Raw genomic sequence first — 101,197 nt, forward strand, 5'->3', positions numbered from 1 at the left:
CTCATTCCATTATCTTTACAGAGAAGATCAATGACAAATAGTATCTGGATACATCTATCATCCATGAACAATAAATTAGCCCTCGCCCCAAGCAGGTCTCCTTGATTCTAGCAAAACTTTAAAAACTTCCTACTTTCCCTTCCCCCACCTTCCAAAAACTTGTTTTGCTCTTGGCCCTTTCTGCGAGCCGCAGCTCCCCGTGGGACCCAGCGGGCCGGGTTCTATTCTTGCCATCTCCGTGGCTCCTTTCTTCTTGCCCTTGGTTCTGTGCCCTTCCTCCAGCTTTGAATGTGTCCTTCTCCAGTCTGAAATCAGCTGCCAGCTCTGCGATGAGGCACTTCATCTCTTAGGCTCCTCCCCTTCTCCTTCTCATCAAGCCCTTTCATGATTACACGGCCAGAATGTCCTTTTTGAGGGCCTCCCGGACCAGCTCAACATTCTTCTTTTCAGGTCCACCTATAGGATCGTGCCTGCCTTTTCCTGCTGTGTTTTGAACGTTCCCTGACCAAGTTAGAAATGCTACTGTCCTTCTCTCTGAGGCTGGCTTGCTTTGAAGTGGGGAGAGTGTATGAGCGTCCTTAAGCTGCCTTAACAAATTACTACAAAGTGGGGGTGGTTGAAAACAACAGACGTTCATTCTCTCGCAGTTCTGGAGGTGAGCAGCCTGATATCAAGGCATCAGAGGGCCCCACTCCCTCTGCAGGTTCTAGGAAAGGAGGCTTCCTTGCCTCTGCCAGCTCCTGACGTCTGCCAGCAACCCTTGGCGCCCCTTGTCTTGTAGGCTGATTACCCCAATCTCTGCCTCCATCGTCCCACGGCCATCCCCCTGTGTGCCTCTCTGTGCCTGTGCCCACATTTCCTTCTTCTTATAAGGATACGAGTCTTTGGACTTAGGGCCCACCCTACTCCAGTATGACCTCATCTTGACTTGATTACATCTGCAAAGACCCTATTTCCAAATAAGGTCACATTGACAGGTTCCTGGTAAACATGAATTTCGGGGGGACATTATTTGACCCAGTATACTCCGTCACCCTCATCTTCGATTTCTTTCTCTCCCATACCCCCTTTCACATTAGCCTGCTTCTTCCTCCTTGACATCCTGCCAGTCTGTCCTGTCTCTGCCATCCTGACAGCCAGGGCTTTCAGTTCAGCACAGACTCTGGGGCCAGACCGGGTCCTGGCTTCCCTGCTTAGATGTGGGGACTCAAGAATGTCCCTTCGCTCCACTGGGCCTCAGTTGCCTGGCCTGCAAAGTGGGGATAACTGTGGTACCTCCTTATGGATTGTTGCAGTGATGAAGTGAGTCACTCTTTGTCAAGAGAAGAACAATATCTGGCCGGGACAAGGCCCTAGACGTGTCAAGTAGCATTTCAAGCCTTCACGGTTTCAAGCACGGATTACTGCAACGGCTTCCTAACCGGCCGCTTCCCAGCTCCGTCTCCAGCATCCCAGTCTGTCCTCAGATCTTACCATATCACTCCGTGTCGTCTAAACGTGTCCCACTGCGTTCAAGTTAAGGTCCAAAAATTTGCAGCAGAGAACACAGGACCTCTGGCAAGGTAGCTCTTACCTACTTGCGCAGCCTTATCTCATTTCTTGCTCTCCTGTGCGTGCAGGTACACACACATACACACGTGTACACACACACAAACATGCAAACCGTTCTCCAGTCTCCCCGTGACCCAACCGTAGCTCTCCCCGCCCCTCGGCCTTTGCACAGCGCTCCTCTCCCGGAACCCCTGCTCCTCCTCTCCCAGGACAACGGCTCTCTCTTCCTCAAGACAGAGTCAGCTGGGTCCACCACCTCCAGGACACTGGCCCCCCACCCCCACAACCTTCCAGCCTGGGTCAGGGCTCCGTCTTCTGGGGCCCTGCCCTGTCTCCGTCCCTCACAGCTGTGAGCTACTCCAGGACCAGGACTGTGTCCTCTCTCTGCATCTTCAGAACATTCCTTGGAGCCCAGCAGGTGTGGACACGAATGAAGCATGGCTGAATAAATGACACTTTATTGTCTACACCCTGCAGAGATTCCTGTGATCCGTATTTCTCTATTTCCCATTCAACTTAACACCTACCTGTCTTCACCAGGTCCCTGGGACCCTCTGTCTCCTGCCAGCCCCAGAGCCACCTCCCTTCCAAGTCCCTGCTGCCCTGCGGCCTTCTCCTGCCTTCTGGGCCTCTCCAAACAGCCTGCTTTCTCCTCACCCTGCTAATCTCCACTGAACTTGTTTCCTTTCTTCCCTCGCTGGGGTCACCACAGGGCTGTCCCTCTCTCCAGGCTGCTGTTGCTCCTGTAATTGCATTCATGCACATGCCTTTTGGGGATGCGTTTGTGGGAAACCCTTTCCGTGGTGCAGTTGTGTGGAGTTGGGTGCCAGAGGGTGAGCGGCCAGAAAGCCCCTGGGGGCTGGGAGGCAACAGAGAGCAATAAACACTCGCCCTGAGAGAACGGCTTGTGCTCAGCCCCCATCACCCCAGGGTAACACCCCAGGGTTCCCCTCCGTGCTGGCAGGGCACCCGAGACCCTTGGGGCTTTTTGCTGGCAGAGAAAGGGGTGTGGGAGGAGGCAGCCATTCTCCTGTGGTGTTGCCCGTGGGACAGAGCCTCCTGAGGCTGCTCCACGGCCCACTGCAGACAGAGAGAAGAAAGGCCTCTCGTGCCCTGGGCGTCAGAGGTCGAGGAGCAAAGGTGACAGAGGGTCCCCTCCTGGCAGAGAGGGGCGCTGGGTGACAGCATTGCCCACAGCCCCAGGCCCTGCGGGAACGGCTTCAGCAGAGCCCCGCCTGGCCCCTTTTCCTTGTGGGCTGGGGGAGGCAGGAGCAGAGCCACCTGTCTGCCCTCACAGGGCCCAGCGCCGCAGGAAGGTGCAGCCTCAAGCTCCGGACCTGATTTCCAATTGCCAGCTGGTCGTCCCACAGGGATCTCAAACTCAGCATCTTCCTTCCACCTGCCAGCTCCAAAGCTTCAGTGTTCTCTTCTGGATAAAAGGCACCCCCATCCACCCAGCACCCAGTTACCTGAGCCAGAAACCAGGGAGTCTCCTTTGATGCCGTTCTCACCCACCCACATCGAGCTAGTCACCAAGAGTGGTCATCTCTACCTTCGGAACACGGTTCCCACCCTCAGCTGCCTCCCAGGCCCTCTGCCGCACAGCCTCTGGCACTGGACTGCTGTGACAGTCCCTTAATGCGCCCCTGCATTCCCTCTTTCCCAGATCACAGGGTGGCCACCGCGTCTGGAAGCAGAGGCGAGTACAGAATAAAGGTCTGTTGCTCTCACATGACAAGACAGGATACAGCAATGATATCGATCTTTCCAGATTTCCTGGCCTCGCTGCAGTCTCTCCCTAGCAGCCTGAGTGAATTCGCTCACACTCAAATCTGATCTCATCTCTGTCCTGTTACAGTTCTCCCAAGGCTCTCCCTGAACTCAGAAAGAAAAGTCCAGAGGTGCACCTTTGAGGCCTCCGGGGCAAGACGGCTCTCTGCGCATGAAGAAAGGTGGGGGACTTCCCAGCCAGACCTGCTCGAGATCCCTCCTGCTGGGGTTTACTTTCTTCTTTTGACTCTTCGGCAACACCCCTCCTTTAGAAGTCCCCAGATTCCCAAGCAGCTGGAAGTGCCTCCCACCTGGGACATCCCTGGATCTCGCCCAGTTTCCCTGAGAAAATTCCTCTCCAACCTTCCTCCCACCTGCTCAGCAGCGCCGGCCCCTCTGGGAAGGTAGTGACAGTGGCCACTGCCTCCTGTTGCCCTGACCGACTGGAAACAAGGGTCTGGAGGTAGGCCCAGCAATCGGGTCTGGTCTGCAAGCCCAGGGCTGCTGCAGACGCCACGGGGAGGCCCATGTCGGGACCTGGGCCCAACGGAGGGACAGCGAGTCCCCCAGCCTGCGCCCCCTGGTCGGCACCCAATTCTCCCTTCACGCTTCTGCCCCCAGTCTCCCCTCCGCTTTGTTTTCAAGGCCCATTCACTGCTTTAATGAAACAGTAACCATTTTCTAGCTGCCCCGTGCTCCTCCTCTCTGCATTATTCATGAGCTCGACTCTGCTTCTGACAGGCACAGGCTGATCTCATGCTCCATTCAGAGACTAAAAAGTAAGGCCCTGATGACATGCTGCCCCCTCCCTGTCCCTGCCACCATCCCTTTTCTTCTCTGCCCATCTCTTAAGTCAAGAGGGTCAAGAAGAGGTTCTGTGATGGCCACACATGCCCTGTGGGGTCACTGGGACCCTTTAGGCATCTGCTGCGTCTCATCCAGACCCGCTGCCCGCTCCGTGGCCCTGGCCCTGCAGAGGGTTGGGGAGGGCTGAGAGATGAGCTTGAGAAGCCCTTTCTGCAGAGTGGACTCAGGTGTCCCCTCCCGCCCACAACCCTGGGGGCTGCCTTCCAAATGAAGAAGGTCCCTTGGGGACCACTGGGCCTGAGGAGACCAGAAGAACAGGTCCTCTTGGTCCTGTTCCTGCCCCTACCCCCAGGGCTAGGGAGAGGCTGCCCCGGGATGGGCTGCTCACTCTGCTGGGCTGGGTTTGCCTCACTCCCCGTACCTGTTCTTGTCCAGTCTTCCCTAATCCATCCCTGGACCCGCCTCCCCAGCCCCAGCGCAGCACTGGGGCACCAGGCAGGTGTGGCAGGCCCTCCTGGAGCAAGGAGGCAGGAGAAGTGCCACCTCCTCCGAGGGTCCCAGCTGTCTGCTCCACGTGGCTTCCCTGGAGGACACAGGCACAGACAGCAGGGTCCAGAGGGGCCCAGTCATGGTAGGTGGGGCAGAGGGTCAATATCATCAAGTAACTGTGCTCCAAACACTTGAGTAATTATCACATTTACCCTTAAGCAACTCTCTGAGGCAGGGCACATATATCCCTCTTCATAGATAAAGAAACAGGCTCAGAGAAGTTAATGTAACCGAAGTTACCCAGCCAGCAGATACCAGGGCCCAGATTCTGGGGCTCCAAAGCACCCCTTTGAGCCAACTCCTGGCAAGGGGGTCTTTTCATAGGCATGCCCCAGGCTGCCCCCGGTCCTCCCTTGCCACCTTTCCAAGATCTGGTCTAGGAAGGCGTGGGGATGCCACGCCCAGCTGGCTGGGGACTGGCAGCTCGCCTGCCCCAGAAGGACCCAACTGCAAATCAGAAGCACTGGTATCCAGGCAACCAGCCTCCCTGGCTTCAGATAAGCAGGAACAGCTGGGAGCTGCCTAGGCCGGGAAGCTGTCAGTGGGGAGGGAGACTGGGGGAGCCAGCCAGCCAGTCGGTGGTATTTTGAGCCTGTTATTCTCGTCTTCCCAGACCTCGGCTTGAGTTAGGGCTTTTCCCCCAAGCTTGTCCTTGCCACTGCCGCAGGGGAGGGGTCTCCTGGGGCTCTCCCCCCGCCCTGAGCCCCGCACAGTTTGGGGGAAGTAGCTGGAAAACAGCTGATGACCCTCCCTCTTTCTGTGAGCAAGGAGGGGAAGTTGGTCACAGGCTGCAAGGTGCTGGGGCCCTGGGGTCATTTAATAAACAGAAGTAGTTGAGGTTCACCTTTCGGGGCCTCCAGGCCTCACTGAGAGGTTTTCCTCTTCTCCTACATTGGGCCAGCCATGCCGACAGGTTCAGCTGAAAGCCCCCAGCCCCGCCCCATGATGGCAGCTGAGGAGGGGAGATGCAGGCACGGTGGGGAGTGGGCTGTCAGACCAGCTAGACCTGCTCAGACCCAGCTCAGCAGATTACAAGCTTGGCCATGCCTGTTTGAGCCTCAGTTTCTTCATCTGTCCAATGGGGATGTTAATACATACCCCACAGGCTGGAGGTGGGAAATAAGTGAGAGAAAGCCTGAAAACTGCCCGACACAGTGTCTGGTGCTGTTGGTGCTGGCAGGACCCTTCTCGCTCCTCCTGTCTGGGCCTGCCCCTGCCCAGCCTGGACACCTCTCCCTCATGGGTTCTGTCCTTTCCTGGGCTATTTCTGTCTCCTGCTCTAAAGGTCAGTGCCTTTCCTGGGATAAGGCAGCTGCCTCTTCTCCGCCCCTAAGTGGTATTAGTCCCATGCCCAGGGGACAGTGGTTGCCCCAGATGGCCGCCCCCCCCCACCCACCGCCTTTGCCCAGGACTGGCCGGGACATGCTCACCCCTACTTCTACAGATGCTTCTCCAAGGCTGCTGCTAGGCCCAGAGCGTAGCCATTTGTTGACTGACTCACTGACCGTAGGCAGTGGCCAGAATGTTCCTGACACTCCTCAGCACCAGGACTACGAAGGCTCACTGCTGACCACTGAGACCTCTCTCCCTGAGTGCCACCTCCAGGCGATGCCCAGGACCTCCACGGGGGCTCATGGGCTTTTCCTACTGGAAGCCTTAAAGGAAAGGACCAGAAGAGACAGCACGCCCACCTTAGACAGGAAGCCATCACCATAAGCTTCAGGATTCCACTCCCCTCTTCTCTCCCTCCTCCCCACCTCCAGCTGCTACCCCTCCCCTCTACCTGCCCTGACATCTGGGGTCTGCGATTAGGAGGCTGGCAAGAGGTGTGTAGTCTGGAAGCTCCCCTCCTCAGGCAGCCAGCAGGCTGGCCTAGCACTAAAGGTGTCCCCACTCCCCAGCATCAGCGCAGACCAGCAACCCTGCATTTTAGGGGCGGGGGGGAGGAGAGACGAGCCAGTGAGTGATACACCCCTGAAACAAGAGTCAGCCCTGAAACTGACCCTTCCTGCCCACCTCACCCTAGGTGCGACCTCACCTGAGGTCAGTAAAGGGAAGGCAAGAGGATGGGGCTACCCAAGGCCTGGGCTGGGGCAGGAGTGCTGACAAGCACAGTGGAGGTCTCATCAGTGGCCCCAAACCCAGGAAATGCAGCCTCTGCCCCGCTGGAGTGGGGGTGGGGAAGGCAGCAGCTCCCAGCCAATTTCTCCCCTTCTTCCTGGCACCCCTAATCTCCTCTCCCTCCCCTCACTTATCCTCTCCAGCAGCAGAGTTTCCTGGAGAGGAATGGGGACACAAAAGCAGGATAAACAGAACTGAAGGGGGCTTGGGAGGAGCATTCCAGAGCTAAAAATAACAGGGTCAGCTGGCTGGAAGAGCAAGCCAGCATCCAGCCCCTCCTCACCCCACCCCACCCCCAAGGTGACCCCCATCCCAGCCCCCCTCCCCACCCCCAGCTCTCAACTGGGCCTCTAATCCGGGAAGTCTGGAATGCGAATCCACACCCAGGGCCCCCTTCCCAAACCCTGTGCCCAGGGGTGGGGCCACAGCCAAGGGAGGTAGGGAGCCCACCCCCCCCCAGGCCCTCCCGCTCCATGGCACCCTCTGGGCAGTTCCAGTGGGCCCACAGCTCAACCGCTGACCCTCCCTCCTGCCTTCTCTATTATTATTTTTTTGGACAAAATAGAATTTTGCAGTCTTATCAGCAAAGGCAGGGCTCCTTCACACCAAGAAGGATCTTGTTCTCCCGACAGGCACACCTCCCTCACTGGGGAGCAGTTCTACTCCTACAGATGATAAGGGAGTGGGAGCAAGGAGGAAAAAGACAATTCCAGGAGAAAACTCAGTATCAAGCACCTACTATGTGTCAGGACTGTGCTAGGCCTGTCCTGTCCATCCTCTCACTCCATTCCATCCTCACAGGAAGTAGGTATTCTTATATCCCTATTTTCCAGAGCTGCAAAGTAAGAACTAAAGTCATCAGAGGTCCCCCAGATAGGAGTGGTGGCCCCATCACCCGGGGCTGCCTCCCCTAGGGGCTGGGTTCTCCGGTCCCAGAGTTGCACTAGAGGCCAGCTCTCCCCTGGCCAGCACCTGGGTTGGGGTGGGGTTGGGGGGTCACTGCAGCAGCTGAGACCAGCTCTGGAGCAAAGCAATCTTGCCTGCCAGAGTTCAATGCCTTCTGGAAGCAGCCACAGCCGGGGCCAAGCGGCCTGTGTCTTGGCCTCTGTGGGCCCCTGTCCCCGAAGACTCCCAGGTGGCAATTTCTCTCCATCTAGGGGCACTGCTGCTCTTCTGCTGAGGATGCGGGGAGGAGGGGCAGGAGCTGGGGCTGCCCGGATGGCTTGGTCAGGAGAGCCCTTCCTCACACCCAGGACGCCCTCGAGGTGTCCCTACAAGAGGCCAGCCTGCAAGTGGAGGTGTGTCGGGGAGCTCAGCCGGCTCCAGCAGCCCCACAGACTGGAGGACGCCCCTTCCTGAAAAGCCGAGAGCTCTTGGACAGGCCTGCGCAGCATCCGCCTCGCTGCCCCGCCCACGCCGGGGTTTGCTCTTCCCCTGGCCATGGGTGGGAGGAAACGGGCTGTTAAACCCAGAGCAAGCAGGGCAGGCTTAGCTGTGACTGAGCCGCTGTCTTCAGCCGGCCAGCAGAGGGGTTTTTGTGCAGGCCATGGGAGGCCGCTGCTGTCCTCCTGAGAGGCAGGGAAGCCGAGGATAGGGTCTTCACAACCACAGGAGTTCAGTCTCTATGTCCACTGGCTCCCAGGTCGGGGATGCCCCAGCCTCCTGCCAGCCTCTGCTTGAATACATCTAGTGATGGGAGGCTCATCTCTGTGAGAAAGCTCTGATGATTAGCAAGCTCTTCCTTGTGTTGAGCTGGGCCCTCCATACCTGTGCCTGTCATCACCTGGTTCTGCCCTCGTGGGCCCTTTCTGCAGGAAGGCCTTTCAAAGGCAGAGCCCTGTCTTGTGGACGACTGGGTCCAGGTGCACTTTCCAATACGAGAATTGGAGGACAGCCACGGAAGGAACCAGATGATTGAAAACCATGCTGCCCTGGTGGACAGTAATGCCTCCCAAGCTCTGCTCCTGGGACATCACGTCCCAAAGACCCCTGCAGGAGGGGCGCCATTCACACAGGGCTCTTCATTTAATGAGCAGGAGAGGAACCCTTTACGGGCCAGCCCTGCAGGCTCTGGAGGAAAGGTCCTCACTTGGCCAATAAATACCAGGTCTGTCTTGGACAGCGGCTGGACATCGCATTGTTTACCAGGTTTATTGGATTCCTCAGGCCAGAAACCTGGGCGGCCCAGAGACTTACCCCACTGCCTCCCCACCCCAACCCGTGCTCAGGTCTCTCAGCCCCACCCCCAGCCAGGCCTCATTTCCACCCACAGTTTTCCATCCTTATGGCCACCACCCTAACCTGCCTAAGTGCCCCTTACCTCTCACCTCCTAACTGTGCCCTCTACTTCCGGATCCTGCTTTCCACCCCACCCCCAATTCACTCTCCACCCAAAAGCGAGGTCATGGGTCAGATCCTGTCATTCACCCGTGGAGATCTTACGATGGTTGTCAAAGCACTTCGAATCAAAAACAAACTTCTCACCACGGGCTACAAGGCCCTTCAACACAGGGTTCTGCCCCACCTCCCTGATCACTGACCTCCCAGGAGCATGCCAAGCTTTTCTCTGCCTCAGGGCCTTTGCACTTGCTGGTCCTTCTCCCTGGAGCATCATTCCATTAGCTCTTTACATGCCTGGCTCCTTCTCAACCTTCAGGCTTCAGCTAGAATGTCACTTTCTCAGAAAGGCCTCCCCTGACTGCCCTATCGAAATTAGATTCCTTTTTTTACTGTCTGTTATAGGCCTTTGTTTTCATTTCATGTATATCACTTATCGTGTATTTACTCACTCATTCTATTCATTTATGTTACTGTCGTCTACTACACTAACAGGTAAGCTCCATGACAATGGGGACCCAGTTTGTCTTGCCCGCTGCTGTACCTGTTGCGTCCCACACTGGGCCTGGCACCACAGGGAATATTTGTCGGATGATAAATAACACTCTTGCCCTTGTCCCATCTACACGGGTATATGGAATCCAGCCCTCCTCGGGGCTGGAGAGAGAGATGGACATGAGAACCACCCCCAGGCCTCCTGAACCCCATCAGAGGAGGGATGCATTTAAGAAAAACTGACCAGTTCTCAAGGTTTATCTGCTCGCTCATTCACCTATTAATTCCTTTAGCAAAAACCCAGTGCTTCTCGATAGCCAGAAACTCTCCCAGGGACTGAAACTTTAGTAGTGAACAATACGGCCGAATTCCCCACTTCAAGGACCTTACACGCGCACAACTAACATTGGATCATAAACAAGGAAACAACAAAACAGCTACAGCTGGTGGAAAGGGTGCGGCCAAAACTAAAGCTGGGTCTTGGGAGCAGAGTTCGAGCGAGGTGGTCTTTAGAGAAGGAGGTGGGGGGTGGTCTGTGGATCGTGAGCACAGGGCAGGCCTCCACCTGCACCAGCTCCCCTCACCCCCACCCCCATCTTATCACCAGGTATCAAGATGTTCTGGAAGGAAGGTGGAAGGAGCCAGTGAAGGGTACCCTTGGCCGACTAGTTCCCCAGAGAAATGACACAGGCAGCTGAGTCCCTGTGAAGCTCTGGGTCCACTGAGCCCTTGAGAAGCCCCTGGCAGTCAGCCCCATAGAGGAGAGCTGCAGATTCCTGCATGAGGTCAGCACTTCCGCATTCTCCGCATTAAATACCCATCCGGTGGATCCACTGACTTCAAAGGAGGGGGCGCCTGCAAACCCACACCCTCACGGGTACACGTGTTTTATGGTGCAGTTAACAGGGCTCCACCCTGACACGGTTTGTCAAAGGAACTCTGCAGTGAGTAAAAGCAAAATAGAACTGCGGTAAATTTGTGATACCCGATTTAGATGCTAAGATGACCGAAAAAACAAAACAATCACGCTTCCAGGTGGCAAAGTTCAGTAAGAGGCATGTCTGCGAGTGGCTTTGTCTGGCAAGGGCCTCCTCGGTGGGGTTCTTCTAGGGGATGGTATGTATTTGGGTAGAGCACAGCTCTCTCTCTTATTTGTTTCACACGCTTTCTTATCTCTCCCCTTTTCACTTATTCATTCATCAAACTTGGGCATCCCCACCATGATCCAAGTCCTTGGGAGGCTCTGGGCTGGGGAGAAGCTGGACAAGAATGGTACAGGGGAGTCCTCTTCTCAGACGGTCAAATCGCTATTTTCTGCCTTGGGGAGCACAGCGCCACCTACCTGCTGCCCTGGGAGGCGTCTTAGACGCCTCCAGTGCGCCAGCTTCTTCCACCAAAGCACCAGATGCAGTCACTTCTACCTCTTAAATAGCCTTGATCTCCTCCCCACCTCCTACCGGTGCCCTGGGTCAGCCCATTGTCCCTCTCCTGGCCTGCTGCCTGACCCTCCCCCTAACCCCTCGGTCCCACCACCTCATCCACCCTCCACAGGCCCTCTGTAGGCACAGCCATCTTTAACAAACCAATCTCGTCTCGCCAATACCCACCAAAGGCCCACAGGCCTCCGACAACCTGTCCCATCCGAGGCCAGGCCTGTCTGGCCTCCTGGCAGCCCCCCCCCCCCACGCTGGACTGGATGTAGCGTGTGGTTCCAGAGGTTCCAGCGCGCCTCCCTGGACCCTGTGCCCCCGCAGAGCACAGCACGGTGCCTAGAACACGGTGGCCCTGGCTGGTGACACGCTGGGCCAAGGCGACCCGTCAGATTTTTCCTCCTCAGCAAGCTGGGTAACCATGTGGTGGCAGACGAGGCCCCACGGAAGGAGCCAGCAAGCGCCGCCGGGCGCAGGCAGCAGCTGGTGTCGCCATGGCAACCGCGGGCAGCGCCACACGGGGCCTGGCCTTTTCACTCTGCCTTTTTGGCAGGCTTGCCCAGCCACCCCGAAGCCGGTTCACCCAGGCGAGCCAGGGCCTCGCCCCTGCCCCCCACCGCCCTTCTGTCCTCTTTGGCCAGCTCTTCCTCCCCCACCCCTTCCTCCCCCTCCTCTTCCTCCCAGCTGCCCTCCCTCCTGCAGCCTTTGCCAAAGCGCCGGGAGGGAGAGCTGGGCCAGGGAAGGACTCAGATTTTCAATTCTAAGCAGATTTCCCCTCCACAGGCAGCGAGCCCTTTCATACATTTTTTCCCTATTATCATAAACGCAGGAACTTGCATTAGGATGAATGAGCAGAAACCCTGTCTTTGTCAGAGCCTTGGCAGAACGCCAGGCATAGAATGACTAAAACATTCGGAACTAAATGGAGCCGGAGAGGGGGTGGAGATCCCTCCTTGGTGAGAAATGGAATGGGGGGGCCTGGTCTCTGATTATAATAATAGTGTTCGCCATGTGCCCAGACTCCGTGCCAAACCCTTCGCACAGATTCTTGTTTAATCCTCACAAAATTCCTATGTCCTATTTACCCCTCCATATTTAGAGATGAGACAGAATCGGGGTATCAAGGAACAGGCCCAAGATTACACAGCAAATGAGTGAAGGAGCGGAATGTGAACCCATAAACTCTGAAGCCTGGACCACAAGTTCAAGGTCACCTTCCTGAGGGCTGGTTGATGGTTCTGCAACCAGTTCCCATCAGCCAGACCCTCCAGACCCTCCGCCGACACGGCCCCTCGCCTCACCCCAGCCTCCTCTCAATAGCTCTCCTTTATTTCCATTTTTCAGTGTAATTTTGCAAATCAGACTGATTTATCCACTTGCTGCCCCCAGATGAGCTATAGATGGGAGACCCCCAGATAGAGCCCTTCAAGGTCCAGCCGAGGTTGTTGGTGCTGCCTGGAGGGCAGAGACTTTGCTCTACAGACTTTCATGTCACGTGTTTGTCTCCAGTGTACACACTCTGACGCACAGCCAGTGCTCAGCAGATGCCTACTGCGTGATGTGCCGAATGTGCCACATCTCCCCCGCCAGATGCACGGTCCACCCTTTTCCACCCTTTCTGTGCCCCGGAGCCTGACCTCTAAGGACTGTGTCACAGAGCTCTCTTGCTCTCTGGCTTCTGGTTGGATGCAGCCAAGCGGATGATGCAGCAAGAGGTAGAGGTGGGAGGAGAAAGTGATGCGGGTCTTTATCCTCCACTCCCTTCCCTGCTGGACCATGGGTTGGCAGTGGCTGCTTCCCTCTACCGAAGGCCACAGCCCCCGTCCTACCGTCCTCTCCTACAGCTCAGCTCGGCCACACTCTCTCAGGCCCACCCCTCCCCTGTCGTGAGCCCTGGGCTGCTTCGCCATCCCTGGTTAGTTCTCCTCACCTTGTTACATCTTTAGAAACAGTGCTCACGGGGCTCCCCCGTCGCCCTGTCTGAGCGTGCAGTCTTCTGCTCCCTTCCACGACACAGTCAGACGCAAGTTCCTGCCCTCTTGTAGGTGGCAGGGAGACAGAAGTGAACTAAGCAGACAAAATCCCTGCCCTCGTGGGGCTGGCGCGGAGGGAGACGGACAATGAGCAACCCGACAGAAAATGCACCGTGTCTGGAAGTGAGAGGTGCTGAGAATGAATGAACGCATGGATGAAAGAATCGATGAGGGCAGTCATTCAGACGTCATGGCTAGACTTTAGAGATGATCTAGTCGAAACCCCTCACTGTGCAAATGAAGGAAAGGAGGCCCAGAGAGGATGCCTAAGGTCACACAGTGAACTATGGGTAAAAGCTGGGTGGACTCCAGCCGTCCTTGACTCTGCCATGGCCATGGCCAGTGGGGTGCAGCTCAGCCCATGAAAGGAGGGGAGGAGGAGATGCAAAAACCTTTGAATTTCCTTCTGGTTCTTTCCGTTCTTTAAGTTCAATCTTCCAGAAGCAACAATGGGGGCAGCGATGAGTTGACTCAAAGGCTCAGGCAGCTGGGCAGAAAGACCTGTGTCTCCCGACGGTAGCAATAGGAGTACCTCTGTTCCACCTTGGGGGCACCTTGCTGCCCACCTAAGCAGAGGGTGCTGTGGGCCCCGGAGCCCCCAGGATGCCAGGGCAGGGGTGCGTGAGTGGAAAGGCCCGGCTGCTGCAGAGCAGTGGGAGCCGCGGGAAGGGCTCGCGCCATGGGCTGGGCTGTCTGGGAAGGTATTGTTCTATTGTTGCTGACCAAGCCCCAGCCCACGTGCAGGGCTTGGCTGGGAACCTGCAACTGCCCTGGCTGACTGGGTCATCCGTTTCCCAGGCTTCCCACTTCTTCCCATTCCACCCGGCTCACCACCCTGGCACGCCCCCAAGGCCCTACTGGGTGGAGGGAAACAGCAGTCATGATGTACTGAGTCTGCAGTCTGCCGAGCCCAATTCATGCGTTATGTCAGTATGTGACCATCTTTGCTACTGTCCTATGAGATGAGTTATCCCCATTCCACACGTGGAGAAATGAGCTCCTCACAGTCGTATGACTTGCCCAGGGCCAGAGAGCAGGAGGATTCAAACCCAGACTTGTCTAACAGGAAAGCCTGGGTGCTCACCCCCACACGCCTCTCAGACTCCTGCCAGGGGGCTTCCTGGGACCCGCCAGCCCACCCTCCCAGTTGGCCCAGAACAAGGGCTGCAGGCCACACCCCTCTGCCTTTCCACCGTCTCCTCTGCCTCCTTGGCCCGCAGAGTCTCGGGTCCATGTCCAGCACAGCTTCTCTGCCATGTGGCCCTGCACCAGGCTCTTGGCCCTGAGGCCAAGCTGGCGTTGCCATGGTAATGCCCTACCCCTGGACTGCCTCATGGGCCCCACAAGCCACTGGAATGTCTCAGAAATCCCACCCTTCAGGCCAGCGTCCAACCCGCTTCTCCCAGACAGCCACTCTCATTACGAGCAACAGGAAAATCTTTTCAGATTGTGTCCTGATTTTCAGTTTGGAAAACAGATGGCCACCATTGTGAGGCCCCCGTACGCCCTTATTTCCTTTTCCCCTTCCAGTCTACCGTCTCTTTCTCTCCCTGCTCGAGATCGTGTGGTGGTGACAAGCACAGACAGAGCCTGAGCTCAAGTTTCAGTTCTTGCACTCCCAGCCGTCTGACCTTGGACTTGTCCTTGGAGCTTGACTTCCTTGTCCTTCACAGGAATGATAAGAATTGTACCTGCATCGCTGATTTGGTGCGGATTAAAGACATTTACTAATCAGAATCCATGCCACCTTCTTAGCAAGGCTTTCCCCACCCTCTCTACTTAAAATTACAAACCCATCCCCACCCCAGCACCCCCATTCTCCTTGCCTTCTTTATTTTTCCCCATAGCACAAATCACCATTTTACAAACTATTTCACTCATTTCTTTGGGTTGTTGACTGCTTTTCCTCCTCTAGAATACAAGCCCCACGAGGACTGGGATGTTTTTAGATCTGTTTCCGTGGCTGCGTCCCCTGTGTGTAGAACAGTGCCTGGTGCACAGAGGGCACTCAGAAAATATTTGTTGAATAAATGGATGGATAGGGACGGGCCAGTGACATGGGTATTTTTCACAGGCTGTGATTCTGAGGCACCCGGAGTTCTACCAAGTGGCTGAGGCACCTGGCATGGGGCCTGGCCCGTGGTTAGCACTTGAGGTTGATGATGCTATTGTCTTGTTCCTTTCACTTTTCTCCGCCCACACCCCTACCTTGGGCCTCCCAGTGACGCCCTTGGGAAGCCCCGCTGAGAGCCCGCAGAGGGAAGCCTTGGCTGAGGGAGCATCTTGACCTGGGAGCCAGCCACTCCGGCTTCTGACCCAGCCCACGGGGACAACCCCTAGCTGCCAGGCCATCCCTCCCCTCCGCTCGCCCACACGGGAGGTTGAGTCAGGACAGAAGACTGGGGAACAGTGGCCTCAGGTCACCCTCTCGCTCCCTGGTCAGCCGGCTCTGCCCAGGGCTGTGGCAGGAAGGAGCCCCAGGCACAGGGCAGCTCAGGGCAGGAGGCCTGGCGGGTGAGAGGCCGCCCTTCCTTACCGGGGTCCCTCTGCAGGCAGCCAGCACGCCGCGTGCTCCCCAGGGCTGCCTCCTCCATGGGGCCACTTTCGCTTTCTGTTTTCTCCACCAAAGCAGGAACAGCCGGGCCAGGGGCTGCAGCACCAGCTCACAGAGATGGAGCGAGGTTGGGTGGTCAGAAAGACTGGTCCCTGGGGGCTTCTGGGCGTTGGGAGAAAGGGGACTGGGCAGCTTTCTGTGCCCCACAGCCCCATGAGTAAACCCTTATTCCTCTGGCAGGGTGACTTTCCAAAGCACCATCATGATGGTTATCTTGCCAGCCTCACTCTGGGGCAGCACCGGAGTGAAAAACAAAAGCAAAAAATGTCCTCCAGGCTCAGAGGCCACCTAAGCCACAGGGCCAGGAGACAAACACTTTATAGTATTTCTATTTTGCTAGATGTTCCCAGAGGTCACCTTTGGACTAGGGAAGCCCGGCTCAATCCCTCTCTACCTGGGAGGAAACTGAGGCACGGGGTCTAGCAGGACTGGAGTGGAAACATGGCTGGCACCTCCGAGATTCTCCTAGAGAAAGGATTCTGCACCTCTGGACTCCCCGGCAGAGGCAAGGGTGCCTTAGGAGCTGGTCTAGAAAGGAAGAGACATCTGGGAGGGGACCCAGAGCCGTCAGTGACCCTGGGAGAGAGGTTGGGTTCCTTCTCATTTTCTAGACAGTAAATCACTGGCCTAAAGACGCAGAACTAGCGACCGAGGGATCGGGAATTCTCGGCCAGGTCTGGATTCCTCCAAAGCCTTCCGCCTGGTTTCAGGGGCGGTGGCCACTTCTGTAGCTGCTGTCCAAGGGCCTGCACACAAACACTGCCACGCACGCGTGTCCCTCTCCTTGCCCCTGTCTCCCCGAGGAGAGGTGTTTTTGAAGCCGTGTGTTCCCCCCCAGGCCTGCCCCTGGTTCGTGCACCCACACATTAACTGAGCACCTCTAGGTCTCAGATGCTATCCTAGGTACTGGGGACACAGCAGGGTCACACACAACAGAGGACATCTTTGCTGTCAAGAAGGAGGGAAGGGGGTGGACAGACAAAAAAGAATTAAACAGATATAAAAGATAAACCCAGATAGCGGTAAATGCCAAGAAGGAATGAAAGCACAGCAACTGCATGGAGAATGGCTGGCAGCAGAATGGTCTCAGGGACGCCCTCTCGGAGGAGGTGACATTTACACTGATATTAGGGCAGCCATGCAAAGATGGGGGTGGGGACAAGCCCAAAGTAGGGCCGTGTGCCCGGGACAGCCCCAGCTCACGCATGTTGTCCTGGTGTCATTCTTGTATAGTTCCTCCTTTCACGGTCAAGAGCGGCCCATTTGGAAGATATGACACACAATAAGGCACTGAATTTATTCTAAGTGCTGCGGGAAGCCATTAGAGGAAATGGTGATTGATGTCTTGAAAGGATCTCGCTGGCTGCTTCCTGAAGAATAACTGAGAGGGACAGGAGGGCAGCAGAGCCCAGCCAGGGGGCTGCGGCCACCCAGGCGTGCTGTGATGTCCCCTTTCCCTAGATTCCAGTGGAGGAGTTAAAGAGTGGAGGAGAGGGTTTATGAAGGACCTCAAGGATCACCCCACCCGCCCACCTGGACTCAGCCAGCCCGGGCATTTCTGAGACGACCCTCAGAGCTCACGTTCCCACTGTCTGTTTTCAGAGCCCAGACACAGTGGGATGGGCCAGCCCCCTGCCTCTGTCCCACCTGCATCCAGCCCCTCCCAGGCCTGGCCCGCTAGCCCAGCACGGCCGAGCCCACCCTCCTCCCTGCAGGAAGCTGGCTGGCAGTGGCTGCTGCGTGACCTTGGGCCACAAAGTCCAGCGTTTGCAAAGTCAAAGTGAGTCACTTCCTCCCCAGGGCCTCCCCCTGAGCGGGCAGCTTTGGCAGCTCCCCGCCCCCTCGCCGGCGGCCGGGCTGGCGCTGGCAGGGACGCCCTCCGCATGCTAAGTGCTCGTGCCTGAGCTGGCCGCCCCGGAGGCTCATTTGTCACCCACTGCTGACTCAGCACTTCTGGGGAAGGCTTTTCCCTCCGCCTCAGAGTAGGAGGCCGGGAAATGAGGCAGCCGTGGCTTCCCCTTGCCTTCCCTCCAGGATGTTTGTGTGGGTGTCTGCGGGCGAGGGGATCTATCTGTGTCTCTGTGTCTGAGTGTGTGTTCGTGCCTGAGTGAGTGCTGTCGTGTGAGTGTCTGTGCATATGAGTCTGAGTGTCACTGGGTCTGTGTATGTCTTTCGTGTGTGGCTGAGTTTGTGTGTTTGTGTCTTTTATGTGTCTACCTGTCCTGTGGGTCTGTATATGTCTGTCAGTGTCAGCCTGTGTCGTGTGTGTTGTATATCTGTGTGTGTCTGGGTGTTGTCTATCTGTGTGTGTGTTTGTCTAGGTATTGGATATATGTGTGAATGTTATCTATGTGTGTGTGTTGTACATCTGTGTGTGTTGTCTTTCCCTGTGTGTGTGTTGTGTATCCATGTGTTGTGTATCTCTGTGTGCGTGTTGCGTATCTGTGTGTTGTCTGTGTTTGTGTTGTATATCTCTGTGCATGCTGTGTGTGTGTTGTATGTGTCTGTGTTCTATCTGTGTGTGTGTGCCTACGTGTTGTATATCTATGTGTGTTGTCTATCTGTGTATGTGTTGTGTGTGTATGTGTGTGCTTCCCCATCACACTGCAGGCCTTTCCCCTCCTCTCTCCCACAGTCGCAGCCCCTCCCCTCCCCCTCACCTTCCCTCCCCTGGTAGCCCCAGCTCCCACCCACGCCGTCTGTCCTCTAAACCCAGGGCCTCGGGGATGAGAGCACGGGCTCTGGAATCAGACAGATCTAGCTCACCACCTTGGCTCTGCACTACAGCTGAGTGACCTTGATTGAGGACACCTGCCTCTTCTGAGCCTCAGTTTCCTCACTTATAAAGTGGGAGTGACCGTGTCTCCCTGACAGAGAGAACCTCGTGAGGCAGGCTGCCTGTTGCACGCTGCGAAGGCGGCCTGTTATTTCTCCTTAAAGCGGTCGGCGCAGTGTCAGGCATGCAGCCAGGGGCTAAGGAACAGCACTCAAGGCAAAAGCACTGCAAGGCCTTCTCCTTGGCGGCAGGGGAGGGGGTGTGGGAGCCAGTGACCTGGATTGGGAGCCGGGCAGGAGCTGTTTGCATGACAGCTACTGCAAGGGAACACAAGTGGTGACCTGATTCAGTGCCGCCTTGGGCAGCCAAGGAAACAAGGAAGGAAGTCGTAGGCAAGGGGCTCAGAGCGGCTCTGCCAGCCCTGCCCTTTGCCAGACCCCGCGCTGCTGACACTCCCAGTGACAGCACACCTCCTCCCTCCCCCACCCCAGAGCAGCCCTCCTGCTTTATCCTGGGAGACACTCACACATATTAGTTTGGATTTTCTAAACAACCCTGTGAAGGAGATTCTTAGCATCCCCATTTTGTAACTGGGAAAACTGAGGCTCTGGGAGGTTAAGTTCCAAGGTCACAGGGCTGACACAGGCAGAGAGAACCCTGTATTCCAACTCTTAGTCCAGTACTCCCTGGATGTCTACACCACCCATCCTCTTCCTGCACACGCACACATGCACCAGCACATACCCCAGGGGGCCCTCCCTCCCTGTCACAGGCAGAGCTCCCATACACACCAGCAAGACACCCTCCCTAGCACCAGCTCCTGTAGCAAATTCTTCCCAGGGCCAGCCAAGCCCTGCTCCCCTTTGCTGAAGGGAAGACTTCCTTCCGAAGGGTTAGTATTTATCATCTTAGGGCCCGCGGTGTGGATACCCACTCCATCCTTTTGCTATGTCTAGCAGGAGACAGGCAGACCAGCTTGGGGTGGGGACACAGGGCACTTCCCCCACTGGCAGGGAGCCTGGGGCCGGCAGTGCCACACTGCAGCATTGCTGCCTAGGCCTGGTCCGGGGTTCACAGGGTAGGGGGTGGAACCAGCCAGAGTGGGTTTGGAGGGCAGGAGACCCCTCTGCTGCTAACTAGCTATGTGGACTTGGGCAAGTCACTACCCGTCTCTGGGCCTGAGTGTCCACATCCATGAAACAGAGGTTGCTTCCAGGTTCCTTCCAGCTCACACACAGTCCCAGATGCTACAAGACGTCCATCATGGCCAGGTCTAGGGTATCAGATGCTACCAAAGACCTAGACACCGGGGGGTGGGGTGGGGGGGGGACTCCACCACTGCTGCACCTGCCCCAGCCCTGCCTCCCAGCTCTCCCTGGGAAAACAGCAGACAACGGGGCAGTGTGGGCAGAAGGAACCAGCAGGAGGGGTCTGGGTGTCTGGAGATGGGACCCAGAAAAAGCCCAAAGTACAAGGCGGAACTAGAGAGCTTCTTTCACTCCTGATTGGCCCTTCCAGCTCCAGGGAATCCAGGACCAAGCTGGAGACAGGACGCTGGCTTCTCTGCTCAGCCGGGGCCTGGATCTGTAGGTGAGGCCAGAAGTCATTTCCCGTTTTGGGGCCTGTGACTCTTGGGGAGAGAAGGGATGATAAGCATCTCTGGCCTTCCTGATTCACAGGGTTATCCGAGCATGAGGTGGGGCCCACTGCAAAGCAGACATGCCCATTTCTGTCCAGACGCAATACGGGCGGGCAGTGGGCGGCTGCAGCCTGTCCTTACATGGGGCTGAAGGGGCCCAGCCACCCAGTGACTCACTCACTTACCCAGCCAGCTGAAACGTGGGCCCCACCCTTCCCTTCTCCTGCTACCCACAGAGCCCCTCCACATAGCGCTCTTGTCACACTGAGACTAAGGTAGAGAAAGACATTTCCAAAGGTTGGCGGATGGCAACCGGGAAATAAACAGAAGGCCATGTGATCATTTAATTAACCAACTCCGGAACCCGCCTAGCTCTGGGCTTCCTGCTGTGTGATTTTATTAACCCCTTATTGTTTAAGTTGCTTCAGTTAAGTATTTGATTCTTGTGGTATTCCCAAAGTCCAAAGCAGCCACCGGATATGAAGCTGGTGGGCCTCCTGGGATGTTGTCTTTCTCTCAGACAGTCTGCCAGTAAGAGGGTCCTTGTACCTGTCCTGGAGATCCCCGAGGGTCCAGGGGGATCAGAGGAAGTCGGATCGGAACAGATGTGTTAACCTGATGATGATGGTGACGTTTAGGACTATAGGTCTGGTGTATGGCACATTAGTAGGGACAACGTAGAGGGAGGAACTCATCAGGAAAATTGGGGCCAAATTCCAGCTGTCAGGAGTTGAAGACCCAGCAGTGAAGAATCAACTCCCCCAGGGCAGTGTTCTTTCCAATTATGGGTGAGACCCATTAGTGGGTCATGAAATCAATTTAGTGGATGTGCCCAGAATTTTTTTTAAAAAAGAAATGGAATGAAAATATAAGCATAGGTTATATACGGTAAAAAAGAACATAGAGTTTTGTAAAGCTTTTGTTTCAGTGTATGTATGTAAACGCTCGTCTGAGTAATGGGTTGAGATGGGTCGTGGTTTTAAAAGTTTGAAAGACACTGCTCTAGAAAACAAAGGAGTGGAGCCCAAAGTGTATATGTGGGGCAGGGGTCTCGTTGTACTAACATGATTCCAGTATCTCCAGGAGTGTCTGTGGGGAAACAGTTGATGTCCACTTTCCTGAGTGCGGAATGAGGCATCCCCTTGACACGGAAATGTCTCCAATCCCTTTGCGACTTTCTTTAGCAGGAGGGGAGGGATGGTGGCTTCTGTCCAGATCCCCATCTCTGCAATGTTTTCATGTTTCCCAAAAACCTCCACGGGGCAAATCCGTCAAAATTTTGGAGAGAAGATCATTTGCTGAGCCTTCCAAGGGGCAAGCGCCACCGTGTCCCCATTCCCCATGCTAAGAACACAGGGAGAGGCAGAAGCCAGCTGAGAAGTCAGGAAAAGCAGCTTTGGCCCCTGGGGAAGGCCTTCCTCAGAGGCCTTCCCCTCCCATTTCCACTATTTGGCAGAATCTTGAATGCAGTGGGGCGGGACAGAGAAAAAACTAGAAAGCTCAGCTTCTACCACCAGGGCCGGAAGCCCCACTGTGGCCCCAGCCGGTGGTTAGCCCCTGTTTGTCATTTTGCAAATCTGGTCTACCCACCTCCGGTGAAAACTCCCAGCCTCACCCCAGGGGGCAATGACTAATTACAAAACACATTTTCTCTCTTTTTCATTCGCTCTCCCTGCCCACAGCTCCCCGCCTACCCTAACGTCCTGCACCAGCCGCCAGCTCCCTTGCTAGACCGGGTTGAATGAACTCTTGGCCCGGCCTCTCCTCCCCAGACTGCACCCTCTGGGGTTCTTTCCTGCCCCCCCCCCACCTCAGCTTTACTTTCACTTTCTAGTTGCTCTCACTTCTGTCAGCTTCTTACCCTGAAGCTCAGAGCCCTTGCCCTTCCTCAAGGTGCGGGCATTGCTGAAGCCCTGGGCCGCACCCAATTAGTCAGGTCTTGATCCAGTGACAGTCAACATATTTATGCAACACATTCTGTTCCAGGTTTCAAGCATGCAGTGATAGCAAGGGAAGCAAGGTTCTGACACATTGCAGCTTCTAGAAGCCTGGGTGATACACAGAGAGGCAGTCAAGCGATTAAAAACGGTGGACAAAGTCTTCACAGCTTGATGCATGGTGCTGGAGAGGCACATGGAGAGGGGCAGCTAAGCCAGCCCCGGGCAGCCGGGGAGAGCTCCTTGCAGGGAGAAGAGACTCCACGGAGGCCTGAGGGATGACTGGGAGTTGGCCATTAGCTAGGATAAGAAAGGAAATAGTCTTTTTAGGCCAAGGGAACAGCCTGTGAGTGGTGCCATCTTTGGCGAGGCTGATGGGAGCCCACAGAGTAGGGGGTGGTGCAAGGAGCAGGGGTCCCCAAAGGCAGGAAGAGGCCAGATCCAAAAGGACCTTGAAAGCCTGCTAAGCCATTTGGATTCTGTCCTGAGGGTGATGGGGTGCCATTGATGGGTCTTAACTCAGAGTGACAAGCACAGAAAATGGAGCTGGAGGGCAAGGCCGGACGTGGGAGATCAGGCAGGAGGTGCTAGTGGCAATGAGAAGAAGTGGATGGACATGTGCCATATTTAAGATGCAGGGTCGATGAGATGTGGAGGTTAGGGAAAGGAAGCAGGCTGGAAGGATGACCCACAGTTTCTGCACGAATGGTGGTCCTCTCTGTTCTTCTCTGTGCAGGAGGAAGAGGTTGGAGGTGCAGAGTGGGGAGCAGGGATGACAAGGGGGAATTCTAGGTGCCTGCAGGACACCAGGCCATTGGTTACGGTGCTCTGGGCCCCTGAACCGGGGCTTGGGGCAGAGTTCTAGACTAGTCACCACCTGCACGCAGAGGTAACAGAAGGCAGGGTGAGGTGCAGAGTGAGAAGATGTGAGCATGTGACGGCCTGCAGTAGAGAAGCCACTGGCAGAGGATGACACCAGCAAAGGACCAGAGAAGGGGCAGCAGGAGAGGGGGGAGGACCACTCAGAGGGTGGGTTGGAGGAAACCGATGCTTCAAGGAGGAGGATGTGGTCAACGGTGTGACTGTGGCGTGCTGCTGAGAGGGCAGGTAAGATGAGGCCAGAGAAGCTTCTAGAAGACTGAGGATGTTTGAGAGTGATAGTGAGAGCAGTTTCGGTGGTGGTGGCTGAGGGAGAGCGACAAAAAGCAGTCTGGTTTTGAGCCTGGGGAGTAGCGGGCGAGAGAGGAGCGGCCTGAGGCCAGGCCAGCTCACAGGGTCTCGTGGGCCCCAAACCTCCTCTTCACCTCTCAGTAAAGTGTTATTTACATTTCTTAAGAGATTATTTCTTATTTTGCGCCCAAACCTGTGACCCTGTAGATTCCACTCACTGTTCTGGGGCTATTTCTGGAGACCACACGGAACATGACTGTCCCTCCCCCTCCCACTCAAGAGCCAGACCAGGAGGCGCTTACAAGAGCACTCGTGCCTCCCTCCTGCCTCGCTCAGTCTCCTCTTCCCACATTAAACCCTCCCATTTCTTTCCATCCTTCTTCCTCCATTCTCAGGCCCATTTCTGCCGCCGTGACTCTCCTCTGACCGCGGCCCAGTTTGTCGGCCCTTAGGGACGTGCCCAGATCTGAACACTGCCCACCTGGTGTGTTCAGCCAGCATGCAACTTGAGACTATCACCTCCCTCTTTCTAGATGCCATTTTCTGCTCAGGCTGCCTCTCCCATGGCTACCCTACCCACAATCATAGAACTAACTCTAAGACTGGAAGAGAACCTGAGATTCTTTAAGACCTAGAGTAGAGTTCAAGGTGCTCATTTTACAGATAAACAAACTGAGGACAGCCAAGGCCACGGAGCTAATGACTGGCAGATGAACGATTCGATGCAACGGGCATGGCCAGCAATGGTCCAGGGTAAGCACGTAGTTGTGGTTGCGATGACAGCGGCGGTGGTGACAGAGTGTGGGAAAGCAACAATCCAAGAGCTGTCAGTGGGATCGTGTATCACTAGGAATGTTTTGGAAAGTATCCAAAAGAATTCTATCCTACAAAAACATAGGGCTGTTTACAGATAAATGTTTAAGGATGCTGCATCAGAGATAGCTAATTATCCCGTAATATATTTTCTCCCCTTCTTCTTTTGGCAACAGAACCCCCAACTTTTAGTGGGGCACCTTCTGCTCAGTATCAAGATTACCTTTTCCAGCCTCTCTCGTAGGTAGGTGTGGCCACGTGACCAAGTTCTGGCCAGTGGGTGTGAGCAAAAGTGATGTGCAACTCCTGGGTCACGCACTTCGAGGTAAGGAGCATTCTGTGTTCCCTCTCCCCGTTCCAATGGCTGGAATGTGGACCCAGAGGATATGGGGTTGAGTCATCTTCAACCATGTAGACAAGGGCAACAAGATAAAAGGAATCTGCATTCCTGACAAAGCAGAGCTTCCCTGTCAACCTCAAACAGCTTACACACCTACCGCAACCTGAGCGATAACCTCCATCTGATTGAAGCGCCTGTTATTGTGGGTCTTTGTTGAAGCAACTGAACTGTGTCCTAACTAATACAGATGTTCATTTCAACATTATTCATAGGTTGTTTCTTTTAATGGAAACACCTAAATGTCCATCAAAGAGAGAGTGAGCCACACTAACTCTGTACAACTAAGGACGTGAAGTCATTAAAAAAAGAACGAAATAGATGTATGTACACTGACCTGGAACGACGTCCTGAGACAACATTAACATGAAAAAGGCAAGCGGCAGGAGAGTGTAGAAGATACTGGGGTTTGCTGGGTTTCCAGGAACAAGTCACTTCCTCCCTCTCCTGGAGAAGCTGCCAGTGACGCATTTGCCCTTACCTTGGACGGTGTGGTCTGTGGATGGAGGTCCAGAACTGTGGTAGCCTTTTTCCAGGAGAGAAGACTCCAGAGCTGCCGAGGGGGGGAGGGGAGCAAACACTGAAGGGAGTCTATCAAGAAAGGCAATAGACATCAAAAGACAGAAAAGAGGGGCCAGCCTGGTGGCACAGTGGTTAAGTTCGCACTTTCCGCTTCAGTGGCCCGAGGTTCACCCATTCAGATCCCAGATGCGGACCTTTGCACCACTTGGCAAGCCATGCTGCGGCAGGCGTCCCACATATACAGTAGAGGAAGATGGGCACGGATGTTAGTGCAGGGCCAGTCTTCCTCAGCAAAAAGAGGAGGATTTGTGGCAGATGTTAGCTCAGGGCTAATCTTCCTCTAAAAAAACCAAAAAGACAGAAAAGAGAGAGAGCCAGGTCTGAGGGGACACTGAGTAGCTGGAACAAGTCTTAACTGAAGTCAGCATTGTATCTAGACTCGTGCTGTTACTGAGCTTCAAACTCCATGTTGTTTGTTGGTTTAAGTCCGTTTTAGCTAGGTTTTCTTTCGCTTTAAAAAGAAGATTCCTTAAAAGGGTCTTTATCATAGCTTTATTTATAAGCAAAATATTACAAAATCTAAGTTTCCTTAAAAAAAGATTAGTTAAGGAAGCGATGATGGTACTTCTAACCATGAAATACAATGTAGCCAAAATTTTTTTAAAAACACACTAGATGTAGTGATATGAAAAGATCTGGCCAAGACATATCGTTAAGTGAAAATAAGAAACGCAGAGGATTAGGGAAAGTATGCTTCTGTTTGTGTGAGGACAAAATACTGTATAAACTTACATGTTTCTAAAGATGCTTGAAATATCTCTTGAAAGATACTCAAGAAATTGATAACAGTGGGGCCCTGACTAGCAAGGAAACTGAGGCGAGAAGGAGGCTTATTTTTCACTGCATCCCTTTTTTCCTTTTCGAGTTTTAAGCTATGTGTATGTGATATCAGTTCAAAACATGTTGGCTGAAAAAATTTGAAAAGAAGATGACTCCTAAATGATAGAGTATGTGCCCGGGAATATTTCTAACTGTCACATGCACACAGAAGGTCTGGAATGACTGTTAATAGCAGTTACCCCAAGGGAAAGGAACTGGGGGGGGGAGGGGTGTGTGTGCACAGCGGGGGATGGTTTACCAACTGGAAACTCACTCCACTAACATTTATTGCAAGGCGCTGTTCTCACCTTTACAAGTACCCGTGCATTTCATCCTTCCCCAAGGAGCTGAGGAAGATCAGCTCCATCACCTCGATTTAACAGACAAGGAAATGGAGGCTGAGAGGGGCCCCGTCACCAGCTCGGAAATCAGCAGCTAGTGAGCGGTGGGGCTGGGATTTGAGCTGAGGCAGTTTAAGGCCTTACCCATGGCATTATCCAGCCCTTCTGGCTTCCTAGGTGGGGCTGCTGGGTCCCAGGCACTGCACTGGCATGGCAAAGCCCCTTCCTGCCCTTCTTGTCACTGAGCCCCTTCCCACGACCACTGCAAGGGCGGCAGCCCCAGCCTGTGTCTCTGTCTTTCTCCTTGCACGTTGCTGACAGAGACCACTCCTCTCTGCCTCCCCACTTTCTCTCATCTGGAAAACAGGAAACTGGAGGCTCCTGGGGGCCCCACAGACTGCATTTTGTTCAAGCTCTGTTCACAGGCCCCATTTACATTGGGAAATGCGTAAAGGGTCAATAATACCAAGTGCCGATGAGGTTACGAGCAAGAGTGTGCTCTGGTGGGACTGCAGCGCTTGGGGGTGGTGGGGCAATTGGATAAAATCCCTCCCATTTAGGAAGGCACATACTCTTAGAGCTACCCATCCCACTTTTAGGACAGTGTCCTGCAGAAATGCTTGAGCAAGTGTGCTGACTGCAGCATGCACATGGCTGGGATAGGCTGTGGAATACTACGCAGCTGTCAAAAGGACTAAAGGAGAACAGAGGTTGTTCGTGGCGTACTGTTTAAAAAACAAGTTGCAAAATAATATGTAGACTATAACCCTTTTTTTAAAAAAAAAAACAATGTGTATAGAAAACATGTATAGAAAATGATCTGAAAGTTGTGTGTCACTTAACATGGGGATATGTTCTGAGAAATGTGTCAGGCGATTTCGTCATTGTGCAAACGTCAGAGTGTACTTATGATGAGGATTTTTAGGCTGGTTACTTTTAAAACTGCAGCTGAGAAGCAGGCTCCGAGGAGCAGAGTTTGCTTGCCCTTTGTTGGGAGGCATTTACATTTGCGGGGGAAACCCCCATCTGTGGGGATGCCTCCCTCTCTGTGCCAGGAGGAAGGGAGATGACCTTGTCTCTAGAAACTCTTAATCAATGCCAAAGGCAAGAACTTAAGTTGGTTACTGTCTGGCAACCTCATGTAACTGATTTAGGGTGGTGGCTTCTGGCCTTTACTTAATCCGATTTGATTCTTATGTAAAAGTTGTGGGACCACCCCATGGCCAGACCCCACCTGCACTGATACCATTTTAACTTTTTTACATGTTCTTCCCTTTGTCTTGTAAAGAGATGGCTCACATACCTATGCCTTAAAATTAGCCTTACTCTCCACCCATGTTGGCAGCAGAAGCCGCGGCGGCAGCAGCTCCTCCTGCCCGCGGGCCCTGTCCCCACGCAGCAGCCTGACTGCCCGCGGGCCCTGTCCCCACACAGCAGCCTGACTGCCCATGGGCCCTGTCCCCACGCAGCAGCCTGACTGCCCATGGGCCCTGTCCCCACGCAGCAGCCTGACTGCCCATGGGTCCTGTCCCCACACAGCAGCCTGACTGCCCATGGGTCCTGTCCCCACGCAGCAGCCTGACTGCCCATGGGTCCTGTCCCCACGCTATTCCACACTATTCTCTGAATAAAAGAGCACTACCGCCAGACCTTGAGAGTCCAAGAAATCTTTCCATCGACTCCTCGGCTCACCGACCCCGCATCATTTCCACAAACCTAGGTGGTACAGCCTACCACACACCTAGGCTGCATGGTGCTAATCTTATAGGACCCCCACCCTGCGTGCAGTCCGTTCTTGGCCAGAACGTTGTTACGTGGTACAGGACTGTACAGCAAAATGATGATAGTGGGAAGTAGAATTAAGGAGGAAATGGGAGGAGAGGAAGACATTCCATTGTTTTTATCTGTATGCTTCAATATTGCCCAAATTTTTATGATAAGAATATCTTAGTTTTGTAATTAAAGTTTAGAAAATGTCGGTAATTAACAAGTGAACTTTTCACGGCCCGAGCGTCAGCTTGCCAGCTGGCCCTTCTCTCTCATCTCCCCATGCCTCCCGCACCCAGTCTAGGCTACTCCTTCTACCACTTGCTATCTTTGGACCTCAGACTCCTGAGCTGGCTGCAAGACTGCAGACCCCCTCCGAACCACACTCCCTCCGCCCTCCCTAACCGCGGCTCCCCAGCATCTCCACCCGGCTGCTGTCCGCTCCTGCGGGAGGTAGGCAGGAGTCCCCGTGGCTCATGCCTGCCACAGAAGGAGAAGCGGCTGTGGTGCTATGGATGCCCAGGACTGCAGGACACGTCAGCCTCTAGAGAGGGGGCCCGGCCCTTCCCCGGAGAACGTATGTCTTCCTCTCCTTCCTGGACACACCCCTTGCAGTCAAAGCATTTGCTAAGAATTGGGTGGCACTCCAGGGATGGTCTCGTCCAACGGTCTCATGCTGCAGGTGAGAACGCCGCATCCAGGGCAAGCCTTCGCCGCCTGCGTCTCTCCAGGTGCAGTCCCTTAGCAATGTCAGAGTCTGCACGCCCACTCACGATAACTGCTCAACAGAGGAACTCCATCAGGCCAGCTGCCATCTGTGTCAGTGCTGCTCAGCCATGAGGGCACATTGGGATCACCTGGGGAGATTTGCAAACTACTGAAACCTGGGTCCCACCCCAGTGGCTCTGATTTATCGTAACTGGGGAGCAGCCTGAGTGCTGGGAGTTTGGTACTCCCTATGTGTTTCCAGCGTGCAGCCATGGCTGAGAACCGCTAGCTGATACGATGTGGGTGTGTGCGTGCACATGCGCTCACGTATGCTTGCTACATACATATATAACCCATGCATGGAAACCTATACACACACGCATGGACATGCAAAGCTGGCTTTCCCGATACCCAGAGTCACAACTGCTGCTGAGGTCACCCACAAAGCAGGATGCCCAAAAAAAAAGGGAGAGAAAAAACATTTTAGAATGTGATATTTAAAAATTGAGAAGGGGAAAATCAGAAGCTTTACCTGTTTTTTGATGTGGTTTTTCTTGTATGACATGTAGGGGGAAAAATCCCCACAAGCCTTTGCAGTCTGGGCCCTGCAAGAAGGCTGTTGGCCCAAAATCGTGCAGCCGGTTTCCTGGTTGAAACGGCCAGTCCCTCTGAGGGACGGATGGGGCAAGGCTTCACTGGGCTGCCCAGGTACAAGTCTTTAGCAGCCAGAGCCCTGGCACTGGGCTGGGGTCAGAGGGGCCCAGAGAGAGCCATGTTCCCAGGCCTCCAGGAGCTCCAGGCCCTGTCCCACTCCCTTAGGAATGATGTGACCAAAGGAACTGCACTCCGATACCAGCGGTGGCCCCAGGTATTTGGGGCTCCAGCCTCAGGGCAAGGTGTGCACATGTATGAGATATACACGTGGGCCTGCCTGAAGTAGAGGAGAGTGGGCCAACTTCAAGGTCATTTTCAAATCTAAGTTTGATGAGTCAAGTGTACAGAGTAAATCCAAAGGAAGTCCTATGAGGTTTGGTTGGTTTTCATGTGAGCAATCAGGGAAGGCTTCCTGGGGGAGGTGAAATTTGAACTGTTCTTTGAAAGATGAGCAGGATTTGAGAGAGAAAGAGAAAGAAGATAGAGCTGCCCCATTCCTTTTCTCCTCCATCTTCTCCTCCTTGACCTCAGAGAATTTGGCTCCGCCTCAGGCACCCTCTGTAGACTTCGGGGGACAAAAGACCTGAGAGTAGCCTGGGAAGGAGGCAGAAGGTCCCCACCTCTCACCGCCCTCCCTCTCAGTGGATATCAGCCCCACAACTGAGCGTCCACCTCTGGATCTGCTGGGCTCAGAAGACTGAGGAGCAACAGTCTTCTGCAGAAACCCCAAGGCCCACCCCGCTATGGTCAGAGCTCCAGGTCAAAGCTGGGCCTTCCCTGTAAGCCCTTGGAGCCAAGATCTCAACCTGGAATTGCCTCAGAAAGACCTGGAGAGCTCAGAAATATCCAAAGGCCAGGAGCCCACCCCCACACCTGCAGACTCTGACCATCCCGATGGGGCTGGTGCCTTGTGAAGGGTTTTCCAGGGCTGCTGATGGCCTCCAGGACTGAGAACCGTGGCCAGTGCCCAAAGGTAGGGAAGAGAGGAAGGAAGGCACCATGGAAGGGAGGGGGCCGGGAGGGACAGCTGCCCAGGAGAAAAGCCCAGAGGCTCTGGGACAGGTGGAGGACGAGGCCCAGCCAAGAACGGGCTCCATAAGAAACACACGTTCAGTGAGCGGCACTGAATCCTCCCTCTGTTCCTCAGTCTCAAGCGGTGGGACCACGGACAACTGTTCACCACCAACCAACCGAGGCAGAAACACACAAAGGCCCCCAAGGAGGGCCTCCTGTTTTCTATAGTCAGTGCCTCTGTGAGAGCAAAGACGTTATCTCATTTGTTCACTGTCTCCCCAGCGCCTGGTACATAGCAGGTGCTCAATAAATATGTTAATGAAATGACTGAATGAACTTTAAATGCCAGCCCTTCCCTCTGCCAGGACTGTCATTGTGGGTTTCTTATACAGAACAGGGGTTCAATAGTGGTGCTGAGGAGAGCTTTGGGAAGATGGAGAAAGAAGGATGTTTGGTTGGGTTCCCTCTCCATCCTTCCACCAGCTTGGCTTCCTCAGGATTTTGGAAGCTGGATGCAAGGGAAGGGGGTGCAGTTGACTGCCTACAACTGTCCTTCCAAATCAGAAGATTGGAGGAGGGAGGGGAGTGGAGAGAGGAGCAAGCAGAGAAGAATGTGCTGGGAGCACGCAGTGGCTGCTGGCAGCCACTTAGGGCTTGATCAGTCCAGAGAAAAAGAGGCGAGGCTGGGGAAGGTCCCCATGTGGTCCCCGAGCTCCCAGGCATCTTACTCCAGAGCCTTGGTGGAGAGGCCCCAAGGCCCCACTGCTCTGCGTGCCACACCCATGCAGGACCCACCCCAGGCACATCCACTCGGCCCTGGCAACACTTACCCCTCAGGTGGCAGGAGCACAGGGTCAGCCTGGTCTAAGCTGCAGGGGGTCTGACATTCCCACACGTCCTGACTTTCATGTGACCAGGGAACCAGGCAAAGAAAGGGTTACTGAGGATTTTATCCAGGACTAACACGGCCTGTCAAATGTTTTCCAGAACAAGAAGAAACTATATGTGCTGTTTTGCAGAAACTGATGTCCCCGTTTTGCAGATGTTGCTATCTTGCAGAGAAATTAACACACTCGCTTGCAGCAAGACCCCTGCAAAATGTTCCAGCGCCAAGCGTCCTAAAGTTACCTTAAGCTCATTAGCATCTTAAATTCTCCTCCTCTGGGAGGGTCCCAGCCCTCATTTTCAGATCAGGGGGTGTACACAGTGGCATGTTTACCTGCTACCCACACGCCCTGAGCGAGCACAGTTGTTACACAGCTGTTACCAATAGACCTGTTATCCTCTGCTCTGTTGTGGATGAAGTCTCTGTGGGCACTGAGCCGGGAGAGACATTGCGTTGGGGAAACATCCCAGGTGTTCTCCATTGCCTGTGCAGGCAATAAAGCTTTTCTCCACCCACTTCTGCCTTGGCTGTGCTTAGAGAGGTGAACCCATTGAGTTCGGTTACATTCACACCTCAGCCTCCAACCATCCCTAACACACACACACTCACCAGCAAACATCCCAGCCAAACTCCCATCCTGCCTAGAGGGTCCTGGCTACCTCAGGTGATGAGGACAACTCAACGTTAGGGGTGGCTCTGCCAGCCGCACACCTCAAGGTCCATGGGGTTGCTGGTGTGGAGGAGGCGCTGGCATGGACAGCCTCTCGGCCCCAGAGCCTTTTCTGGTCAGGGCAGCATGCTGCTGAGGAGACCTGGCTGCATGCCAGGCTGTGTGCCACCCTGACCTGTGTCCAGGGCCACCGCTGCATGGTCACAGACTGTTGGAGTTGGAAAGGCCCCTCATTTCACAGGCAGAGATGCTGTGGCCCCGCAGTCGGTGAGTACAGCACCGGGGCTCAGACCTGGCTGCCCGCCTTCTGGAGAAGGGCTCCTGTAGCAGCCCTGCTCAGGGCTTTTCACCTGGAGCCCTGGGGAGGGAGGGCCAGGTACAGGCCTGGCACGTGTGTTGCTGGAACAGTTTTCTGGAGCAACATGTGAATCCATCAACAGGCCTCCTGTGCCCCCGCCCAGCCTGATAACTCTCACAACCCTCTCTCCTCTCCCCAAGGTCTCTGCATCAAAACCAGTGGGCTGCTTGACTAAAATGCAGATTCCTGAGCCCCATTCCGACTTTGCCAAATCAGAATGTCTGGGGGTAGAGCCCAGAAGTCTGCTTTTTCATCTAGTGCCCTTCAGCCCCACGCCCTCCACAACTACCCTCCAGGAGTTCCCCAAATGTGGCTGCTGTGCAGGTCCACACCCATCCTCCAGAGAGTCTGCTCCAGGATGGCGGAGGTGGGGCCTGGGAATCTGCATTTCCCCCCAAGCATCCTCACCGACTCTTGGGAGACACTGCTTCACCATTCGGGGTGAGGTTCCTAATGAAGGACCCTTGGAGGGGTCCACACCTGAGCCTGGGTGACAGTAGCTAAAGACTGTAGAGGACAATCTTCCTGGGATGGGGTCCGCAGCTTTTACCTATTCCTAGACAGGTCCCTGACCCCAAATAGGATAGGAACAAGGAGTATTGGTCCTAGAGTGATATATGGAGAGGAGGGAGCCCAGAGGGGGTGCCCCTTTGGGTCAGATGTGGCTGGAGGCCTGGATTTGAACCTCCCCCTTACCCAGTCCTGACACCCCCGTCCTGCCTGAAGACTGAGCCGAGGCCTGGACTCCCACAGTCGCTGCGTCCAATCCAGCCACCCGACCCTGTCTCCCGCTACCCTCTCCTCCTCCTCCTCCTCCCCTCCCCTCCCCCATCGATTTCCTTAGGATGCAGCCATGCAAGGGATGGAGATTTCAAAGGCAAACCCATGATTGTGTTGTCATCACTCAGCTTTGGCCTTGGGTGCCCCGGCCCTCCTTCCAGGGAGGGGAACTGTGTGTAAGTCTGTGTGGGGGTGGGCGTGGGGGGGACACGTGGCTCTGATACTGGAGACCCAGACCCAGTCGGGTTAATCTTTTCCTGCTCAGAGCCAGCCCTGCCTCCCAGCACACACTCACCTCTCCAGCTGCCACACTCCCTATAGGAGTGACTTCAGAGTGGGGTGAGGGGTGTGTGGAGAGGCAGTGGGGGGAAAGGAAAGCACCTCTCTGCAGGCATTTCTCTTCCCACAATTGGTGTCTCTACCCCAATAAGAGATGACCGCATTCTATCGCCTGTGGGTGCCTGCTGTGGAAAGCTGGGTGGGTTAGTGGCTCAGTTATGCGTGTGTGTGTGTGTGTGTGCGTGCCCACACGTGTGCATACAAATGCAAATGCGAGCATGGCTTGGGTGTGCTCACAGGCACCGAAGGTACAGCCTCCAGAACGCAGGGCCTGTGGGCACAGGCCTGGTGGCAGCTTCATCAGGTGGCAGTATATTTAAGCTCTATTTAAGCCGTATTTGTGTGTCCTAAGCAGGGTGCATGGTGTACCAGGCCCTCTGGCCAGGAGTTCATTTTAAAGTCATCTTTTTTTTTCTTTTGCTCAGGAAGATTCGTCCTGAGCTAACATCCATGCCAGTCTTCCTCTATTTTTAGTATGTGGGCCACCAGCACAGCAGGGCCGCTAACAGAGCGGAGTAGGTCCGCGCCCAGGAACCAAACCCAGGTCGCTGAAGCAGAGTGCACTGAACTTAACCACTAGGCCACTGGGGCTGGCCCCAAAGCCGTCTTTATTTATTTTTTTTGTTTGTTTGTTTGTTTTGGAGGAAGATTAGCCCTCAGCTAACTACTGCCAGTCCTCCTCTTTTTGCTGAGGAAGCCTGGCTCTGAGCTAACATCCGTGCCCATCTTCCTCTAGTTTATACGTGGGACGCCTACCACAGCATGGCTGCCAAGCAGTGCCATGTCCGCACCCGGGATCCGAACCAGCGAACCCCGGGCCACCGAGAAGCGGAACGTGAGAACTTAACCGCTGCGCCACCGGGCCGGCCCCCCAAAGCCGTCTTTAATGAGCACATCAGCCTCGCCATTCCTGGCACTTGAGCCCACTCCCCCCCACACCGGAAACAAGGGCCTTGACCCCCCAGGAAGAGCAGGCTGGAGTACTGCCCTTGCCATTTCATCCCACCTGGGACCCCAGGCCTGTCTGAGCACTGGGAGGTGTTTTCTTGTCACCTGCAGCCCCTCTCACCTGTGAGGATCTGGTAGCTGTGTGTCTGGTCTGTCCGTGAGCTCAAGGCTGGGGCAGAGAAGAGGGGAGGGTGCAGGCCAGAGGTGGTGCTGGCCAGAGGTTGCCCAGGACTGCCCCTGGAGCCATCCAGCTGGCCACTGGCCAAGCTGGAGTTAACCCCTCCCTGCCCAGGGCCGGATTCTGCCCACCATGGACACCCCCGCCCCATCTCTCCTCCCCCAGGCGTGGGGACTAATGAAAGCTTTACTTCGCAGGATCTCTTCTTGCTGACTCTTCTAACCGTCTGCTTACCAGCGAGATACCCTCTAATCACAGACCACAGATACGCCCCAGAGGACAAGCTGGGCCCTGGCTGAGACACACTTCCAAGTGGCCATGGTCATTGCTTCATTGCTGGAAGCCCCCATCCCATCCCACCTCACCCACTCCTCCCACAGGGGGCTGTCCCTGTCGGATCACCATGGTGTCCCAGTTCCCTGCACAGGGCCTGCCAGGGAACCATCGCCGTTGGAGAATAGCCCTTTGGACACCCCTCCGGCTCCACCCCTCCCCACCTTTTGCCCAAGATTCAGACTCAGCAGGTTTGGGTAGGGCCTGAGTCCCTAAAAGCGTCCAAGTGGGTCTGCAGCCCGGCTGGCCCCACCCACCTGCATGCTGAGGTGTGGGGTTCCAAGGCTATCCCCCGAGGTGTCTGCATTCCAGAAGCAAGGATGGATGGCCAGGAGTGGAATTTCAGATAGTAAGTGCAGTGGTTATGAACCTGCGCTCAAGAAGTTCAAATTCCTGATCTTGACCTTGGGCAAGTCCTTAACCTGCTTGAGCCTCAGTGTCATCTGTGGAATGGGGAAGTAATAGCATCCACCTTGCAGAGTTGCCGTGATAATTAAGTGAGTATCTGGCACCTAATGTATGTAAGTGTGAACAGTTATTATAATCTGTGCTATTTCTAGGACAGAAATCTGTTTAGAGGTGGAAATGTCTTTTAGTCCCTCTGAAATCATCTCAAAGGTGCTTTCCTCGTCTCATGAAAGGCCAGCTCAGCTGCCTGGCCGCAACGTGGACTTTCAGAGACCAGGTGGACCCTATGTCTGATCTGGATTAGACCATCAGGGCCTTTGAAATGTCAATGAGGGTTGTGTTTTGACACTGCCAGTTCAAAGGGAAGCATTAGGAAGCAGTGTTTCCCCTGGGAAGCGGGCAGGAAAGCCCTGAGGTTGGGGGCAGGGTCAGCAGGGCAGGTGGCCGCTGGTCATCAAACCTCTACTAGGAGAGTTGGAGAAACCTGTGACATCACCAAGTCCAAGCCCCCCATTGTACAGATGGAGAAAGTGAGGGCGTCACCCTCTGGTGAGGATGCACATCCACTGAGAATCGGTGCCCTAGGAGGTTCCGTGCAGCTGCGGGGCATGTGTAGGGGCAGTGAAGGTGGGATGGTGAAGCCCTTTATGCCGTAGAAGGCACCATGGTGGGGCCCAGGGCTAGTCAGACAGAGCTGGGGGGCAGGGCCCATGCCTGGGGTCAAGCCCTGACCCATAACCTCTGCCTGGCCCTTCCTTAACGGGGCAGGCCAACCTAGGCTGACCCCGAGGGAATATGATGAAGAGTGGCTGTGACGGCCCAGAGGGCCCCTGGAGGCCAGTTCTGCAGCATCCGCCCCTGTTCTGTGCCCTCTTTTGGAACGTATTTGTGCTGCCCCAATTTCTAAGAATTCAGAAACTCCTTCAGGGACCAAACTCATCCCGAGAATAAAAACTCAATTCAGTTCTCCACTAAAACCATTTCTTCTTTTGAAACGCTTTATACAGATGTTGGATTCCAGGAGATTCAGGTTTGAATCCCCATTCCACTACTTACTGTTAAAAACAACATTGAACAAACCTTGACTCTTAGAGCCTCAGTTTCCCCATCTGTAAAGTAGGGAGAGTCATCTCTGCTTTGCAGTCTTGCTGAGAAGATTAAATTAATTCAGCCACTCATTCAACACATTTTTCCTGAGCACCTACTATGTGCCAGACATCGATGACACAGCAATGAATACACGAGAGAGAGACAGCAGCATGTGCTCATGGGGCCTTCAGAGTGATATCAACCAATAGTGACCACAATATCTATGCGACCAACTGCGTTGAGTGTTACAGAGGAAAGTACTTGTGAGGAAGTCGTGTGGGCTCCGTTTTGAAGGATAACTAGGTGTGATCTATTTCATTGAATCTAAAACACGATTGTTGACACTATTATTTTAGATAACACTCAGAAAGAAAAACTCTGCCCATTAACTGCGACACAGAGCCTTCTCACCCTTAGAAATGTTATTTTGTGCTTCCTGAAAGAACTCTTTTAGACTTTATTCAGCCCCAGAGGAGTTTCCTATCTCCCACTCAGTTTAAAACAAAGAAGGGTCTGTAATGGCAGAGATCAGGATGCGGTAAAATCTAAGGGAAAGCCACCTTGCCCTGCAGCAAGCGTGCCTCGTGGAAAACCCTGAGTCGGCAGCAGATAGGGTCCCAGGCTCCGGTTCAGTGGAAAGGGGACACAGGACAAGAGGACGAGTGGACCCGGCAGAGGAAGGGACAGGAGGGGTGGGAGGGGTCCTGGCGGAGAGCTGGCTGCTGGACTCAGCTTTGAGTTGAGTGAAAAAGTGGCTAGAAGGAAAAGAGCCAGATGCCACATCAGGGGACTGTTGACACCACAGTCTATAAAATGCATCCTGTTGTCAGAGATTTAAAAGATGCATCTTCCCCAGAAGCACAGAGTACCCCACTTCCCAGATCTTGGTTTCTAAATACCATTCTCCACTAAAAGGAACCAGGGCACTTTGGGAAACAGCCAATTCCAGGGCTGGCTCGGAGAAAGTGCAAGACCCTGGAACATCTTGTTGTGCCAGAAAGTGATGTGCTGAAAAAAAAATAATAATGGGGATGTGTCAGTAGGAATGGGAGCCAGCTTAAAGGGATTTCTACTGGACAAACCTGGCAAAAATTGAGCACTGAAATAAATAATGAGATAGATTATAACCCAAAGAATAAAATAAGAATCCACGAGTCCATCCTGATATAAATAAATAACTGAATAAAGAAATGAATGGGGAAGAAAGGAATGCTCTTTTTTTTTTTTTTCTGCTTTTTCTTTCCCAAATCCCCCCAGTACATAGTTGCATATTTTCAGTTGTGGGTCCTTCTAGTTGTGGCATGTGGGACACCACCTCAGCATGGCCTGATGAGCGGTGTCATGTCTGCGCCCAGGATCCGAACCAGCGAAACCCTGGGACACCGAAGCAGAGCGCATGAACTTAACCACTCAGCCACGGGGCTGGCCCATGAATGCTCTTTCTTAACAAAGAATGCTAAGGAACAAATGTAGGAAAAAGGATGGAATTAAAAAATCCTTTGTCAATCACCCTAATATTAATTGTTTTAGGCAAAAATCATAAATGGATGCTACAGCTAGTGGGTGATAAGGAGCAAGATATTTAAATAGTACAGACAGCAGAAAATTTATCTTCTTGTGCAATAAAGGACATTAGTAGGACAACGGGGGATGTTGGAATAATGTGTGTAGATCAGACAATAGAGCTGTAGCCATACTAATTTTCTGATTTTGATAAGTGTACTGTGGTTATTATAAGAGAGTGTCCGTTTTAAGAAATACACACGGAAGTATTTAGGGATAAAGGGACATGTCGGTCACCTACTTTCAAACAGTCCAGGAAAAAAAAAAGTGTGCACACACATATGTACATAAAGAAACAGAAAAAGGATTGATAAAATGGCGGCATGGTGATAACTGTTTAACAGCATTTTCTAGGGGAAAAAAAGCCCTGATTACCAATTTCTGTGGTGTAAACACTGTGCCTGCATGGCCACGTTCAAGCTAGAGCATAAAGTCCCTGAATAGGGAGTTGAGAAGAGAGACACACAAATGGCTCTAGTATCCAGCACACCAGCACAAAAGAAACATGGTAAAACGCTAACATTTGGGATTATTTGGAATATGGGAATTATTTGCACCTTTTTTCTTTTTGCAACTTTTATGTAGTCTGATTATTTCAGAGTAAAAAGTTGGGTTTTTGAAAGTGTACATTTCACAAGGGATAAAATACAGAAAATGGCCTGGGGAAAGATAGCAAATGAGTATTGCAGGTAGAGGCACCCGCATGTGTAAAAACCCTGAGGCTTTTGCACAATTCATTTGAAAATAAAAATAAAAACCACAGAATGCCTGAGCGTTGGGGGACAGCGGCCAAAGGCAAAGTGAACTAAGAGGTGGCCAGGACTTGGGGGGGCGGGGGGCGGCGCTGTAGGTCATATTGAGGGTTTGGCCCTGGTGATAACAGCAGGGAGGAGCCATCAAAATGCTTTAAGCAGTGGGTGGGGGGAATATGGCTTTATTTGCGTTTATCACTCTGGCCCTGGGCTGACCCTCAATAAACGTTGGCCATTAATACTGCCTCGTCTGCTCCACTCTCTGCTGTCACTTCCCCTAGGGGCCTTTTTGCTCAATTGGAGTTGACAGCAGGCGGCCCCATACCTACAGGCTGCCAAGTTGACTTCCAGAGCATCCAGGCCCAGCCCCGCCTTCTCCCCTCGCCCCACACGGATCACTCTCTGTGCACACAGACCGGGCCCCTTCTCCATCAGTTTCCTTCTGTCTGTCTTGGTTTCTAGTCTGGGAGTCCTGGAGAGGTTTGAGTTCAAGGTGGAATGAATGGGCTGTTTGATGGGATCTCCCAGGGCAACCTCCAGGCTTGGTACAGTTTGAGTGGCTCTGGGCTTCCTTTTTTCCAGATGAATCACTGCTCTGTGTGTCTGCGGCTGTGCCCTCCCCCTGACATGCCCTAGGGCCCTGCAGAAACAGGAGCGGACTGGATCTGTGCACGGAGCAGCTCTCTCTGTGACCGGCATTAACTGTAGCACACCCTGTGCCAAGAATCCTGCCAGGCTGTACCGTGCCTTCCTCATCGGACCCTTACAGCAGCGCAGTGAGCGCACACACCATTACATCCATTTTGCAGGAGAGCCAGCTGAGGCTAAAAGGTTTACTGGAGAGTTCAAATTCACACAACTGACCCAAAGATTCAACCCAGGCCCGCTGACCCCTGAAGCCTGCACTTGTGCCCATAGCACCTCCCTGCCTCTTCTGGGGGCTCCTGGGCATCCGCATTATGGGCATCCGGGTCACGTGGCAGGGGAGCTGGGTGTCACTGAGGGCCCCACTGCGCCAGGAAGGGGTTAATTCCGATGCCCTTGGCTAGCTGGGTTTGGTGAGGCCAGTTGCTGTGGCAACAGCGTGGCTGTGGGGAGAGGCAGGCCAGCACAGCAGGATCTTCTGAATCACTGGATGCACAGCTCATATGTTTATTCTGTGGTGAACTCCTTTCAGTGTCCTCTGGGACTGCACGTGGCCACCAGGAGCAGCTGTGCAGGGTGAGGGTGAAGGCAGGGGCCCCTGAGTAGGCAAAGTCAGGAGGCCCTGGCTCTGGGGCTGCCCCTCACCCAGGATGCTTCATCAGCACTGGTCTGAGAGCCGTTCCCACCAGGAAGACCCAGGGCTTCTGCTTCTAGGTCCCAGCTCCCAGCTCCCCGGACTAGGTGGAAACCAGGAAAAAACACAGATTTGGGGCCAGAAGGAGTTAACTGATCATTGATTTATTCCTTCTTTTACCAGACATTTATTGCTTGCCCACGATACTAGCTCCTGTGACCTGGGCTTGTACCTGGAAGCCAGAAGGGCTCTGCACTCATGGAGCTGCCCTTCCAGTGGGCCGGAGGGCCCCTCCACATGCTTTCTGTGTCACCTTGGGCAAGTCCCTTTCCCTTTCTGAGTTCATCTGAAAAATGGGGCCCATATTGCCCACATTGCAGGGATGCTGTGTGGAAGAGATGATATATTTGAAGCATTTACCTGGGTACCCAGCACACAGTAGGGCTAAATCTGCAGTTATGACACAAACGCCTGTAGGCCGCTCACCTTCCTCTCCAGCCTCAGAAGGAGTCAGGTGATGATCAAATTTGCAAATGAGGAGCCCCAGGCTCTGGACTCTGGGGGCACCGGGAGGCAAAATCTCAATACTGACCCCGTTAGAGACCTGCTCTTCTATCTCCGTATGTGTGACCTTGGCTCGGCTTCGTTCGGTCTGCCCGTTTGTAATGCAGGGGGCGATCCTCCAACACTTACAGGAGGGGATGTCCCTGAGCTGATGGGAGCACCACAGCGGGCACAGGACCATTCCTTTCCACCCTCTGAGCCACCCAAGGTCAGAAGAGCCCGAGGCCATTTCCCTTAGGCATGATAAGACCCCAGACCTGGCCTCCCACTCCAGCCTGACCAGTTTTTTGCCTACAGTACGGACCTCAGCAGCTCTCAGTTGATTCGATTCAAGTTTGGTTTTCTAAGCCGAGCTCCCCTAGCCAAGGAGAAAGCCCCCCTACAAACGCCCATCCAGGACGCTGCCCTCCCTGCGCCCTATTTATCATATATCTCATCCCCCGGCAGCCCGGTGCTGGTGTGCCCTGGAGGTATGAAGCAAGAGCTTGAGGATGCGACCCTCCCCTCTGCCCACCAGGCCTGTTCTCATGAAAGGACCTCTGAGGTCCTCGAGCCCGGCCCTGGAACCACCCTCTGCAGCCTCAGCTCAGGGCAGGCCTGGTGTGGACAGGGAAGTTCAGCTAGGCTGATTACAGATAAGAGCAGCATGCAGACCAAACCCACACTTAGGGAACCAGCGAAGAAGGAGAAAAACCTTTAAGAGTGTCATATTTGGTGTTTAAAAAAATAGAAAGCTTCAAAGTAGTCATCATAGGAAAATGCAAAATGTTGAAGGGCTTCCTCACATTTATTTTGTGGCTTAGTATGGATTTTATTTTGTCCTGTCGATGGGGGTGGAGCTGGCCTAATCTTTTTGGAGCTTAATCAAGGCCTGAGAAATGGAAGTGGGGCTCACAGTCTGTGGGGTCCCCTCAAGTCTGTCCCTGGAGGACAGAGAGGGAAGATGTTTTCCTCCTGCTTCTGTCTGACACCAAAGAAGGTGACATTAAGCTTGGTTGGAGGTGCTGCTAATGAGTTATCCAGGATTTTCTTCTCCTCTCTCCAATCTTGAATTTCCTTCTCCTCGGCTGGGGGTCAGGGTACACATTTATACCAGGACAGAGCTTACAGAGCAGATCGTAGCTGTCATTTGTTGGTGAAATTCCTTCTAGAAGGTCAGTGGCCTGGGAGGAAGCTGGGGTGGGGCCCGCAAGGTTGGCAGAGGAACCACAGAGATGAAGAAGCTCCCAGCCAGGCCGGCCCCTGAGCTGGGAAACCTTTAACGAAGGATCCAGCCAAATCACAGAAGAAAAGGACAGGCAGATAGACATGTCGAGCAAACACATCCCCTGTCAGGAAGTCAGAAAACACTTGGACAGCAGAAGGAAAGGATGCAGATGGGAGAGAGGAGAAGAGAGCCCAGGGAGAAAGATGAGGATTTCTTTTCTTTCTTTCTTTTTTAATGGACTTTAATTTTTAGAGCATTTTTAGGTCCACAGTAAAACTGAGTAGAAAGTACACAGAGTTCCTACATACCCTCTGCCCTGACTCACACACAGCCTCCCCCACCAGCAACATCCCCACCAGAACGGTACATCTGTACAATCAATGAACTTATGTTGACACATCATTATCACCCAAAGTCCACAGTTTACAATAAGGTTCACTCTTAGTGTTGATGCATTCTACGGATTTGGACAAATGTATCATGACATATATCCACCATTACAGATCCCTACAGAATAGATTCACTGCGCTGAACATTCTCTGTTCTCCACCTCTTTATCCTTTCCCCGACCCAACCCTTGGCAGCCACTCATCTTTTTACTGTCTCCCTGGTTTTGCCTGTTCCAGAATGCCATATAGTTAGAATCATACCGTATGTAGCCTTTTCAGATTGGCTTTTGCACTTAGTAACATGCATTTAAGATTCCTCCATATCTTTTCATGGCTTGATAGCTCATTTCTTTTGAGGGTTGAATAATATTCCATTATCTGGATATACCACAGTTTATCTATTCACCTACTTGGTTGCTTCCACGTTTTGACAGTTAGGAATAAAGCTGCTATGGACATCTGTGTGCAGGTTTTTGTGTGGACGTAAGTTTCAACTCCTTTGGGTAAATGCTAAATGCAATTGCTGGATCATATGGGAAGAGTATGTTTAGTTTTGTAAGAAACCACCAAACTGTCTTCCAAAGCGGCTGCCCCATTTTGCATTCCCACCAGCAATGAATAAGAGTTCCTGTTGCTCCACATGCTCGCCAGCATTTAGTGTTGTCAGTGTTCTGCAGTTTGGTCTTTGTAATAAGTGTGTATTAGTATTTCACTGTTGTGTTAATTTGCAATTCCCTGATGACATGTGACATGGAGCATCTCTTCATATGCTTATTTGCCATCTGTATATCCTCTCTGGTGAGGTGTCTGTTCAGGTCTTTGACCCATTTTTTCATCGGATTGTTCATTTTCTTAACGTTGAGTTTTAAGAGTTCTTTGTGTACTTCGGATAATGGTCCTTTGTCACATCTGTATTTTGCAACTATTTTCTCCCAGTCTGTGGCTTGCCTTCTCATGCTCTTGAACCTCAGCTTTTGAGTTGATGATTCCAGCCCTTGATGGAGCCAGATGTGACACAAGGTCTAGCCGTTTCCACCCAATTCAGGACTAGGACCAGTAATGGGCAGTCTTTGCTCCAGGTGCCCCAGGGGGCTGGGAGAGACCTTGTCAGATCTGCACCTTGGTCTGACGGCCTCATCCTGCCTGATCCAGTGTGCTCCCTCCTCTTGTGTTAGTGGCTGCTCCCACTAACCCCTGTGCTCACCTAACTCGTCTCAGTATCCGCGTTAGACCCATCTGACCGAGTGCTGGGAAGGAAGGAGTTTGGAGAGAGAGGCCAGGGAGGGACTGGGGGAACCAGTTTAAAGTGGGGCCATCAGGGAAGGCCCCATTGCTAATGTCACCATGTTGGGCTGGAACTTGGAGCTGGGACAGCACCCAGCAGCAACGGGGTCCAGGAGAGGGAATAGGGGGCAAGAGCAAACGCGGGCCAAGAGCAAATGTTTGCAAGAACGCCTCCCTCGCTGAGGCAGGGGGTGCCTGAGGAGTCGGAGGAGACGAGGCCACAAGTTTCAAAGGCTGGGGTGGAGGCACACTCTGCAGGCCATAGCCAGAAGCTTGGATTCATTCCAGATGCAGTCAGAAGCCACGGGAGGGTTTTCAGCCTAGAAGGGACATGATCTGATTTGCATTTTTAAAAGCTTGCACTGGCTGCTAGGTGGAGAATGGATTATAAAGGAGCAAGAGGGGAAGCCGGGAGACCAGTTCGGCATTTTACTGCTGTGGTTAATATAAATATCCCAGCCTAACAACTTCTCCCCTGCAGACAGTCGCGGTGGCCAGTTGCATAGAATCCCAAGCACATTCACTACAAACACACACACACACCTGCTGGTCCCCCCTCAGAAACACCCACAGACTGTCCTGGACATGTGTGCACATGCATGCATCCATGTTCCCCATATGCACAGAGGCGTACAAGTCTCATGCCCATATGCTCCCACACAGGGCACCAGCAAAGAGATTTTCATGCACACGCAAGTGCACACACTCCCATTTATGCACTTCCTTCCTCCTATGTGAGATCCTTTCATGCACAGACACGCATATAGCTACACACATTTCTACACAGCTATGCAGACACACCATTTCCCATTTTCCAAAGAAGCAGTTCTGAGCAGGGGAGGTGGCTGGGGAAAAGGTGTTAGAGGGTTTATGAGAGGAGGCGATCATTGCAAAGCTACTTAGTCATTGGAGAGAGAAAGTGCCCGAATGCCGGCTTCACCCTAAATTGCATCTGATGGTTGGGTCAGCCAGTTACTAGCAAGACTGCATTAAAGCCTTCATTTGTCAGGTTGGGGCCTCCCCCACCCCAACTCTGCAGTTCCTCCTCACTCAGCCACTGCCGCCCACCTGCCCACCAACCCCTAGCATGAATCAGCTCTGCCACACTCCTAATGATTGACGGGGCATGTGGTGGGGAGCAGGGGTAGGGGGAGTGCCGGCGTCTGCTCCCAAAGGTCTGGCAAGCCCTCCCCTCCTGGGAGGGGGAGGACGGGGAGGAGGTTTCCTTTCAGGACCTCATGTGCCATGGCAGGCAGGGGACAGGCTGGGGATGAGGTGGGTGGGGTGGGGGCTGCTTTGGGGAAATCTGGACTCCGCAGAACTCCCCCAGCCTCTAACCGGCTCCTCTCCAGCACTTCCTCCCTTCCAGCTCTGAGCCCCAGCCAACACGATGACCTGCCAGCAACCAGCAGCTCTTCAAACACACACCTTCAGATCTTTGCATATGCTGCCCCCGCTGCCCCCTGGAACAGCTTCCTTATTCTTCCAGACTCGGCTTCGGAGCCACCTCCTAAGGAAAGTCTTCCCTGATTGTCCCACCACTTCCCTCCAATCAGAGGTCCCTCCTGTGCTCAGCTCCATTTTAGCACTTACCGCACTGCCCAGCACCCACTGGCTTATACTGGTCTGTCTCCCCTTCAGGGCAGAGGACATGTCTGCTTTATGCACCACCGCCGGGCACACAGTTGGTGCTCGATAACTATTTCTTGAGTAAATGAATAAATGAAGGCTGGTCCTCTGTGCCAGTGAAACTAGAAGGGAGAATTTTGGAGGAAAGGATATTTTTCTCCCTCTACCTTTTTTGTTACCTGAGAATCCCTAAGGCTCCAGCTCACATCCTAGGATACCTGTGGTCATGGTTCTCTTCTACCTTCAGCCAGCTCTGGTGTGTGTTGCTGGAAGAATGTGCAGCCCCTGAGTTGAGGCAGGAGATAATGGGGGAGATTCGGAAAGTGGGGTGACAAGAGATGGAAAAACCCAAGTTAATATATATAATTCCCTAGAACTTACTATGGGGAGAAGGTGATAAACATGGGAGTGTGTGCGCACGTGTGTGTGTATGTGTTGTATCCGCTGGCAGGGAGGATCAGGCCCGGCATTTGGGGATTGGAAAGAGCAAGAGAAGGTCCCCAGAGGAAAGACGTTCACAGCCTGGATAGGGCTGAAGCAACTTGCTGCTGAAAGCAAAGGGCTGGCCAGAGCATCCGAGCTGCTGAGACGTCTGTGCTGTGCCACCAGCGGTGGCTCCGCGAGTCAGGACCTGGGCAATGCTGGTGGGAACGGACGCCCCTCAAACAGGAGCCTGACCTTTCTGTTCCCAGCAGAACCCGACATCCCTTCCCAAGGAGCAACAAAATATGAAAACTGATAGCTATCATTTAGTGAGCGTCTACTACAGAGGAGGCAAGCACATCCCAGGGCCACTCTCCCCTACCCACCCTCACCATGGCAGACATCACTAATCAGTCACGAGCACACCGATCACCTCCATGCCAGGATGAGTCGTCAGAATTCTTCTCAAAGCAGGGCTCCAAGGAGCCATCACTGATCAACTGGCACATAAGGTGGATTCTTTCTGCCATCACTGGTCTCCTGAGTGCCAAGTGCTTAATAAATCTATCTCATTCAGTTCTCACAACAAATCCATGAGACAAAGATTAACTTTTATTTCCCAGATGAAGAACGCAGAAGGGTCAGCGTGGTTAAGGAACTTGAGCAAGTCCACATGGGTAGTAAGAGCTGGGCTGAGAATTGAGACCCTGTAGGTCCATCTCCTAAGTCCCTGCTGGCTGCCTCCACTGGGCACCTGTAGCACCATGGTGAGGGTACGTGTTGGGCCCTGCTGCCTCTCCATTTCCAAACTCCCTAGATCATCTGAGGTCTCAGCAGGAAACAGGTGTTACCCTCAAACAGGGCAATGGAGGAGCCTTTCAAAAAGGGACTACTCACCAAGGGTGGGCAGTGCTAAGGGAAACCAAAAGGAATGGGGAAGACCCTGATGGGAGAGGGAAGGGATGAGTGGAAGCTGAAAAGCGCCATAGCCGAAAACGAAGGCAGCCAGGGAAACAAATAGCCCAGCCTCTCTCTCCCAGTCCAGTCTCCTCCGGGGCTGCCTCCCATTGGACAAACCCAGCTGGAAGCCAGAAGGCACGGCAGTTCAGCTGATGCAGCCCACACAGGTCAGCCCTCTGCACTTCAGAGGTGGGGGGAAGGACAGAAGGATGGAGCTCTGGAGGAGCAAGCTGAGAAGACCATCCAGAATGCTCCTTTCCTGTCTGGGGGAAGGGGGCAGCAATTTCCTTTCCTGAGGAGTATTTAAGGGCCAATGGTGTAAGTTTCAGTCTGAATCCAAAGGCCTAAGGACCAGGAAAGCCGATCATGTAAGTCCAGTCCAAGTGAAGGAGAAGACTGACGTCCCTACTCAAGCAGTCAGGCAGAGAGAAAGAAAATTCTTCCTTCCTCCACCTTTTTGTTCTAGTCGTGCCCTCAACTGATTGGATGAGGCCCACCCACATTGGGGAGGGCAATCTGCTTTACTCAGTCTGTAGATTCAAATGCTAATCTCATCTAGAAACACCCAGAATAATGTTTGACCAAATATCTGGGCATCTCGTGGCCCAGTCGAGTCAACACATAAAATTAATCATCATCTAACCCCAGATGGCTGAGGGCTGATGACAGCAGACTGCCCTATGGCGTGACCCTGGCAATGATGCTGACTGCCTAGCATCCCTTGGATCCTCCTGCCCACTTTCTGAGCTGGGTCTCCAGCTTTCCTGCTGCTGCTGCGAGCATCCCCAAACCCTGCCAACAGATCTGTTCTCTGCTTAAGAGTGTCAGAGTCCGTTTCTGTTGCTTGCAAGAAGAACCCTGACCGGCACAACCACCCAGGCCGGATTGATGACACATATAGTGGTGGGTGGCCCCTGACGGGAGCAGACGACTGTGTCAGGGCAGGTTGCCTCTACGCTACACGTCAGGGAGGTCCTCGGAGCCTCCTGGTTCCCCTTCTGAATGTCATGGCCCTGCCATTCACGAGATGAGGCAAGCTTCTGCTGAGGTCATTTGTGTCTTCTGTTTAGCTGCCTCTGGAACGCCCCAGGGAAGTGAGTCCTACTGTGTGTGTTTCCCACTCCCAGATATGGTTTTCTTGTGGAGGCTGAAGAAGGACAGACTGCCCCAGCCCCAAGGAAAGACCCTGCCACAACCCGTGTGTGGCTGTTCTGGAAGTCCACAATCATGCGACAGACACCCCTCCCTGGAGGAAGCCTCTGAGAGGAGGGCCCCCCTGCCCACTAGGCTGACACCCCCACCCCCTCAGCAGCCTCCCTCCGCCAGAAGCCTGCAGCCGAGGTGTGTTTACCGTGACTGAGCTGCTCCAAGAAGCAGCCAGCTGTGTTACTAACTCCATGCCGACCCCGAGCCCAGGATTCGATGTCTCTCTGGATGTTCAATATTTGCTCAGGGAATTAGAAGAAAAGCAAAGCGGAAACCACTGAGGTGACAGGCTGGTGCCTGAGGTAACTGGGCCACACTAGCCCCGGGGTTTCCAGAGAGGGCAGGAGGGGCAGAGGGCCTGGAGGCCAGGACAGCCTGAGGCCCTGGGGCAGCCTGAGGCCCCGGGGTCGGGGGTGGGGGGGCTCTGGCCCCTCCCTCTCCACACACGCCCTTCCAGGGCTCCAGCCCAGTCAGATGGTTCTGCAGAACTGATGCTCTGCAACCAGGGGCCAGGGCTCCTGGGGTCACCAGGCTGCAGTGAGAGCAACCGCGCGTGTTCCCTGCCCTCAGGAAGCCTAGGGCTTGTGGGGGACACAGCTGGGAAACTCAGGGAGGCACAGGCATGTCACAGGGCACCTTGAACCTGCTCCTCTCGCAGAGACCCCTGACTCTCTCTTCGTCCAGAATCCCGTGGGTCCCAAGGACAGTCCTATGCTGGGCTCCCAAAGTCTCCCCTCGCCTCCTCCGTCTGCTCTCGCAACAGGGCTGGAGACGGATGCTGGGAGGTGATTTGAGGAGTCTGGGACGCCTCCTTCCTGCCCTTTCACTGCCCCAGAGACACTGGCTGTCTCTGCCCTGGGGTATCACCATCCCAGCCAGCAGCCCCCAAGTTGCCGGGGAGTGGTCCCTTCCCAGACCAACAGGGTATGCACCCCTCCCAGGATGGGGGGAACCCCCGCCCCCTCATTGAGTCTTGCACCAAGCACACCTTGGCGGTCTTTGCTGATGATGCACAGAACAAGGCCCCTGCCCATAGAGGAGAAAAGGAACAAGGGGCCGTTGCCTCGTGCTCCAGGAACCTCAGGAGGCCCGAGCCCTGTCTGTGTCTGGGCCAGGCATGACCAGCCTGCCCCTTGTCTGAGGCAGCTGAGCAAAGTGGGACCCCCTATGGCAGGGCATGCACCTCTGCCCAGGCCACTCCCCCTGCCCCACTGGTCTCCCCAGCCTTCCCAAGCTGCCCATTCAGAACTCAGCTCCTGCTCTGCCAGCCTTCACCGGCTCCAGGCTGCCCAGGACAAGGTGGGGGGTCTGAGCACCTGTGAGTGTCCCTCTCCCCTGGTCTCCATGGGTCAGAAGGGAGGGATGGCCAGCTGGGGCTGGGGGGACGAAGTGCAGGAGAGTCAGCCTTTCATCTCGGCTTTGTAAAGCCAGCCCCCACCCCAAGCCTGAAGCGGGCTGGCATTGGCATGCACCATAAATCTCCAGGATGCTGCAGCTGTGACTGGATTATTTATAGCTCCAGTCTTACATTTCTAACACGAAAATATCACACAAAGGGAAAGGTAATGAAATCCCACCTCTCCTGCACATCCCTTACTCCAAACTGCAGGGCTTTCCAGAAACCCTTGTGGCTGAAGGAGCAGTGAGAGGCTGCAGCGGCTGCCGCCCCTACCCAGCCCGTCTCCCCCTCCTCCTGTCAGTCACACGCACATCCTCCTCACCCCGCATTCTCTCAGACACATTCTCTCACGTTTTCTTTCTCGCTCACACATACATTTCCTCCCAGATGCACAGACAATCCTGCTCTCTCTCCCTCTCAGCTCCCCATGCCTGAGCCCTTCCTACCCCCCAGTCATGCTCCAACATACCTGCCCTCTCCCTTCCACCGCTGCTGACTCCCTGCCTGACTCACCCCCTTCGCTCCTGTTTGCTTTTTTGCTTTGTCAATGAAGACTCTGGCACATTAATTACCAGGTCTGTCCTCTGCGAGGCACGTCAGCGCCTTGTCAATAGTGGGTGGAAGTGTCAGCTTACTTTCATCTTGCTCTGCCTTTAAAACTCCCGTGGGCATTGCCGCCCCAGGGGCACCCATTCTGCAGCACGTGGCAGTGAGGACACTGGTTCCCGGGCTCGGCATACACGGACACACAGAAATCACAGGCCACAGAACACGCCTCTCACCCCACAGGAGGGGACATCGAAGGATGCACTCTGCAAATGGGATGCCAGGCCCCGGCAGGGGATTGTAACGGTGCAGAGGATGAGAAGGCCCTGCCTCTGCATCCTGTGTTACTGTCTCAGTGGCGTTAGGTAGGATCAGCCCGTGTTACACCATTGCCCAGGCACAAGTCAGAAACCCGGAGCCTCCTGCAAGCTCCCACAGAGAGCCACGGCCCAGCCCCCTCCCTGCTGGCCCTCCGCCCGCCTGCCCGGGGCCCACAGAAGAATAATCAGAAAGTGGCACTTCCTTCTGCAGTCCAGCCTGACGTGGACCATGACTCACTTCCATCCAGACAGTCTTGGTGATTGCGGACTGTGTGTGTGTGTGTGTGTGTGTGTGCGTGCATGCACATGCACGCACTTCTTGTGCTGGGAGGAGGGGAAGTTACACTATGACAGTTCACCCTGAGCTGGGGGCCAGGGGAGGGGGCCTGGGGACAGAAACCCTGCAACCCACTATCACAGTAACATTTCTTGGATATCTCTCTCCTTTTTTATCTTAAAAATGCACCTGGCTTTTGGTGTTATTCACTATAACATATCTGTCATCATCACAGTATAAAAATGTCTTAAATTACTTATAATTAAATATTTAATTTTATCTGAAATCTCTGCTTAACATTGACCTGCCTGGAAGTTGAGTCTCAAAAACCCTCTGGCTCATCCCAGAGATTCTGAGGGCACAAACACCCCAGTGAAAGATCTAGGGGACCGGTCTATGGGGTTTGAATCTATGGGGTGAGGATAAGAACACGGACTCTTGGGTTTACATCTTGGCTCTGCCAATTATTAACTGTGTGACCTCAGCTAAATTACATAACCTCTCTGTGCTTCAGAACCTTGACCTGTAGAATAGGTATGATAACAGCACCTGTCACATAGGGCTTTTATGAGGATTAAATGCATTCCTGTATATACAGTGCTTAGAACAGTGACTGACACAATATAGATGTTTGCAATTATTTTTCCGTGGAAGACCAGCACAAAGCCACCGAATCCACCACAGGAACTGAAACTAGAGCTCATCCCTGCCTCCCCCCTAGGATGTGCTTCTGCCCCTGGCCTGTGCCCCATCTCCAGCTGCAAGCCTCTGATCCTGCATTCTATCTGCAAAGCAGTCAGTCAACAAACGTTCTCCTCTCTTCCAGGCACTATTCCTGAAATGGGCATTCAGTGCCATGAAGGACCTTCTAGAGAGGGAGGCAGAAACATGGAAACGGCATATGGACCATATCCAGAACGGAAGACACCAAGATGAGTAAATGTCATTTCTTCTTCCAAAGAGTCACGGCCCAGCTGCAGGGAGCCAGAGGCAGACAGGTTCAAGAGGTGGGTGCGGGGCAGTGTGATTATGATGATATTGTCCAGTGGCCCGGATCCCTCTTGTCTGATATATATACCAGGTCTCTTCTCTGATGTCATCTCACCTGCAGGGGCTTCTAGAACCATCTGTATGAGATAATAACACTCTTCTCTCCTGTCAGTCACTCTCCCTCTACCTCCTTATCCATCTTCTTAGCACTTACCACCACCTGACGCATTCTAACGTCTGTACCAGGGCTGGTCTTCCCTAGCATTGTGACGTCCGTACCGGGCTGGTCCGCCCCAGCAGAGCGTCCGCTGCCTGAGGGCAGGACTTTTCTTTCCCTCCTCTGAGGCCCCTGTCCTTGCAGCCCTGGTGGGCAGGTAGCGAGTGGTCCATAAGTGTCTGTTAAATAAAGGAACTGGGGACAAATCGCTCTTCAGTGTCTTGACTGTGGTGAAATAGGTGACGAAGCCCCACTCTCACTTGCCACACGGGGAAACTCTAACTTGAAAAGAGAGAATCCATGAAAATCAGACATGCTTTTGACTCATCCAAAGACAGATGCAAGTGAGTTCCGTGGAGACCAAATCCGTGCACGGCTTTGCCTCCCCGGCTGCGGCAGCAGCGAGGGGCAGTGGTCACAAACAGCCCAGGTGCCCGCCCCACGGGCTCTGCCCTGCTGGTGGTCCATCTGGTCCTGGAGATGGTGAACTCGGGCTTCACAGTGTTGGAGTGGGTGACTGCCTGTGGGCATGCAGCTGGCCTGGGATGCTGGGATTTTGCAGGAGGACCCACCTGTGAGTCCCAAGGGGGCTGCAGAATCAATCAGGTAGTTTGTGCAAGGTCAGGACCTAGGGAATGACTGGCAATAGCCATGTAGGAGTCTACGTCCTGAACCACAGTGCCAAGTGAGAGGTCTCAAAAATGGCAGGCCTGGGCCTCAGCTGGCTGTTTCAGGACCAGGTGAGAGCAGGTTAAGAGAGATCAAGGTGCCTGGTGGGTGTGGTCAGAGCAGGCAGGGCGGGGGGCAGGGGCAGGGAGCGGGGGAGGGCCTCCCGTCTGTGTATTGACTCTCTGCAGCGCCACTAAAATGCCCTGCCTTGACCTCTGTGCTCCCAGCTATCGAGGCACTGGAAGGCTCACTCAGAGATAGAAATTTGGTCTGGGCCAAGTTTTCTTCCAGCTGAGCCCAGGGAAGAGCTGGAGGCCTGACCAGTAGGGCAGAGGCCAAAATTACATTATCAGAGAGATTTACCATCAGACCCAGAATGGCTTCATTCCTGAGTCATGCTTTCCTGCGACCTTAGAGCACCTCCCAGCACCCATGGATTCTGTGCAGGAGTAGTTTCTTAAACCAGTGGATAAGTAAAACCTAGGATTTTCCCGTCCCTGCTCAGTGAACTCCTATTCACTCCTCAAAACCCAAGCCAATTTGTCCAAGCTAAAGCAGTTGCCCCTCCATTACCAAGTTGCATGTTTCTAGAACTGTTTGGCACTAGATTGTGAGCATATCAAGAACAAGGTCTTGGGCTTATTTATGACCACATCCCGAAGGCTGAATAAATGATAACTGACCAGATGACCCAACAAAGAAAGCAAGGACAATCCAGGTTTCCTGACTCTGAGAGTCTGATTACATCTCCCATTCCTCCCCAAACCCAGGCATCTGCTCAGCTGAGGGGACAGGACGTTCCTGTTAGGCAGGCACAGTTCCAGGTTTTGATGACCTGCCTCAACCAGATTGTTATCTGTGCGTCCCCTGCGGGGGGTGGGGGGTGGTTACGTAAGCTGGGGAGACTGTGTCAGGCTGTAGCCACACCTCCTCCTCCAACCACGGACCCCTGGCTCCATTTAAGGGAAGCTTCCTCTTGTCGTCCCCCACCCCCGCAATCTCCCTGGGCTGATTAGAAACAAGAACCCCCTGACAGGTGGGCCTGTCGGCTTTGCAGACAGGTCAGAGAGAGACCCTCCTCTTCGGGGGCCCCTGGGGTGGAATCAGCTGGGAAGGGACTGTCACCGCCCCTGCCTGGCAGTAGGCCCTGAGGGCCCTGCACCCTGGAAGGGCAACTGGTGCATTCCACCCCGGAGGCAGTGTGAGGGCCTGCCGTTCCCTCACCCCAGCAGCCCAGCCCACGCCAGTTTCTTGATACTGCCCAGGGCACAGGGGACAGCACAGAGACAGCAAAGCCCTGACCATCTGTAGCCCCACTCCTGAAGCTCAGAGGGCTCAGGGCTCTGGGACAAAATTCACTTTACGAACAGCCTCTCTGCCTCCCGCTTGTCACACCCCGCCCCCTTCCCCCCCAGCTACCTTCCCTAACCCTCAAACTGACTTTTTCCTTTAGGAAAATAATAGCATCCAGGTATCATCATCAACAACTACAGATGACTTCACAGTTTACAATGACCTATTATCTCACTCGATCCCCTTTATAATGCTCCAAAGGAGACGCTCTTCTTTCCACTTGACAGAAAAGAAATTCAAGGCTCAGAGTGACTTCTCTGAGATCATTTGTACAGAAATTTGAACCCCCTCTGTCCAGTCGCAAAGCCTGAAGGAACTCTCTCCAGACACCCCACCTCTGTATTCGATGGCCTTTCCATGGGGGGGCGGGGGACTTGCTGAGGAAGGAGACACACAACCTGATCCCCCAGAGAAACGGGCACAAAGCTAAGACCCCAAAATGGCCAAGAGAGTGACAGACACAGATCTCAACTCCACTCTCAGGCCACGGCCTCAGTCCCTCCTTCCCCAAGCCTTTAACCAGAATGGCTGTCGATGGACGTCAGCTTCAGAACCGGAACACACAGCCCCGGCCCCCGCAGGGAGACCCAGTGCCGAAGACTGCAGGCCGAGGGATGAGGGGCTGGAAGAGGGGGAGGGCTCTGATCACGCCAGATGAGGCGCACAGGTTCCAATCCACCTCTCCCTAGTTGCGGGTCATGACCCCGTGCCTCAGTTCCCCTTCTGTAAAAAGCAGGGACAGGAGCGGCTCTCTCATGGGTGCTGTGAGGATGAAGTGAGCTCACGCACAGAGGGCTCACTGCAGGCCGGCCGCTGCGTCCTCAGAGCTGGGTGGTGAGGCTGCGATGCTGCAGGAGCGGAGCAGCGGGCGGGGAGACGGTCCACCCTGCGTGGCTGCAATGAGACCTCCAGCCCACACCCACGAGAGCTCTCCGCTCCAGGGCTCGTCTCCAGGATGGAAGTGCTCCCCGTGCCCTGCAGCCTGTCCTCAGGCCTGGAAGTCAAGCAGGGGAAATGCCCCGCACTTGTGAGTGCTCTGAATCTGCTAATTCCTCTCCCTCTCTCGCCTGGACCTGGATCGTGAAATTACCTTCAGGAAGCATCCGACCTCCGGCATTGGTTTATTATCAAGAGGAGTAAATAGCTTGGTATGCATCATACCCAGCACTCAGTAAAGGCCCGTCCTCTTGGAGAGGTGAAAGGAGACAAGCCGGGCAGGCTGGGCTGGGGAGCTGGGTGAGAGCGCGGGCAGGGGCGGTGGCTAGGGGATGCCGAGGGGCCTTCTGACCTCACAGGGAGCACTCAGGGAAGAGCGGAGAGCTGTCCTCCTGCCTCACACAGGGAAACGGGAGGAGGCAGTCAAGGCCGGGAGCACTCCATTCCACCGGCCACTTGTTTGCTGGTGACCCTGTGGACGCTCCACACCAGCTTCTTTCTCGGGGACACTCCCTGGTTGTGCTGAGGAGGCCTGCTCTTCCCGTCTGTCCATAGCCTCCTCGTCTCCCACCACTGCACCCTCCTACCCTCTCCTTCTCAGACACACAGGGTTTATTTTTAACCAGAGTTCACGAGCAGGATCTGGAAAAGCCAGTCTGCAGAAGAAGTTCCAGCACTTGCTCGCTCCCTTCCCCACAGCAGGAGGGGGGTGGCTCCGGGGCAGGTGAGGAGTGAAGGGTGGCAGGCCTGGGGACTAATGCAGCCTGTCCTTAGCCAGCTGGAGGACTGGAAGGGGGCCCGGGCTGGCCCTGGCAGCTCTGCTGGGGAGGAGAGCATGCACCCGTGGCAGGGGCGGAAGTGGAAGCTTCTGGGCTTTCCTGACGTCACCCCCCCAGCAGAGGCTGATTGGCTCAGGGCTTCCCTCTCCTGGGGGAGCCTCTGGGCAGAGTGTCCCAATCTGTGTCTTGCAGGCCAGGGCTCTGTCCTGCTCTGGCAGGAGGGGCTGGTTTACCCAACAGGCAGATTAAGCATGTGCTTAGGACACTGGCAGTTAAAGGGCCTTGACGAAGTGTTTTGGTTTGGGTTTTTAAAGGGCTAATTCCTAGATTTAAAAAATAGCAAGGATGCAGTCATCCTGGGAAAAACCAGAAGTTTGCTGGATTCCTCACACTGATTTTATTTTGAATTTGTATGGGGGGGGAGGTGTACTTTAACCTCTCAGTTCTCAGGGCTGCTGAAGGTCTTAATCCAGCTCAGGGAAAGTCAAGGATCAGAAAGGTGCTGTCAAGGATCAGAAAGATCAACAGGGTGCTGGGGAAGAGGGAGCAGGTGGCCTCGGCCCACAGCTCCATCCCCTGGAGGGGAGCCTCCAGAGAGAAGCTGGCATTACACTATTACACAGGCAAGGGGGTGGAGGCCCGCCACCGTGCGGTGTGAGGCCTGCGTCCAAGGGGAGAGGACCTGGGGACACTAAAGTGTGAGACAGCGAGGGGAGCGAGGTCCCCAGAGCCAGGCCCACCGGCCTGAAATTCCCACCCTGCACCACAGCTGGGATTTGTCCCCCCTTTGTTCGCTCTGGAAATGGCGAGGCTCTTGGCCAAAAGTTGCCAAAGATGGCGGCCACTTTGGAGGGGGAGCTGGCAGCCCATTTCCTGGAAGGCGGTTCCAAGGATGGCACTCAATCCTGAGTCCCCTGCAGGGCAGCACGAGGACTCGATGCCTCTTCTCCCATGGTCTCCGACACAGGAGCGGGTAACCCAACCCAGCCGTCTTCCTGGGCCAACCAAGCACCCAACAGCGAACACTCAAACATTTGTTAAGCACTTCCCATCCATTACCTCATTTAACCCTCACACTGCCCTGTCAGGTGGTCACTCTATCCCCATTCTACACATGGGGAAACAGACTCAGAGATGTCCAGTACCTGCTGAAGAGCACACAGCTCGCTCGAAGCAGGGTGAGGACACAAACCCAGTTGTCTGACTGTCCAGCAGGCTTTACTCAATACCACAGGTCTCAGCTCTGCTCCAGGCTTCTGGAGGGATCAAACCACAGCTGCCTCCCTCACCCCTCTCTGGCCCGGCCACGTATGTCTCAACTTCTGTGGCGCCAGGTACAGCGGTGGGCCCTCCCATATTCATTATGCGCAAGAAGACAGACAAGCACCGCGGTTCTAGAACCAGGACAGGCTACACAATTAGCCGGCCCAAGGCAAATGAAATTGTAGGGCTCCTTGTTCTAAATTAAGAATTTCAAGATGCTGACACCAAAGCATGACACTATCCCTTTTGATCGTGAGGCCTGGTGTGACTGGAGGCATCCACGCCCATGAAGCCAGTCCTGCCCAGAGCCCACCCTCTCCCCAAAACAAACTCCTCCCTCACCTGGGAAGTCACAGCCAAGTCAGGTGGGGCAGATTTCAAGGGCCCCAAGAGCACAGGCCTCCAGAAGCAAATCCTCCACTGGCCAGGGCCCCCCCCCCCACGCCCACCGCCACCTGTCCTCAGGTGCTCACGACCCTCGACTCGTATCTTCCACCTCACAGCTGTATGTAACTAGGGGTCTACCAATCAACAGCCCACAGAGTGCTGTCTTAGCTGGGGTGAGGCAAGTGGCCCTAGGACACCTGCTGGTGCAGGTTATGGAGCAAAGAGGAGAGGGGCTCTGCTCACTTTCCTTCTCTAATTAATCCTGGCACCTCCTCCTTGCTCTGCTCCTTCATCCTTGCTGGAGACACCCTCTTTCCTCATCTGATCAACATTTAGTGACCATCTAGGCACTCTGCTGAGGCTCTAGGAATAATACGAATAATTTCATCCTCCAACAGTGCCTGGTCCCTGCTCCGTCAATGTTTGTAGAAGTGCTGGAAGCAGCTTCCGTCTAATGAGGGTCACCTGGGCGCCAGCATTGCCCTGGGCTCGCCTCCTCACACACATGATCTCATTGAATCCTCCCCGCAGCCTGGCAGGTGGGGATCGCTGCCCCTTTGGGCCCGGGATGAGGCTGAGGTTCTGAGAGTAAGGTGCACAAGGTCCCAGAGCCACTGAGTAGGGCAAAGAGCCCGGGGTCTGTCCCAAGGGCGTCTTCAACTCTAGCACAAGCTGCTCCTAAACCTGCCTGAGGGATCCCTGACTGACTCAGGAGAGGGCCCACAAGTAGAAAAATGCTACACAAAAGGCCCTCCATCGCCCCCGTGCTGCCTTCCTCCCTCTGCTCCCAGTGTAAGAGGCACCCACTTCTGTCCCAGGTGAGTCTCTCTGCCTGTGCTTTCTATGGACCCAGCCCTGCTCCGAGTGTCTTATGGGCATTTACACACTTGATCCACCCAATAGCCCTATGAAATAGATACAATTCTCATGCCCATTTTCCTGGGCGGGGCGGGGGGCAGAAACTAACGCACAGAGAGGTGAAGCAAATAAGTGGAGGAGCTGGGACTCAACCCTAGCAGTCTGGCCCCAGCATCCATGCTTCTGCCCACTACACTCCTCTAGAGGGAAGCTGCCTGAGTTCAAGTCCTGGCACACCAGCAGCACCACGTGTTAGCTGTGGGACCTTCGGCAAGCTACTTAACCTCTCTGTGCCTGGGGCCTTCATCTGTAAAATGTGGATAACACCGCCACCTACTTCGCAGGGTGGTTGTGTGGACTAGATGGGTTAGCATCCGTAAAGTGCTGGGGACGCTGCCTGGCACATGGTAAGCGCTACATAAATGGCAGCTATTATTAACATGACTTTTCAGTACCCTACGCCGCCTCCCCTGAATGCCTCCTCCTGCTTCCAGGCTGTCACACTCAGTAATTACCACCCCCTTTCTGGTATATTCAACCTCTCTTCCTCGACTAGCTCTTTCCCTATAGACATGCTTATGTCTCTGTCAACTTGCACCAGAGAAACTCCTCCCACCTGCCCCCTGGCTGCCAGGTTCTCTCCTCCCCTTCAGAGCCATGACCCTGGGACAACTGGGCCTTCTGCTGTCCCCACGCTTCACCTGCTGTCCCCTCACCACACTGCGTCCTAGCTCTGTCCCCTCCATTCTGCACAGACTTCTCTGGCCAGGGTCTCCAGGGACCTCCCTGCTGCCAAATTCAACGGACACCTTTCGGGCCTTGTCGGCCTCCACCTCAGCCCAGCCCCCGACCGTCTGGATGACCCCATCTTGGACACAACTTCCTGTGATTGTTCGGCCATCTCTCCCGCTATTCTCCTCCAGGCTCCTCCTCCCCCAGCCCTGGAAGATGAGTGCTCCGGTATTCCATTGTCTTCTCATTCTGCTCACTTTCCCTGGAGGACAGCAGCCAAACCCACACCTCTGACTACCACCCACAAAGACGGCTACACCTCTCAGCTCCTTCCCAGGCCTGTCTGCAGGGCGCAGACCAGCCTGTCTACCCGCTCGCCTGGCATTCCCTCCCCACCCTCGCCGCCCCTGGCTGGTCCCTGGCACCCCTGCGTCCAAAACTGACTGGACCTCTTCCCCTAAAACTGCATCCTGTGCTGCATCCCCTGGGCACCCAGCTGAGGGCTAGCCCCGCCTCCTTCCTTCCTCTGCCTCTCCCTCCTGCATCGGGACACCGGGACACCGGAGTCTGCCATCTCTCCCCCTCACAGCTCTCAGACCCTCCCCACACCGCAGCCCCTCCTTAATTCGGCTTCATCACCTCTTGCCTGGATCACTGAGTCGCCTCCTTTTCCCAACCCTGCTTCTGCTTCCCTGACAGTCTGATCCTCATGCTGCTGCCAGAAAGAGCTTTTCAAATGTCATATCAGATGGTCCCTCTGCTCACAACACCCTTCAGTGGCCCTTCGTGATTGATTCCAAGCCTCTCAGTGTAGCTCAGGAGGTCTTGCTTGCTGGTTCTGCCTTGCCTCTCCCCACACAGCAGCCAAACCAAGCTAACCCTTCTCCCTTCTCCAGAACCTTGAGCTCCTGCCTCCTAACCCCATTTCCTCCCTCTCTCCTTCCTCTGCAGGCCCACCTCCTGAAAGGGGTCTTCCCTAGTGCCCCAGATAGGACAAGGAATCTGTGCTCCTCTGGCCCCAAGGTCATAGCACTTACCCACACCCTCCCCTCCCCGCACTGAGAGTTGTGGAGGTGGGGGACACCTGAGCCAAGCAAGAATAAGGGGAACAACAGCCAACATTCACTGAGAGCCAACAGCCAAACCGGGATGATGCTGACAGTGACGTGCACTATCTGTTTTAACTCTTCTAACAACCTCCTGAAAGGTGTTCCCATTTCACAGGGAGGACAAAGAGGCCCTGAGAGGTCAAGCAACTTGCCCAAAATTAACAGCAGGGCCAGGATTTGAACCCAGACATCAACCAGTCAAGGTCGGCTGGGTGAGTACCAGTTTTCACTGAAGCATGACCTTTTTGTTTTTTTCTTTTTGCTGAGGAAGATTTGCTCTGAGCTAACATCTGTGCCAGTCTTCCTCTATTTTGTATGTGGGTCGCTGCCACAGTGTGGCTTGATGGGTGGTGCAGGTTGGTGCCCAGGATCTGAGGCAGCAAACTCCAGGCCGCCAAAGTGGAGCACGCCAGACTTAACCATTACACCACGGGCCAGCCCCTGAAGCACAGACCTTTGACAAGCCTTGAGGGGAAGCAGGGGGTGACAGGAGGACAGAAGGAGGGGCAACATTGCAGACAGAAGCAATAGCCCTGGCCCTAGGCTTCTCCAGCAACCAGCCTGCGGGAACGAGGCCTCCAGGGGGAGAGGGAGCCCTGGGAAGATGCCACTGGCAGGTGGGACAGGAGATGCAGAGATAAGGAGGCTGCAGGCTCTGACTCAGCGGGTTCCCAGGGAGAAGGGCTTGACCCCAACCGTGCAGGATTTCAGAAACAGAGGTGCAGGCTGTCCGAGGCCCTCCCGGTCCTGGGGTGCTGAAACAGTGGCAAGGCTGGCAGACACCTGCTGATCCCTTCTGCCTCCGTTGGGGAGGGGCAGGCTGAGGACAGGTAGGAGTCAGTTACAAGGAAGGGGGGTGTCCCTGGGGCTCATGAGATGCTATAGGTACCATCTCCCTGTACTAGGGCTGGCCCTGCCTCCCCCAACTCCAGTCGGATTACCCCACTCACGGAGGTGGCATGGAGGCCCTTCTGGGGCGGGATGAGCCTGGAGCCTGAGAAGCCACTTCCTGGCAGATGGCCTGGCCAGGTAGTTTAACCCCGGCTCAGGTGGAGGACCCCACAGCAGCTCCTGTTCTGGGCCCCTCAGCTCTCCCTCTTTCTGTCCTACCCTGGGAAGCTCCCAGCTGCCCTCTTCCCCCCTCCCCCCAAACTACCTAAGTCCAGAGGGCTCCCTCTCCAGACCACTGGGCCCCCTTGCCCCCACCAGCGGGGGCCTGTTGGTAACTCTCGAATCCGGATTCGGTGGCCTGGTCCCAGCCAGCCAGAGCATCGCGGGCCTACAGCTCCAGGCAGAGGAGCAGGGAAGGGGGAGCTCGTAGGAGGCGGTCACGTGAGCGTCTGGGCCGAGACCCAGGGGCGCAGAGTTAATTCCTACGTGTTCACGTGGCCCGGCATTCCAGAGCTGCCTCTCCCGGGGTGTTGGCCGCCAGCGTCGCCCGGGCGCCCCCAGCGACCCAAACCTGTTCTCAGAGGCAGCCCGACCTCCTGGAGCTGCGACTCCTGAGCCACTGCCCGTGGCGGCTCCCAGTTTCAAATGCTCACTCCTCCTTGCAACAAAAACCCAGGCCTCCCGGGAAAGGTTTGCGCTCGAGGAGAGTGCGGTATGGGGGAGGGGGTGGGGGGGAGGGGTGAAGGACCTTCAGATGCCAGAAAAGGAGGCCTGTCGGGGCCAGTTACTGACTGCTCTGTGCCTTGGTTGCCTTGTCTGTAAAATGGAGTAATAATAATACGTACTATGACTATTTTCCTGTCAAAGGAGAATAATAGCAGCAACCGGCCTCAAAGGTTTGCCATAATAAAGGAGAAATAGTATATGACAATGCCTAACCCATTGTCAGGTCGGAAGGTTACAGTGAATAATGTTTCTCCTTTGCTCTTTTAGCCACTCTTTCCTGTCTGTCACCCAGGGAAGCGATTCTGCCAGCTTCACCAAGCTGTCATGGGTGGTGGGCGAGGGAGGGGACTGCGGCTCCAGGGGAGGAAGGCGCTGGATACTGCACAGGAAATTTGGCCTCTGTGGCCATGGTCCCACCTTCCCCGCCATTCCTTCCAGAGAATCTTGCAAGCCACACAGGGGCTTGCTTAGGGAGCCCAATGCACCACAGCGATGCAGGTGCACCGGGCGTGGGCCAAGGACACACACACACATACTCCTTGCCCGTGAGTCTATGAAAAATAATAGCTAATCTCTGGCTGTGAGGGTAAAGGACGCCTAAGACCCAGACTGGGGCTCGGACCTAAGTCCAATTCCTTGCCCTTGCCCTTCCTTCTTGTCTTTGGCTTCTCCCAAGATCTACCCCCAGGAGATATATATTAGAAATCTAAGCTTCTCTGTGCATCTAATACGGTTGAAAGAATACAAAAAATAACTACCAACAGTGCCTCCCTCGGCGGAGGGGCAGGAAGACGTGGAACATGGAGACTGACCACCTTTGCCCTGAGTATCTTTTCACGCTGTCAGATTTTTCTTTTTTACCATGTACGTGTAATACCTTTTTAAAAATTAAAATGCCCTACCACTGGGATGGAGAAATGGTGGAGGGCTTTGCTTGCTGTGCTAAGGAATTTGGACTTTATCCTGCAGGCAACAGGGAGCCAAGGGAGGTTTCTACGCCAGGATGTGACCTGCTCAGGTACGTGAAAGAACTTACTCTGCTACAGAGTCATGGCCTGGAGTGGGCGGAGACCACAGACCAGTTGGAAGGTTGGGACACTTCTTTTGAGGGAAGCCTGAGCCAGGGATCTCCCGCGTGTGGGCCCGCAATGTGGTACCCACAGAGAGGTGAGCTTTCCTGGGTCAAACCCCAAGACATGCATACAGACTCTTGTACCTGGTGGATGCCCATCTGTGACCCTAAAAGAGACAGGGCGACCAAGCCAGGCCCAAGAGCTAATTGCCACTTCTTTTCCCCTAAAACAAGCAAGACTGCCAGGGGACACACTGGCTTGTAGGGCTGATGCTCCCCACTGGAGCGATATACCTTAGAAATGAGAGCCCCCGTCTGCTTCGTGCCCACCTCTGTGTTCAGTCAAAGCTGAGACAGGGGTGGGCTCATTCTTTAATAAAGTTTGGGGGTAGGAGGTAGCTGAGGGAGACTTCAGAAGAATAGTCTTGTTCCAGAATTCCCGATTGGACATATTGCTTGAACAGCACCCACTGTTTGTCCCTAGATCCCCATGCTTAGGAAATGCCCTCTCTGAGGGGCTTCCTGTCCGCCCCTCCTGTGGACAGCCTTGCTCACTGGCATTGGCCAGGCTCACAGTGAGACTCCAGGAGATGGGGAGAGGGCTGAGGGACGAGGCTTGAGCCCTGCGGGTCAGAAGTCGGAGGCCCTCTGCATGGAGCAACATCTGAGTCCTGGGAAGGGGCCAGGCTGCCCTGGGCTTGAATTGCATACCAAGGATGGCCTTGGGTATTTAACCTCTCTGAGCTCAGCTGGCACATCTGTAAAATGGGCCCTCACACCCTCTGCTAGCCTGGCCTGAAGCTTGGATGGCATAATGTGCATCCGCCTGGCACCTCACACAGCACCTGGCATAACACTTGTGTCCTTCAGTCCCCTCCGTAGCAGTGGGAGAGAGGAAGCTAGGCAGAGATGGGTGACAGGGAGCGAAGACAGATGCCTCAGACTTAAGGGAAGATGGGAGGAGTCCAGGCAGATCTTCCTCTCCCCGACCATTTAGCTGTGCTCAGACGGTTACTTCTCTGACCGTCCTTAAACCTTCACAAGTTTCCAGTCAGCAAAGGGGGAGGTGGTGTGAGGGTCCACGGCTCAAAGGTTAAGAAAAGACTCCACTAGCTTTCTGAACATCCCCTTCCCCAAAAGGTACAGCTGCAAAAGAGACCAAGGGACAAATGCTGTACCCACTTCTCCAAGAGTTAGTGAAAACCCTGAGTCCCACCCCACCAGGTACTCACTCTCCTTTTCCCCACTGTAGCATCACTCTTTCTCATAGAAAGCTCTAATTAAACCAAGCGTCCTTAAAAAAAATTTTTTTTTAATGTCCATTAGAGCTATTCCCTAATAGAGATCTAGCCCGGGCTCTGCCACTGTGTGACCTTAGGCAAGTTACTTCACCTCTCTGTGCCTTGGGGTCCTCGTCTTTATGAGGTGGATGGACCAGACCTAGGTTCCAACCTCAAGTTGGATGGATGGGCTTTAGATGTGCATGAACCCCTTTAAAAATTGGGTAGCACTGGTTGCATCCCAGAAGGGAACTGGGTGGCAGAGGGGCCAGTTGTAGAAAGGAGACCTTACAGGTATACTGTATTCTCCCTTTGCATCTTCTCAATTTAGACCCAAAGGAATGTATTACCTGTTCAAAAATAAATACATAAAATTTATATTAAAAAGAAAAGAAAAGGCATGCAAATCCATGTTGGGGCGGGGGCACCTGTACTTTCTGGGGAAGGATCCATCATTTTTATCAGATTTTTCTAAGGTGTCTCGGACCTCAGAAAGGTTTAGAAAGCATTTCACTACATGACCTTAAGTTCCAATTTCCTTGATTTGATAAAGTATAAAACAAAAGTGAATTTCAGTGCTCATTACAGTAACAGCCGGGGCTGGATGCACATGAAAACACACCCTCGAACCTTACATTTAATAACATGGGCTGAGCGGGTTCCTGTGTGAATGCAGGGCTCGACAGGGTGCATCTCCTGTGGTGTCGCCCTCAGAGATCAAGGTCAAAAATTGATCCCCATCAGCCCATTCTCTCAAAGGTATTGAATTAAGTCCTCCTTGCCCTACCCCCCGTGCCCACTTGGAAAACATCCAGCTTACAGGAGCTGTACAAATAATGCATATAAATAAACACAATGTGAATTTTAAAATGTTGGTCACTTTGGCTCTGAGGGGGAAGGGAGTGAGAAGGATGGGAAATGGAGGAGATGGGGAGGTCCAGGGTGAACTAGAGATGAAAGCTCATCCAGAGACCTCTGTCTGAATCTCTGAAACCTACAAGAATGCTCACCCGCAGGAGAGGAAAACACTTCCTAGGCGTGCAACGTGGAAAGCTTCAGGGAAGGGGGAATCTAGCTGAGGGATCAAAGCAGGACTGGTTAAGGCGAACAGACCGGCAGCGGAATGGGTCAGAGCAAAGAGGAAGGTCACATGGTTCCAAAAAGAGAGACGGGAGGGCCGCCATTTAACACATGGCCCCTGGCTATGGTAAACTTTAATTAACTGCACCATTATAATTCACTTCCAGCCTGAGCTGCACCCCAACCTGCTCTCTCGCTCCCACTCCCTCCCTCCTCTCCCCCAGGTCTCACGAAGGCAGGCTTCCTCAGTGAAACCTAACTGGCCGCCTTTGCTGGATGCCTCATTATTACAGCTCCTGCTTCTCCTGCTAATAATGCACCCAGCAACAAGAGGGGGGAGCAAACTACACTGTTCAGCGCTTAATGACAGGCCCCTTTCCTACCCATGTGCACTAAATCAAGGGTCTTGTAATCCTAAAAGTGCCTGAACTGTAATACCATGGCAATGAAGAGAGGGTGGCAGGCGGGCAAGAGCGGATGTGCAGAGGCAGGTAAGAAGGCTGACTCCCACGTGCAGCCACCTTTCTCAGAGGGTCCACTCCCGGACAGGTAAGCCACGCATCAAAGTTCACACACGCAGTTCAGTGCTGTAGCTGCATCCAGTGCTCCTTCATTCAATGATGATTAAATTACACCCATGACACTCTATCGCTGTATTCTCAGGCTGCTGAGCTTTACCCATTTGAAGAGTGTGCGCATTGGGAGTGGGGGTTGGGAGCACCTTGGAGGATCTTCGAGGCAAAACATGCTTGGTTTTTATTAATGAGCTTATGAGAAAAGCCACCCAGACCTTTAAGTGAAATGTGTGATTGGTAGCCAGGCGAGAATGGGTTTTAGAATTAACTCTTCCTACAGTCTGCTATGCATTATCACCCCCAAGTTAATTACCCCGAGCATGAAAATAGGTTTCATGACTCATAAGCACCAATACAACACTTGGCAGCAGATGAAAATGCAAGGACACATTTGCAGGAAGCTGACACGCATATCTATTTATATGTGGGGAGACTCTTAAAGAGGTGACACAGGCACCTCCTGCACCAGGATTAAGAGGCCGCAGCAGATCCATCAATTGCCATTTATCCACACCCCCAAACACACATACACACGCACGCACACACACAGTCATGGTTTCCACTATTCCAATGATGGTGGCGGCAAAGCAGGAACAGAAGCTAAAAGGGTGTTATTAACAGCAAGTCCCAACACCAACCCAACCTCTACACCGGTGTTCTGGGCTAACTTGTGATTTGTTTTTTCCCAAACGTGCCCACGCTCATACCCACCTCCTCACCCTCCTGATCCTTCTTTGATGGGAGCCAGGTCGGGGGGTGCCAGGTCTCTTTGCTCATTCGCTTATTCCTCCAGCCTATTCCTCCAGCCTCGGTGTGGACCGTCCTGGCCCAGCCTGCCCCCAACCAGGAATGGGGTGTGGCCAGGAATGAACTTCAGATAGGACCTGGGGGTTTGTTTTGCTTCCTCCCTCCTGTTTCTACTCTCCTTCCATTTCCCTCCCAGAAAGTACAAGGTTCCAGCCAGGTCTGCCTGCCACCGCCTAGCTCCAGGAGGGCTCTATTCTGGTCTCAGCCAAGGGGGCTTAGAGCTCTAAAGGACATTCCAATGCCCTGTCCCCTTCCCCACCCTTCTGTACCTCACAAATGCCGCCAAAAAGTTGATCAGATGAATAACTGCATTTCTTAACCAGATGGCATGAGTTCTATCTGGGGTCACAAGTGACCTCAAGAACTGAGTTTGGGTGTTCTTCTCTCTCCCCCATTCCCTGCAAACATCTTCTGACCGGCTAAGTGTCCTGCCTTTAAAAATGCTTACGAAAAAGGGAGGAAAGAAAGAAAACGTATAATGAATGAGGTGTAACTGCTTTTGTAATTCATCAGCTGCAAGCTCCTGGGAACTCTCCTGGCCGAGAACATGCATTTGTTTCTCCGTTGCCCACACCCCTCCTGCCTCCACCGACGGCTCCCAGCTCTGTGGCATTTTTGCTTTAAATGTACAATAACAGTGATTTCTGCCACATCTAAGAGGCAAACACCCTAGCTTTTTTTCCCCCCCTCTACTTGCACAAGTCACAGCTGCATTGGGTATCAGTGTATACTCATGGCCACAAGGCGAGACACCAGAAAGCTTTCCTGACAATGCCATTTGCAGCTGGGTTATGCATGGGGGGGGGGGGGTGGATAAAGATGCTGAAGAGTAAACAGAAAGCGCTTAGTCAGCAACTGTCCCCGCCCCAAGAGGTGAATGTAAATAGCTGGTACTGAGGGGGAGGGGCGGTCTGTCAGCACGGGCCTTCTACGGATGCCATCTGAGGGCTTTCAAAGGCAACCAGCATTTGCGTTCTAGGTTAGAAGTGGGGGGAGGGAGGGGGGTGTCCCATGTTGGAGTTGTCAGGCCTTATTAGCCCTAGAAAAACAAACTTGCCGACTCAGGGCAGAATTAATATCAATTGAATTTATTACAAGTTACTAAGCTCCAAGGCACATTACAGTGTTCTGTTAACTACAGAAATGTATAAAGGACAAACAGAGCAGATTCTCCATGTCTAGCATTTCGCTCTACTGTTCAAAAGCATCCGTGCATCGATAAAGCAAAAACAAAACAACACGTGAAGATCCAACACATTCAGGTCAGTAGAAACAAACCGAAACATCTTCCCTCACAAACTTGCAACAGAAAACACCCCACCCCCCCAACACCTCCCCTTACCATTTTGCAAACAAAACAGAAAAACAAAACAAAACAGAACAGAACAAAATAAAGTGAAGACTTCAACACTTGGGGCTGTTTAGAAAGAAGCTGTCACCATTTCATAGCATCATTTTTTTTTTTTAGGCAGCAACACTGGCCTTGGCCAAAAACAAAAAAGTCATTTTCTTTTGTGTGTGTCCTTTTCCTTTCAGAGAGTGCATAACATTTACAAAAATACACACCAGCAGCAGTCGTTGCTAAGGGCTATTAATTCTGTACCTAGGCAAACACTCTGCCACCAAAGAGATGCTAACGAATATGATGCAAATGACCCAACCAATATTATACTGCTTAACACAAACCAGCTTATCCTTCAAATGAAGAAGTTACATACCTTTGTTTCAAAATATAGAAACATACGACGAAAATAATGTCTATACATAAGACTAACTTTTTGCAGTTTGTAATATTCACAATTCTACATCTTGGGGGCAGGGAAGGGAAGGCCGATGTGGGTGGGGGAGGGGCCCTCTGGATGGAGAAGAGCTGGTCTGGGGCAAAGGAGGCGACTGTCTCCTGGTTTCAAGGGTCTCTCTCCTTTTTCACTTTAACATCCCCAGCTAAGATCGTCGCGATTTCGCCCTGCATGAAGGCCCAAGGTACATTTGACCCCACGAGGGGGCATTTCTCTCCGCTGGGGCAATACACCTCGCCGGTGGCCCCCTGGGCCTTGATGCTCTCTCTAGAGCAAGGGAAGCAGAATTTGTGGCTGGGGACGGATGGGCACTGAACGAAATGCGTGTCCTCCAAACGTTCGTGGCAAATGGTACAGCAGAGGGGCCCGCTGTTAGCCATGGGGGAATCCGGAATGTTTTGGGGGTGCACTTGGTCCATACCCGGGTGGGTGCTAGGCGGCGGGGGCGCCACCTGTAAATTCAGGTCCCCGTTCCGTGATGCCAAACGGCGCTGCCCGGGCACGGAGGCCGGCGACACTGGGCTGCTGCTGTTGCGCCGCGCGGACGCAGTGGTGGAGTGCACGGAACTGCCGTCCTTGGGAGAGTGCGCTGTGCCCAGAGTGTCTGCCACCGACATGAGGGCGGCCATGGGGGACGGACCATTCTGAGGGGCTGACTCGGGCGGGGTGGTCCGGTTGGAATGGGGTCCCAGGGGTGGAGGCGGCGGCGGGGGCGGGCCGCCGGCCGCATGCCCCGGCGCCGCAAAGCCCCCTGCTGACATGGTGAGCTTCAGTGCCTCGCTCTGGTTCGCCATCCACTGCTGCCTCTGCTGCTCCTCGCCCAGCTTCAGCGCGCCCTCGGCCGAGTCTGGGGGCTCGGGAGACGCCTTCCTCTTGCGCAGGCTGGCGGCGGCGCCCCGGCCCGAGGGGGCGGCGGGCGGCAGGGCCCCGGTCCCCGGGGGTGCGCTGGGGGCGCGGCTTAGACTCACCAGCGCCGTGGGCAGCATAGGGCAGCTGGCGTCCAGGTAGGGCTGGGGCAGCATATCGGCGCCGGGCACGCCCTCCTTGAAGAAGCGCACGGCCTCGGGCAGCAGGTCTCCAAGTAGGCGCCAGTCCCCGGAGCCGTGCTTCTTCTCGTACTCCAGATACTTGAAGCCCGAGGAGAGACCCCGGCCGAAGTCCTTCATACAGTCCTGGTACATCTGCTTGGCCACCCCAGATGCACTAGAGTACACGTTCCCCGAGCCCGTGGGGTACTCAATGAACAGCTTCAATTCGTAGTCCATGCCGGGCTTGGAGACTGCGTCGAAGGCGAAGACGCGGCCCAGCAACGAGTGGTCCTTCTTGAAACGCACCTCGTAGGGCGTGCAGCCAGCTAGCGTGAGCAGCGTGTCGCGGACCATCTTGGGCTTGTTGGCCCACTCCTCGGCGCGGTTGCGCAGGCTCTCGCTCAGCTCGGCCAGGGCCTCGGCGTTCCGCTGTTTCTCCTTCAGCTCGCGCTCCTGGTCGGTGCTCGACACTGAGCCGGGCCTTTTGCCACTAGCACCCACGCCCACCTCGGCCACCGACGACGAGGTCGAAGACGACGCCGAGGACGACGCGGCCGATACGCCCGGAGCGCCCCCGAGACAAGCGGGACCTCCGGGGGCCCCTGGGGGTGCCGGCGTCGGGGGCCCACGGCTGCCCAGGCCGTGGGGCGGCGGTGGGGGCAGCACGGCGGCGCTGGCCGGGCCGTTAAGCAGCGTCTGCGGCAGCAGGTTGGGGGGCACGGTGAGCTGGGGGCCTCCGCCACCCCCCGGGTTGGGCAGGCCTGTCACGAGCCCACCGTGCGTCCCGCGCCGAGACGCCACCGACGCCGCAGCTGAAGACGAGTTGGGGCTCTGGCGGTTCAGCTCCGGGGGGCCCTCCTCCGGTGTCGGCTTGGGGAAGCCGTTGGGCCCCCCCAAGCCGTTGGGCAGCCGCGCGGCGTGGCTGCTGCTTCCCAGGCTCACCGGCGGTGGCGGGTACTCGAAGCGGCTGCGCTGCTCCACGGCGGCGGCGGCGGCAGCGGCGGCTGCGCTCAGGCCATAGCGCTCCAGACCGGACGGGGCCGCCAGCACCGCGGGCTTGCTGGAACCATCGACGTGGTTGAGCTGTTGTTGCTGCTGCTGCTGTTGCTGCTGCTGCTGTTGCTGCTGCTGTGCGGCCGCCGCTGCCGCCGCTGCTGCCGCCGCCGCCTCCTTAGCCGACAGGGCCACCGTCTTGACCCCGACGGGTGGCGGCGGCCCGGGGGAGCGGCCGTCCTGGAAGCAGCCGTGTGCCCGCTTAAGCTGGCGCGCGGTCTCGATCACGAACTCGATGCGATCGGCACCCTCGTAGTTGACGCAACCGCGGCATACGGGTTCCGAGAAGTCCCAGATCATGGCCCAGGGCATGCGGGGCAGGTCGCACAGGTAGCAAGACTGTCTCCGGGACGAGGACACCTGCGCCGCCGACATGATGCCGGCCCTGGGGAAGGTAGGCCCCCGCCCGGGCTGTCTCCGCGGCGCCTTCTCCTCCGGGAGGACTGGCCGGCTGGGGAGGGAGTTCGGCTGCGGGGGAGGGAGGGGGGGCGAGAAAGTTCTGCCCCAGGGGCTGGAGGGAGCGCGAGTCTCCACCGCCGGCGCAGCGCCTCTCCGCGGGGGCTCCACCGCCCGGGCGGCAGTCGAGTTTAGCCCGCTCGTCGCCCCCACCTCCTACTGCGGTTGTCTCGTCGAGAGGGGAGCTCAGGCGCCTTCTTCCTGGTGCCGCGGACCCGAGCTGGAAGCTCTGGGCCCGGGGGGAGGGGGCGAGGGTGCCCGGTGCTGGCCGCCGTTGGCTCTTGGCCCCCTCCCCGGAGCGGCTGGTGCGTGGAAGCTCGAGGGGGGTTGTCTCTTCCTCTCCCCCGGGGGCCCCCCTACGAGGGGCGTCCTCTCCCCGCCAGGCTCCCTGGGCCGAGGGCTAGAGGGTTCAGTGCCACCCGGTGCCCGGGTCCAATCTTGCTCAAGCCGTTGCTTCCGTGGAGGGCCGGGGGAGGGAGGGGGTGGTAGCCGAGAGAGGAGCTTCTCTCCTCCGCAGCGTCGGCCGTTCCGCTGGCGGCGGCTGGGTTTGCACGGCCGGAGGGAGCCGCCGCGGCCACCGCTTCCAGGACGCACGAGAGCAGAGGAGAGGAACGCACGCACGCAGGCTCCCGCCGCCCCCCGGCCTGGCCGGCGCCCGGGCCGCCGCGGCTGGCGGCGCTCACGTTGGCTGCAGGGCGCTCGCGCGGCGCCTCGGCCCGGGTCGCATCCCTTCCCGCTCGCACTCGCCCGGAATGTGGGGTTGTGATTGTTACTCTACGTTCCGGAGGCGCGTCTCGGCGCTCCCGCTCGCGCTGCGGCTCGCGCTGTCCCCGGCTTGGCCGCGCGGGATGCCGCCCGGGCGGAGCGCTGACGTCACCGCCATGCTCTGCACCAGTTCTCCCCCCTCCCCTTTACACTTCCTCTGTCTGTGGAGCCCACTTGTTGCTCGGGAAAGGCGCATGCGCGGCAGGACGCCCAGATTCCTCCCAGTCGGCCCCTCCTCCGCGCCTCCGCCCTCCCCTCCCCCCTCGCCGTGTGTGTACGACAGCTGAGGCCCGGCGAGCTAACGCTGGAAGTCCAGGGCTGGGGCTGGAAATTAAACAGACGATGACCTTTCCTCTCCCCGCCCGGCTTTCCCAAGTAAAAACGCATTTAAAAACCACAAGCGTCGTTTCCGATCCCGCTCCCCACCCCACCCGGGCAGTGAATTTAAATGTCCTGTTTCAAGAATTTCGCTGTGGATTTCTTATAGTGTATTACCCGTTTCATCTGCAATCAAACCTTTTCCCCCCGCGGTGTGGATGTTACATTCATTGCTACCACTGACGCCGAAGCACCTGCAAAATTAGCTGTTTTCCAATCTTTCGGAAACTGCCTTTTCGATTTGTTTTTGTGCCCTGGTCTAGGAACCTGAGCTTCCACGACGCAGCTAAATCCATTCAGGGTGAGCCACCCCCCGCCCCCCAGCTGCACTTTAAAAATTTTGGCTGAATGTCTAAAGAAGCTACGAGCACCCGGAGGCCTTTAAGGAAAACAGTCTTCTCGCTGCACACAGCTGCACTTGGGGGCGGGGAGGGGGTAGTGCTGGAGAGGCCAAACAGGTGAGTGATTTTTCCGGGTTTGATAAAACAAGGTGGGGGCGGCATTTAGTAAGATTGATGTCTCCTTGCCAAGCACAGCCGCAGTTTTCAAAGTTCTTTCTCACGTGCTGGGATTTCATTCCATAGTGCCCCGGAGCAAAGCCATGATTTCTTTAACCTTACGAGATCACTGCTCATCATTATTGCTTATTGCAGAAGAGAGATGTCGGTCATAGCTCTAGTTGGGGCATTTCAAGGGATTCTTTTAAGTATTGGCTCTTGCTTTTTTTCCCATGAAAATTGAGATAATCCTGGGCAAGGCGAGAGGAGGGGCAATATGCCTAAAGGGATTCAGGTTCTGGAGTCTGGCAAACCTGGTTGGAATGTCCTTTTCATCACTTACTGGCTTTGTGACCTTGAGCTAGTTCCTTATCCTCGCATCACCTCTATTTTCCATCTGTAAAATGGGATCATAGCTCCCAACTTATTACCACTGTTTGAGATTTCATTTTGTTTCTTCTCATAGTAGGAGGTGACTCGCTGTGGGCCAGACACCTCAAAGTGGATTCCTTGCATCATTATTAAACTCGCCATATTATCTACAAAGTAGATTCTGTTATTAACTCTGTTTTACAGACTAGAAAAGAGTAAAGAAGTTAAAACTTGCCCAAGGTCACGTGGCCATTAGAGATGGAGCTGTGAGCTGAATTCAGTAAATCTGATCTGAGAGGTGGCTTTGACAAGCTTAGGTTCTCAGAAGTGGTTTGGGGTGTTCCCAGTTTCCATCAGCCCCCCATTCTTTGTGACATACAATCTCATGTAAAGTGCTATGCAAATGCACCTTCATAACCAACTCCCATCCTCCCCTTCCAAACAGATTGTGCCACTGAGTTCTTGTGTACACAGAAGTTGTGGATCTGCCACGGCCACAGACTGGAACATCAATACACCATACAGTATGGAGAGCACAGTGTCGGGCTCACAGGAAGCCCTCAGTAAGTACTGGTTATTATTAGCATTGACTTTGGCGTTGGTACTATTGCTAGTTACCATGTGAAAGTACTTTGTAAATGGCATAAAATATAACGATCATTATTCTTATCACTACTTGTACTACTAATTGTAATAAAGTTCAGTTGAAGCAACCAGAAGTAGTTATTTTTATTTTGACACTTGACCTTCAGAGCTTGTTCCCCCATCCAGCACTCCGCACCCCCACACTCATTCTGGGGCCCTAGGTGCAAAGGAAGGGGAGTTTTTAAGGATAGGGAGAAAGGGGCAAGGAAGAGCCCTAGGGAGCCCCTCTTTCATCTCAAAGCAGCCAGATTTCTGTTTTTGCAAAACAGTGAGCTCCCTGTGTCCTCCCCAACAATAATAAACCTTTCCTGGCGGGCTGGCTCCCGGCAGTGATTCCTCTGTAGAGAGCTGCTCCCGGAGCATTGCCTCACCCTTCCAGACTTCAGCCCTCCCCACACCACAGCTACCCTGGAGTGAGTCAAAACATAGGGTTGGGAAGTGGAGCGACATCCCCACCAACCCAGGGCTCGGGGCTCGTTAGCTTGGGCTTGGCTGGTGAACCCGTTTCTTTATATGACTATTTATTCAGCCCGTCCCTTTATTAAACCAAAAATACTGAGGAATAGCAACTTAGCCCCAGCCCTCTAGCCAGGCTGCTAGAGAAAGCAAGTTGGATTCGTTGTCAGAGTGTTATGTTTGGTATGCGCACACATATGTCCCCATCTCCTTGTCTGTCTCTGTCTTCGCTGTTACTAAAGGAGATATATATATACACATACATGCCGGGTGTCTTCAGACACACTGAGTTAGAAATAAACATGCATTTAAACAAACTTCCATTACAGTCTCATAATCCTTTAAAAAGCATAGCTCTCTTGATACCCTTCCCCCCACAAAGAATCGCCATCATTTATGGTGATAAATTTTGTCTTAACGGCTTCTCTGACATGGCCCTGTTTGGGGATGTGTCAGGGATTGTGAGAGGCAAGAACACCAATGTTTTGGAGATGGATTTTCCCCTGAAGGAGAATCCCATGTTACAATACTGTGTCCACAGTGGAAAGGAACGGGGGCAGGAGGGCGGGGGGCGGGGAGGAGGCTCACCCTAAAACCAGGTGGTGAGAGGCAAGGAGCGGGCGGTGGGGTCTGGGAGAGTAGCAGAGCCAGGCTCAACCAGGAGTAAGGGGAGACGCCTGCGGTCTGCCCAAAGTTCCTTCCGACGGTGGCTGTCTTCCCCCCAGCTTGCCATCTGAGCTGCCATCCTCAGACAACCCCGCTCTAAACTGGAGCAAAAGGTCAGCTCTCCAATTGGCTTTTCCTGGAGGCCACAGCCCAACATGAGCGGTGAGCAGCTCGCAGCGGGCCCATGCACTTCGAAGCTCCCTGCAGTCTCCCTTCTGTCTTCCCCCGCCCTCACTCCCGGCTGGTTTATGGCAGAGATGGGTAGGGCGGGGGACTCTTCGGCCTGGCATCCCTGCAGCCAGCTGGCTCAGCCTTCAAGGAGGCCCCGGCTGAACCTCGCGTCACCCCGCTGAAGCGCGCGGCCAAGCGCTCCGGCAAGAGAAAGGCCTTTTTTGGTAACACTCAGCCCCGCGGTAAGCAAGACCCGGTTTTTCGGCCCGCTAGAGCCGCCTCAGAGAAGATGAAAACAAACGTCTGGGTTGGGTCTTCCTCTGGCCTCTCCAAGGGCCCCCATCCCCGCGCCAGGAACCCCCCGGGGCTGTGGGGGTAGGGGAATCGAGTCAGCGCGGTGATTTACGCATTACTCTTGGGCCGGTTCCGAGGCGGAAGTGCTTGCCTTTTCCTAAAGGATTAATTCTGGTACTTTTTTAAAAAAAGTATTAATTTAGGCCAGGGCGTAGGGTTACGCAAGAGCCACTCGAGCGTGAAATCCCAGGAACAACGTGATTCGCTAAGAACCCCCGGGGAGGGGAGCCTGCGCCGCCCGCTAGGACCTGCCCAGCCTGGGGCGCGCGGGCAGCCGGGCGCTCCGTGCAAAATTGGGTGGGAGGAAAAGGAGGATCTAGTGGTTGGTGCTGGCACAGCGGCCGCAGCAGAGATCAGATCTCTGACTGCTTTCTTCCTGAAGGGGAGGGGAGCAGGGAAGGGAAGAAAGGCGGGGGGAGTCGCGTCTGGTTCCTGCCTCCTCCCCGCTTCCTCTCCTTGCCAGCGTGCCAGGGCACCGGGGAGCCTAGCGCTGTCCTCAGCAAAAGCTGGAGTGTTTTTTTAGGTCCCAAAAGAAAGGAACCCTGGAATGAGCCTCCCGGGGACCAGGCCTAGAGAAAAAAAGCGCCAGACAAGGGTGCTATTCACTGACCCGGTCGGGTTCAAACAAACACCCACACCCCAATAAGGGGGGCAGCGGGGAAGGAGGGCTTGGAGGGCGAGAGAGGGTGGAGAGCCTGGCGGGGGGGCCATCAAGGCCACAGGTGCGCATACGCCCGGACCCTCCCAGCCTACCCCGCGTGCGCCTGGGTCTCAGCAGGGAGCGAGAGCGCCAGCGGGTTCCCACCGGCCCGCACCAGAACTGGGGATTTCCACAGCGGGGCTTCGGAGACCCGTCGCCGCCGGCGCTTTCCTGCCGGGGCCGCCGGAAGGCGGGGCCTCAGAGCGGGAAGCCCTCCCTGCGGCCTCGCGGTCCCCCCGGTCAAGTCTGGTACAAACTGGCAGCCATCACTACTGTCCCCGGTTGGGGTGGATGGGCCAGGATCTCCAAATATTTTGACTTGCCTGAGCTGGACGGTTCAAGCCAAAACGCAGGCGAGAGGGGGGAGGGGAGGGCGCCTCGTATTGAATACCTATTTACATTATGTTGTTCAACTTGGACTTGGCTGGCCCTCAGTAGCTGTGTGACCTTGAGCAAATCACTTGAACTTGGTTTGTTAGTCTGTAAAATGGGAATAACTGTACTGCCTCCCTTGCCTGCCTCATTGGTCTGTGTGGAAGATACCATATTATAACGCACTAAATAAAATGTAAGACTATGAAAAATAGAATGACCAACATTTGTCTAGGGCTCCGAAGTGCATTCCCAGACATTATCTCACCAAGCCCCACACGATCCCTGTGAGGTAGGTGTTACTTTCATCACCCTCCCGTACAGGTGAGGAAAGCCAGTCCAGAGCTGGTCCAGAATCACTGGAAACCAGGTTCTCTGGCTCTAAACCCAGCATTCCTTCTTCAACGCCATGGGTTGCTAGCCTTTTCCTGGGGGGTGGGGTGGGGTGGGGTGGGGTGGTCCCAGATGCCTCTAATAAACTGCAAGAAAGTAAAATGCCTCTCCCCACAGGATTTTGCATATTAAGAATGCCACTACTGTCCCAATAGATGCAAGATGAGGCATAAATTAGTACCAGTTATTTTGGAGGTAAAATCAATCACCATTCAGCCTGGAGCAAAGCTATGTAGCCATGGTCCCCTGAGACCTTTCTCTCTCATCCTAGGTTTTCCATTCCCTGGTCCTAGGCAGAGGTGGTGGGGGGAAACCTGAAGCTCTAGCACACACTGAAGATTTTAGGAACTTACTGAGTCACGCTTACTAAGGATAGCTGCATTTCAATATCCATACCCAAGGAGGACCCCAGGTTGAAAGACAAGGGAAAGGAGGAAAGTGGAGAGGGTACCCAACATCTACCATCCTCTCCCTGGGGGGGGGGGGCCACTTGATGACTACAGCAGGCTGCTGCCCTCAAAGGCCTTCCAGCCTAGGGGAGGCCTAAACCCCTGACAACCAGACCTGGCCTAGCATCACTGGAGCTAGCAAGTGAGTGAACAAGGTGGCCCCCCAACCCTGACCCATTTGGAGGGCCGCCATGCTTTAACCTGAACTTCCTTCTCTGGCCAGACCCAGAGGATCTAAGCCTGATATGTCCCTAGTGGGTGTGAAACTATTCTCATCTCTTACATTTTGTTTCAAAGCTGGAACTTGGCTGCCAGATGGCCTGGTGGGTTTCCATTCCCCGGCTCCTTAACTTGTGCCCTTCCATTTGCTATTCATTCAGTTATTCCACTATTTATTTAGAGAGCACTTTCTGTCTTAGTCCTGGGGATCTAATGATAAACCAAGCCAGATGGGCTCCAGCCCAGAATCTAGAAGCTTCCATTTCCTCCTAGGTGTCCTACTTTCCTGATTCAATCGCCCTAAAGTCATTAGAGACGGTGCTTGTATAACACTCCCACCAGCCACCTGACTGACTTAGAGCATTCTATTTATTCTCTCTGGGCCTCAGTTTCCTCACCTGTCAAGTGTTGATATTAAAACCTGTTCTACTTCAGGGGCTCACTGTGAAATTCTGTATGTTAATGTCCAGGGCTGTAGAAAGGCAAGCCATTGTCACAAATCTCTTTTCCCAGCGCTAAGCTCTTCTAGGTGAAATAGCTGGAAAGTGAGGCCTGTCCACACTCCTCATCCCACCCTTAGGGGGTTTCTCCTTGGGTGGCCAGCCTAGCATCTCTGATCTGGGCTGATGGACAAACAGGCAGTAACTGCCCACGGATCTAGGAGCTAGAGCGAGACAATAGCAAGGTGAGGCTATCTTCTCATCTGTCCTATCCGGCCCAGGATTTCCCACCCCCAGTTCCTGGTGATGCAAAAGTTTGCAGCAGTTGGATTTATTAGGGCTTTTAGTTTTGTGTTTTGGTCAATTTGCAAAGAAAAGAGGCAATGACCTCTTCTTTAAAAAACAAAATTAGGCAGGAAGTGTGCTGGGCCTGAGTGGCAGGGACTTAGGGTGTAATTACAGGGTTTTGTTCTGCATTTTCATGTAATTAAATCCAAAGGAAAGCGAGCTAGGCCGAGGCTTCTTGGATGCAGGGTAGACAAGAGGAGTGTGTGTGCGTGTGTTGGGGTGGGGAGGAGAGGCAGGAGGTGAGAAACGGGTTTGCTTTTCAGGCTGAGAAAAAGCGGGTTTCTCGCCTTTATTAGTATCTTTACATTCCTTTTCCAAAAGGTAGCCGATTATTCATCTTTTACTCGATGCCACTGCACTCTCCTTGGTGACATTTCCCAGCCCCCCGCAGCCTTCTCGGCATGGAGCTCTCTCCAGCCGTGCTCTCCCCTCCCCGCTTTTTCATATTGCCGCTTTCTGCCTGGTTGCCCACACAATAAACCCACTGCAAAGGCCACATCCAGCTCTCTTGCCTACAGTTTGGATACCAGCGGCCTCCGACGCCGCGAAATAGTCCCTCCTTTTGTTTTGAACCTCTTCTGGCTCTCTCTCTTCAGCTTTAGGATACTTCCTACCACCACTGCCCCACCCACCCTTCGACGCGGCTGCCTCGGTTTCCCGGACCAGCAGTGTGTGCACACGACCCCGTGGTCTGCAACTACCAGAGCGTTCCAAACGAGTCCGAAGCCTCGGCTCCTCTCCCCGCACCTCCCCCTCCTGGAGCCCTCGGTGGCCCGCTGACGTTTCCTGGACGTTGTGAACTCGCAGTAAGAATGGATCCACTGTCTGCGCACATTCTTAAGGGCAGGAAACCTGACCCACCCCAAAACCACGCGCTCCCAAGGAAGGGCACTTGCATTTTCCGGGAGGGCAGGCCTCTGCCAGGTTAGCGGGGCTGGCCTCGGGCGCCCCCTCCTCTCCCCCTCCTCCCCCATCCCCTCCACACCCACAGATTACCCCCCACCCCTTACATCCCCTTCACCTACTCAAGAACAGATTGTTTATCAGAACGGGCAGCCAAGAAACCTACTCCTGTTTCTGGCCTCTGCCAGAGATTAATCACACTTGGGAAAGCAGAAAACTTGACTGTGTTGGGGCGGGGCGGAGGGGGGGGAGTTAAAAGGGAAGACCAATAATTTTGACATTTGACACAAGCTGATCAAGTTGGTGCTACCTTTCCCCTCCTTTCTTTTCGTAAGTCAGCGTGGAGGACTGAGCTATATTTCACTGCCACTCCCTCTCCCCCCAGCCCCCCATTGCCCCCTCCTTCACTAAGTCTTCATGTTTGACGCTTTCATAGTACTGACTGCCTTTTAATTCTGATTAACATTCTCAGCTGGTCTGTGTGTGTGTGTTAGGGGCTGGAAAGACACATTCACAAACCTGCCTCCCTGACAAATCCCCCCTTTCATCCTTCTTTTTGAAATGACATCAAGATGGACTTGGGGGGGGGTGGCTGTGGAGAGGAGGCATGGAAAAAAGAGAGGGAGGGGGAAGCAATTTATGTGCTTTTCTAAGGCAGCTAGTAAAATTCCTAAGGGAGAACAAATGCCAAAATTGACTGTCTTGGTGTATTTTAGACCCGATCGTCAGGGTGAATCATGTCAGGGCTTTGCACCGGACCTGCAGCCTGGCAGCCAGGGACGCGGCACACAGAAGATCCCTCCGGCTGGGAGGTGCCCTCCTAAAAGAGGCCAGAGATAGGTGTATCCTCTCGCCAGATTCCTCTCCATCAGGATTTTTTCCTCTAATTCATTGCAAGATGGATTTTTTAAAAAACTGGGGCTGATAAAGAAAAACCAAGGATAGAAAACGCCCCATAAAACATGGTCCCCAAAGGGAAGGTGCAAAACCCATTTGATCCAAGATATAGATATCTCCACCCTGGCTTTTTTTCCCCTTTGCTTTACAACTCTGCAGACATCAGGTTAGCAAAAGGTAATAAATAGTCCTTGCACAGCAGGGTCTGGACTAGTGAAAACAGTTTACTGAAATTAATGGGCCTCACTTGAACCAAAACCTCCACTTTGGAATTAATGCCAGACATAGTTTTCCTGAACTCTATCCAACCGCCTAAGCGGCAGACAATTTTCGTTTTATTTGTGCTGGAAAATAAAGCCCAAGCCCTTGATCTCAGTGTAGATTATAATTTTTTTTAAAAAAAATTCAGCACAGTGAACACTATGCCAATTTCCACTTTCTGCTAGCAGAAGCCCTTGTGCTCTGGGCTGTGTGTGTCAGTCAGAAGTTACCGGGCAAACTTTCCATTGAAAACCATCTCTGAACTCCCTCCCCATCCGTGGCCTCAGAGTTTTCACCATGACACCCGAGAGATTCAAGGAAAGCTCCAGAAACAGGCTCGATTCGCACTAACAACCCTCTTCCCCAGGGCTCTTGGAAAGGCTGGATCTGAACAACGCTGTCTGCGTGACCTCCGTTCCCCACCCCAAATAAAGCCCCAAAGCACCAAAGAAACCACCCCCCACTCGCCCCCGGGACTCAGGGTGTTTACAGTTCTGAAGCTGCTTTTATTTTTATTAATGTATTTTTAAGGCCGAAAGGCGCGCGCGGCTGCGCGCGCGCGCACGCACACACACACACCCCGGTTCACACCCGGTGGTTATGGCAGGTAGAGCGGAGACCAGGCTGTCAGTGTCTGATCCCGACCTTCCCCCCCACCCCCCATTATTAATAAAAACCCGGTCGTGGGCAGCCGGCGTTCTGGTTTTCATTGTACAGTCTGCACTGGTGACACAGGACATGTGGAAAATTTTGAGAGCACTGCGGTGAATGGCATGCAGGGGGAGCGTGAGCAGGGTGAGGAGGAGGGGCGGGGAGGGGAGCGAGTTACTTTTTAGCTTCCGCTAAGTACTTGGCAGCTCGCCAGGCCCAGAGGATTCTGGGAAGCGAAAGCCTCCCCAGTATAAACTGCCAGCTTTAAGCAGCCCTGACAGTTCTGCTCCTTCCAAACTTGGCAGCCGTTCAAAGTGCTCTTTCATTTGAAATGCTGGAAGCCTGCCATGTGCAATGCAGATTTGCTGTGCCTGTGCGCAGAAGGAACTGATAAATGCCGTGGCAGTTGCCATGGGGACAGGAGGCTATCAGAATGGCCTTGTGATCCGCAGCCTCTCAGCGCGGCAGGCTCTCGCTCTCCCTCCCGCCCCTCCTGCCTCTCGTCAGTGAGATGGTGAAATAAATGTTCTGGAAAAAGGTTAACCCTCCCTGCTCTGGTTCCGCAGCACAGAGGAGGTTAACCTCCTAGCACTTCGCGGGCCCTAGCGCCAGCCAGGGCCACAGGCCTGAGCATCGTCCTTGGGCGGGTCACCATACCCCACCCCCGCAACAATCACAGTCCCCCCCCCCCCACCCCAGCCCTGCTTCCTGCTCCCTGGGGGCTTCCACAAAGCTATGTTTTAATAGAGCTTTTCAGCAAGCCCAAGTGTAAGCCTTTGAGTCATCAAAACCCGGATGTAAACACAGCAGCCCTACATTCTGCACAGTTTGCATGAATTTTATCTTTTTAATAATATTTAGCTGGCAACTTAAAACTGCAAGGATGCCAGATATTTTAGCCAGCCACTTACGTCATGCAGCCTCCATCTTAGGGAGAGTGGTTGCCTGCCCTTTCTTGTTCTCTCTCTCCCTACCCTGAGCCTGCAGGAAATCTGGGTCTTTCTAAAGGCGTCTTCTTGCAGCAGAGGCAACCGAGTCCCTCAGAACCGTGGGCTTTCGAGTGAGCATGACATCACCCTGAGTAACAACCACAGAGGGGATGTTCCTGTGGGAGACAAGACACTGGGTGATCCGAGGTGAAACAGGTCTGTCATTTACCCAGAGTGAAGGTGCACCAGTCTGGATGGCCGGCCCCCCGTTTTGCACAAGCTGCCATTTGAAACACAGTCTGATTCAATGTACAGAAACAAAACAGCACATTCAGATTTGGTACGTGTTCAGGTCTATAATGCCAACTCTCCGGGTGGCCTGGTTAATGGGGAAGAAATGAAATACTCCATTCCAGCCAAGGCCTATGGAGGCCAAAGAGGTTTAGCGATTTATTTACATTGAGCAGCATTCCTTCTCAACCCAACTTGCTATTTCCTGGAGGTTTCCTGAACCTAAACCTTCGTTAACATCCCAGGAAGAGAACATATTTTTCCTGTGGCTTTCAATATTTTTTGCTAAATATATTTCGGCGCACTGTTTATCTAGGGTTTCAGCTTTCAGACCTTTATGTACTTTTGACACCTTGAGGCTGTTCCACTGAAAAATGGGGTATGTTTATTAAAGAGGACTTTCTGTGCTGGGCCCTAAGGTAGTGGGAATGTCTGTTTGGGTCTGTCTGTATAAGGAGGGCTTCAAGGGGAGGCCCAAGTCCAAGGCATGTTTGATTTGTGGAGCCCTTTTGACAATGCAGGCCCAACATAGCTCAGACGAACCCTTTAATACAGCAGAATGTTGAACCAAATGAGTATTTCTTCCTAAGTGCACGGCTGACATGGAGGCCCGGACAGGAGAGAGACTGAAAATGCCCCAGCTTCCTGGGACTTCGCTGTGATTGCTTTTAATGCGCCTCTCCCTGGGTGTCTGCTTATGATTGTCACGGCAATTCTGGCCAGGGCGACACGCTCTGTCTCGCTGGAATTTCCTGACTTCAAGTAGCCCCTTCCAAATAAATAAATTAATCAATAAAAGCCATCTGCTTCACCTGGCCGGCAGGCACAGCACTGGAAGGGGTGGCGCTGAACGCGATTTTTTAGGAGCGGTTGGCCCTTGAGACATTTCGAGGTGAGTTTTGGCTTGGAATTAAACAGGAGTTGGAGGCAGAAATTAGGTGATTTAGAAAGCCTCTCTTTCTTCCCCCACCCTCTACCCCGGCCCCCATCTTCCCCAGACAGTCCAGGCAGCTGGGTTTTTGGCTCTTGCAGCTGCTAAGCTTTGGCAAGCTAAAAGCATATTTCGTGGTGGTGATTCCTTTCCCAGGTTGACCGACATGTTTCTGTACTGAGCACAAGGGATGTTTCCTGACTATGTGCATGAATCAGAGGCTGTATTTTTTATCCGGGGCTCCTGGTGACAGTTTTAAGCTGGAAGAACAAGGCAGATCACGATGAGCCCCTATCATCAGGGTCCAGAGATAAAGAATCTATCTGAAGATATAGATATATATCTATATATATCATATAGCTGGGATGGATGTTTTACATTTTAACCATGCCAAGAGCGGCCATTCCCCCAGAAGGCAATGCCCACGTTCACATCTCAGACACTACCCTTTCTTTCTCTCTCTCTTGATGTCATTGTGCTGTTTGTTTATTTGTTAGCTTCAGAAGTTCTTCCTGGCGCCGGCCCTGTGGCCGAGTGGTTAAGTTCGCACGCTCCACTTCATGGCCCAGGCTTTCGCCGGTTTTGATCCTGGGCGCAGACATGGCACCGCTCATCAGGCCACGCTGTGGCGGCGTCCCACATAGCACAACTAGAAGGACCTGCAACTAGAATACACAACTATGTACCGGGGGCAGGGTGGGGGGGGGCGGGGTGGGGAGAAGAATTGAAATAAAAGATTGGCAACAGATGTTAGCTCAGGTGCCCAGCTTTAAAAAAAAAAAGTTCCTTTTTTCAGCCAAATGGGAAGATTTGCAAAAGCCATTTGGGGGCCTTTGAATGCCATCCCAGATGGAGACAAGCCCCAAGATTCCAAACAGCCTAGACCCTGCCCACATTCTGCTCTGTTACACCAGGACGACAACAGAGGGGCGTCGCTGGTGCGGCCCCTCTGCACCAGGACCTGAGGAGCCGGCTCCCCAGAAGCCCGTGGATTAGGAAGGTCTCCTGGGGCTGCTTCAGGAGCTGGCGGGTAACAACTCCCTTTTGTTTTGCTGTCTAGCATGTGACCAGAATGCTGCCAGCTAATTTTAACCCCACTGAAGAACTGGAAAAAAACAAAACGCAACAAAAAAAAAACCTACCTTGCATCTGGAGAGAGAACCGCTGTGGGCTGGATAAAAGCTTTTTCAGCCTGCATTCCTTCCTGTTTCAGTTTCCAAACTTGCATTATCGGTAACCTGAAAAATGATGTTTCACCAAATTCCTGGATATTGCACAAGAGGACAATGAGTCTATTTCGGGTGCTATGAGTGTGTCTGGCACAGACCCTGGGAGCCATTGTTTTCAGGAGGGAGAATGCTTTGGGGTTTCCTGGTGCTTTCCTTCTAGGGTCTCAAAGCCCCCAAAGGTACCAGGGGCTTGCGGGGGGGCGGGGGGGCTCTCTATGACAACCATGTAGGCTGCACTCTGAAAGGACCTGGATGAGAAGCGGGTGGTGAGGCCCATGTCGGGGAGGGGGTGGTGAAGTGGCCCTGAAGACGTTAAAAGGTGGATGGTGGGGAGTGTTTGAAGTGGGACAGCAGGAGCAGGAAGAAGTGGGGTGAGGGACACTTTCACAATAACTGGGTGGCCCCCTGGGACACAGGCCACCAGTTCTCCTACTGAATTTCCAAATCTGCTTTCAGCATCAGGAATTAATGGAGGACGTCGTGGAGTCCCTCACCTTGGATACTGGCTTCTCAAAGCATTCCTGTGGCGGTTAATTGTTGCTTCTGGCTGGGTGGCTGGTGATGCTGGTGACAAGGTGCAGAATCTCAAGAGCCAGGAAATTTAGAGGCTTGGATCAGATAGTGTGTAGCTAGGCAGCTGCTGCCAGCTATGCTAAAACCAGGTAGTGAGGTGGGCTGTCATTAACCTGAGGGTCTACAAGGCAGTCCCAGCAGATCAGCTCACGGCGAAGAGACTGAGGGGAAAGGCCCCAGTTCATGCTGCAGCCCTCCCGGCAACCAGGAGGGCTTGGTGGCAGTTGTTCTGACAGCTGCTGAGGGCTTCAGCTGCCGAAAAAGCCATTTGCTCAGGCCTACCCTGTCTGGCCAACTTCTACGTATTTAAAGGCTCCTCCTTGGTCTCTCAGGCCCCCCCTCTCCACCTGAGTCCTCAGGCAAAGACGCGTCTTTGGAAACACCGGCAACCGCCTGGGAGACCTTCGCCCCGTCGTCTGCCTGTCCACTGCTGCTGTAACCTGCCCACAGTCATCAAGATCAGTTAGCAAATTCCCAAATTAAGGTTCTGTTGACTTTGTTGTTCCAAAGGCTTGTTTTGAGCAGGATGTTGTGCTTTAATTAAAAAGATGAGAGCTCATGAGTAAGTAAAACTATTTCTGAATCTTCGCAAGGATGTCTGAATTGCGTTTCTTGCATCTCACCGCAGGGGTTCAGCTCTCTAAGACCACTGAAAACTTTCTCTGTCCTCAACAGCTGGCTCTTCCCCATTGCAGAATTGAAAGGGGAGCCCTGAGTCAAGAATCTGCTCCTTGTGCTTCTCCGCTTGCAGATTTTTGCCAGCCTTCAGGTATCATTAGAATACATTCTGCATTCACCTTTCCAGCCAGAGAATTCCCATTCCCGAAGGTTTCCTCTGAGCTCCACAGCTGGAATGCAGCTGTTGCGGGGTGGGGCAAGCTCTTTCTGGGTCAGCAGGGTGAGCGAGGGCAGGGGATCTTGGAAGGTTGGGAAAGTCCTTCATTCTAAAGCCAGAGCTCAGGAATGAGTGGGGCCTCTGGTGTGAAAACTTTCCAGATGGGGGAAGGAAGGGTAAGCTTTGCCCTCTGGGTAGATTCCAAAAAATTGCTTTGGGGAGGCCAACTATTTTGAAACTGCCTTTAAAGAAAACAGCACAAATGTTTAAACTGACCTGGAAAACTCTTCCTTTTTCCATTCCCTACAATCCAAGTCTGTTCCCTTGAACGTTAATCAGCAGCAGCGTTGGCCCAGGCTTCTCTCCTCCCCCATCCCTCTCTCTCTTTTTTTTATTATTATTATTATCTTTGGTTTGGAAAACTTTTGGATGCCTTCCCAGGCTGGAGCTATAGAATGTTTCCAGGAAAATGCATAAGGAGTGTCTGTGTTGTGAGTTTCTCTGGAGGGGGCTGAACATGTTTTTCAGAGACACTGAGCTGGGGCAGCCAGGTCTTGTGCAAGAGTCCAGCCAAGCAAAAGGGCAGACGGTGCCGGAAAGATGTGTGCACATCTAAAAGTGCTGAAGCGAAGGTGTGGTTTAGCTGGCCTGCCTGTTGTAGACCCCTCTCAGCCTTCTATTATCGCAGCTGCCTCCGTGTCAGTCTGCGCGCCCAAGCACCCCGTCTCCAGGAGATGTGCTGAGAACAGCTGGGGGCCGGGGTTTGAACTTCATTCTCAAATTAGCCGCCCTGGTAATTGCTGCCTAAAGAATATGTCAAGATTTAGATGAAGAACTGCAGGGAGTCAATCCTCACCCAGCTGGCAGGGGCCCCGCCCAGGCATGGAATGTCCTGGGCAAAAGGTGTCCTGAGGCCGATGCTGCCAACCCCCGGCCCATGCCAGCCCAGCTCCCCTTGGACCCAGGAACACACACACAGCTGCGTGCACGCACGGATCAGAAACATCTGTCCACAAAACGAGAAAGCGCATGCACGAGGCCTGAGGGTGATGGGGCCTCACAGGACCCCGCACTGAAAGACGTGGTTCTCGACAGCAAAGGCAGCTGGGGGTTCCTGAAAATAGGCGCCATTCAGGCTGGTTCCTGGGAAAAAGAGGCAGAAATCGCTCCAGAGGAAGGCCGCCGTGAGTGAGGGCAGAGCTGCCCCAGCCACTCTCTGTTGCGACCGTGCTTTCTCCCGGGCCAATCCCCTGTGGTCTAGAGGACCCAGAGACCTCAGGAGAGGAAAGGACCAGCAGGGGCCTGCAGTGCTGGAAAGCAGAGGACGCAGCTTCCAGCTCTCCTCGCCCCGCGAGTTTGAAGACTGTTTACCAGTAACACTGTCATGGTTCCTGTAGTAAAATCTTTCCTTCCACCCAGGGGACACACTGACTCCAGAAGCCATCTCCTCTGGGGAGGGGCATCTTCCCAGGTTGGGAAGGCGCTGAACAGTCCAGACTTTGGAATATGAATAGCAACAATGGTAGGCACAGCTAATATTCATCAGGCATCTCTTCTGTGTCTGGTGTTGTGCTGTGTTTTAATGCATATTCTCTTCTAATCCACACCTAATAAAGGGGGTTCAGTTATTATCCCATTGTATAGATGAAGAAACAGAAGCTCAGAGAGGTTAAGTAACTTGTCCCAGGACACACAGTTAATAAGTGGTGGCCCCAGTTAGGACTCAGGGTTGCCTTACTCTAGAATCCTTAGCAGACAGACCTGGGTTTGAATCCTGAGCCTGCTATGTGTGATTGTGTGACCTGTGCCAACCTCCAGCCTTCCTCATCTGTTTCATAAACTAAACACATCAAATATTGGCACTTTCACATAAGTTAGCCTAAACTTTCCTTACAAGATTCTAAGCATTAAATAAGATAATGCATATAGAGGCCTTAGCAGTGTCTAGAATGTAGCAAGCACTCCAATGATGTTGGCTTTCAATAATCTCAGAGTCTGCCTGTTTGCTCAGTATAGATACATAAATCAAGTTTTCCATAGTCTTTGTGGGTCTTCTCGAACCCTTGCAAAGTCCCGCACGTCCATGGACAGACACGTCGGCCCCAAGCGCTGTTGGCCCAGCTGCTGGTGGCGGGGGGAGAAACTTCTCATTCCTTCTCGCTGACATCTCTTAACTTGTGCCGGCATCCACATCTGGAGCAGGCCTGTGTGTCTCAGCACACTCCTCCCTTCTATGCTGCCCACTCACATTCGCTTGGGGTCACTGGGGGTCCCAAGGCTTCAGAAGCACTCAAATCTGATCACTTTACTTTCCTGCTTAAAAATCTTCCAGGCGCCTGGCAAAATCAAGACAAACTCAGCTTGGAAAGCGAGGCCCCTGGGAAAGCGCCTCCAAGCCCCCTTTCTGCCTCTTCCTGCCCCTCAATTCCTTTCTGACCACATTAAATCCTTCTTTGTTCCTTGAACTTTCGAGCCCGCGCCTTTGCAGGGCTCTTTTCTCTGCCTGGAAAAAAATGTTTCCCCCTTTTCTTCCTTGAGCGAACTTCTATGTATCTTTCAAAACCCAACTCTGGTTTTTTCTTTCCTGGGAAACTGGTCACCAGCATTTCCCGGATCTGTGCTTCCACGGCCGTCTTTCATGGCAGTCTCTGTGTATCACAGAGTCGCGGTTATCTGTTCAGACGACTCCCCCGCAGGGGACTCGCTGAGGGTCAAGGCTAGGGCTTACCTTTCTATCCTGAACGTCACCAAAATACTGCTGGGGGCATCCTATAGTAGAAAGAGCCAGGGCTTTAGAGTCAAACAATTCCGGGTTCACATCCTAACTTGGCCTCTTGCTGTGCGTGTAAGTCATCACTTCATCTTTCTTAGCCTCAGTTTTCCCATCTGTAAAATGAAGATGACAATAATTACCCGTGTGGCAGACATTGCTGGTTGCCCTTCAATAGTCTCTCCTCCCTTCTTTGTTCGAGCCCTAAATTTTTTTCCAGAAGTCCACCCCCTCCTCCACGTGGCTGGAGTGTAGGAGGGGGAACGCCTGGTTAGTCTTAAACTCATCTTGGTATCACATTCCTCTTGCTGGTGATTCATTTTGGAGATGGATCTGTGATCCAGTTCTGGTTAATGAGGTGTAGGCAAGGATCGTTTTGGGGGGGGTGTGGAGCGTTGTTCTAGCAAATATTCGCGTACTCTTAAAACATGAGAGAAACAGTTGTCCTTCTGCAGCTGGATGCTACGTCTGGAACAATGGCTGGGGCCACAGCAGCCGTCTTGCTATGATGAAGGCAGCTACTCAGAAAACCAAACTAACACACTAAAGATAATAGAATGGAACCTTGGCAAGAACTTGGGTCCTGGTGGCACAATTCAGCAGCTGGATTCTCCTGCCCTGGAGCCACCTACCTCTGGACTATTTCCTGAGAGCATCAATTCCTTCATTGTTCCATGAGGGACCACTGGCTTAATCCAATAGAGGTGAGGTTGCTCTTACTTGCAGCCAAAAGCATCCTAACAGATCAACTTCACAAGGTTATTGTGATGATGAAATAAAGTTTGCAAAGTCCCTAACCCAGTGCCTGGCACACAGTAGGTTCCTAACAAAGATTAAAGACTTTCCTGCTGGAGCCGCTCTGAGGTGAATGCATGAGTGACTGTGATGAATGGCCCAAATCTCGGGGCAGATGGTAATGTAGTTTACAGCAGTCCAGAGGTGGGGGGCGCTGGAATGACAATGAAGATGACGAACGACAATGAAATTCAAACATTATGTTAGTGAGCGTCTGATGGAACTTCTCTGGGCTGGAACAATGGCTCTCCTTTGTTCTTCTCAGACCTCTTCCTCCCCCCCCCCCCCCCCCCGTCAGAGTGAAACCCCCCCACGACACAGGCTTTTCTCATTGTGGGTGGCCACACTTGTGCAGCCGGGGTGGTCCCCGATTACCCTGGGGCATGGAAGCCCTGCTACAGGATGAAGGCTAGAGTGTAATTTGTAGCTCAGGAGGAGCCCAGATTTGGAAGCAGAACTAACATGTCTACACCACGTAAAATGGGGCCTGATACTGACAGAGGCTCACAGCGTCCATCCCCTCCAGGAGCGCCCAGAGAAGCCCCGCCGTCAGCCTCTGCAGCTCCGGAAGGCCTGCCTTTGGAGGCCCTGGGGCTGGGCGGCCTGCCTGGCATTTGGCCTGCTGACCAGGCCACAGAGTTTTCCTCCATGCCAGCTCCATGGCCCTTCCGAGCCTCGTTCCAGGAGAGCTCAGCCACACCAGCCTCTGCCAGACTCATGTCCGCCCAGCCGCGTGGGCGGCCCTGGCCGCAGGGGATGGGGCAGGGTTTGTGCAAGGACACTGCGGCCCCCACAGCAGGATTGTGGAAAGGGCGGTGGCTCACTTCAGGGGCAAGCCAGGAGGGAACCCGGAGGAGGTGGGGAGCAGAGGCCACAGTCACAAGGCAGCGGCAGCTTCAGCCCCCTTTCAAAGGCCCTCTTCAGCGTCAAAGCCGGGTCCAGGCCCCCTTTCCCTTCTGGCCATTTACTCCCTACTCGCCCCTCCCCTGCCCAGCCAGGTTCAGTGTCGCTCCCAGCACTGACATTCAAGTCTGTCCACCAAATAGTTATTGAATACTCTATGCAAGACGCCATACTCCTGCTCGCAACTGGGGGTGAGGAAGATACGAAGAAAAGCAAGATAGAGTAGAAAGAACCTCAACAAAATGGTTTTCAAACTTCTCCCAGTCTCAGAAGCCCCCTCCCCCAAAGCCCAAGTATTTAAGAAAGAAAAAAGTCCAATCCGGGGCAGGGACAGGGCCCTGTCTGCCGTGGCCAGAGGCAGACTCCATGGACAGGGTCTGAAAAGCCCGGATCTAGGCCAGAGGGGAAACTGAGGGCCAGAGCAGTGAAGTGACCTCCCGGAGACACACTGCAAGTTAGTGGCGCAGCCAGGTTCAAATTCAGGCGTCTGAGCCCAGTGTGCTATCCATTGTACTGCCCTACCCTTGGGCACTTGTTTCAAAGATCAGCTGGGGAGATGAGGCAAGTTAACCCCGAATTGAATGCATGTGCTACAGGCTTGTTAAAGAGAGCAAATGGTTCTAACTCAGGAGAGAAAGCCTCGGCAGAAGACGGGCGGGAGGCGGGGTCTAGAACAGGCTGGGCAGGATTTGACATGGCACACGGCCGGGTGTTGGGGGGAGTTGGTGGTGTGAAGGAGGCAATTCCAGGCCCCAGAGAACATGATCAGCCAAAGCCTGAAGAAAGACTGGCAGCTCAGAGTCCTGGGTTCCAGCCCTGGCTCTGCCGCTACCAGCTAAGTGACCCTGGGCTAGTTGCCTTCCCTGTCTGGGTTTGTTTCCTTGCATGTAAATAAAATGACAGAGGGGTGGGCTAGAGGGTGCCACTGTGACAGGCTGCAGAGCTTTCTCTCCTCCCATGGGGCTGGCCCTCATCTCCCCACCACCACCACAACGTCACCACCCAGGACAGTCCCCAGTGTGTGCCAGGTGGCTGGAATTGACACCAGGAGGAAGTGTCCCTGGGTGCCCCGTGAGAGCAGCACGGAGCTGGCTGCCTGCTCCAGGGGCCGCCCAGAGCTTTGGGGAACAGTGACAAACCACAAGGAGGCAGGAACCTGGTCAGAACTGGGGCAGGAACCATTCCTCTCCTGAAGAGTGTTCTTTCCAATCCAGCCATCTCTGGAGGCCCGGGCTGCATCAGCCCCGCACTCCCGCCTTGCCCACCCCGGGAGCAGAAACGGGAGGTTGAGGGTAGGGGTGACAAGCCACTTAGCCCCAAACCTCAGTATTCCTTTTTTTTTTTGAGGAAGATTAGCCCTGAGCTAACATCCACCGCCAATTCTCCTCTTTTTGCTGAGGAAGACTGGCCCTGAGCTAACATCCGTGCCCATCTTCCTCTACTTTATATGTGGGATGCCTGCCACAGCATGGCTTGATGAATGGTGCATAGGTCCACACCTGGGATCCGAACCAGCGAACCCAGGCCGCCAAAGCAGAGCGGGCGAGCTTAACCACTGCGCCACCGGGCAGCCCATCAGTATTCTCATTTTTAAAATGAGGTAAAAATAGTACTTTAGTATTCTCATTTGTAACATTATCATGGCAGTACCTCGGGTGATGAAATGAGATAATGCTTGTCCAGTGCCGAGCTCAGAGCGTGGCGCAGGAACCACTCAGCAAAGATTAGATGCTGTGCATTGCCAGAGGGCTGCCAGGCGGGACAGGCTGGTGCACGCGGGGCCCCTACGTGTCTAACCCACGCTCGATCACAGGAGGGGTCACCCGTGCCGGGCGCCTGGGGATGTCGGGGAGAAGCCGGCTAGAAACAATGTGTCTGCGCCCCCTGACGGCGGGGAGCAAAGATGCAGGTCTGCCGGCTCAGAGGCGCAGCAGGTGGTGCAGGGGGATCCAGGTTAGCACCACCTGCTGGACGGAGTAAATGGAACCAATACTCACAGAGCACCCTCCGGGCGTCACTCACCTGGCAAAGCGCCAGGCTTTGAGAGGGATGCAAAATGAGTGACAGGTAAGCTAGGTTTTTGGTGCCAATTAGTTTTGGAGTCAACCAGGCATTGGTTCCAGCTCAGAGCCCACCCCAGAGACTGTCTGTGTTGGATCCAGCAGCGAGCAGAGTTCCGGGCATCTTGGACTTGTAATGTGTGCAGTGACCTTGCACAGGGCACATAATCCCTTGGAGCTTCAGTTTCCTCATCTGTCACCCAGAAGTCTTCTCTACCCCTCCCCCGCAGACCAGAGGGTAGAGACCCTAGGTGTAGAGCTCAAGGACTCTGTCATTTGGGGGGAGTTGAAAGTCATCATGCAGTCATGTCTTCCCATGGGTGACCTCAGCCCATTGAACCTGAGCTGTCACTCGTTTGGTTCGTTGGTGCCAGGCCAGGCTCCCCAGGTCCTCCTACCCACCAGGTACCCCGGCAGCCTCTGGCCCTGGGCCCTTCTGCTCCAGGGTAGTGATGGAGCCCTAACTTCTAGGGAGAGGCCATCAGAGTGGATGTGAGAGGATCCTGCAGAAAGGAAGAGATCCTTGGGTGGTGCCAGGACAGTCCTTGCTGCGGGTCCCCACGCTGCCTGTTCCAGGCCACACCTGCATAGTTCTCCTTGAATTCACTGGACTGCTCCCTCTCATGGTGTGAGCCTGGGGGGCTGTTTGTCTTGTCGGCTACCTGTTCTCCCAGACCCCTGTGCGAATCCTGTCTCACTCGGTGTGGCTTTGAGGCCTTGAGGAGGATAGGGCGATGTGTTCTCAATGCATTTTTATTAACATCCACAGTCACTACCACAATCAACAAATTTCCCCTCCCAGTGGCCTTTACTGCACAGGTGTACACGTGCATGTGTACACACATGTGTGCTTGCATATACACAAAGCAGAGGTGAGGGTTGGAAACCCCTATGCTAGAGGAATGCTTTAACACCCGTATCAAAGCACAAGCCAAGTTGGGTCTAGTTTATTTTTTGAGGATGTCTGTAGTATCATCTCACACTCTGTGTGTGTGTGTGTGTGTGTGTGTGGACACGAGATAGAAAATAAATAAGCAAGTGGCCTAAACATGATGTTTGATGGTCATATGTGCTATGGAGAAAGCCAAAGCAGAAAGGGGGTTTCAGCACCCCAGGATAGGGGACAATTTTAAATGAAGCAGTCAGGGAAGGTCTTATTAAGAAGGTGGCATTTAAATAAAGACCTAAATGAGGTGAGAGAGTGAGTCATGCAGTTCTTTGGTAGAAGAGGGTTCCAGGCAGAGGAAATGGCAGATGCAAAGGCCCTGGGGCAGGACCATGCCTGATGACAGAGAGGCTGTGCTGGAGAGAACAAGGAAAAGGAATAGGACGTGCCGTCAGAGAGGGAACGGGTGGGCAGGTAGTGGCGGGCTCTCAGGGCCATTGGAAGGATATTGGTGTTTCCTCTGAATGAGATGGAAGCCATTGCAGGGCACTGAGCAGACAAGTGACAGCCTCTGTCCTGCATTCGAGCAGGATCATTCTGCTGGGGGTGCGGATGGGAGAGCAGGAGGACCAGGCTATGGGAGAGATGCAGGCAAGGGGGTGGAGGCTGGGAGCAGGGCGATGGGAAAGTTGGGGAGAAGGGATCAGCTTTGGGATGTACCTGAGGGTAGGCCAGGTGGGGCGAGTTAGGTGAGAAATCAGCCGTTTTGATTTGTATAAATATTTTTCTTGAGTAGTTTTTATTAGTCCCTAAGGTGTGTAGAGAGAGGAGCAGTGTTCACACACACAAACACGAGTGACACAGCAGCGAATTCAGTGTCCAGCTCCTCAGCTGGGGCCCCCACAGCCCACAGGGAGGATGTGATAACGTGCTTCCCTCTCAGGACAACGTGCGAGGTGCTACGCGAACTCTTTGGACTCAATAAAGAGGAGCTGTTTTTAATTAATGAACTATGGTCAAGGGTCCCCCACACCCTTTTTCTAACCAATATAGTTCATTTCAGCCCTTTTCTGAAAGTTCAGAAATCAGCACCTATCTTGTAAGCAGGACATGACAAAGCTCTATTTAGAGAAATGTAGTGGGGAGAGGTTAATCAGGGTAGGCTTCCTGGAGGAGGAACTTGGCTGACTTCTCTTTTCAGGTGAAGAAACCAAGGCTCAGTGACATGAAATAACTTGCCTGAGGTCACAAAGCTAGACACTGGCAGAGAAGGACTTGCGTCCATGCTTGTCTGGCTCATTTGACAGGCCATTCCCATTAGAGAAGAATGACACTGTTCACGTGAGGACCTGGGACAACAGGATCTGCATGGCTGTCACTTAGTCAGGTGGAGCGTGGGTTTGGGAACATTGGCGTCGCCTGGCTGATAATCCAGGTTCTCGGTGTGAGCATGAGCAGTGTGCCAGGCCCTGAGCACAGGGTTATAGATACACGCTCTCCTTTAACCCTCATCCTGCAGATCAGGAAACTGGGGCCTGACGAGGTTACTGGTCTCGCCTGTGAGTGCGAGAACTGAGACAAGAGGCCACGTGTTTCACTTATCTGTTGCTGCATAACAGTCGACTCGAAAAGTTGGTGGCTTAAAACAGTTTTTTATTTCTCGTGATTCTGTGAGTCAGGGACCCGGGCAGGGCTCGAACGCAGTGGTTCTCCTGCTCCACGTGGCGACGGCTGGGGTCACTCACTCACTGGCGGCCGGACTGGGAGAGGAGGGCCAAGGCTTCGCTCGCATGCCTGGCACCCCAGCCTCCTGTGCGTGGCCAGCATGGTGGCTCCAGGGTGGCTGGATTTCTTACATGGCAGCGGGCTTCCAAAGGAAGGAGAGTAGAAGCTGCCAGGCTCCTTAGGGACCAGCCGGCCACAGCATCACTTCCACCGCATTCTACTGGTCGGAGCAAGTCACCAGGTCGGCCCAGATGCAGGAGGAGGGGAAAAGATTCCTCCCCTTGATGGGAGCAACAGCGTGCATGTCCTAGAATGGGAGACGTTTGTGGCCATCGTGGGAGACCAGCTATATCCCCGCCTCTTCACCACCAGCCTTTCTCCCAGGCCCTCGGCCCGCTCCCAAGCAGCCCTCATTTCCAGGGACTCGCTGAAGCCGCTGGGCCCCTGCCCAAGGCCTCTTTCGTGCTCTGTGCGTGGCTTCACAAGAATTTTTTTTTTTTTGAGGAAGATTAGCCCTGAGTTAACTGCTGCCTATCTTCCTCTTTTTGCTGAGGAAGACTGGCCCTGAGCTAACATCTGTGCCCATCTTCCTCTACTTTATATGCGGGACACCTACTACAGCATGGTTTGTCAAGCAGTGCCATGTCCGAACCCGGGATCCGAACCGGCGAACCCTGGGCTGCCGAAGTGGAACGTGCAAACTTTGCTGCGCAACCAGGCCGAGCCGGCTTCATGAGAATTTGTCTTACCATGTTTCCTTGAGGACAGGCACCATTTTTTGCTACTCCCCGGGGTCCCATCACATGAGTTAGCCTGAGCATGTCTTCTTCTCAGGACCCAAAAAGAGCCTAATGCGTAACTTGCAGGGGGTCAGCCGCCTGGTTGAGGCCGGGTTGGATTCCCCTTTGCAGACCCAGCACCAGCACCGGGCCTCTCCTGGAAGAGGAGCTCCGTAAACGGGACTTTCTGGCACCACGATTCCACGTGCTTGGGGCTTGAACAAAGGAAGAGAGAGTCTTACTTCTCTGGGACCAGCATCGTCACCATCCCCTGGGAATGTGCTTAGGAGTGCAGATGTCCCACCCCACCTCCTGAACCAGAACTTGCATTTGGACAAATGCCCGAGTGACTCTCACGCATATTAGAATTTGAGACAACTGAGGCAGAGGTGCTCAAGGTAAAGAGAATAGAAACGGGGCAGGAAGACAGACGCCAGGTGAGCCCACCTGGAATGCTGAGTCAGGGTCTCAAGCTTGGCTGATGGTTAGAATCACCTGTGGTGCTTTAAAAACATCTTGATGCCTAGTGTGCGCCAGATCAATTAAGTCTAGGTCTCTGGGGGTCGAGCCCATGCACCAGAATTTTCTAAAAGCGCCTTGGGTGATTATATTGTGCAGCCGGGGGTGAGATCCACTGGTTCAGGATATTCGTTCTTTTTGTTTGTTTGGGTTTTTTTTTTTGGTGAGGCAGATTGGCTCTGAGCTAACATCTGTTGCCAATCTTCCTTTTGCTTGAGAAAGATTTTTCCTGAGCCAACACCTGTGCCAATTTTCCTCTCTTTTGTATTGGGACACTGCCACAGCATGGCTTGATGAGCAGTGTGTAGGTCCATGCCCGGGATCCAAACCCATGAACGCTGGGCTGCTGAAGCGGAGTGTGCAAACCCAACCACTACGGCACCAGGCCAGCCCCAGGATATTAGTTCTTCAGGTGCCATCTGTGGACCATCTGCACCCAAATCACTTGGAACGTTTATTAAATATGCAGATTCCTGGGCCCCACACCAGGTTTTCGAGTCTAAATCTCCTGGGGTGGGGCCCAGGAATCCATATTTTTAGCCATCTCTCTAGAGCATTTCAATGTGCGGTGAAGTTAGAGACTATTGGTTTAGGGCCATGAACAAGCAATGACAATGGCAGCGATGATTTTAAATGCTACAAATAGCAATGTGCAAAAATGATAAAATATAGAGAATTAGGTAACAAAAACATCTCCATCCTCTTACCACCTAGAGACAATTGGAGGCCTCCCTCAGCACCCACTCTAGAGAGTGAAGGAGCCTGCCTCCCCCAGAGAAGCTGCCCCCCGTTGCGGGGGTCGGCTGTGATTTGGGCTCTGTGCTGCTGGCAGGGTGGAGCCTGTCATCTGGCCGGGACAGAATTATTGCCTCAAATTACATGGTTGATTATCAATTACTTGTGTCCGTGTGAGAGCATGTGTGCGAGTGTGCATAAGTGTCTTTGCGAATCATTAAGGGTCGTAATTCTGGATTATCGTTGATTAACGAGAGGGAGGCCTGGTACCTCCAGCAGCCGGGATGGCAGCCCCGCAATTATGTCCCAGCTGATCAGTAATTGGCGCATCACAAGATGATTTCTCTCTCTTGGCTGCCTCCTCCCAGCCTCTCCTGCCGACTCTGCAATTAGCGCCATTGCTCATTCCCTTCCAGCCCGGGCTGAGCTCCGAGGCCTGCTTTCTGGCAAGCGGATACCGTGGGACTGGCTTTGAAGACCCCCACCCAAGTGATGGTGGTGTAGGGGCGGTGGCAGAGGCACAGGGGTGGGGTGTGGAGCTGGCGTGAGCTCTAGCTCGCTCTGAGCTGCTGCCTCCTTCCGTCGTTCTTCCCAGCAGGCCCAGGAGCCATTCTCCACCTCCCCGCCCCTCCCCACTGCATGGATGGGGAAACTGAGACCCAGAGAAGGAAAGTGACGGATTAGAAAAAAAAAAATCAACACCAATAATTGAGAACAGTATGGCAACGTGAGGCCAACCCCACAGAGCCAAGGATAAAGCAAAGATACAGAAGGAGCCCCTCCCACCGTAACTGCATGGGAAGCTCTAAGGTCGCCACTGCTGGTCTCAGTTTCCCTGAGCAACACAAGCTTTTGTCCTCCAGAGACTGCACATAGAGACGCCAACTCCGCAGGGTCAGAGGCAGCGCCCCAAGGAATGCGCGGTGTTGATTCAAGGCAGCAGCCGCACCACCTGGATGGCGGCATCGGCCTCCTCCCTGTGCTCCCACTTCTACCCTGGACCCCCAATATCCGTCACACCAGAGATGGAGGCATCCTTACAACGCCCTGTCTTACTCCCTGCAAGATGCCCTCCCTCCACCCCCGGGAACTCCCGCGTGCCCTCAAGTTAAAATCGGGGCCCCCAGGCTCCTTGCTTGTTCGGCCCCATCTACCCTCTCTGCCTCGGCGCAGACCCCTCCGTGCGCCAGCTCCCTCTCAACCCCGTCCTTCGCTCAATCCGATCCTTCTCCCGGAGCCCCTCTCCCTCCTGCCATCTTCTCTCACTTGGGGCACACCTACGGGGAAGGCAATGATGCTTGTGCTCATTCTTGGGCTCCATTCCCGAGAAAGGGGTTCTGCCCTCCCTGCAGACCAGCAGTGACAGAAGCAGAAACTTTAAGGATGGCTTTACAGGGGTGCGAGCGGAGGGGGAAGGCGGGGCTGTTCCGGAAACCCTTCCACATAAAGGACTCTCCCGAGCGGCAGAGCCACCAGGCCGTTTGTTTCTGAGCCTTGCAGCTGTCTTGGCCATTTTCATTTTTATCTACTTAGGGTGGTCAGCAGGTCATGGCTGGCGGGAGACGTGATGCTAATGACTCCAGCTCCACGTGGCGACCATTCAGGAAAAAGCTGCAATGTTCTCTCTGCCACATTAATCAGACAAACACATCAAGAGCTGTTGCGTGGAGACAGCCTTCCTGCCGGTACCTGCCCTGCATGCTAATGACGCCCCTCCTGGCGGTGAGTCAGCTCCACGCCAGGCGGGCAGGGAAGGAAGGCTGGGAAGGCCAACTCCAGGCACATGGGGAGAAGCCAGTGGGGTGGCAGCCAGGCCCCCACTCCCCAACACACACTGCACTGGCCATCACTGAGGCTCGGGCAGGTGGGGACAGCAAATTCTGGGCAAGTCGACCTGAACACAACCCTGGGCTACTTCCTTGGGTCTAGGTCGTACCCAAGTCTACTAGAGGGAACTCTCCAGAAGCTGGTCCCTGGACAGAGTCTGATAAAAGGGGGGCAACACTGCCAGGCACTTTGATAACAATAAGATGTAACTTTAGCTCCTGCTTAACGTGTGGCAGGCATACATGGAAGCCCTGTAGATATATTACTCATTTTAATCCTCATACAACCCTAGGAACTGGGTGCTGTTAGTATTCCCATTGTGCAGATGAGCAAAGTGACACACAGAGAGGTTAAGTAACCAGTCCAAGGTCACACAGCTAATAACAACCAACTGGGTTTGAACCTCAGCTGCCGTGCTCTGAACCATTCCTCTTCGCTACTAGAGCTCAGAGTCGCCAAAGCCAGTAGTAACCGTGGAAAGCCTCTGAGTGTCTTTTGCATGTACTCATTCATTCACTCACTCATTCATTCCTACAGCAACTATTTGTCAAGCAGGTACTATGTACAAGGCACTGTACTGGGCACCTGGGAGACAGTGGGAAACAAAACAGATGCAGGCTTAAGAAGGAAACTGGCATCAATTTAATATTTTCACAAATTTATAATACTTGCTAAAAATGATACGTGCCATGAAGGAGGAGAAGTATGGGGTCCCATGGAAGCATAGAGCGGGGACCTCATCTCTTTGGGGAGGTCATGGAAGGCTTCCCTGAGAAGGGACAGATGAAGGACTAGCTTATACCAGTTGTTCTCAAAGTGTGGTCCCTGGCCCAGCAGCATCAGCATCACGGGGAACTCGTTAGAAATACAGACTCTCCAGTCTCACCCCAGATCTACTGAGTCAGGAAATCTGGGGGGGAAGCTCAGAAATCTGTGTTTGCACAGCCTTCCAGGGGATTCTGATGCACACTCAAGTCTGAGAACCACTGGCTTGTGCAAAGGCCCAGAGGCAGGTAGGAGCAGACCCATGGGAGAAACTAGAGAGAGGCCTGCAGGTGGTGTGGGGGCCGGGGAGGAGGGACAGAGTGGCCTGAGACCAGCTGGATGGGGGTTGGGTTGCGTTGGCCTTGTAGGTGTCCTAAGCAGTGCAGCCTTCGTCATCTCCCATCACCAGGAAACCCAGCCAGAGGGCTCCTTGGCCCTGGGGACCCTCAAGGAGTAGCAGGTCCCCAGAGCGTCCAGGCTGGCTGAGGAGAGAGGATGGGAGTGGCTCCATCAAATGGTCTAGAGGCCCCTGGTCGCTTGATCAGGACAATGTTTTGACTTCCAGGAAGCACCGGTCAGATGATGCGCCCGTTGCTGGGGAAGTGCCTTTGTCCTCAACACTGGGAAAGAAACCCAGACAGGAATCACCTCCTTACCTTCAAGAAGCATTTGGATCCCTGTGAGCAAGGGAGGCTGCGTTTGCTGAGCAGAGGGTCATCAGGCGCCGTTTCTACCTTCTCAGGGGGCGACCCCGAAACGCACACATACGTACAAGATCTGGGCGGCAGGTGGCCACTGCCCACCGAGGAGAGAGCCGGCTGCGTGTTGATGCGGTGAAGCAGCTGAAGGTCCATGGCAGGGCAAGGCCTGGGCGAAGTTCCCTAACTCAGCCTGGACGAACCGGACATGGTCGCCAGAGGTGTTAGCCCAGAAATGAATTGAAGTTGGTGATGACCGAACAGCACCCCTACTCAGAGTCCAGTGGTGTTTGTCGAGTCCCTACTACGTGCTGGATGCCATATAGGCCCCGTTCATGTATGTTAAAGCTCCCAGGTTCGCAGACTCCTCCTTCTGTCATTCTGTCCACAAATACATGTGGATCACTTGTTTGGGCCGGTGCATCAGGACACAGTGAGCAGGACAGACACAGTCTCATCCTCAGGGGCAGCCTGGTGGGGAAGACAGATAAATATGAATGTTCCAGAAAAGGAGCTATCAGGTATTTTGGGGGCCAACTGTGAGGGTTCTGAGTGCCTTTTTCTTTTTTCTTTTTTTGGTGAGGAAAATTGGCCAAGAGCTAACATCCATTGCCAATCTTCCTCTTTTTGCTTGAGGAAGATTGTCCCTGAGCTAACATCTGTGTCCATCTTCCTAAGTGCTATTTTTTTAATTAAGAAACAGTTCATTTCTTTAGGGGTCCCTTGCAGGGAGAAAGAAACCAAGAGAAAACACAGTCTGCTGGAGATGTTCACACTGGCTCTGACCTCAGTCACGGTTACACACCATTGTAGGGCCTGACAGTGTTTGTGCTTAGCAGTGTGCCGGGCATTTTGCATCTCGAAGGACGGGCTGGCCAGTGTCCCTGCCTCCCCCTCCCCAGCTGCCCAACCTTCCGTGGGGCTTTTTCACAAGCTGCACGAGGAATTCCTGCATCCGCCTATAGAGGAGACACCACCCTTTGCCGTCGTGGCGTGAAGTCCTGCAACCCTGAAAGTGCGTACTGGAGCCCACAGGCTTTGGGGACAGGCAGGGAGCAAGAAGAGAGCATCTGAAAACCTGTCCCTATTATTTCTCTTCTTGTCTCCACCACCTCCCACCTGGTGGATGAACTTGTTCTCCCCTTACACGGCTCTGAGCAAAGCACCATATGGCAGCTTCACTGGGCCCACGCCGGTTCCCCGCCAGCCCACTCGGATTTCCTCCCAGCCGTGGGTCTGCAGAATGACCCATCCTTCATGAGGCACGCAGAGGAGGAGAGGGGCAGCAACAGCGAAGACGTGTGGAGCGTTCGCCACCGGCCGGAGTCGTTCTGATTGTGTGTGTGCGTTGATGCCTGCAACAGCCCTGGGGGTACCGCTGTCCTCATCTCCATTTTACAGAGGAAGAAACTGAGATGGGGAGATGTTCAGAGACAGTCTCAAGGTCACGTGGCAGAGCTGGGAGCCGAGTTGTGTTAACCGTGAGACTTTGCTGATTTGCAATGATGGAGCACCCAGTCTTGGCTAAAGATGTTGGCAGGAGGCGAGAGTTTAGAAGGAAGAGTCCTGCCCATTTGGCCAGGAGAGGGGGATGCCAGAGAAAGGGCCAGTAAATCCATGACGCAGGGCAAGGCCTGGCTGACCCCACCTCCAACAGATCAGGGTCTGAGCTGTACATGAGGCCAGCAAGTGCCCGGGCAGCACCTGGGGGACTGGAAAGCACGGAGGAGCCCTGGAGGCAGCCCCCTCGAGAGCTGGCCAGGGAGCAGCCGGGAGCCCTCAGGAGACCCTGGAGGCTGGTCTCCCCCTTGGGTCCCTTGCCTAGCTTAGGTCCTTACT

At 54.0% G+C, this 101,197-nt stretch overlaps 1 protein-coding gene and 5 long non-coding RNA genes across 8 annotated transcripts; 3 read left to right on the forward strand and 3 right to left on the reverse strand.

The window, feature by feature from the left end:
- Nucleotides 1–22,070: 22,070 nt before the first annotated feature.
- Nucleotides 22,071–65,843, reverse strand: LOC111770358 (uncharacterized). 3 transcript variants are annotated; one of them, XR_011432253.1, is made up of 3 exons: nucleotides 65,740–65,843; nucleotides 24,921–24,992; nucleotides 22,071–22,359 (listed from the first exon to the last, which is right to left on the reverse strand). It is a non-coding gene; the product is annotated as an uncharacterized lncRNA (long non-coding RNA). The 3 variants fall into 3 exon arrangements; XR_011432254.1 differs by lacking the exon at nucleotides 65,740–65,843 and adding an exon at nucleotides 34,427–34,526; XR_002803576.2 differs by lacking the exon at nucleotides 65,740–65,843 and adding an exon at nucleotides 25,754–25,984.
- Nucleotides 65,844–66,907: 1,064 nt separating this feature from the next.
- On the reverse strand, nucleotides 66,908–71,048 carry IRF2BPL (interferon regulatory factor 2 binding protein like). Its single transcript, XM_005615197.4, has one exon. It carries the CDS (start codon nucleotides 70,088–70,090, stop codon nucleotides 67,742–67,744), a length of 2,349 nt encoding a protein of 782 aa, XP_005615254.2. The 5' UTR covers nucleotides 70,091–71,048; the 3' UTR covers nucleotides 66,908–67,741.
- A 146-nt stretch (nucleotides 71,049–71,194) lies between these two features.
- Nucleotides 71,195–72,896, forward strand: LOC138920671 (uncharacterized). The gene is made up of 2 exons (XR_011432256.1): nucleotides 71,195–71,772; nucleotides 72,629–72,896. It is a non-coding gene; the product is annotated as an uncharacterized lncRNA (long non-coding RNA).
- A 1,202-nt stretch (nucleotides 72,897–74,098) lies between these two features.
- LOC138920673 (uncharacterized) lies at nucleotides 74,099–80,147 on the forward strand. Its single transcript, XR_011432258.1, has 3 exons — nucleotides 74,099–74,363; nucleotides 77,993–78,202; nucleotides 79,016–80,147. It is a non-coding gene; the product is annotated as an uncharacterized lncRNA (long non-coding RNA).
- Nucleotides 80,148–82,721: 2,574 nt separating this feature from the next.
- Nucleotides 82,722–83,524, reverse strand: LOC138920672 (uncharacterized). Its single transcript, XR_011432257.1, has 2 exons — nucleotides 83,402–83,524; nucleotides 82,722–82,924 (listed from the first exon to the last, which is right to left on the reverse strand). It is a non-coding gene; the product is annotated as an uncharacterized lncRNA (long non-coding RNA).
- Nucleotides 83,320–84,653, forward strand: LOC102148172 (uncharacterized). Its single transcript, XR_011432255.1, has 3 exons — nucleotides 83,320–83,667; nucleotides 83,945–84,063; nucleotides 84,394–84,653. It is a non-coding gene; the product is annotated as an uncharacterized lncRNA (long non-coding RNA).
- The last annotated feature ends 16,544 nt before the right edge of the window (nucleotides 84,654–101,197 follow it).

This window comes from Equus caballus, chromosome 24 (genome assembly GCF_041296265.1).
Source record: "Equus caballus isolate H_3958 breed thoroughbred chromosome 24, TB-T2T, whole genome shotgun sequence".
NCBI lineage: Eukaryota > Metazoa > Chordata > Mammalia > Perissodactyla > Equidae > Equus > Equus caballus.

Bases quoted from the DNA above. Each gene is read 5' to 3' on its own strand.
- IRF2BPL (XM_005615197.4), bottom strand. From the start codon at position 70,090: ATGTCGGCGGCGCAGGTGTCCTCGTCCCGGAGACAGTCTTGCTACCTG.